The sequence below is a fragment of the Peromyscus eremicus genome, chromosome 4 (assembly GCF_949786415.1).
Source record: "Peromyscus eremicus chromosome 4, PerEre_H2_v1, whole genome shotgun sequence".
Classification (NCBI taxonomy): domain Eukaryota; kingdom Metazoa; phylum Chordata; class Mammalia; order Rodentia; family Cricetidae; genus Peromyscus; species Peromyscus eremicus.
In genome coordinates this window covers 64009587-64125657 of record NC_081419.1, presented here as the reverse complement: position 1 = coordinate 64125657, position 116071 = coordinate 64009587, and the positions used below count along the sequence as shown (strand labels likewise).

Sequence of the window (116071 nt, the reverse complement as noted above, 5' to 3'; positions counted from 1 at the left end):
TATTATTGTGGTTGCATATACATTAATAAATGGAAATCATTCTGATGATAATTTAGTGTCAAGGTTTTATTTAATAATCAATTATATTTTGAAGACAACTTCTACCACATGCCCTTACTGCTTTGTCAGGATTTTTCTAATCTCTTTGTTAAATTTACTGGATTTCAAATGATAAATGATAAGACAATTGGAAAGTGAGAAGACATGACATCAAAGAACATGAAATAGCAGGTTTTACTAGTTCTTAGCTTAGTTGTTAAAATGTAAATGGAAAGATGCAATAACAATTTCTGAAGTAACAGGTGTCTAGTTCTCTCCTTTATTTTTGCACTCATATATATGTCGCCAGACTCCTATGAGCCTGTCTGTCTTTGGATGTGTAAATATTGGGATGCAGATGGAAATGTGATTCTTCCTTTTTTATACTTAAATATTGGAATTAATATTTAACTAACTTTAGATTGTTAATTGTATTATTATTTACTGAAACACAATTTAAATTACATGTACATTATTACTATAGATTATTTGCAACATAATGATTTACTGATGGCTTCAGAATAAATATGAACAAATAAAATCCTCTTTAAAGTGTTTATAAAAATAACAATTGAAGTCATTCAAACTCTCATAGTACTAACAAGAAAATATCATTGCCCATTAGATTATATATTAAGTTTAACTGCATGAGTTGCTCACTTACACATCACTCAATAACAATTGCTCAGTATTTTAATGAAAGCTGCTTTATTTAAACATAAATAAATGATTACTAAATAAATTAGAAAGAAAGACATGAAGGAATGAAGAAGGAAACTAGCATACCTGAGATGAGTCTTTCCGTTCTTATCAGGGACACATGATCTATATGTAGATGACATTTTACTTTCACTCAAAGGCTACTGGGACCTAAATACAATAAACCTCTTCCTTTGATACACTATTTTATTCATCAATGGTTAATTAGTTTCTTTGATCATCCTTTTCCCCAGAGATACTATGCCAGCTCCAGCAAAAGTTGAAATTATAAATTTTTACATGTACTGTACAAGCTAATTAGCATCAATGATATCCCTACTCCAGGTCAAATAAAGGTTACACAAGCAAAAAAAATCTTTTGGGCAAACACAAAAAATGTACATTTTCAAAGTGATCTATACTGTAATTTTTTTTTGGGGGGGGTATTATAATAATAATCCACAGAGAGAAAATACAGTACATGTGTTCATATCTACATTAAATCCAACTTTTACAGTAATATATTGAAGTAGACATGTATTCTATGTAGCCAAATAATATGCTAACTCCTTTTCATTCTTCTATTTGGGTATTCCAGTTACAAGGACAGATACTAGGTTTAGGACATAAATAATTGTATCACTAAAATTTTCAACCCAGTCATCAGTGGTACAGTATTCAGATAGTGCTTCCCATAAGACAGTGTTCAAGATAGAATGATGTAATTTAGAGATATTATAACTGGAGAAATGATGAGTATTGTATTTGAACATTAAGGTTTGTAAAACAAGAACATTGATTCATACGTAAGTCTAGCCATTTTCTCAAGCTCCTCTTTCAGTCCTAAATATTTTAAAATAACTCCACACAATGTAATATCAAACCCACAAATTCAGGGAGATAATGCTTACAATTGGATCAGTTTATACTAGACTTTCATGAGACAAGATAAATTGTATTTTATCAAAACATATAATACATGTTATGAGAAAAAAATATAGAAAGAACTTGAAAAGATTAGCTACAATCTGAAGAAACACAGCATGCTATTATGACGAAAATGTATCTGGAATATACAAAGAACACATAAATTCAGTTTAAAATAGACAACAGATCTCATTCTTTATTTTTTTATTTTCTTAATTGAAAAATAGATTCTTCTCTCATATAATTCATCCCAACCACAGTATTCCTTCCCTCTGCTCCACCAGCTGACTCTATCTCCTTTCTCCCCACAGATCCACTCCCCCTGTTTCCTCTTCAGAAAAGAGCAGGCCTCCGAAAGCTAACAGCAAAATAGGACAAAACAAGCTACAGTCAGACAGAGTGAAAAACCTTATAGTTTTGTTCATCTGTTTGTAGAACACTGGTTTCTTTCTACTTAGTTCCTACACATTTGACCTAAACATATGCGTTCATATGATCCTCAAAATAGTATTTAATCATTACAAGAGAAAAGGATAGGGCAATGTATGGGAGTTCGCATACTTTAATTACAGACTGTTCAGTGTCTTTCTTGCTTGCTAATGTTATGCTCCTTATGAGGCTTTCTGCCATGTTGTTGATTGGCTTGGTATGAGCTATTAATACAAAGACCATACTCCCCTTTCCAGGGTGATCCATGTGTGTCCCTCTTAGTGTCCTCCTCTCTACCTAGCTTCTCTGGGGTTATGGTTTGCAGCCTGGTTATCCTTTGCTTTGCGTCTAACACTCACTTATGAGTAAGTACATATCATGTCTGTCTTTCTGGGTCTGGGTTACCTCACTCAGGATTATTTTTTTCTGGTTCCATCCATTTGCCTACAAATTTCATGATGACATTGCTTTTTACTGCTGCATAATACTCCACTGTGTAAATGCACAACATTTTCTTTATCCAGTCTTCTGTTGAACATGGTTGAGCAAATGTCCAAGTGGTGTGGTTGAGCATCTTTTGGGGGCTAAATTTTGTTTGTTTTTAACCACAGTTTGGAAAGAAAAGAAACTGCACAGTTAAGACACAGACAAATTCTGTGTATAAATTACATATTAATAAGTTTGAAAAAGTAAGTTAAAGACATAAAGGAAGAAATGACATGTCATTTTGAGAAAATACCAGAAGAAACACCTGTGCACAGGTCATCTTTGTGGTGGGGATGTGTGAGGCCGGGGTGACTGTTTTACGCCACAAACCTTTGAATGAAGAGTGTGCCACCCACAAAAAATATTCAATTAAAATTCATTCAGGGATGTGAGAAAACATTAAAGTTCCAGTGGAAAATGGGTCAAATCAAAGTTACTATTCAAGAAAAAAATATGAACAACTAATGAAAAAAACATATTAAGTGTTTAGATACACACCTCACTAAAGAAATTATGTGGTACTGTGTTATTTTCTAAATAAAAGTAGAGAACTGCCTCAAAAACAAAAACAAAAACAAAAACAAAAAACAAAAAAACAAGACACATGGAAAAGGATAATTTTTTAACATAATTTAAGAATATATGTTTTAAAACAGTTTGAATGAAAAACCTCTGCATGGAGAGAAAATCCTACTGGTAGAAGGAATAAGTTATCAAACCAACAAATATTTCAAAGTTCAGCATGGGATATATTCCTGACATTTTTTTTTATTAAGGAGATCAAGAGGCCCCCTAAAACACAGAGTATTGATATTATTCTCAACTTCCTACCATAACAAAATAGTAAAACTCTATTGCTGAAGGAGGCATATGCTTTAGTTTCAGAAGAGAGATACATAAATGAAGGTGGAACTCAGCTGGAGGCATCCTCCCTGGGGCATATAGCTTTCATATTGCTCGAAGTGCTATTCAGGCTTCTAGAGGAGAAAATTAAATAATTATCTTACCCTCCTGTGATGCCTGTCATTTACAACATCTACTTGATAGGCGTGTCATGCCCGTTGATGAAGTAGTATCATCAGTGTTATTGGGGTTAACTAACTGCTTTCCCATTCGTCTTGAGCCCCACCCCTACCTGTAGAGTAAATCTGGAAATAAAATAATAGCTGGGAAGATCATAGGTCCTGGGAGAATCCATTACTGTTATTTAGTTAAACGGACATTCTGTCAAGCTGTTTTCTAAATAGTTGCATTTATGTGAGTGGATTTTTGTGGACACGGTCTTGGTTGGAGAGGCTTTCCTTGTAGTTGGCAATGATTAGTTCACAGAATCATCTGTGGATAAATAGATGAGTAAAGAGGACTGTTGAGTGCTCAGCTCAAAATTGAGCCCAGAGTTTAAGGATATATTACAGAAAGAAGTATGAGCCCCAGGATGGGAAGAAGTGTAGAGAAATGATTTTTTTCTGGATATGACATGTGATTACCTGGACCTATCAGCATTTCTTTGTGGATGAAGTGAGGTCTCTCCCATTCTACAGGAACTGTTGCTATTTTATGTATTCTGGGAGAGGAGGAGTTATATTCTCCACTGATACAGATACTGTGAAGTTTCGTTTTTTAATGCTCTTTTTTTTTAATTAATAAAAATTTTCTATTCATTTTACATACCAATCAAAGATCCCCCCTCTTACCTCCTCTCCCCCCAGCCTCCCCCTTAAAACCCACCCCCAACTTCTCCCCACAAGAAGGTAAGAGCTCCCATGGGGAGGCACATCCAGTAGAGGCAAGTCCAAGCTCCTCCCCCTGCCTCAAGGCTGTGCGAGGTGTCCCACCACAGGTAGTGGGCTCCAAAAAGCCTGCTCATGACCCAGGGATGGATTCTGATACTGCCGCCAGGGGGCCCACCGAGCCGATCAGGCTGCACAACTTTCTTGCCATGCACTAAAAATGGCAATCTTACCAAAAGCCATTTACAGATTCAATGCAATCCCTATCAAAATCCCAACACAATTCTTCACAGATGTGAAAAGAACAATACTCAACTTCATTTGGAAAAACAGAAAACCCAGGATAGCTAAAAGAATCCTGTACAATAAAGCTACTTCTGGAGGCATCACCATCCCTGATCTCAAGCTCTACTATAGAGCTATAGCAATAAAAACAATTTGGTATTGGCATGAAAACCGATATGTGAACTAATGGAATCGAAATGAAGACATTGTGAAGTTTCTGATGCTATAATAATAATAATAATAATAATAATAATAATAATAATAACCTCCCACCAATGATCATTCTTTAATCTCTAATTAAAGTCAGAAAATCAAAGGAAAAGAGCCTGAGAGTAGGAAGGGGTTTTGTTGGGAAGACGAATTGTTCTTGAAGGGAGAGAAGGCAGTGAGAAGTGACTATGATTAAAGTATATTATACTTATAAGTCCACATGAAATTGTCAAAGAATAAAAAACCTAAACAACAGAAAATCACTTTCATTTGTATATTCATTAAGTATTCACACAGACATTTTATTTTACTTATTATTTTATTGTAATTTTTTACTTAAATTTTTTTTATTTCCTTTTACATACCAACCCCTGTTATCCCTCCCTCCTCTTCTCCCGCTCCTCCTACCTACCCCCATCCCATCACCATCCCCTCCATATAGAGGGTAAGGTCTTCCTTGGGTAGTCAACATAGACTGGCATACCAAGTTGGGGCCGGACCTAGCCTCCCCCCATCAAGGTTGAGTAAGGCATGGCACCCTAGGGAATGGACTCTAAAAAGCCAGTTCATGTACCCAGGATAAGTCCTGGTCCCATTGCCATGGGACCCACAAACACATCAAGCCATGCAACTTTCACCCACATTCAGAGGGCCTAGTTGGGTCCCATGTAGGCTCCCCAGCTGTCAGTCCAGAGTCCATTAGCTCCCCTTAGGTTGGGTCAGCTATTTTTGTGTTTTTTTCCCATCATGATTCTGACCCCCTTGCTCTCACAAATTCTTCCTCTCTCTCTTCAACTGAATTTCAGGATCTTGGCCAAGTGCTTGTCTGTGGATCACTGCATCTGCTTCTATCAGTCACTGGATGTAGGTTCTATGATGACAATTGGGATAGACACCAATCTGAGTGCAGGGAAAGGCTAGTTCAAGCACCCTCTCCTCCACTGCTATGAGTCTTAATACACTTTTTTTTTGTTTGGTGGTTTATTTGTTTTGTAGATTCTAGGGATCCAAAGTTGGGTCCTCATTCTTGAACAACAAGCCCTTTACGCACTGAATTCTATCCAAAGTCTTCTCCTTGGATTTTTATAAAAATTTGTAAGCAATAGATTGAAATCTGTGCCATTTGTACCTTGAGCTTCTGACCCATCGGTTTCTACTTCTTCGGTTGAAATTAGTTCATTTTTTCATCTTATATTCTCTCTCTCTTTTAACTTTTTCTCAAAGCGATTAGTATCTCATGAGGATGGGGATTTTTAATGAACAGTTTTATTAATTCTTTGAGAATCTCATACAAGGGCATCTATACCTAACACTGCAAAAGGGTCAAGTGTCTTAGACTAGATATGTCATGGGCCTTGGAAAAACATAATAATATAATAATATTATGAGATTTCTTAAAAGAGATTTTGTGTGAATGTTTGTGTGTGTGTGTGTGCATTTGGATTTGTGACTTATCACATTTGTATAACTTTATCCACATGTAGTGCATTCTCAAGTAATGTTATGTTAGCTAACATCACATTTTATTTCTTCTTTGTTTTCACCTTCTGTGTTCAATATATTATGATAGTGCTTTTTACTGCTGGACCTTGATAAAAATGCTTACATTGAAACGTTAGGTATATTTACTTAAGAATGAAAAATAACCATAAATAATACTTTAAGTAGATGATTATATGCAATGGATAGTGATATTTAACCAAGGAGAGATTGGGGGAAGGAAGAAAGAAAATCTTCCTAAAAGAAATCATGGAGTAGTTGATGGTCAATAATTTCATCATACAGGGTCATTTTGCCAGGGTCTTTTTAACTCTTTGCATATTTTTATGGTTTAATACAAACCACTTCAACATTCTACGAAATTACAAAGATAATTTTTTTTTATTTTTAGTATTATACTCATATAATTTCCTTCTGTCCTTTCCTTCCTCCAAATTCTTTCAACTATCCCTATTAGCTCTATTTCAAATTTATGGTATCCTTTTCATTAATTGGTTTTTATTAGATTTATGGCCATAGTTTCTGACTATACTCATAAAGTATTAACATAAGATTACACAGACACGAGGGGAACAAGGACAACCATAGACATACCAAAGTGATATGTCTAATGGGAAAAGCCCATATAGTCTCAACTCGACACAAAAACTACAAGCAACTAAGGAATGTTGAGAGTGGAAGAACTAGTCTTCCTCAGGGAAGACTACACCAATTAGTTATCCAGTGTCAAATGATTAGCCCTGAAAATATACTATGAATAACATTTATACAAACTGAACAGTTTATATTTAGAAGTATGCATGTGTACACATAATCAATCCTCTTTAATTACTCTTTGCATTCTCTTCTGATAAAACTTCATGGGTTTTAAAATATCAAGGTTTTCTTTATCTCAATGCCTAGCTATCTAATTGTTAATCCCTACTTCTAGGTATGTAAACACTTCTTTTTATCGTCTCCCCAACACACACAACTTAGGTCTGGTACTTGTATCTCTAACCAGAAAAACCTTGCTCTTGCACACTGCTTTTAAGCATTGGCATTAAATAGTAGTGTACATTTCACTTATTTCAGGAGATGAGGCATATTGTAAAACCTTTGAATGTATATTTTAAGGGGTGTAACTTCCAGTAGTAAATGAAATTCACCAGGAAATAAACTATTGCATTTACCATAAAATATAGGGTATAAAATATGGGAAAAGAATGTCAATAAACATTTGTAACTTAGTGTAATGAACACAAATGAAATAGTAACAGAATAAAATAGGTATAATAGAAATGACTGGGAAAATTTTACAGTTAAGAAAACATATGTTAATATGACATATGTAATAATCATAAAGTTGAGCCAGGTGGTTTTAGCGCATGCCTTTAATCCCAACACTCAGGTAGCAAAGGCAGGTGTATCTCTGAGTTCAAGGCCAGACTGGTCTACAGAATGAATTCCAGGACAGCCAGGACTACACAATGAAATCCTGTTCCAAACAAACAAACAAAAAAACAAAACAAAACTAATAGCACCAGCAAAATTACACACTTAAAGATACATTATACCTAAATGCAATAATATATTAGCACCAACATAACATTTAAAGTAAAAGCAAAATAAAAATATTTTTACGTGTCATCAGTATAATTTTCCAGAAAGAACAATCACTTTTAAATAAGTGGACATGTACATGTGATGGATTTGCTTAGAACCAAGTTTTTGTTGTCAGTTTTTGCAGGGCCTCTTTAACATCCTTGTTCCTCAGGCTGTAAATGAGGGGGTTCAACATGGGAATCACTAGAGTGTAAAACAGTGAGGTCATTTTGTCTTGATCTAGAGAATAAGAAGAGCTTGGACGGAAATACATGAATAACATTGTTCCTTGAAAAATTGCAACTGCTGTTAAATGGGAGGTACAGGTGGAGAAAGCTTTGAACCTTCCCTTAGTAGAGCGGATCTTCAGGACTGATAAAATAATGTAACAGTAAGAGACGAGGACTCCTGATATTGTGCTCAGTTCAATGAAACCAAAAACAGTAAATAAGGCCAATTCATTAACTTGTATGTCAGAGCAGGATAGGAGGTAGAGTGGAGGTAAATCACAGAAGAAATGGTTGATCTCAGTGGACCCACAGAAACACAAGCGAAATGTCAGTGTTGTGTGTATCACAGCATCTACAATACCCACCAAGTAAACCACAGCCAGGAGTTGGTAGCACACCTTGCTGGACATATCTACTGCATATAACAAGGGGTTGCTGATTGCCTTGTACCGATCAAATGCCATCATTGCCAGCAGCATACACTCCACATCTGTAAAGACGCAGAAGATGAAGAACTGCAGAACACACCCAAGAAAAGAAATTGAACTACTGCTCTTGGCAACCAGGTCCACTAACATCTTAGGACAAACTGCAGTGGAATAGCAGACATCAGAGAATGAGAGGTGACTGAGGAAGAAATACATTGGCATGTGAAGCTGGTGGTCCATTCTGATCAAAATAATCATTCCAAGATTTTCAATAAGAGTAGTGAGATAAATAAATAAAAATAAGATAAATAAAATCACTTTGATCACAGGGTTATTGGTAATACTCAAGAAAAAGAACTCAGTGGCTGAGCAGTTCCCAATCTCCATTCTTCTTTTCTTTAAAAACTGTTTCCAAATGATCAAGACAATGATTGATTAGATATTGTTTTTTGCATGTTTGAATATTATTATGTGGTATAATAATATTTATTTCTAGAGTTGTTTATCCTCAAAACATAGCCTAGGCTACTTAAAGAGGCATTATTTTAAAATATGTCTAATTTAAGTGGACCCACTTTGTTTACAATATATACAGTTCAACAAACTCATTTACCTTGACCAGTTATCCATTATTATAGCATTATTGAACCATACTTTAGGTCCAGATTCAAAATAATATAAAAGAAATGCCAACCTAATCCAGAAAAACTAGAAGATGAAAGAGAAAATAATTTATTGTTTCACAAAAAATCAATTTATTGGCTTATTCAGAAAATATTAATTTTAGTACTATTGGTGGTATTGCATATAAATTAATGAATAAAAATTATTCTGGTAATGTTTATATCAATGTTGTTCTGAATTTAAATGAGTTTAGCTATATTTAACACATGATGTTACTGTTTTGTAATGAATTTTATAACCTACCATAAAATTCATCTAATTCTAAAATATGGATCCCTCAAAAATGAAAAGATATATAGTCAAAAAGTGTAAGAGGGGCTTGGAATATATGACAGAGGGTGAAACACTTGACAAAGAAGTGTGAGTACTAGAGCTAAGCCAGCACTCCTTTAGGTATGTGTGCATGTCAACATTTAATACCAGCACTACGTAGGAAAAGACAGGATGGCGTAGAGCGAGAAGGCCAGTTTTTCTAAAGGAAATAGTGAGCTCTGTTTAATATAGAATTAAACATTATTTTAATTGCATATGAAAATGCCATTCAACTCTGATTAATATGCAGTGGAAGACGTCAATCTCTATCCTGTACACACATCCACATGCACTTATTCCTTCACCGATAATGTAAGGATATACATGATCACACACATATATGCAAAGTAAGAAAGAGACCAACATATTAGTATAAACTGTGGAGTGTCATTAGGCTTAAGTTTGAGGTTTTCACATAAAATGATGATAGGTAGACAAAAGGAATATTTCTGGGACATAACAGATGCAACTTCTTAAATTGTTTTTATTTATGTATGGATATTAGAATTTATCTCTCTGTGTGTTTATTGTTTAGGAATTGGAATGTGGTGACAGCTAATGCTTACTTTTTTCTAGAGTTAAATGTAGTATATTGTCCAGGAGGCCTGAATTAATATTCTTTAATATTTTTGTGTTAACTATTGAATGAAACAAGTCTGATTGAAGGTTACATGTGCTACATCACTTTTTTAAGTGATTTTTAAAAGAAAAATATTACCTAAGAATCCTGGATAAAAGATGAATAGGTAAAACTTCCACAGACTTTAAACACACACACACATACACACACACACACACACACACACACACACACACACACGATGTCATACAAATTCACACAATTTTAAAAAGATAATATTCAAATATCTTTGTATTTTAGGTTAATAATTGCATTTAACTGAGCAAGCCTGCAAGAAATTAACTTTCACATTATTTAATAATGATTTATTTTTGCAAATGAAAGGTATCTGTGTTTTTCTCTATTATTTAAATATAGCCATTAAAAAACATACCTGAAATGTTTCTGTCCTCATCAATGGTATGTGAATTTGTATAGATAGCTTTTATTTTCATGCAGTGACTGTTGGGATTTCAATCTGATAAGACTCCTCCACCAGTGTTTAATTGGATTCCTGGTTGGGAATTTCCCCCTAAGAATACTGCAGCAAGCTTAGCAAAGGTTCAAATTTTACTTATTTACCTTTGTGAACTGACTTAATTAGCATCATTGCTACACCTATCTCAGGTCAAAAAAGGAAAGATAGATACTCTCCAGGTACAAACACAAAATAGCTCATTTTTCAACCTTTTTTAATTTTTCAATTGGCTCTCCAGGTAGTAAAATAATAATTCATAGAGACAGAATGCAACCCATATATAAATAATTTATATTTTATCTTGTTTTATGTAAAATAAACTTGAAGTAGTCCTTTATTTGTGTGTGGACAAATAGGCCATCTAATTTTATTCTTTTATTTAGTAATTTCAGAGGTAAGAATGAAGAAAGAGTTAAGACACAAAAGTATAGTTACATCCTTAACTCTGCTAACATAGTCTATGGTATAATTGTGTTAGGATAATATCATAGCCAGTCACTGATAGACATGAAAGAATGACATAGTTTTGAGAAATGGTGAGGAGTGCATGAAAATATATAAGGTAGACAGGAACTTTGATGTATTCATAAGACTATCTCGTTTAGCTTATACTTCAGTCATAAATACTCTAAAGTAGTTCCACACAATGGAATTTCAAAATGTTTGAATTCAGAGATACTATGCTAACAACCAGATCAGCTTGTGGTGATTAGGGTTGATATTTTTATTGCTCATTTATTTCACAGCCAATTCACTTAAAAATTGGGGCCACCTGAAACTCAAACTGGTTTTTAAATGCTACAGTAGAAAGACAGGTCAATTACATGGAAATTTGAAATGTTAAGCTTTTCTTTACATTTCAACATATTTCAACAATGTCTTCCGCCATGTTGTTGATTTAACATTCAGGGTTGTACATCTAAAGTAAGAAATATTTGTTACATTATATTGAGCAATAGCAGTCATAAATTTAGAAGTCTTGCAGTCCAGCCATTGCAAGAATCACTTATATTTGGATCCTAATATCCTATTCAGAGGGCTGGGTTTTCACTATGTTCATACAGTAGAAAAGCTGGGAAGAGGCCAGTTATGTTTTATGTGGGAAAGTCCTACTTTCTAAGGGTTCTACACTTATGAATTAATTGCATCTCAAGGACTTCAACTTCTAATATCATCATTTTGAAGGTGAGAATTTCAAGGTATAAGGAAGCAAACCATGGTCATATTCATATGTTAAAATTTGGAAAGATTAATGGTTGAGAAAATATTAAGGAGGTAGAAAGTCAAAAAGCTGTTTATACAAAGGAAGACTCTTTTATAATTACTTTTTCCCCCCTGGTGTCTTGTTCCCATGTTCTATACTGAGAACAAGAAGCGTTTATTACTATAGTGAAATGTTACAAGACATATCTCACACTGACCGGTTAAAAACTCTGAGGCAGTCTATGGCATTTATTTTATTTAATTGCTGTGCAATTAACAATGTTCTGTGTCTTGGGCCTTTAAAATACGATGTGTTTTTTCCCAAAAAAGTACTTAGGCTACCCAAAACTTCGAATAAATTAAGATGAAAAGTAATATGCAAATACATACTTTTTCCTTATAGCCAGAATAATATCTTTAGTGTGTATTCAGCACTTCAGTGTCCATAGAAATTTCATATATTATCCTAGAAGAAATCATCTGTACATTTTTGTGTGTTTGCATGTTTCATAATACATCCCCCAATAGTTTTACCAACACCTAATACACACTAAAAATACTGTGTTATCTAGTATCTCATTTTGTTACATTTGTCACATTCCTTACCCCAAATATGATGTTATAGCTGTGAAGAGCAGGAATAAAATGCTTAGACCTACATTAAAAAAATGCTTAATATCACAATTTGGAGATTTTTACACAAGAAAAGAATATTATTACATAAGAGCATAAGGTGCAAGATAAAGAAGAAAAATCTCTCACCAGGGATGCATGTACAGAGGAAAGAAAGGGAATGTGTCCTCAAAGAAGTAACACTTAGTTAAGGAGAAATTTCATCATACAGAAAAGAGATGCACATTGATGAAGGGGAGCAATATCTCACACAGAGAGAAGGGATGCAAGGCTAATGAAGGGAAGTTTTATCTTATACAGAGAATGGATGCACAGGTGATGAAGGGAAGCTCCATCACACAGAAAGAAGGGATGCATAGTTGATGAGAAGTTCCATCTCACACAGAGAAGGGATGCAATGTTGGTGAGAGAAGCTGAAAGTTCAGTCACACAGGACCATTCCAAGCCCTCAAGAGCTTTTATGCAAGGGACATTGATCTCTTTTTCAAGTGTTAATGATGACCAGATAATAAGTTGCAGTTATTTATATGTAAAAGTTTCTGCTTCCGAAAATCTCTTCATGCTGATGCTGTATGAAGTGCAATGGCTTTTCCCTGAGAGTATCATTGATGGTTGAATCCCTGCTACTGCTTTTTACATCACAATCAGGTAAGACTTCTGTGGTTTCCAAATGCCGTGGACTTGTTTACCTCAGTTCTTATCTAGTTGTCAGACGTTCAGTCTATAATGTGGTCACCTGTTCCCTATGTATAGTTTTACTTTTCCAGTCAATAAAACCTTTCTCCTGTACACTGATTTTAAGTACTTTCCTCTAGGTCATTCTTTCTTAATCTATGGGTTGCAACTCTTATGGCAAACCTGTATCTATAAAAATATTGACATTATAATTTATAACAGTAGCAAAATTACAGTTATTAAGTAGAAAAAAATTGTGCTTGGAGAATCACCACAACATGAGGAAATGTATCAAAGGCTGCAGCATTAGAAAGGTTGGGAACTATTGCTCTAGATAATAGCCTATACATTACTTACTTCAAGATAATTTTGAAGTGTATTATGAAAATTTGGAGTTCAATTAAAATTTGTTACATTTAATAAAATATACATTTATTAGGAAATACATTATTGAATTTGCCTTGAAACATGAGTCAAATAATAGGCAAAGTGAAATTAGTAAATGGTCATTAAACAGTGCAATCAAAACTAATAAAGTATGTCATGTTCAAATGAAATCACAGGGAAACCTGCTCTTTTATTAAAGGGAAACAGAGAAGTGTATCTGGGGGATATAGGAGTTCGGGGGTACTGGAAAGAGTGGAGAGAGAGGAAACTGTGGTCGGGATGTAATGTGTGAGAGAAGAATAAAAGAAAAAACAAACAAAAACAAATAAATGATCAATTATGGTAATCAAGAAAATTTTCTAGTCATGGGTGCTATCTGTTAGTATTAGATATATTCTCAAACTTGAAATAGTTTGAGGTCTACTACTATTATTGTACTTAGGTGTTAGAACACATACACAGTTTACTGATTTAAACTACAATTCACAACTTCTATCTCTGTCATCATTATAATTTGCCAGGAAAAACACCCAAGCCTTATAAATAAATGGCATGCACCTGTGACACAACTGTTCAGAACCACATTTTCATTTTCAGTTTTTGCAGGGCCTTTTTCACATCCTTGTTCCTGAGGCTATAAATCAATGGGTTCAGCATGGGAATAACGAGAGTGTAGAACAATGAAGTCATTTTGTCTTGATCCACGGAATAAGAAGAGCTAGGTCGAAAGTACATGAAAAGCATAGTTCCCTGGAAAATGGCAACCGTGGTTAGATGGGAGGTGCAGGTGGAGAAAGCTTTGAACCTCCCCTCAGCAGAACGGATCTTCAGGACTGATAAAATGATGTAACAATAAGAGACCAGGACTCCTGAGATGGTGCTCAGTTCAATGAAACCAAAAACAGTAAATAAGGCCAGTTCATTGACTTGTATGTCTGAGCAAGAGAGGAGGTAGAGTGGAGGCAAATCACAAAAGAAGTGGTTGATCTCATTCGACCCACAAAAACATAAACGGAATGCCAAGGTTGTGTGTATTAAACCATCTGTTGTTGCCACCAGGTAAATCCCAGCCATGAGGATGGAACACACCATGCCAGACATGTTCACTGTGTAGAGCAAAGGGTTGCTGATGGCCTGGTACCTATCAAAGGCCATCACTGCCAGCAGAAGACACTCAGAATCCGCAAAGACACAGAATGTCAAGAACTGCAAAGCACAACCAACCATGGGAATTGATTTCTCCTCAGCTAAGAGATCCACCAGCATCTTGGGTCCAATTGCTGTGGAATAGCAGAGGTCACAGAAAGAGAGGTGGCTGAGAAAAAAGTACATGGGTGTGTGGAGCTGAGAGTCCACTCTAATCAAAATGATCATCCCAAGATTGGCCAGAAGAGTAATGAGATAAACCAGTAGGAATGTGGTGAACAGGGCTACATTTGTGCCAGGGTTATTGGCAATTCCCACACAAATGAATTCATCTGGAGAGGAGCAATTTCCCCTACCCATTTTTCTTTCTTGAGTAAATTTTAAAAGACAATTTCAAACTTAGGTAGGTGCATTCTTAGTTATTGCTAAAAAAGAAAATAATGCATTCTCAGAAATCTGTTCAGTCATGCTACTCTGTAAGTATATCTTTATGCTACTGATCATAATAAAATATATCTGATAGTTTGAGGATTCCATTGTCATGATATGTGACATCCATACACCATTGTGCAAAGTGTATTTCTTATATTTTCAATATTTTGGCCCTCCTTTCCTCTACTTTTGCAAACATATTTTTGATTTATTGAAATCTTACTTAATCTTCAAAGTATGTCAATAAAACAGCATTCATGGAGATACTAGGCTATAAAATAAAAAGGTAAATATTTCTTTATATTTAAAACATTTACATAAACAGAAATATTAATTACAAGTATTCAGATGCTTTAAACCCACTAGTGGTTGAAAGAATATTTGCCAGTTCTAAAAACAATGGACGTCTATGTTACTGGTTGATGAAAGTTAAAATCATTTTATTCTGATGCTATGTAGCTTGTATTATGTGATAACAAAAGAATTAAATCAGATTTTCATGTAAGAATATATTTTATTTTCACTTGTCTGTGACTTTTCCAAAGGTGTGGTCTAGAGACAAACCTCTAGAATCTGGTCACTCAAAGATATATATTAAAACAAAATTGATAAATCTATAACTTAACACTAATATTTGTCAAGTCCTTAAGTCAACAATTACATTTTAAATATGAAAAGAGAATAAGAAAACATAAAATTTTCAGAGTTCTTTATGTTTGTATTTTAATATGTGATGGATTTGCATTTGTAGAACCCTTAAATAAAATATGGGGAGTGGAAAACAGGGAAGGATATGCATTGAATATTGTTTTTTATTATTCTGTCTCAGTAATTATTATTTATGACTTACATGGTGCTGAAGCAAAGTTGAATTATCACATGTTGTTATTTATAAAGTGGTACTTCCCTTATCTGTTAAAGGAACCATCAACAGAGAATACCAGCAAAGCCTTCAATTAATTGTCATACTTTAATGATGGTCAAACGATCAAAGTGTTGCTTCTGAACTCAGATTAAGACAAATTGAGTAAAATGTTAATATTTAATTTCAAAGTCCTCTACTTTGGAGAATAAACTATCACCTAATTGTACTCTAGAATATATTAATATAAGCAGAGAGAAACTGATTTATCTATATAGCCCTCACTTTTTTTCAAGAAGATCAGTGTTTTTAACCTTGTGTTTTCAATGTTGAAACTCAGGAACCTACCTGAGGTGAACAGTTCAATCTTAGGTTAATTCTAGGTAGCTGGTGTGTTTTTTCCATGCGGTTAAAATATTTGGGGTTTAAATCTCTGAAGCTACTTCCCTAAGGTTTTGGTGTTGTGGAAACATTTAATTAATTACAGTTCTAGTTCAGTATTTTCCCCAATGAATACATGAACATCTTAGGCAAAGCTTGAGCTTAAGTCTTGATGACAGTCAACTAGTTGATCTGTGTCAGGATGGGAACTGAAATTTTATTTTATACTTTAAAAGATAATTAATACAAACATAATATGTACTGTAGAATAATATCTGTATTCCTACCTGAAATTAATTGAACTTTTCTCTATTTAAATATGATTAGTATCCTTCCAATTTTTATTTAATTTTTGAACCATTATCATATTTTATCAGATTAATACTAACTTTCAATGATATAGTTTTGAGGTTTAACTTACATGTAATAAAATTCTCAGCATTTTGAAAGTAAGAACTGGGTTGGATTTCTTAAATTCTTCCTACTTCTCTGTACTTCCAGAACATTCATTATTTCAATATGAAACATATATCTTTAGTAGGCACTACACTCTCTAATTTGAACTCAGATTTAACAAGCTGTAAAAATTTTTCTCAGTTTCAGGAGGTCCCATTTTTTAATTGTTGCTCTCAGTGTCTGTGCTACTGGCGTTATATTTAGGAAGTGGTCTCCTGTGCCAATGAGTTCAAGACTACTTCCTACTTACTCTTCTATCAAGTTCAGCGTAACTGGATTTATGTTGAGGTCTTTGATCCACTTGGACTTGAGTTTTGTGCATGGTGACAGATATGGATTTATTTGCAATCTTCTGCATGTTGACATGAAGTTATGCCAGCACAATTTGTTGAAAATGCTTTCTTTTTTCCATTGGTACTGTTTTGGCTTCTTTGTCGAAAATCATGTGTTCATAGGTATGTGGATTAATGTCAGGGTCTTCAATTCAATTCCATTAGTCCATGTGTCAGTTTTTATGCCAGTACCAAGCTGCTTTTATTACTATAGCTCTATAGTAGAGCTTGAGGTCAGGGATCATGATGCCTCAAGAAGTTGCTTTATTATACATGATTCTTTTAGCTATCCTAGGTTTTATTGTTATTCCACATAAAGTTAAGTATTGTTCTTTCCACATCTGTGAAGAATTGTGTTGGGATTTTGATGGGGATTGTATTGAATCTGTAAATGGCTTTTGGTACGATTGCCCTTTTTTACTATGTTAATTGTACCTATCCATGAGCATGGGGGGCACTCAGGCAGAGGGATCGGGATACATTCCTGGTGCATGGGCAGCCTTTTGGGAATCCGGTGCCTGTGGTGTGATGCCTTGCACAGCCTTGGTGCAATGGGAAGGGGCTTGGACCTGCTTAGGCTCAGTATGCCAGGCTCTGCTGGCTCCCCATGGGAGACCTTGATTTGGGAGATGTGGGTATGTGGGGTAGCTTGGGAGAGAGGGATGGGGGATGGGAGGAGGGAAGAGGTGGGATCTCTGGGAGGTATGTATAATGAGTAGAAAATTTCTTAACAAAGAAAAATGAAAAACATTCTTTTCTCATTCCTTGGACTTTATTTGCTTATAACAACAGATATAAAGAGAATTCTATTATAAAAGGCTTTTGGTGTCAGTTTTGAATGTCCTATGGACTGAACAACTACTGAGTTCTAGGATCTTCTGTTGTTATATAGTCATTGTTGGAGTAGCAGTATCACATCCTATAAGCCATTCTAATAAATCCCCTTTATATACACATATTACACATGCTATCAGTTCTGTTTTTCTGACTATTACAGGGAAGATGGTCAATACAGAAGAAAACAGAAAAGGAGTAACATTATTATAACATAAATAACATTATGAATGTCTGAAAATTTACAAAGTATCTTATTTTATATTTGCCTATATATACATCAGACATGAAAGAAAACTCCATTTGAGTTGTTGATCAGGAGAGTCCAAAATGATTTCAAGGCAACATAAGCTATTGCTTTTGCCCTTAGTTTCCTTTCACAGGTTGAGATAAGTCTATCTAATCTTGCCTGGCTGAGATCCTTATTTAGTCCACCAATGTCCATCACAGCACTGTAGTAGTATAATAGTGGAACTCATACCTTGGCTGTAACTAAGTGTTGTCTGATTGGACTTAATTTCACTCAGCAGTAGAGAAATCATGCCTGGAACTTGAAACCTAGCCTACCACCCATAGTTAGTGAAATCACAGTTCTCAGGGGAGAAACTATTAACATCATTTTTCTAAAATAGTATAATTATTAATATCATTCTCAATATTTATGCTCATACTAAGTTACAAGTGTAATTCTTTCTACTCATCAAAAAAGTTGCTTTTGCACCAGAAAAAGACAATTACAGAAAGCCACACATAGCCAAATGCAGAGAACAATTGACTGTGTGGTGCCCTGCCCCAGTTGATACATCTACAACACAAACCCAACACCTAAGTCTCAAGCAACATAGTGGAAGAGGGTAAGAAAGCTTTTACAAGCCAAATGACCAGAAATCTATTGTAAGATTGTGTCTTCTAGTTATAGCAGGGGAGAGAGCCCATGAAATCCCAACAATATGGTTGCTTAAATGACCTGAAAAATGCCAACACCAATTGGCATACCACTTCGAATAGAGGAAATCTCACTAGGCCCCACCATTAGTGGAAAAGCTTATAGGCAATTAATGAGGGAAGGAGAAAAAGTTCTCCCTAAAAATAAGCTCCCTACATCTTTATCCAATATCAAGTGGTCAGTGCTAAAAAGTACACATACAATCAATACTAAATTGATTAAGATGGTTGCATTTATATATTTATTTGCACATATATAAATGAAATTACTTGCATATATAAATGAAAGAATAAGATGCCATGAATTTGAAAGGGCACTCAGGGCCAATTACATAATTGAATTTTAATTAAGTAAAGATACTGAAAATGAAAAGAAGAAAGAAAATTAGAGGAAAAAAAAGAAAAAAAGAAAGAAGCAGTCCTAGTAGGGATGATCACATTTTAAACAAAAACTTAATCAATGCAAATAAATATTAGCACATGGAAAAATGCTTTTTTTTTTCTTATTTTATTGAAAATAGATTCTTTTCTCTTACAATATATCCTGGTTGCTGTTTCTTGTGCCTCTGCTCATCCCAGTTCCTCCCAACCTCCCCTCTCATCAGTATACATTCCCATTCTGCCTCTTCTTGCATGGGGTTACCTGAGCTCTGAGGAAAAGGATTTGATAGAGACATCCATTTAGTATTGAGTGTTCGAAGGCCTGTCTACCTGTCTGTCTGTCTCTCTCTTTCTTTCTGTGAATAATGTCTTATAGGCCTCTGTATTTCTTTACCTCTGCTGAAGGAGGAAACTTCTCTGATGGTGGCTAAGCAAGGCACTGATTATGCATGTAGCATAATATATTTAGGAGTCATTTTATCAATATTTTTTTCTTTAAGACAATTAATATTTGTTTTACCCTAGGTCCCAGGGCTATCTATTCTCTGGTTCTTTGCTACCAAAGAAGCATTGAGTATGTATTCTATCTCATGGAGTTGACCTACTCCATATTGGATAATTACTCCCACAGGCTTTGTGCCACTGTTAGCCTAGCATATCCTGTAGGCAAGACACCATTGCACATCAAAAGTTTTGTGGCTGGGTTATTGTTTATGTTTCTCTTTTAGCAGCCTATTGAGTACCTTCCCATATGAAAGATTCCAGAACATAGGGGTGAAGATTCTGTGTAGGCACCAGCTTGACCTTTCTGTGTTCAGTGAGTGTTGTCTTCAGCAATGGGGCCTTGTTGTCAATTTGTAGAGAGCAACCTATTGTAGCAACAGTCTGCATTGCTTGGGAATTTCCCTAGGATCCTTTGGGCCAACAATCAAATGAATGTAACCTAGTCCCAGTACTGCTGTGGGATGTATGGCAAATGTGTTGCTGATTAATCAATAAAACACTGATTGGCCGTTGGCTAGGCAGGAAGTATAGGCGGGGCAAGGAGGAGAATAAAGCTGGGAAGTGGAAGGCTGAGTCAGAGAGACACTGCCAGCCGCCACGATGAGAAGCAGCATGTGAAGATCCTGGTAAGCCACGAGCCATGTGGCAAGGTATAGATTAACAGAAATGGATTAATTTAAGCTGTAAGAACAGTTAGCAAGAAGCCTGCCATGGCCATACAGTTTGTAACCAATTTAAGTCTCTGTGTTTACTTGGTCGGGTCTGAGTGGCTGTGGGACTGGCAGGTGAGAGAGATTTGCCCTGACTGTGGGCCAGGCAGGAAAACTCAAGCTACAAATGGCGTCCAACATGGTGGCAAGAGTTTCCACCTAAAAACTGAAAAAAGATTCTAAAACGGAGCTAAAAACAGTTCCTAATTGCCTCTCTCAAATGAGCGGCAGCTGCTGGTTTCAGCTACTGGTGAGTTCCTGGCGTGCATGCTCGACCTGCAGTATGGCGGGAATCAGGCCTCTGCAAGTGGCACATTAAGCTGCGTGGTGGATTTAGCCTTTATTAGTACAAAACAAAAAAGGAGGTTTCTGGGCTACATGCTGCTTGGCTAAAAGCATAGACCCCCGATAGCTCCCAGAGCTGGTGGTAATAGTAGCCATAATGGGAAGCTGAGGTGGGCGGAGCCAGCAGCCACAGCTGCTGCAGTTTAAAGCAATAGATTCACAATAAGACAGATTCACATGTAATAGTTTACAATGTGTGTAAAATATACGTAGGCTTGAAAGAGACAAAAAAGGTGATATATACAGTTATAGAAACAAATACATAGTTTTAAAAAATAAAGTCTTTAAAGAGACAGTAAAATTAATATAAAAAATAAGCCATGTAAAGATGAATATTACACAGAGAATCTGGATTGTGTTGTCTTTGGGATTCTTAACTGCAGAGAGATATTTGATTGCAAAGGAAGCTGTGTTAAACCAATATGTATACTTTAAAGATACCTTGACTTCAAAATTTGGATATAAGGATATGTTGCTTTGGAAAAGAGTCTCTTTTGTTCCCACAGAAAGCCAGAGGCTATGGATTTGTTCAAGATTAAGATACATCAGGTTTGACCAGCCAAGACCCCCTGAAGGTCTCCAATGACACCATGGCCCAGATGATCCAACATCCAGAATGGTTTGAAGGCATCTGGCTCAGACGATACAGCCTCATGGACTATTCCATAATTCTAAAATTTTCTTTGTTTCCGAATAAGATACAGTGCCCCCTTCCAGCAGGAAGTAGTAAGAGAAGCTACGCCCCAATTCCCAAATTATATGTAATTTTACTTTGTTAAGGTTAAAACCTTCCTTTTTGAAAAAAAAAAAGGGGGAAGTGCTGTGGGATGTATGGCAAATGTGTTGCTGATTAATCAATAAAACACTGATTGGCCGTTGGCTAGGCAGGAAGTATAGGCGGGGCAAGGAGGAGAATAAAGATGGGAAGTGGAAGGCTGAGTCAGAGAGACACTGCCAGCCGCCATGATGAGAAACAGCATGTGAAGATCCTGGTAAGCCACGAGCCATGTGGCAAGGTATAGATTAACAGAAATTGATTAATTTAAGCTGTAAGAACAGTTAGCAAGAAGCCTGCCATGGCCATACAGTTTGTAACCAATTTAAGTCTCTGTGTTTACTTGGTCGGGTCTGAGTGGCTGTGGGACAGGCAGGTGAGAGAGATTTGCCCTGACTGTGGGCCAGGCAGGAAAACTCAAGCTACAAAGTACTGTTGTTTGATGACAAAAGATAGCCAGTTGGGACACTATATCCCTTGTTATTTGGAGACATCATTTGGATTGCCTTCATATATTTCAGAAAGCTTCTACTTCCATACAACCCCTAGTAACCCTTAAGTCTAGCTGTCTCTGACTATATTGCAGCTGCCCCTACATGATCCTACTATTCCAGTGCCCTCTTTCCAGAGTCCACCCATAAAATTCATTTTCCCTCATTCCAGGGAGAACAATGTGTCCCTCTAAGTTCCTTCCTGTGTATTCTCTATACTTAATCTCTGTAGGTCTATGGATTGTTGTTTGGTCATCATTTACTTAATGGGTAATATCCACATGTAAGCATAACATTTGTCTTTCTGGGGCTGGGTTACCTTAATCATGATAATTATTTCCAGTTCCATTAATTTGCCTTTACATTTCATGATGTCATGTTTTCTACAGCTGAGTAATGATCCATTGTGTAAATGTACCACATTTTTTTTTTATCTATTTTTCTGTTGAGGGACACATAGGTTTGTAGCTGGAGAATTTTTCTCCAGCTCCCGCCACCAAGTCCCGCCAGTCCCAGAGCCCACTTATAAAATAAACACACAAACTCTTATATTATTTTAACTGCTTGGCCATTAGCTCAGGCCTGTCATTGTCTAGCTCTTACTCTTATATTTAGCCCATTTCTATTAATCTTTACTTTGCCACATGGCTCGTGGCTTACTGGGACCTTCCCACGCGGCTTGTCATGGTGGCGGCTGGCAGTGTCTCTCTGACTCAGCCTTCCACTTCCCAGAATTCTTCTCCTTGTCCCGCCTATACTTCCTGCCTAGCCAATGGCCACTCAGTGATTTATTTACTGACCAATCAGCAACATACTTGACATACAGACCATCCCACAGCACTTCCCCTTTTCTTTTCTTAAAAAGGAAGGTTTTAACCTTTATACATCTCCAAAGTCAGCTTGGTATATTTGGGAATTTGGGCGTAGCTTCTTTTACTACTTCCTGCTGGAGGGGGGCGCTGTATCTTATGGGGACACAAAGAAAATTTTAGAATTATGGAATAGTCCATGAGGGTGTATCGTCTGAGCCAGTTGCCTTGAAACAGTTCTGGATGTTGAATCATCTGGGCCATGGTGTCATCAGAGACCTTTCAGGTGGTCTTGGCTGGTCAAACCTGATGTATCTTAATCTGGAACAAATCCATAGCCTCTGGCTTTCTGTGGAAACAAAAGCAGAGACTCTTTTCCAAAGCAACATATCCTTATATCCAAATTTTGAAGTCAAGGTACCTTTAAAATTTACATTTTGGCATACCTCAACAGCTTTTACAATCAAATGTTTTTCTTCAGTTACAAATATCAAAAAGAACATAATCCAGATTCTCTGTGTGGTAGCCATTCTTTACATGGCTTATTACCTTTAATGTTTCTTTAAAGACTTTATTTTTAAAAACTATCTATTTGTTTATATAACTGTATATATTTCTTTTTTTTCTCTTTTAAGCCTACGTACATTTTACACACATTGTGAACTATTCCATCTGAATCAGTCTTATTGTGAACCTCTTGCCTTAAACTGCAGCAGCTGTGGCTGCTGGCTCCGCCCACCTCAGCTTCCCAACATGGCTACGTTTACCACCAGCTCTGGAAGCTATCGGGGGTCTATGCTTTTAGCCAAGCAGCATGTAGCCCAAAAATCTCTTTTTTTGTTTTGTACTAGCAAAGTCTAAATCCACCATGCAGCTTAATGTGCCACTTGCAGAGGCCTGATTCCCGCCATACTGCAGGTTGAGCACGCACGCCAGGGACCCACCAGTAGCTGAAACCAGCAGCTGCCGCTCATTTGAGAGAGACAATTAGGAACTGTTTTTAGCTCCGTTTTAGAATCTTTTTTCTCAGTTTTTAGGTGGAAACTCTTGCCACCACGTTGGACGCCATTTGTAGCTGGAGAATTTTTCTCCAGCTCCTGCCACCAAGTCCCACCAGTCCCAGAGCCCACTTATAAAATAAACACACAAACTCTTATATTATTTAAACTGCTTGGCCATTAGCTCAGGCCTGTCATTGTCTAGCTCTTACTCTTATATTTAGCCCATTTCTATTAATCTTTACTTTGCCAAATGGCTCGTGGCTTACCGGGACCTTCCCACGCGGCTTGTCATGGTGGCGGCTGGCAGTGTCTCTCTGACTCAGCCTTCCACTTCCCAGAATTCTTCTCCTTGTCCCGCCTATACTTCCTGCCTAGCCAATGGCCACTCAGTGATTTATTTACTGACCAATCAGCAACATACTTGACATACAGACCATCCCACAGCATAGGTTGTTTCCATTTTCTGGTTATTGTAAATAGAGAGACAGTGAAAATGGTAGGATGAAGCTTACTTTGGGTATTTGCACAAGGGTTGCTGTAACTTGATCTTGAGATAACCCTGTTCCTATCTTCCTGAGGAACTTACTCACTGATTTACATAGTGGCCGTACAAGTTTGCACTTCCATCAGCAATGGAGGAGTGTTCCCCTTATTCTACATATTTGCCTGCATGAGTTGTCACTTGCATTATTGGTCTAAGCCATTCTAACAGATGTAAGATGGAATCTCAAAGTCATTTTGGATTGCATTTCTTTGATGGCTAGGGATGATAAATATTTCTTCAAGTGTTTCTCAGTCATTTGTCTTTGCTCTTTTGAGAATTCCCCTTAGATCTGCACTCCATTTTTAACTGAATTATTTGGATTTGATATCTAGTTTATTGACTTATTTATATTATTCTCCTATGAGATGTAGAGTTGGATAAAATCTTCTTCCATTCTGTAGGATGCCACATTGTCTGACTGACTATGTCCTTTCTGTGTAGAAGCTTCTCAATTTCATGAGGTCCCATTTATTTATTGTTGATCGTGGTGCCTGTGCTAAAAGTGTTCAGTTCAGAAAGTCTTTTTCTGTGCCAATGTATTCAAGACCATTCCCTGTTTTTGCTTCTATCATGCTCAGTGTATCTGGTTTTATGTTGAGGTTATTGATTCCTTTGGATTTGAATTCTTTGCAGGTTGATGAGCATGGCTCTCTTTGGATTCCTCTATGTGAAGTCATCCAGTTTAATCAGCATCATTTTTTGAAGATACTGTCTTATTTCCAGTGTGTGCTTCTGGATTTAGTATCAAAAGTCAGGTGTCCATAGGTATATGGATTTGTTTGCCTCTTCAATTCAATTCTGTTGTTCTATGTGTCTGTTTTGTATCAAAGCCATGCTATCTTTAAATTTTTTAACATCTATAGCAATTAAGAAAAAATTACAACTAAATCCAAACTCAGATATTATAACATACCTGAATAATAATAACTGTTTCAAAATTTTAAATCTTATAAGTAATACTCATAGATAGTAAAAACTTTTAGAATTCTTATGGAGATCTACATGTAAAAATGATACTAATATTGAAATAAATTTGAGAATGACTTAAAAAGTGAAACATGTGCCAAACACTATGATTTATTGAATTATAATTGCTGGATATTTTAGTTTGCTAAGGATGAATCTATGTATTAATTTTCTCATATAAAATGAATACTATTATCTTCTTATGGGTTGAATATGAATACTTGTGTTGGCATTACTTGCAATAAAATCCTGAAAACTGTTAAATATATGAATACATTAACTAATACAAATGAAATTATATATTCTTATACTTGAAGAAGACTCAGAAGGACAAACATGCTATGTGCCCACTCATAAGTGGATACTAGGTGTAAAGCAAAGGATAATCAGACAACAACCCACAACTCCGGAGAACCTAGCTAACAAGGAAGACCCAAAGAGGGACACATGGATCGCCCACGGAAGGGGAAATAGATGAGATCTCCATGAGTAAACTGGGGATGAGGAGTGGGCAATGGAGAGTAAGGGATAGGGGATGAGAACATAAGGGAATGGGATGGTTGAGCTGGAACACGGATGGAGTGGGAAAGCAAAGAAAGAGATACCATGACAGAGGGAGAGATCAAGAGGATAGAGAGATATCTGGTGCTAGGTAATTTGCCAAAATATCCCCAAGGATGACCCCAGCTTAGACTACTAGAAATAGTGTAGAGGATGCCTGAACTGAACAAGCTTACTCCAGTGATCAGACCGGTCGTACCCTAACTGTCATCACAGAGCTTTTCTCCAAGGACTGATGGAAACAGATGCAGAGATCCACAGCCAAATACCAGACAGAGCTCCAGGAGTCCAGTCAAAGAGAGAGAAGAGGGATTCTATGAGCAAGTGCATCAGGATCATGATGGGGAAACTTGCAGAGTCGACCAAACCAAACTAGTGGGAACTCATGAAAGTTGGATCAATGACTGTGGAGCCTGCATGGGACTGGACTAGGCCCTCTGCATAGCAAGACAATTGTGTAGCTTGATCTGCTTGGGGGTCTCCTGGCAGTAGGATCACAATTCATCCCTGGTGCATGAGCGGGATTTTTGGAGCCCACTACCTATGATGGGACACCTTGTGCAGCCTTGAGCAGGGGGAAGGGCTTCAGCTTGCCTCTACTGGATGTGCCTCTCCATAGGAGGCCTTGCCTTCTTGGGGGTGGGGAGAGGGGAGGTGGGTTGGGAGGGGGAGGCTGGGGGGGCAGTAGGAGGGAAGAGGGGGATCTTTGATTGGTATGTAAAATGAGTGAAAAATTTTTCTTAATTAAAAAGTTATTAAATAAAGTAAAAAAAAAAGAAGATACATTAGCTAAAGGATAAACTGTTGAGACTTACAAAAGTGTGTTTGAAGTGCAAAATAATTATGGTGAGTGAAAGAAACAACAAAATATCATATACTATACAATTTCTATTTTATAAAATTTTATAAGGACTAATGTATAGTGACAAACGTGAAATGCAGATGGAAAATAACATAAGAAAATATGGAAATATGACTGACATGCATATTATCTAGCTGATGTGAATATTTACCTGAGCCCATGCCAGAAAAGGAACCGATAAAGAAGATAAAAATAGTATATTTCTTCAACTAGTAATGCCTTCACTTTCATCACATTAGTTCATGTTATTTTCTAAATGAAAATTGTGATAATCAATGAATCTTTTCCCAGATTTAAGTTTTGACTATTAGTCTTTGAGCCATTTAAATGCATGCAGTTTCTCCTGTTGCCTCTTCCATTTCCATAAACAATTGAACTAGATAATTCACAAAAATTTTCTAATGCTACAGTATCATGAATATACCTCAAAAGCAAAATAGGAAAGACTAGTAGATGCAGAAATAATGTGGTTTTATGGATTAACTTGAGTCACTATTTTTCTGTTTATAAGAAACTCATAGCAACATATTGTGTACTTGAGATACACATAAAGAAATTAAAAAATATCCCTGAGCTTAGGAAGTGATTTGAGATAGAGTTGAAAGATTTGTTTTCATGATGATTCTAATTCTATCAAGATGGCAACATAAGAAAATTCCACAAACTCTTTCTTTTTTCTTTCTTTCTTTCTTTCTTTTTTTCTGGTTTTGGGCTTGTAGCTGAGTCGTGGCTTTCTTGCGTAAACTAATCTTGACAAGAAGTTGAAATCTTAGTGACATCTTCAAAAATTCTTTGTAGTATCAGGTAGCCTGTATGGAGGTTTCATAGATAAAATGTGGGTATTTCTAGGTGAGCCATATTCTGCCTATTGCACTATCTATAGTCAACTTTTGACTCATTATTATGGTCTTTATTTAATTGGATCTATTGCTGACATATTCATTAATGTTTCCTATGGCATTATTGTGGCATGATGGCTATGTCCCTCATGATTCAAATTCCTCTGTGTTCACTTTTTGCTAATTTCTGGGGTTTATATTATTTTTTTAATATTTTTCCAGAAAAATAATGCATATTTGAAACAATGTCTTTATTGTCTAAGTTATTAGTTAGATTTCAAAGACCATGATAAAATATCTGAGAGGAACAATGGGAAGTAATTATGGTTTATCTTACTACAAAGTTTTAGAGTCTGTTGTTTCATGATTACTTGGATATTTTGTTTTCTATGATTGTGCAAAACAAAGCACCATGATGGTGGAGGCATTCGAGAGTGGATTCAGAGTTGGGGCTGGAGTTAGCAATATTTATCTGATTGAATATGTACATAAGGTGTTCTGCTTCCTGTATTTTGAAGCATTTCCCAATGTGGTCATAGATAACATATTTAATGCACTGATTTTAGAGGATACTTAAGATTAAACCATGATAAAATAATGAAAGATGGGTTATTCAAAAGAGTAAACAAGTAGGTTTGTTTGTGCAAGAACTGTATATATGTTTTGGTATAATTTGTCTTACTCATTTACTGTTTACTAGATTATCTGTTTGGATTTTTTATTATTCTTTTTCATTGACAAAGAGAGACTGAGTGAGTGAGTGAGAGAGAGAGAGAGAGAGAGAGAGAGAGAGAGAGAGAGAGAGAGAGAGGGAGCACATGATACTAGATGAGTAAGGAGTTGGAGGGGATCTGTTGGGAGTCGGGGCAGGGAACTAGTTGATCAAAATGTTTCAAAAACATTTTTAATAAAATATGAAAAAACAGTAAAAAATTTGTTATAGTAGACTTTCCATCTCCTTTATAATAATCTTATATAATAATCTTAAAATATTTAAACATAAAACAGAGCCTCTCTGACCTTCACAAAATGTTTCTAAATACAGCCAGCACTTCAGAATTTTGCTAATCAAATGCTCATCATTTTCTTCTTCCTGGTTTACTATGTGTTGTTTCCAGTAGGATGCACATGAATGATAAAAGGGCACATACTGTCAGGACACCACAACATACACAGGTTATCATACAGACACCCAACTACTCAGCACTTTACTTGAATATGAAAATTCTGTTATATGAACCCATGAAATAAAATTATACTCATAAAATTATTATCCTTTAATAAACTTCAGAAAATAATCAAAGAACAGAAAAACTTTTGCCATGAACATTCTGTTTAACATCACATTTTTCACTCACATGATTTTTACTTATTCATCATGGCAAATTATTGAAGCATATAAAACAGTAAGTAACAAGTGATATACACATATGCACTTTCAGGAGTAAGAAACATGAATGAATAAATATAATCCATCACACTAATATTCAGAATTCAAATGATTAGACGAAGGAGAAAAATAACTATGTGCAGTGCAGTAACTTTTACTGTTGTACTGAAGTGCATAATCATTCCTAAACCTAAAAAATGAAAAAATGTTAAGGTGAATTGAAAACTCCCTCTCAATGAATTGATAACTTGAGAATCTACTATTGCAAGGATGGGAATTTATGGTTCTATTAGTTGCTGTTCATTTTCCTTGACAAGTCAATTCAAAGTTTTAGTAATATTAGGAACATCGGGAATGATGAAAATCTGAAGACTATTTAAGCTGAATAATGCACTGTGTAGATTGAGAAGATCCTGAAAATCCCAAAAAACTTCAGAAGCTGCTTTCAGATTTAAGTTCTTTGATTGCTTAAGAATTATTTTTGAAATAATAATATAATTGTACCATTTTCTTTCTTCTCTTTCCTCCCTCTATACCCCATGTATCCCTTTTACTTTATTTCTTAAATTCAGGGCATCTTTTACTTTAGATATTCAAATATATATTTATATATGTGTGTGCGTGCATGTGTGTGTGTGTGTGTGTGTGTGTACACATATCTGAATACGAAAATGCAATCTGTTAATATATATATGATAATTTGAAATATTTAAGATGGCTAAGAGTGCACTTTTGTAGTGTAATTAGGAAAGATATAAAATATTATAAAGAAAACAATATTGTCAAAAATAGTGAAAGATGGCAAAATATGAACAGGAGTAAAGCATTTAAGCAGGGTAGAAATGCTGTTTTATGGTGCAGTGTCATGAGGATTTACTAGAGAGACAGGATTTTGTTAACTTCTCTCTCAGTATTGGTATATGTGTAATCTACATCAATGCATGGGCAGTTACATTAATGTACTACAATAGCTACTGTAAAGTGCATAGTTATTGCTTAGACTCTAATTTATGGCAGACTAACATATTTATATGTTCACTCATTTACATGTAGAAGTAATATTCCATAATAACTTATTATTGATAATTACTGATCTATAAAGTATAGAAGCAAAGACTAATATATATATATATATATATATATATATATATATGTAAATGGATAATAAGTAATCAATTTCCCATTAAATTTAATCCATGAACAATAACATTTTGTATTTTGTTTCTTTCTACAAAGAGGAAAGGCAACCACATTAAAATCTTTTATTGAGAAAATACTTTCCCTAGGCATAGATCATTGAAGATAGATAATTTGCATAGTATCTATACAAATGGTTTAAACATACATAAGTGCTAAGTGATTATATTCTCAAAGCAAGCATAAACAGAGTTAAGATGTTTCTCTAAAAATGGAACCAAAAAACAGCAAAAAAAACATTTAAAGTAAATGCCTAACACTATGCTTTAAGAAATAACCTTTTTAGAGCTGCAATCACCTCCTTGTTCCTAAGACTGTATATCAGAGGATTGAACATGGGGGTCACAACTGTGTAGAACAGAGAGAGCAGTTTGTCAGTTCCAGGAGAATGCATGGACTTTGGCCTCAAGTATGTAACTGTAGCTGATCCATAAAACAAAACGACCACTAGCAAATGGGAAGAGCATGTGGAGAAGGCTTTTGCCCGCCCTTTTGCTGTTGGTAACCTCAGAATAGTGGCAATGATTTTGCTATAGGATGTAAGCACCAGTATAAAGGGCAGTGCAGCCACCACCATAACAACCACATAGACAGACAGCTCATGAATGGAAGTATCCCCACAGGCCAGCTTGAGTATGGGAGGTATGTCACAGAAGAAGTGGTCTATTTGGTTAGAATTGCAGAAATGCAGAGAGAATATCTGACATGTTTGCCCTATCTGGACGGGAATGCCACTGAGCCAGGATCCCACTGCCAGATGGGTGCACTTTGTTGGGTTCATGATCAGAATGTAGTGCAGAGGGTTGCAGATGGCCACATAGCGGTCATAGGACATCACAGCCAGCAGCAAACATTCAGTAGTTCCAAAAACAAGGAAGAAGCACAACTGAGTGGCACAGGACGTCACCGAAATGCTTCGGTCCTGCATCTTGATGTTGAATAGAATCCTTGGGACAGTAACTGATATGTAACAGATTTCCAGAGAGGAAAAATTTGCCAGGAAAAAATACATCGGTTTCTGTAATGCAGGGTCCACACTGCTTATTACTATTATGAGGGAATTTCCAATAAGGATAATTATATAAACAACAGAAAACACTGCAAATAGAAATCCTTGGAGGTTGGGAAGGTCAGAAAATCCTAACAGCACAAACTGCATCACTGTGGAAACATTGTCTACGGTTTTGAGCTCTTCATGATTCACCTATGGAAAATATTAATCACAAATAGACATCACTTCTGATTTTGGCCTGTTTAGTTTCATTTATATTTTCCTGACAGCACACAGTTTAGTTTCTCTTTTTAATAATGAAAAGTTTAAATTCCACTGCTCTAAATCTATGATTAAATACATTTTCATAATTAATAAAAGTCCATATAGAAGATGGTCTTTTAGTCTTCCGAGATATATTTTATGTTTTTTTTTATATATTTTTTATTTTAGTATTTATTACTGCAAACTTCCCTCTTAAGCTGCTTTTTCTACATCCCATGAGGTTTAATTTGCTGGCTTTCCATTTATACTTGTATCAAGGAATGAATTAATTTCACTTTTGATTTTTTTTTAATTATTGTGGCATTATTAATAATTTACTTTATTGTCCTTATTGTTACAATACTTTTTCTTTTGTTTTCTTTTCCCTTTTTGGTGAGACAGGGTTTCTCTGTGTAGCCATGGCTGTCCTGGAACTAGCTCTGTAGACCAGGCTGGTCATCTATGAGGTGAAGATCCTCAGAGCAAATAATGTGAAGAATCAAGTTTCACTATTTCTAACCCACCACCTGATGACGTCCCAAGTCAGGGTTGTGATGTCCTGAATGAAGAATTTCTCACGTCCTTATTAAGTCAATGAAGCAAAAGTAGCACCTAAGAGAGTATGAATGAGACCTATGCGATGGAGAGACGGCTCAGTTGTTAGCATTGCCTTACATGCACGAAGCCTTGGCTAAAATCCCTAGAACAGCATTAACTGGGTGTGGTAGTTCACACCTGTAATTACAGCAGTCAGGAGATAAAGGCAGAAGGATCAGTTCAAGGGCATTCTTGGTGACAGCGAGGCCAGCCTGAGCTATTAGAGACCTATCTCAGAAGAAAGAAAAAAGTCTGCATTTGTATAAATGAAACCAATCAATGAGCATAATGGTCTTCCTGGCCCTCTAAAACTATCACTACCACAATGACGAGATATGCCCTTACAGGCCTTAGAAATAGGAACAAATATTAATCACAACAAGAGTTTTATTTAGGCCTGGTATGGTGGTGTATGCCAGCAATCCTAGCAGTCCAGGAGGCTGAGGTGGGAGGATCTTGAATTGGGAGGCCAGCCTAGACAATAACAAAACCCTGTCTCCAAACAAATAAATCAGAGTTGGAGAGTTGGCTCAAAGGTTAAGAGCACTTACTACTCATGCAGAAGACCCAAGTTCAGTCTCCTGTACCCACACGATGGCTCACAACCAACTGCCTGGAACTCCTGTTCCAAGGGATCCGATGGCATCTTCTGACCTCTGCAGGCACTGCATGCACATACATATCCTTCAGGCACACACATATATAAAATAATTAAATATATTTTATGTTTTACATTGATAAGATATATTACTTTAAATTGTATAATTCATTTGTATCTGAAACGTCCTATGATTTTACTGTGGTTTCTCCAAGGTGTTTTCTAGGCTTGTGTTCTATGAAACTATGTAATTTCAATAAAAAATAAAATAAAGCCATTAATTATCTTAAAATATTAATTATTTCAAAACTGTTTTCCTTCTAATGTAAGTTATATGAAATCCACAGGCATAAATTGTGTATAGACTTTAAGCTGGGTATTGTTTATCTGGATTTTTTCAATCATTTACCTCCTCACTAATCCTGCTATCAGTAAACTTGTTTTCCCATTCAGTATTGTCACTGTGTGTGTGTGTTTGTGTGCACAAATGTGTGTTCATGCTTATGTTATTTTTTTCTTATGTCTAAATATTGATTAAAATTTTTAAGTCACTATATTTTATCTAAACCTGATGTTTAACAAATAGAATTCTGTTTTACAAAAATAATTTATTAACTTACTGAATAAAATATTGCACATTAAAGTACCTATTTCACATGAATAGTCCTCCAAAACAAGCTGTTGTTCACAGTTGAAGTTCTGGCACACACCAGTTGCACTTTAAGCACATCTTACATATGTGTCTGTGTTTGTGGTCAGATAATGGTTGCGAGTAAGAATTTGGGTGAATTATTTTCTACCAATTCAATCATGTATTAATCATGTATATCAAGGAATTATTTATATTATGAGCAATCTTATGTTCATATTATGTTGTAAGTAACAGGAAAATGAAACTAAGTAGCTCACTATAACAGGGAGAGACCACATCATCATTCTACACTTCTACACATTCTACACATACACTTCTATTGAAAAGCAGAGACTTAAGAAATTTATATTGTGTTTCTGGTTAAAAATGTAACAAAACTGTTTTTGAACATAGTCATCATAAAGGAATTATGCATATTTCTGACAATAATTTACTCAGATTATACCAGGGTAATATATCAATGTATTATATCAGAATTCCATTACTCCAGAACGCATACAATTAACTTATCAGATAAAATAAAAAAAGAAGAACGAGCTAAAACATAAGTAGATGCTTTTGTAGGAAATCTGATTACTGAGTTGCTAGGATATCTATAATTTAAGTAAGTAGTGACATTACTGTGGAATGGTTTCAAGTTCAGACTAAGCTTTCTCCATACTACTGTGAAGTACCATCACCATGTGACACTCACAGTTTCATTCCAATTGAAGAAAAAGACTAAGATAGGAAAACAAGATAGAAAATAAAGGAAGCCTTTTAAAACAAGCGTGATAAGATGTAAGCCAATTTAATATTATCCACTATCTAACTTACTTAATGGTTATATAAAATTGTGCTTTTTGGAGACCTTATTTCTAGACTTGAAATACACAAAATATCTGAGTATCTCTTAAAAAGATTATTTCCTTAATAAATATTGCGAGTCAAATAAAGATATTGGTGACGTTGTGATAATATTTACTATTTAAGCTTGCTTTGCAATCAAGTACTTTCCATTTCTTTCATGTGATTATTTAGCAATTATATCCAGAAATGTACAAAGTCTATCTCAATCAGTGTTTAAAATTTAAGCATTAAAGTTTTATCTAATTCTCTGTAATTGAGTGTTGTTTTCTGGTGTTTGTATACTTGTACAAATAACCTTGTACTTGACAAATAATTTCACACTTACCTATTTGATTCTATGCTGCATATAATACTTACCATTATGGTTTGCCCCCAAAATGAGGGGAAAAGATAGTTTTCATCTCATGAAGTTTATTTAAAACACTTGCTAACTGCCTTCTCAAATGTCTCAGATTATAAAGTAACTATATTCCTTAAGTAATAAGATTCACTACCCTGGGGATGAATTCTTTTCCCATGCAACCTTCTAACTGAGATATTAATTCTGCCTGTCACTCAAAGAGATGGAAACAACAAACTAATATCCAGACAGGTTATTTTAAGAATTCCATGCATATATATATATATATATATATATATATATATATATATATATATATATATATATATATATATGTTTTGGTTAAATCAACTCTGCATACCCTCTTCTTCAATTTCTTCCCATCTCCACCACCACTTTTTGCTCTCAACACCCAAACTCCCTTCTTCTCCCTGAGTTAAGTTTGTACTGCATGTATGTGTACGGGTTTAGAGATATCTACCTGAGTATAGACAACCATTTAGGCACCACATCCCTGAATGAAATGCATTCCTCATTCCTAAGCGGCCATCAATTGCCAATAGTTTCTCAGATAGTGTTGGGGCTTAATAGAGCCCTCCCTGTTCCATGCTGACAGTTATGTTGGCTTGATCTTTTCCAAGTCTTGTGCATGTAGTCCCATCTGCTATGAGTTAATGTATGCTACAGTCCTGTTATGCCCAAAAAGTACTGATTTGCTTTGGATGTCAACTTCCTCTAGCTCTTAAATTATTTCTTCACAAAGTTAGCCTTGAGAGGAGTAGGTGTAATATAGGTATCTCATTTAGTGCTGAGTACTCCACATTCACTTATTTTATACATGTTGCCAACGTTGGAAGTCTTTATTAATTACCAGCTAATACAAAAAGGAGTTCCCATGGTGATGGTAGAGGATTGCACTAATCTATATGATTTTCAACCTCTACCATTTTGTAATCAAGTAATATGACCTTTGAAAACATCAACATATTATGACTTTATATGATTTATGAATTAAGTGAGATATTCTTTAAAATGGTGACAAATAGGCAAATGCCTTAATGTAAGATGAATTTTATTTTTCTATCATTGAAAAAAAGAGGTATCAGAAATCAAAAATTGTTCAGGCATCTACATGATCTTCAACCCTACTTACTCTTTCTTCTCTATGTTTTGTGTTCCAGCCAAGCCTCTATATTCTCTACATTATAAAGGTAGAATAAAGAATAATAATAAATAAAGAATAATGGATGGTAATAAGGCATGGCAATTATGTCTTTTGTGTGTAAAAATGCCAAATAGTGTGCAGACTATCTGCACACAATTACTTCTGTAAATTTAGTCACAAAACCATAGCAAGCAGAAAGAGTTTATTGAAAGATCAGTTTCTTGCTCACCCCCTAGAGGACCAGAGAAGACAATTGCTGCCTTTAGTATCCCTCAGTTTATAAATCTAAAGCTCCAATAAGTGACTGAAACATATGCTTAATCAGATCAAGTTAACTAGAATGATGATTTCTCATCTTATAATGATTATAAATTACAGAATGCATATGTATAACCTTTATGTAGACATAACCATATGGAAAATAGTTCAAAAACAAATGGAAGAGGATGCTTAATATAGGCTAAGGGATATTTTATGTAAGTAAAATACTAACTTGTAGATACAGACACAATTACATTAGAGAGGCAGTCTATCTACACATTGAAAGTTGTCAGTATGCAAAAGTTATATATTTCGTCAATTTTGAGTTCTATCATTTGTGATTTATTTTGTCTTAGTTATAGCCATTAATATATACTTTACTTTACCATTATACTCATTGGGGTTATACGAATCTTAATGGTTAATGATGGTAACCATATTTTGTAAGACATTTCTATCATTTGCATACCTCTTTGGGTAGAGAATATATTCAATTATTTTTCATGTTTGTTTATTATGGATTTTCATCTATAGCTAAGAGTTTGGGGTAAATATTATGTGAATATTCCTCTTGTTATGTAATTAATTTGCAAACATTTCCCATTTTTTAAAAAAAGTTATCTTCAAAATCAATTATCTAAGTTTTGCTAAAATCCAGTTAAATCATTTTATTTTATGGATTATACTTTAGATAACATAATTTACAATTACTTAACATGTTTTTTCCCCTGATTCTAAAGCTTAACCTTTAATATTGAAGTCATTGTCAATTTACTGTGCAATTGCATACGTATGTGGTTTTGTGCATGTGTTTTTTCTATTTTGTATTACCATCTGTTAAAAAAAACTATTCCTTTATTATAAAACAGAAATACTTTAATAATTCTTTAAATCAATTAATTTTCTTTATTTTTTAATTTAGCAGCTCTTTCTACCAATTATATACATATATATATATATGTATATATTCATTGTACTGTGATCATATTACTTCCATTATTCACTCTTACCTCTCAAAGACCTGATGACACTTTTCTTCTGCCCAAGTACCACCCTTCTATTTTTATTTCATTTTTTTAACCACTTAATTTCATTTGGCTCTTAGTCTGCACATGCCCTGAAGTTCACTTACTGAGCAGGGGCAATTTAGCAATGGCAGCACCACTTCAGAAAAAGACACAACCTCCTCCAAAATGAGTTGCAAATTTGGAAATCTGGGATGGAATAAATGAAATGTATGATTATGTTGATCGATGTTTAATTTTGCTATGCAGAACAATTTAATGTCTGAATAATTTTAGTGCCCCTAGTCAGGGTGAAAAGAAAAAGCACATATATGCAGATACAACATAACTGTTTGTACTTCAGCAAATCCTGAAATAACACAAGTACTTGCATTCACATTTAAATTGAGGGAATTTATTTTTTTTAAACATGAAGAAACAGAAGAGTTGATGTTTGAATTGTAGTTGAAAAAGGAAAAACAGCAACAGCAAAAACAACAGCAGAACTTCATAGTAAAATAATCTAGGTTTACCATAACAAAGGAGAAAAATAAGTGCAAAAATAGTGAGTATGTTAATAGTGTTGTGTTATACCATGAAGTGATCTCATACTAATTTGGAGAAAGGATGTGGATCTCAGCTTTCCCTTTGGTATTGTTATGAAATTATCCCATAGTGGAGCAGAATCACTTAAACAAATAAACTCAAATAGGAACTGAGGCTGGAAAATTTGCAGTTTTTTCAGAACCTTTTAGTAGCGTTTCGAAAGACTTACTGATAATTCACCTATCACTTACTTACTTACTCAATAAGCATTCATTATTCTATTTCTATTGGTAGGTATTGCTCTATATGCTTCAGAATCATAGAAGACTACCAGAAAATATAGGCATGAAAATTTTCAGGCATAATTTTCTATTAGCTTTAAGATATGGACATCAAATTTTGAATTCATTCCACAGATTTAAAACAAAAAGGTGTAATTTTGAAATTTGGTTTTTAAAAATAAACATTATTTTTCTTCTGAGAGGGTTTACCAAGGATGGATGAACTTGCCTAATGCACAATTAAGTATAAGAAACTGCACAAGAAAATATGTTTGAAAAATGCATTATAAAATGAAAATGATTGCCTCCTCAATATGAGAATAAAATATTTCAAAACGTGTGAGTGACAAGTAATGCAAGAAAATAAAACACTTCGATGCTAACACAAGGCCTTACTTTTGGAGTATTAACTTTCTCAGTGCGGCAATCACCTCCTTGTTCCTAAGACTGTATATCAGTGGATTAAACATGGGGGTCACAACTGTGTAGAACAGAGAGAGGAGTTTGTCAGTTCCAGGAGAATGCATGGACTTTGGCCTCAAGTAGGTAATGGTACCAGAGCCATAAAACAAAACCACCACAAGGAGGTGGGAAGAGCATGTGGAGAAGGCTTTTGCCTGCCCTTTGGCTGTTGGTAACCTCAGAATAGTGGCAATAATTTTACTGTAGGAGGTAAGCACCAGTATAAAGGGGAGTGCAGCCACCACCATAACAACCACATAGACAGACAGCTCATGCATGGAAGTGTCCCCACAGGCCAGCTTGAGTATGGGGGGTATGTCACAAAAGAAGTGATCTATTTTATTAGAATTGCAGAAATGCATGGAGAATATCCAACAAGTTTGCCCAATCTGGATTGGGATGCCACTGAGCCAGGAACCAGCAGCCAGCTGAGTGCATTTTCTCTGGTTCATCACCAGAGGATAGTGCAGAGGGTTGCAGATGGCCACATAGCGGTCATAGGACATGACAGCCAGGAGGAAACATTCATCAGTTCCCAACATAAGGAAGAAGCACATCTGCACAGCACAAGCCAGCACAGAAATGTTTCTATTCTGTGTCCAAATGTTGAACAGAATCCTTGGGACAGTAACTGATATGTAACAGATTTCCAGAGAGGAAAAATTTGCCAGGAAAAAATACATGGGTTTCTGCAATGCACGGTCAAGCCTAGTTATTAATATTATGAGGCAATTACCAATGAGGATAATCAGATAAATGATGGAGAACACTGCAGACAGAATCCCTTGGAGGTTCGGAAGAGCAGCGAATCCCAGCAGGACAAATTGCATTACTGTGGAAATGTTGCTTTCTACATCGAACTCTTCCTGTTTCATCTGTGGGGATGAATTTAATCAGTCTGAATAATTTCTAACTTAAGCTTTCTTTCCTTTTCTATAATCCAAGAATAGTTTTCATTCCTATTTCTCCATTCTCTATAAGATTTGTAACTGTATTAAGTGTCTATGCAAGCCTCATATTTCCTCAATTTCAAGAAAACATATTAATATTTACTCTGATAAATTATTTTAACTTATAGTGTGCTGTGGGATGGTCTGTATGTCAAGTGTGTTGCTGATTGGTCAGTAAATAAATCACTGATTGGCCATTGGCTAGGCAGGAAGTATAGGCGGGACAAGGAAAAGAATTCTGGGAAGTGGAAGGCTGAGGGAGAGACACGGCCAGCCGCCATCAGGACAAGGAAGATGTAAAGTACCGGTAAGCCACAAGCCACGTGGCAAAGTAAAGATTAATAGAAATGGGCTAAATATAAGAGTAAGAGCTAGACAATAACAGGCCTGAGCTAATGGCCAAGCAGTTTAAATAATGTAAGAGTCTGTGTGTTTATTTTATAAGTGGGCTCTGAGACTGGCCGGACTTGGTGGCGGGAGTTGGAGAGAAATTCTCCAGCAACAAATGGCGCCCAACGTGGGGCAAGAGTTTCCACCTAAAAACTTAGAAAAAAGATTCTAAAACGGACCTAAAAACAGCTTCCTAATTGTCTCTCTCAAATAAGCGGCAGCTGCCGGTTTGAGCTACTGGCGGGTTCCTGGCGTGCATGCTCAACCTGCAGTATGGCGGGAATGAGGCCTCTGCAAGTAGCACATTAAACTGTGTGGTGAATTTAGCCTTTGCTAGTACAAAACAAAAAAAGAGGTTTCTGGGCTACACGCTACTTTGGTAAAAGTGTAGACCCACTATTTCTGAGAGTCATGGCTCCCAGAGCTGGCGGAAAGCGGACCGCCGCCATGTTGGGAAGCTGAAGTGGGCGGAGCCAGCAGCCACTGCGCCATTTTAGGCTTAGAAGGCTGCAGTTTAAAGCAATAGGCTCAACCAATATAAAAAAATAAGCCACGTAAAGATGGCTACCACACAAAGAATCTGGATTATGTTCTCTTTGATATTCGTAACTGCAGAAAAACATTTGATTGTAAAAGCTGTTGAGTTATGCCAAAATGTATATTTTAAAGGTACCTTGACTTCAAAATTTGGATATAAGGATATGTTGCTTTGGAAAAGAGTCTCTGCTCTTGTTTCCACAGAAAGCCAGAGACTATGGATTTGTTCCAGATTAAGATACATCAGGTTTGACCAGCCAAGACCCCCTGAAAGGTCTCCAATGACACCATGGCCCAGATGATTCAACATCCAGAATGGTTTCAAGTCAACTGGCTCAGATATACAGCCTCACGGACTACTCCATGATCCTAAAATTTTCTTTCTGTCTCCATAAGATACAGCGCCCCCCTCCAGCAGGAAGTAGTAAGAGAAGCTACGCCCCAATTCCCAAATATACCAAGCTGGCTTTAGAGATGGAATTGGCTCACTCCCCCTCTAAACCCAGACATATTGCTCAAAAAAAAAAAAAAAATGGTTAAGAGATTCTTGTGTCCCAAATCAGAAGAGCCCTCTGGTGTGGGACAGAGAAAAAACAATATTTTTATTTAAATCAGGTTGATTATAAATACAATCTCTTTCTAAAACAAAAAGGGGGGTAGTTTAGATATGATAGGATGAAAGTAGATTAATGAACCTACTTTTAAAGAGTAACAACTTGTTTAAAATGTTTTACATTGCTATAGATTTTAGTTTATTGATACAAATTTAAACTTAATTTTGTTATACTGTATATATATTTCTATTCTTGTTTGAGGTATTATGTTTATGTAACTCATTTAAAATTATAATGGATAATTAAAAAATAGATTAATAATTAGTCATCTATGATAATCATATTTGTAGCCATGTTAGTTAAGTCTTTTAGGTATACATAGATATATTTCAGATAGATAGGTAGTCTTCAAACACTTCAAAGACCTACAGAATATGGCATTTAAAATGTTTTAAAAGTTTAGACTTTCTGGACAGTGAGACATGTCTGCTCCTGACAGCACCGATTTACTTCAGAGAGGAGGATGGGCATCGAAGACACTCCATACGGAGTTTATCTTCACCTTGACAAAAATAGCCATTTGGGCAAGAAACTGTTCTTGCCTGGACTGCCTGATCAACTGGACATGCAGGACCCATACAAAGGTGACCACTGAACTTTGCTTGACAAAATGGTCCTTCAGGTTCCTGCTTTGCAGAGAAAACTGCCAGACATTCTACAGGACACAGAGAAAAGTGAATAAGAGACTCTAGGCCTGTGGGCTGAAGACAGATGCCCCAACTTTACAAGAGAACTTTGAATGACTGTCCAGGCTGCCAGCTGTCTCTGTCTACCCTACAAGACTCCTGAAAGTTGCTTATATCCTTCTCCATTTCTCAGGTAGTAGTATATCCTTCTGAGGTCTTTAATGTGGTTAAAGACTAGATACTTACAATTTTCCTTAGTTATAATAAAAGATAAGTTAGATATAAAACCTTAAACTTACAAATATAAGATAGATAGGATCTCTTCTTTAATATTGTAACTGTAATTCTTGCTTGATAATTGTTTTGTTATATGTAATTTTACTATGTTAAAGTTAAAACCTTCCTTTTTAAGAAAAGAAAAAGGGGAAGTGCTGTGGGATGGTCTGTATGTCAAGTGTGTTGCTGATTGGTCAGTAAATAAATCACTGATTGGCCATTGGCTAGGCAGGAAGTATAGGCGGGACAAGGAAAAGAATTCTGGGAAGTGGAAGGCTGAGGGAGAGACACGGCCAGCCGCCATCAGGACAAGGAAGATGTAAAGTACCGGTAAGCCACAAGCCACGTGGCAAAGTAAAGATTAATAGAAATGGGCTAAATATAAGAGTAAGAGCTAGACAATAACAGGCCTGAGCTAATGGCCAAGCAGTTTAAATAATGTAAGAGTCTGTGTGTTTATTTTATAAGTGGGCTCTGAGACTGGCCGGACTTGGTGGCGGGAGTTGGAGAGAAATTCTCCAGCAACAATAGTGTTCATTTAAACTCACTGTAATTTGTAATCTGAAATATGTTCAATATAGGTTTCTTGAGTTTTTATTCATTACTCAAACATGTTTCCTGTGACCCTCAACTTATATTTATTTTATATTCAAATCATCATTTTCAGTCCAAGATAATTTAATGATCTACAATATCTTCCTAACTAGGTTGCTTGATTGTTAACAATTACTAGTAAGGAACAGAATATAACAAAATATTATTTAAACTTTAATGTAAAATCTGCAAAATTGGCTCTCAAATTATGTTCAGGTTTTACAGTGAATAGTGATAATGGTTGAGGGGAGGTAAGTGTGGAAAGGCTCAGTAGTAACTCTAAGGAGAAGGTGCACATTCAAATTACATCTTTACATAATTTATAAAAAGATTGCTTCCTGCTACTTGCATATGTGGCTGGCTAAACCTCTCAGCTCCTCATTAATTACTGACAATGTAATTTATTGCATTCAGGGTTTTCCACTCTGTGGTGTGTTATTGCATAGGGGTATTTCATGATGGGATTACATATATTTTCATTTCCTTATGTCCAGACCTACATTGTATGTGGTTTAAAAAAAATATTACCCACACTTAATGTATGTGGGAAACTTATTTTCTGACAAAAGTGGTTTAGTATCTTATTGGGAAATTACTGATAAGTCTAAGTGCCTGCTTCATCAGGCTATCCTCAAGGTGTAAGAGGAGGTTTCACCTAGAATTCAGAACCTCTCCTACTTATTGAAATTTTTGAAATTTATCTCTGTGACTGTTAAGTGGGTAGGAGTTGGGGTGTGGAAGAATGATTTTATTTTCATTGTCTCTTGTAATTTTGGTACTAACAATATTGTGACATTATTTCATAAATAATATAAAAGGTAAATGGACTAATTCACTGCAAGAGAGAGCCACATGAGCAATCATTTACTAAGAGTGATAAGTTTAGGCCATAATTTAGATGCAATCATCAAGTAGAAGTTAAATAAGAGTTTATTGTGTTATTGCATTTACAATACCCTGAACAAAACAATTACTTAAAATATCCAGTCTTCCATGTCATACAATTGTATTGATTAAAGTGTGATGCTAAACATTGTAGAAAACATTTTATACTTTCTCAGAGAAGAGAACACTGTATAAGTTACCAGAGAGAACCAGGATTTGGGGGACACAGGGTAAGGTTCATTATCAGAAACCAAATTCTACTTAGAAGTATACGTTTCTTTTATGCTATCCTACAGCTGTGGCTATTGGCAATTATATTTTAATGTTTGCTAAAGTTAACCCTATATGAAATATTTGAATATATTCAACCTAATAATTATACATGCTTCAGGAGAGAGCTTTATCCAATTTTAATGTTACAGAGTAACATGCATCAAACCAAAACATGGTACCCATAAACTTTCAGAATTGCAATGTATCAGGTAAAAATAAATGAAAAATAAATGAAACTAAGAGAAATGGATATCATCACAGACACACTCATACACATACATATACATACACATAGTGTTATAACTGAGTTACTAACATAATCATTTGTTTGTGGATAGCAACACAACTATGATATAATTTCAAGTGTGACTTATTAAAAATGCTCATGTCTCCTACACTATCCTACAATATCTTAATTTAATTTCTTCGTGTATTCATTCCAATTTATTTTCATTCTCAAGAACAATGCAGGAAAAGCAACTCAAACAAACACAGAAGCCCTTTGTTAGTAGGTGGATGGAATATGAACCAAGTCAATATCATGCAATCTATATCTTATTATTAATTATGTAAAGATTATGTTTTGCTCAAATACTGTCCTCAGAATAGATATGTGTAAAATGTTTATGTATATGATTAACTCAGTATTCTATTAATACATATTAATGTTTATGTGATTATGATGATAACAACAATAATGGTAATGATGACTAATTTTAGTATCTGTGCTCACTATATAATAAAGGTGTTTGCCTTTTGACCTCATTTAATCTCATGATAATTGTATTTATGAATGAGGGTTGTGGAATTTTAAACAAAAATCAAAGAATCTATATTTTTAAAATATGTATTACTATAGATCAGTTACTGATAATAAACATACATGCATTCGTAAGGGTAAATTATAATATACAAAAATAATACATGTTAAATTATTTGAAACAAAATATATAAAGTACATACCTTTATTGGATTCTATAAAAAGATAGAAAAAGTTAAAAAAAACTTAAGTCAGATAAATCATTTAATTTTTTTCAGAGTCTATCTGCTTTCTCCAACATGGTCTAGTGTCAGAACCGAGAGCATTCTTTAAGTACTAATGATTCTCTACCCTGGGGAACAGCTACTTTCCTATTATATTTTATAATTAAAATGAGCTAGTGTGTCTGACACTTATAGGGTTTGTTACAACACCCAATTACTCTATGTATATGCTTTCTTCTTCTTTTCTTTCTCCTCCTCCTTCTCCTTATTCTTCTGCTTTCTCTTCCCCATCCTCTTCTTGGTTTTTAAATTCTCAACCTCTCATGTTTGGGGGTGATTATTTTGAAATGAGATTTAAAACAGTAGTACTATTTTAATAGTATATTACTTATATATAAACTAACTGCTCTTTATAATGAAGTAAAATAGTGTTTTGACTTAGAATACTTATCCTTTTTTATTGACAACTGAGATTCCTGCATTCTATGGCTGTTTGGGCATTTGAACAGTTATTGGATCTTCACTATGAGACTTCCTTTGCCATATCCAGGTCACTCAATCCAGTCTGTCTGCAACCTCCCTTATCTTATGAAGGAGAGGCAGGTTAGTGGGCAGTGATGACATATGCCTATTACTTTTAGATTTATAAGAACTGGAAATGACATTCAGAGTTTCCATAAAGAAGCCCTCATGTTAAATTTAATCACAAGAAAAGCTAGATGACGTTATTGTCAATTTAACTTCTGTGTGACCAGAAAAGCTGCCCAAGGTTCTGATAATATAAAATTCAGAATGTGTCTGTACTATGTGTTCAGTCAAGAAGGAGCTCCTATTAGTGGTGGCTTCTGAAATTTTCATAGCTAAGTAAGAGACTGCATGCAAGTAACACACACCAAACATTTACATTCCTGATGTGTTAGCAGTAATATTATTTACAGTGTAAAAATGTGTGCCTAAAATCACAGAGAAAAATTTTTTACTTCAAAGATCCAGTTTGCAACAAGTTCCTAATGGCTATGCAATAAAATGAATGCCTGTTAAGATAATTATCTTTATGAGTGAGAGAAGGGGAAATATTTTTCCCCAGGGAAGTACACACCAGTTGGTTATTCAATACCAAATGGTCAACCCTGAAGTCTCACACATAAACACACACATACAAACACACAAACACACACACACACAGGAAGTACAGATGAAAATGTGTTATATATACATCACTATGCAGATTATATTTAGGGATATATATGTATATACATATATGCAAGCAATAACAATTAATGAGAAAAGGTGCCATAAGTTGAAACAGAGCAAGGGGACAATATAAGAGTGTTTGGTGGAAGGAAAGGGAATGTTGTAATTATTGTTTAATCTTAAAAATAAAAGAAATAATTGTCTTTATAATTTAATGGGATGCTGAAGAGGCTTCTATTAAACTATACATTTATTAACATAAACTTAATTATTGATATTTTATACTTTTAAGTCAACTAAAATGTCATAAAAATCTAATTTCTAAATAGACAAAATGTTGTGATTAAAAATAAGAGTAAGTGTGTAGGTGGGGGACAGATCTGGAAGTAGTGTTTTATTTACTTCCGTTGTAAATTTGGAAATTACTAATCTTTATATCGAGTAAAGAGCTGTGGAAGGCTGTTACTTTGCACAGGTGATTCCCACTGAAATCACACCAGTTTAGAGTCATGGGGAAGATTCTCTATTAGCCATGTTGCAGATGATATTTAATAATATGTAAGACAAGACATTACATTTACATCTGTAATTACTGTTTTCCCTCAATACCTACAATTAAATATTATATTAAGATTATATACAATCATCATGACATTCAAGAGTTACAGTGCTATTAATTTAATTGTGATTAAGACTGTCCATTCAGGGGCTATCTATGACTCAGTGATAAAGATCATTGGGTGCTTTTTCAGAGGATCCAGGTTCAGTTCATACTACAAGGCACCTCATAATCACCTGTAACTCCAGTTCCAGGGGATCCAATGTTCTCTTCTTATCATGTAATACACTCCTATGTGTAAAAGAAAATTTCTTACAGATGCTTTCCTATCTTTAAGGAAAATAAAAGCCCTAGTTAGGTTATATATAAAAGAATTAGGAATAATTTATTTTCTTTCTTTATTGTTAAATTCAAACAATATATAAAGATATACAGATAGACTAACTACAAGCACTACCATCAGTCCACAAATCTTTCATCAGCACGAGAATAAATTCTTTCACATTAACCTGTCACTTCTCTTTAATACTCTCAGCACTGAACAATCATTAATCTGTTATATCTCTTAATTTGCCTTTCCAAGATCACATGTTACATGGCTTTTATGAACTTTCCTCATGTTATGTGAGGATACTTTCTCATAAATGTGTGACATTCCAAAATACAACTGAAAATTAATTTATCTCAAGATAATGTGTAACAAAAAGGTGACAAACATGGTATGTACTCACTCACAGGAGGATACTAGATGTGGAACAAGGATAACTGGACTGCTACTCACATCACCAGGGAGGCTACCTGGACAACAGTACCCCAAGAAAGACACAGGGATCACCCAATGACAGAGAAATGGAAGAGATCTACATGAACAGCCTGGACATGAGTGGGGATAATGAAGGGCGAGGGTCGAGGGAAAGAGAGCTTGCGGGAGCGGGAGATCCCAGCTGGATCAACAACAGAGAGGGAGAACAAGGAATAGGAGACCATGGTAAATGAAGACCACATGAGAATAGGAAGAAGCAAAGTGCTAGAGAGGCCCACAGAAATCCACAAAGATACCCCCACAACAGACTGCTGGCAATGGTTGAGATACAGCCCGAACTGACCTACTCTGGTGATGGGATGGCCAAACACCCTAATAGTCGTGCTAGAAACCCCATCCAACTACTGAGGGATCTGGATGCAGAGATCCATGGCTAGGCCCCAGGTGCATCTCTGGGAGTCCAATTAGCGAGAATGAGGAGGGTGTATATGAGCGAGAATTGTTGAGACCAAGATTGGATAAAGCACAGGGACAAATAGCCAAACGAATGGAAACACATAAACTATGAACCAATGGCTGAGGGGCCCCCAACTGGATCAAGCCCTCTGAATGGGTGAGACAGTTGATTGGCTTGATCTGTTTGGGAGGCATCCAGGCAGTGGGACCGGGTCCTGTGCTCATTGCATGATTTGGCTGTTTGAAACCTGGGGCCTATGCAGGATCGCTTGGCTAGGCCTGGGAGGAGGGGACTGGACCTACCTGGACTGAGTCTACCCGGTTGATCTCAGTCCACCGGGGAGGCTTTGCCCTGGAGGAGGTGGGAATGGAGAGTGGGCTGGGGGGAAGGTGAGGGGAGGCGGAGGGGGGAGAACAAGGGAATCTGTGGCTGATATGTAGAACTGAATTGTATTGCAAAATAAAAATAAAAAAAAAATTAAAAAAAGGTGCATAAGTCTTGTAATTAGTACACTACCTGTGATTACGAGGTAAAGCAAATCTGACTGGTTGCAACATGGAGATTACAACTAAAAACTCACATTACAAGTTTCATGCTTCTTTCGGTATTTCCTAATTCTTGAGCAGTATGTGATAATATTAAGAATTTGAAATTTTATTTTATCACAACTTGTTCAGTGTGGAAAAATTTCTTGTATGTTGTAGAATGGGTTTTTATTACTATTTCCCCTTGAGCAAAAGCTAGAGATGGAGTCAGGCATGTAGGATCACTTATTTAATCCCAACATTTGGGAGGCAGAGACAGGTGAATCTGTGTAGTCTAGGCCATTCTGGTCTACATATTGAGTTCCACAACAGCCAGGGCTAAGTAATAGAGAGACTTTGTCTCAGAAAAAAATATTTAGTGATTGTGTTTTGGGGTGACTATATACTGGTGTGTTCAGAAAGAATAGATGCTTTCATACAGTTTTACAAGTCAATATGGCAGTGATTATAGAACATTTCATATATGTTTATTGTCAAAAATTAAAATTAGTTAAAAATGAGCTGTAGTCATTTTCTACATGATTCAAATGCTTCACTGATGTTATAAGGTTTTTGTTTGTTGTTTGTTTGTTTGTTTGTTTTGCTTACAAACTGTGTGGCCGCAGCAGGCTTCTTGTTATCTAGATCTTATATCTTAAATTAACCCATATCTATTAGTCTATAGGTTGCCATGTGGCTCGTGGCTTACTGGTACCTTCCATCTAGCTTGTCATGGCAACGGCCGGCAGCATCTCTCTGTGCCAGCCTTCTACCTCCCAGAATTCTTCTCCTCCTTGTCCCGCCTACCCTATCCTTCCTGCCTGGCTACTGGCCAATCAGAATTTTATTTGTTATCCAATCAGAGCAACACATTTAACATATAGAACGTCCCACAGCACTTCCCCTTTTCTTTTTCAAAAAGGAAGGTTTTAACTTTCACATACTAAAATTACAGATAACAAAACAATTATCAAGCAAGAATTACAGTTACAATATTTAGTCTACTTATTACAATAACTAGTCTATTTGTATTTGGCAAAATTAAAGAAGATATCCTATCTATCTTATATTTGTGAGTCTAAAATTTCATATCTAACTTACTTTTATCATAACTAAGGAAATTATAACTATCTAGTATTCAACTACATCAAAGACCTCAGAAGGATATATTACCTGAGAAATGGGAGAAGGATGCAAGCAACTTTCGGGAGTTTTGTGACAGTAGACAGAGACGCCTGGCAGTCTGGACAGTCATACAAATTTAGTTTGTAAAGTTGGGGTGTCTGTCTTCAGCCCACAGGCCTAGAGTCTCTCTCTGTGTGTCCTGTAGAATGTCTGGCAGTTTCCTCTGCAAAGCAGGAACCTGAAGGACCATTTTGCCAAACAAAGTTCAGCGTTCACCTTCCTATGGGTCCTGCATGTCCAGTTGATCAAGCAGTCCAGGCAAGAACAGATTCTTGCCCAAGTGGCTATTTTTGCCAAGGTGAAGATAAACTCTATATAAAGTGTCTTTGATGCCCATCCTCCTCTCTAAAGTAAATAGGTGCTGCCAGGAGCAGACATGTCTCATTGTCCAGAAAACCTAAATATTAAAACATTTTAAATACAATATTCTGTAGGTCTTTGAAGTGTTTGAAGATTACATACCTAATTGAATTATATCTATGTATACCCAGAAAACAACATGACTATAATTTTGACTATCATAGAAGACTAATTATTAATCTGTATTTCTTAATTATCCATTACAATCTAAATGAGTTACATAAACATAATAACTCAAATGAGAATAGAAATATATATACAGTATAACAAAATTAAGTTTAAACTTGTATCAATAAACAAAATGTAAAACCTTTTTAAACAAGTTGCTCTTTAAAAGTAGATTCAAAAATCTACCCTTTCATCCTATCATATCTATATCACATTCCGTTTTCTTATTTATTTAATTTTATAATTTAATTTAATTTTACATATCAGCCACAGATTCCCCTGTCCTCCCTCCTCCCGTCCCCACCCTCCCCCCAGCCCACCCCCCATTCTCATCTCCTCCAGGGCAAGGACTCCCCTCCTGAAGCTGTGCACCTGATTGAAGAGGACGACCTTCCCCAAATAGAGGACTGGTCTTCGGTCAAGTGTATACGAGTAGCTGCGCTCCCCTGCTAGAACCTCCAAACAAGCTCTTAAGGTTATAAGTTTTAATTACTTCAGGATTGAAAGCCTTAAATATACACTTCAGCTATGTGCTAAAGGATTTCTAAATCCAGTTAACACGCTATTACATGGCCAAATCTGAAAATAATTGGCTTTATGAAATTAATATTATCTCACTGGCATCACTGTTGCCAGTATTTCAGATAAGACTTAATAGATGTTAAGTGCAATTCTTTCATACCCAAACCAAACACTAATTTTATTATGCAAAAAAAAGTAATATGAAGTTTATATAGCAATATAGTCATAATTTATAATCACAGAGAATACCAGAAAGAAAAAAGACACCTGGAAAAGATCCTAGAAATCATCTAACTTAATTTTCATCTAACAGAGTTTTTTCAATTAAAGAGAGAGTTCTGAACTCTATAAGAAATGCTTAATCTTTAAGGACATTTCCCAAGGCAGGGAGAGGGAAGGGTGGGAGGCAGAGGGAGGAGAGGGAAAATCTCCAGTGCATGGTAAGAGCAGTTGCTACATCTACTTAATTCTAGAACATCCTGATTTTTGAGTCTCTTAATACTATTATTATTCTACTTTGACTATGTTATGAAGATTATCAGTAGTATTTCTCCATAAAATTAAAATATAACATGACCTTTAGAATACCTTAAGATGCCTCTTTATACTTAACATCAATTATCTGTGAAAATCCTAATGCTAATGTACTGAACTTGTACACAAGTGTGCCATATAGCATTATCTTTGGTAAGATCTTTCAGTGGCAAAAAGAAAAACAGCGTGTCAAGGTACAGGGTGGTGTGTGCAATAATAACTGTGTAGTTTTAGCTACATACTCAATTATAGCATTATATTTGGACAAAAATATATATTGTGAATTATTGGTAAATAGGCAGCAAAGATGCGACTTAGAGATACAATAGGAAAAGAAGATAATTGCCGGGATAAAATAAAATATTTAAAAGAGTGTTGAATATATCCATCAAATTTTAAGAAATTGTATTCTGCAAATCTTCATAAAATAATTTTAATGGGTTACTCAGTCATAAATTCTAGGGAAAAGAAAGAGGAAAAAGCACATGTATATATACATATTCACACATATATGTCTGATTGAACACAAATGCATACACGTCACACATGCATACACATAGGCATATGTATATTAAAAAGAGAATGGACTGTAGCGTTTGGAGATCAATTATCCTATTTTTTAGCACTAAAATAAATACAAATTTCATTAAGTAAATTTAAATAAATATTAAATGAAATGCCATTTTTTTCATATGACATAACTTCAGAAAAGCAAAATAACCCTCTATGAGAAAGGTGGGAAACTTTAAATAGGTATTTAACAGCATCTTTTATTTTTCAATTTATTCAGGGCTTCTTTCACGTCCTTGTTCCTCAGGCTGTAAATCAGAGGGTTCAGCATGGGAATCACCAGTGTGTAAAACAGTGAGCTCATTTTGTCTTGATCTAGAGAATAAGAGGAACTTGGCCTGAAATACATGAAGAGCACAGTTCCTTGGAAAATTGCAACTGTGGTCAGGTGAGAGGCACAGGTAGAGAAAGCTTTGAATCTTCCCTCAGCAGAGTGGATCTTCAAGACTGATGAGATGATGTAACAATAGGAGACAAGGACTCCTGCGATGGTGCTCAGCTCAATAAACCCAAATATTGTGAATATTGCTAATTCATTGATTTGTGTGTCTGAGCAGGAAAGTAGTAAGATTGGAGGGATATCACAAAAGAAATGATCTATTTTATTAGACCCACAGAAACACAAGTGGAATGTCAGTGTTGTGTGTATCAAAGAATCTGCCATACCTACAAGGTAAACACCAGCCATGAGCAAGGAACACAGCCTGCTGGACATGTTCACTGTGTAGAGTAAGGGGTTGCTGATGGCTTGGTACCGGTCAAAGGCCATCACTGCCAGCAGTATGCATTCGGAATCTACAAATGTACAGGAAATGAAGAACTGCAGAGCACAGCCAAAAAAAGGAATTGACTTGTCATTGCCAAATATATCCATCAGCATCTTAGGCCCAACTGCTGTGGAGTAGCAGAGGTCACAGAAAGAGAGGTTACTGAGGAAAAAATACATCGGAGTTTGTAGCTGGGGATCCACTTTAATTAAAAAAATCATTCCAAGATTTCCCACAAGGTTGATGAGATAGACCAGTAGAAATATTGTGAACAGAACCACTTTTACCTCAGAGTTGTTGGTAATTCCCATTAAGATAAACTCAGTAAAGGAAGAGCAATTTTCCCTCTCCATTCTTCTTTGCATTTCCAAACTGTTTGGAAAATGTTTAAGAGGATGGGAAATGTATATTTTGCTTTCTGCACATCAACAATGCACCTGTAAGACAGAAAATGATTGGCTTCAGTCATTATTATTCTTTAAGAGAGTCATAAGTCGGTTTAAAGATGCATTGCTTTTTTTCTTGAAAGACTTAAGAACTAACATCTCAGCTAGTCTGTTTAGAAAATTTGATCTCATTTCCTTGATATTCATGAAGCATGTTGCTTTGTATAAGTTCGCTAATTTCTGTGAGTCATGTTTCCTTGCCATGGAGTATATTTGGCTGAAAGAAGTATTTAAATTTAAACTGACATCAAAGAACTCTGGCATTACAGACAGTTTAGCAGACCTCCTTTTGTGCATTGGAGTATTCATGTGACACAAAAAGCATCTCATTATTCCCCTAAAAATCATGATGGCTTTGAAAAGATTTTTCTGTCAGTTATCAAAGTATATTCTAGGTTACTGAATAAGCTTAATAGTCTTTTTTTTTACCTCTTCTCAGCAGTCAAGGGTCTCCTACTCACAGGTGACAACAAAAAATATTTCTATGCATTTGTCTTAAGCTTGATTTTAAAATCAATTATTAGTATAATATTGGAAATCAACAGAGAGATCCAGGACGTTTACTGCTACACACCCAACAACTGTCCATATCAAACACACCAATAACTGAAGGAGCTCACCCATCCCTTCTTTCTCTGATAGCAGTGCATATGAGGCAGAAAGGGAAGGAAGACATAGCTTAATGTGGTCTTTTCCTCTGCCCTGGGTGTCCCTGGTGGCTCTTAGGTATTTGACTAGCCCAGACCATTGTCTCTTACAGAAACAGTAATGGACTTCTCCATCAGCAATTTCCAGGATCTAGCAACAACCCTAGAGAACATTAGAGAATATTGTGATTTGTCATGCCACGGGATTAGATGGATAACTTATGTGACTGTATGTGTTTTGGCACAGGACAGATCCAGGAGATTGACAGAATTCTGATAAATATTCTGTTTACAATGTAAATATCATTTAATAACTTCCAAAACTCTGGAAATTGGACAATAGACAAAAATATTTCTGGCAAATATAGGATTCATCTGTATCTCTGTCTCTGTCTGTGTCTGTCTCTGTCCCTATCCCTTTCTCTTTCTCTTTCAGTCTTTGTTTCTCTCTCATGTGTGTGTAATTTATTATTTTTTTATTCTGTGATTGGATGTATCTCTTTGTCCTTAATGGTGTGTGAAAATTGGAATATGGGTGAAGAACACTTGAAGGATTTTCTAGACCTAACAAATCATGGCAAGATGCTCACATGGAGCTCCATTTGAATAAGTTTTTCACTTTTTGTACTAATTTTTGATGTAAATAATGCATTAAGTTCATGCATGTATTTGCACATTTATAGAAAAAAAATCAAGTCGTTGTCATGTAACCAGACTAAAATAAAATTTTATTCTGTTACTACTATTAAGTTTAGTTACATTCTTCCAATTCTCTGCAAATAAATATTTTCAGCCATTAAATATGAAAACATATGAACTACGTGAATTAAGGAAAAAGGTTAAAAAATGACTGTTCCAAAATCTTTTTTAATGAAGGTGACTTTCAGAATATGTATCTTTTGTGTTTAGATCTGAAGATTTAGAACTTACCTTAGTTGAGCAGGTCTCTGCCAGATGAGCCTGAAGCAGGTAGCGTTTTATCTTACCAGCTGACATTTGGGACTTCAGATTTTGAAGACATTTCCCTCAGGCCTTGGTGTGATTAATTATAATTCTGGGTCTGGATTCTACATTTTAAGTCCAGTGCTAATTCTTTATTATGGTAATCAAATTAATACAAAACAGGAGAAAAACTATTAACTATTTCATAACTATAAAATATAATCTAAGGTTTACTTCTCCACTCAAAGCAGAAATTTAACAAAACTCAAATAATTATCTGTCTCTACCAGCCCCATCCCTTTCTGTAGTATAACATATTTTTATCTTTTTAGTTTTACATTATTTCAGGAATATTTCAGCTTTGACATAATTATTTCATTTCTTTATAAAGTGATAAAGTGTAGTATTCACCCTTTTAAAGCAAAAACTTATTTGGTTTTCAGTTATACATTGGTTGTACAGCCACCAACACTAATTATAGAAATTTCTTAAAACTTAAGTAATAAATTCATACTCATTAGCAGTCATCCTCCCTTCTCAGTTATCTGGAGTCTCTGGAATACACATTTCTGATGATAAACATCTGCCTGTCTAAGACAGACAGAAGATAAAATTTTAACTATGCAAAATGTAACTGCTTGCAACAGACTCATTTTCATGGAAACTCTATTTGCATGCATCAGAATATCGTTCTTTTTATGGCTAAATTCTATACACACACATGCATGTGCACAGAAAAAAATCTATTCTCTGGTGGGCATTCAATTTATTAGAACTTTCTGGCTACTCTCTGGGTATTTAATAATTCATTATCATGGATGTGAATGTCAATGTTAAGGGTGCATTCCATGAATGTTAGGTGAGTGGAGGCTATAATCAGATACCTGCTTTGAACCAATAATAAAATATGTTTGCATTCCATAGTTGGCATTGTATGCTAATTTGTTTGTGTGTATGTGTGTGTGTGTTTGTGATTGTGGGTTTGTCCCTTGATTTGTATTTGAGACCAGAGGAAGATGTTAGATATCTTCCTAGCACTTTCTACTTCATTCTCTGATGAAGTGACTCTAACTTAATCTAAAGCTTGGCATTTGTGGCCAGTCTGGTTGCACAGTGAGCTCTCAGGACTACCTGCATCTGCCCCACAGTGATGGAGTTACGGGAACTCAGAAATTTTTAAGTGATGCAGGAGGTTCCCACTCAGTTCTTCATACTTGCAGAATAAGCACTTTTTACCACTGAAATACCTCACTGGCTCCAGCAATGTCATGGTCTTATCCCTCAATGAAATGACCCCCACAATGTTAATTTCGTAATATCATAATTCTATATACTTAGTATGTACTTTCTTGTTTTTTTTCTCAACTAAAAGCATAGGACTGTCCTAGTCACTGTTCTATTGCTGTGAAGAAACATCAAGACCAAGGCAACTTTTATAAAAGAAAGCATTTAATTGGTGGCTTACTTAGAGTTTCAGAGAATTATCATGTTGGAGAGCACAGTGGCATGCAGGCCAGCATAGCTCTGTACTTCATTCTGATATATAGAGAGAACATGAGTCATTGAGTCTGGCATGGGCTTTTGAAACCTTAAAGCCAACCCATAGTGACATCCTTCCTCCAAGAAGGCCACACCGACTCCAACAAAGCCACAACTCCTAATCTTTTAATTTTTCTCAAGTAGTGTCACTCCCTGATGACTAAGCCTTCAAATACGTGAACTTACTGGAGCCATCCTTTTTTTTTTATTTAAAACAATTTTTTATTCATTTTACATACCAACCCCAGATCCCAGATCTGCCTCTCATTCCTCCTTCCACTCCCGCGAATCATTCCCCCGACCCACCCCTCTTCCTCTCCTCCAAAAGGGTAAGGCCTCCCATGGGGAGTCAGTAAAGCTTGATATATTCAGCTGAGGCAGGACCAAGCCCCTTCCCCCTGCATAAGGGTGAGCAAGGCATCCCACCATAGGTAATGGGCTCCAGAAAGCCAGCTCACACACCAGGGATAGATCCTGATCATATTGCCAGGGGCCCCTCCAACAGACCAAGTTACACACCTGTCTCATGTATGCAGAGGGTTTAGTCCCATTCCATGCAGGTTCCACAGCCTTTGGTCTAAAATTCGTGAGTTCCTACAAGATTGGTTCAGTTGTCTCTGTAGATTTCCCCATCATGATCTTGACCCCTCTTCCTCATATAATCCCTCTTCCCTCTCTTCCACTGGACTCTGGGAGCTTGGGCTCATGCTTGGCTGTGGATCTCTCCTTCTGCAGGGGCATTCTTATTCAAACCACCACAAAGACCTTATGCAGAACATAATTGTCTGTTTTTTTTTTTTGATTGTCTGAATATTCTAGTTTGAGTATTTGAAAAATAATGGCTGAAATGTATTAACTATTTTAGTTTAGTTGAAGTTGATAATAAAGAGAAAAAGTAGAAATGGACTAGGCTTGGGACATATTTCTGGAATGAATGTATTCTATGCAAAGTAAATTCAACTCTGTGAATATGCAAATCATGAGCATGGAACTCTGCCAAAGTGAAGCATCACAATGCAGTTGGAGGATGTGCAGTAGTGACTTTACAAGCCAGGAGCAGAAAGAGTAGAGACTGGGTTAGTATACTCAATGACTACAAAACCTTCCATCAGACTCCCCAAATGACCCATGGCAATTCCCAGCACAAATGCTCTAGGGCTTAAGCCTCTACCAATTTATCTTTAAATTAGGTCAATCTAAACCATTGCACTGTTTTCTAGGTCAATTGTTCATTGTTTGTGTGCAAATTTGTGTTCCATTCTTTCTCTATTCCTTATTCTTTGAGATTTGATACCTATATGATATACTTTATGTACACATAGTAGAGGTATTTGCTTTCTGTTTCCTTATGGATTTTGCCATGTTTAAATGATATTGATAACAATTTAATTTTGATCACATACACAGACTATGTTTTTATGTTTTCTTATTTTATGTATGTATGTATAGTGTGTGTGTGTGTGTGTGTGTGTGTGTGTGTGTGTGTGTGTGTTAGCATATGTGGGGGTAGATGTACAGGTACAGGTTGGTTTATAAAGAGCCCCAAAATTCATGTCAAAAGCTTTCCATAGCTCCTCTACTTTACCCTTTGTAACAGTCTCTTAGTTGAACAATTTGTAGTTATATGCATTTCACCAATGTATAATTTATATCAACTACCAAAAATGTTTCTGTATTCTTTCACAATATTGATTAAAACTAATTTTAATTCTTTAGGAAAGGATTGATAAAGATCTTTTCCCATTCTGTAGGCTGCTGTTTTGTCTTATTGACCATGTCCTTTGCCTTACAGAAGCTTTTCCATTTCAGAAGGTCCTATTTATTAATTGTCAATCTCAGTGTCTATGCTACTGGTGTCACATTCAGGAAGTAGTCTCCTGTGCCAATGTGTTCAAAGCTACTTCCCACTTTTTCTTCGGTCAGGTTCAGTGTAGCTGGGTTTATGTTGAGATCATTGATTCACTTGGACTTGAGTTTTGTACATGGTGACAGATATGGATCTATAATCATTCTTCTACATGTTGACATCCAGTTATGTCAGCACCATCTGTTGAAGATGCTTTCTTTTTTCCATTGTACAAATTTGGCTTCTTTGTCAAAAATCAGTTGTTCATAGATGTGTGGGTTAATGTCAGAGTCTTCAATTCAATTCCATTGGTCCATGTGTCTGTTTTTATTCCAGCACCAAGCTGTTTTTGTTACTGTTGCTCTATAGTAGAGCTTGAAGTCAAGGATGGCAATGCCTCCAGAAGTTACTTTACTAGTTAATCATCAGATGTGATAAAGTCAGGAAATGTGATTAAAGTCAGGAAAAAGCATCTAAGTCCAAGGTTCTCATAGTGACCCTGGTTATAAAATGCCACAAAAATTCTATCTGCTAGAAAACCACCTACTTCCAAGAATAGCTTTCTAGATCTAAAGAGCAGAATGCTGTGAAAAAAATCACAGGACACTGATAAGAAAAACACTACATTCCTACTCCTAGAAGAATAACCAGATTGAATTTTGTTCCTTTTCAGATACATAAGAAGAAAATAACATGTAAAATATAACAAATAAGAACACAGATGAGAGGAGACACACACACAGAGAAAGAGAGAGAGAGAGAGAGAGAGAGAGAGAGAGAGAGAGAGAGAGAGAGAGCTATGTCCTTTGTTAGAAAAATGTTCTATGAAAAAGGCCATACTCTTAGTTCCATAAAGGAAAAAATATCTAGTGAGTTATTCCAGGAGATGTAACTTACATATTAGTATTATAAATTGATCTTTAATTTATATTGTATACAAATTATCCTTTTAAAACCTCATTGTTTCTTTAAAATTATGTAATCTTAGCCAGAAGACAATGTGATGATACAAGTCTGTACTCAAAGTACTAGGAAGGCAAAGGGAAAACAGTCATGAGTGTTAGGTGGGTGGAGGCTATAATCAGATACTTGCTTTGAACTAATAATAAAATAATAAGTGCTTGGGATATCTTTCTTTATGCTGTGAATGTGTTGCTCTGATTGGTTGATAAATTAAGCTGTTTGGCCAATAGTGAGGCAAGATAAAGTTAGGCAGTACATTCCAACTGGAGAGAAAGGAAGAAGAAAGGAGAGGCAGAGGAGACACTGTGAGCTACTGCCAGGAGAAGCATGATGTGAAAGTACTGGTAAGCCACACAGTCATGTGGCAACTTATAGATAAATAGAGATTGGTTAAGTTATAAGAGCTAGTTAGCAAGATGCTTGAGCTATAGGTCATCCAGTTTATAAATAATATAGCCTCTATGTGTTTACTTGGGACTAAGTAGCTTTGGGATGTGAATGGAAGAAATTTATCCTAAGCATGGGCCAGGTGGGACAAAGGAAAACTTCTGACTACCAATAAGAATTAACACCTATACAATCTTTTGTTTACGTATATATGTAGAGAGAGATTATATTTCTTAGAAGGTATACTGGAAATGTATTTTCCAAAATGAAAATATTCCTTCACTGGGAAACTGGTGAACAGACTAAATAGTGAACATCATTACCAACGCTAATTAGCTGGCATTCATTGCAATCCTGTTTAAAAACAATTGATCTACTGTCTGTAATTTTGAGGTTTGAAGCAGTAGTAAATATAGCAATTTCTCACTTCTCTGTCTGCTCTTTCCATGCCATGTTGCTTGAGAAATTCTTTTCTGCTGAGTTCAGAAGTGCCATAATCCTGGTCATCATTGTGCAGTCTCTACAGTTACATCATATTTCAGAAAATTGAGGATCATGAAGTTTGCTGCAACTTTAAACAATTTTAAAACATTTCCTTCCATTATTTTATAGCATGAAACAAACCTAGGTGACTGACAGAGAGTTGGTTTCTGACTACAAGTGAATGTGCACTGCCTGATGAAGACTATCTTAGGTCTTATTACTTTCTGATCTTATGTGTTAATGAATGAATCTGCACTTGCAGTTTTGCTGAAACAGATAGCAACATCTATGAATTGCTTGTCTGTTTATGTATTTATATAGACATAACCATTTTAATATGTAATCATTATTTTTATTTGTTTCCATATTTCATGTCAAATAGACAATGCAGTTGTTTATGACATACATGCGGCAGTCATGCCTTGAGCAAAGGATTTCCACAATTTCATACTGAATACAAATATCTCACACATATAGAGTCACTGTTAACAATGGCTTTGAAACACAATTATTCATAACCTCCAAAGGGAACATTGAAGTGGTCAGGGAAAAAAAAGAGACAGTACTAAGAAAAAATGATATCAATATAGTATATGAGTGTCTTTATAAAAGTTCATTCCTTTCTTTCTAAGCTATTTTGAACATCTGTGAATCTAAAAAGGAAATGGACTACTGGCTCATAAGAGTTTTGGAATTACAAAATGTTCTGTCTAGAATACATTTCTTTCTTTAGTGTGCATAACTTTAGGTATAAGACAGGGTCTCTCATCCAAGGTTGCTGGTCTCCTGCAAACGGGATTTAACATTTACCTCGGGAATTATTCTGCCCAGAACTCATTCTATGATAGCTTTGAAACGGATTAAAAGTTATTTGTTTGCTCAAAGTACTTTATGTCCATGACTTACATTAATTGATATCACTCATGTTCATAAATAAAAGATAATTCAACACGAATAAAAATATGTAATACAGAAAAGCACCTAATATAATGCTCACGGTCTTTGATCTAAAGCCTAATTATGCAGCCTAGTCTCCCTCTGACATAGAATCCTCTTGCCACTTGCTATTTCATGCTAGGCTTACTGGTGTGTGTGCATAAGTTTGGCTTATGAAAATAGTGTTTCAATGGGATACATAAAAAACAAAAAAACTGTCAAAATGAAAATATTTTTAAAAAGTAATTGTGTAGATACAAATTCAGTTTAAGGAAATGATGCAAAGACTTGCTGGGCTAGTCTTTTAATCTCAGATAGGGTAGATTGAGACAGGGGTTTCACAATTTCAAGGCCAGTCTGGAAAACACAATAGATAGCTACAAGTACATGTGAATGACAAAAATGTTATGTGGATGCTGAATAAATATTTAAAACCATCTTTTGTTTTTAATTTTCTTCAAGGTCTCTTTCACACACTTGTTCCACAGACTGTAAATCAGGATGAAAATGAGAAGTAATTTTCTCTTGATTGAGGGAATAGGAAGAGCAATGCTGAAAATCTGTGAAGAATACAGTTCTCTGCACGCACCTAGATCAGGTGAGAGGTGCAAGTAGGGAAATCTTTGAACCTTCTTCAGCACAGTGGATTTTTAAGACTGATGAGATGATATAACAATAAGAAATAAGGACCCCTGAAATGGTGCTCAGTTTAAGGAAACCATAAACAACGAATAATGCCAGCTCATTTACTTGAGTATCTGAGCAGGAGAGGAGGCAAAGTGGAGGTAAATAACAGAAGCTGTTGATCTCATTGGACCTACAGAAACATAAACAGAATGCCAATGTTGTTTGTATCGATGCAATCTGATGTTCCCACATGGTAAACCCTAGCAATGAGCATGGAACACAACTGGCTGGACACGTTTGCTGTGTAGAGCAAGGGGTTGCTAATGGCTTGGTACCTGTCAAAGACAATCACTGCCAGCACAACACACTCAGAATCTTCAAAAGTGCAGCATCTGAAGAACTGAACAGCACAGCCCCAGAAAGGAATTGACTTGTTCTTGCCAAGTACATTTACCAACATCTTGGGACCAATTGCAGCGGAATAGAAGAGAACACAGAAAGAGAGATGTCTCAGGAAAAAGTACATAGGTGTGTGGAGCTGGGGATCCATTCTGATCAAAATGATCATAGCAAAATTCCCCAGAAGACTGATGAGTAGAAATATGACAAGCAGCATCTCTTTCATCTCAGCATTATTGGTAACTCCCTCCAAAATTAATTTGTTCGAGGAACCATTTTTTATATCCATTCTTTCTTCCTATCTCTAATTAGAGGAAATTACAAATGCAGTTTAACTGCTGGATATCAACAATGTTTTTTTTTTGAGGTAGAACACAATTCATTTCTTTCTCATGTATTTGTACTATTAAAATTTCTCAATACTGATTCTTTCTTGCAACCTTTTCTTAGTCTATTTATTAATAATATAATATGCCCATTCTGTAATACACGTAAGATCTAATTTTCTTATTGCAAGAAATAGATTTGGTTAAATTTTTTTCTTATATGACTTTGTAATAATATGAAATAAACACAGGTATTAGAGAGACAGACTGTACATAAAGAGGATATTATTTCTATTCTTTAAGATATTAAATACTCAGTTAGTTTGGTTATTTTATTCCTGAAAGATCACATGAGCTGAAAAAGATTTTATTGGCTTAGAAATAATCAGTGATTGATAACTGTAATAATGACTAAATATGCTTACACGGTTATAGAAATATAGAACACAAACATTTACTAGTAACAAAGATGATTATTACTTTACTGTTTTACTTTATTTTTCTTTTAAGTGCTTTTAATTGAAATAAAGTTTTATCACTTCCCCTTCCCTTACCTCCCTCCAGCAACACCCTAGTATTTTCTGACTCCATCCCATGCTACCCACTCTTACATTAATAGCCACGTCTTAATTATATTTGGTATACATATATTATATATATATATTATATATATATATATTATGTGTGTACATGTATGTTTGCACAAATATACACAAATATAGAATGTGCTGGTTGATTTTGTTATTTTGTGCAAATGGTTTCAAGGTTAAACATTTTTCTTGGTCTATGTTATATTACTTCAGGATTTATTGAGACATAAGGTAACTTTTATTTCATTTTTGCTTTTAGAATACATGTAGTTTTGTAATAGTACTCCTTACCCATAAGAAGGAGTGGTCTCGTAACAAAGGATGGTTCTTCTGACCCATTGGATGGCTAAAAAATGAACAGCACTACTTGTATTGTCTTCTCAATGAAGAAAAGCAATTAGGATGGAGCACAATAAATGTTCCAAAATATATTTGCATGTGTGGGTACTTTCATGTATATGTTTCACATATGTATATCTGTGTGTATACACATGTTTAGGTGTTTAGATGAACATTAGAATGTCAATGATGGATAATTTGTCTTTTTTTAGATTTTTGTAAAAAATATGGAATATATTTCATAACACATGACATTGCAGGCATTATTTGTGACACAATAAGCCAGAGGTTCTTACTTGATATTTACATTACTTAAATCCACACATGGAGGCATAATCGTAAAAGAAGTAGAGACTTTTTTATGCAGAAAGACAAGAAGAAAATAATGAAAATGCTTTCTTGTGGATACTACAAAGTTTTGTGAAACTCATGATTCTGTTCAAAAATCATTTTCTTTTTTTTTCATTTTTCTTTATTAAGAATTTTTTTACTCACTCCACATACTATCCACAGATGCCCCTTCCTCCCTCCTTTCACCCCTCAGCCCTCAAACCACCCTGCATCGCCATATCCCCCAAATCAAGGTCTCCCACGGGGAGTCAGCAGAGCCCAGCACACTGAGCCTAGGAAGGTCCAAGCCCCTTTCCACTGCACCAAGGCTGTGCAAGGTTTCACACCACAGGAATCGGATTCCAGAAGCCTACCCATAGACCAGGGACAGATCCCGATCCCCCTGCCTGGATGCCCTCCATACAGTTCAAGACAAACAACTGTCTTCTGTATCCAGAGGGCCTAATCCAGTCCCATGAGAGTTCCACAGCCACCAGTCCACAGTTCATGGGCTTCCACTAGAGTGGCTGGTCATCTCTGCATGTCCTCCCATCATGATCTCAACGTCCCTTGCCTGCAGAATCTCTCCTCTCTCTCATCAGTTGGATTCCTGGAGCTCAGCCTGGTGCCTGGCCGTAGATCTCTGTATCTTCCTCCAGCAATCACTGGACAAAGGCTTCTGATGACAGCTAGGTTATTTGCTAAGCTGGTCACCAGAGTATACCAGTCAAGGTCAGAAGGACAAACATAGTATGTACTCACTCATAAGTGGATACTAAATGTGAGGAAAGGGATGGCCAGACTGCAACCCACAACTCCATAGAGGTTAGCTAACAGGGAAAGACCCTAGGAGGGACACATGGATGACCCTGTGAAGGAGAAATGGATGAGATCTACATGAGTGGACTGTGTGGGGGGGGGATGGCAGAGGGCAAGGAGTGAGGGATGAGAACATAGGGAAATGGAAGGGTCAAGCTGGAACAGGGACAGAGTGGGAGGGCAGGGAGGAAGATACCATGATAGATAAGGACATCATGGGAATAGAAAGAGGCAGTGTGCTGGGGAGGCCCTCAGGAATCCACAAAAATCATTTTCATTCAATAGATTTAGTAATCTATTAAATTCAGCAGGCAATAAAATCATCACTGAAAAATTGTAGCAGGCCTTATTGGAGTGCCAGCCCCCAAATCATGACACAGGGACTTACTATTAATTATGAAAGCTCAGTCTTAGCTTAGGTTTATTTCTAACTATCTCTTATAACTTAAATTAACCCATTTCTATTAATTTACATACTGCCACATGGCTCATGGCTTTTAAGTCTCCTACTGCATGTCCTGCTTCTTGTCCATCGCTTCTGGCATCTCTCCCCTACCTAGAAATCTCCTCTTCTTTTCTCGCTGCCCAGAAGTCATGCCTAACCTCTTCCTGCCTAGCTATTAGTCATTCAGCTCTTTAATAAACCAATCATAAGATGCCTTAGCAAAGACACATCTTCACAGTGTACAAAAGGATTATTTCACAACAGAAAAATCTGTTTCTCAAGAGGTAAAATTGAAATTGTTTTGCCTTACCCTGTTTCTGAAAAGAAAAAATACAGAGATGTAGGAATCCACCTGAGAAGAGTAATTCTTAGGTGTCTCAATGCTTTGATGGTGCTATATTATTATGCTAAATGTCATTTGTGACTGAAGGGTGTGAAATAATTTTCACATGGCTTTGGCATGACCAATTAGTTTTTTCTTCTATAGTCTTCTCTGCAAATACATCACAAGCATTAGCAAATGTGTAGCTTGAAGTGTTTGATACCTTCATTACTTTTTCTGTTTCAGTAAGGATTCCACAATGTATATTAGAAATCTAAACTTTCCTTATCCAAAGTAGAAAGCTAATAGCTCAAACTTTAGGGTCCCATCTCCCTTTTCTTGCATATTTCTTCTCAATATTAAATTATTTCTTTTACTGTCTTATTTTGGTATACAACTATTCTTTATTAAAATTTAATGTATTTTTACTTTATGTGTATCAGTATTTTTTTCTCTACCAGTTTATGTGCACTATATGAGCACATGTTGCCAACAGAGGGCAGAAAATGGCATTAGATCTCTCATAAACAAAGTTACATGAGGTTGTGACCTACCATGCGGGTGCTAGGAATCACAGACAAGTCCACTGCAGGAGGAGCAAATGCATTCCTTCAATAACTAACCTACTGAAAATGTTCATCCATAGAAGTTTCTCAGATTCTTATTTACATTTATGAAGATGGTGTTATTTTAGCTCTAGATATTGATAATATGTTAAATGACATCTGTAGTGTTAATCTCACTAAACTAAAGACCACCAGCCCAAATTTTGGTCTAATTAAAGAAGTTTTAAGGATGTGCCCAACAAAGCTAGTCCAGCAGCTGTCTTGCCCTAAAGTGGGGTTCAAAAGATCAGCTAAAAGTTAACTTTCTAGGCTCTCTTAATAGAGAAAACTGGAGGTTTCCAGAAGGATTTCAAAACATAGGAACTTGGCAAGCAAAATTCAGAAGCAGACATCAGTTTAAGATTACTTAGCAGAATGATTTATGGTTTTGTGAAGGGTGGAGGTCAAGTTGTCATGTCATAGAGAGGGTGTGTAACAAGTCAAATTCCAGGAAAAAGAAATGTTTTAGAGTAAACAGAAACTTATTTTGACCTTTGTAACAAGATGGCTTCTCATCTGAGGATGGAATCGGGCTGGTTCATCAGTAGATTTCCATACTTATATTTATTGAGATGATCTTTATTTCCTATTTCTGTAATTGTTAATGTAACTCATTTGTGGACATCTGTGTTCTGAACTAATTTTGCCTTCCATAAATAAATTCTCCTAGATGAAGATTAAGATAGATTTAATTAATAATTTAATAAAATTTGCTAATCTTTAGGAATTTTTTGAATCTACAGTAATGAGAGGCACCAACCTATAATTTCATTTTCATGTTATTCTCTTTATCAGGGTATATTATGCTCAAGGGTATATATCCTAGGTGATTCTAGGTCCTGTCAAATTGGCAACAATAACCATAGCAACCCCTATCCTTGTCAACGGATCAAATTTAAGATAGCTTCCCATCACTTGTTTACATACTCTTGTGACAATTTTACAGTGTAAAATACAGTCAATTAAACATCAAAAAGCTCCATATTCGTTAACAATTTATACACTTTAAAAGTTTAAAACTCTTAACTGTGAATTTTGATGAAGGGAAAAATTATCAAGAACAGAAAAAGTTATATACTTCTAACACATAATGCCACAGAGTAAACATTTCTAATCCAAACTAGAACAATCAGGGCTTATCAGAGAATGAAAAAAAAAAAACCCACAGAAAATGAAAAAGAAACAAATATACCAAGAACAAATGCCAAATCCTGCAGCTCCATGTCTAGTTCCTGGGACTCATAATACATTTATCTGGTGACAAGGAGCTTAGGTGGCTCCTCCACCTCTGCACCTGAAGCCTGAAACGCTGTCTGGAGCCTGAAGCCAGCTGTCATCAGCCCATGTCCCATGATGCAGGTCTCTTCAGTATCCTAGGAGCTCTGAGAATTTATACAACCTTTTTCTTAACTTCTGTTCTAATTTGTTCTCTGTTGCTGTGTTAAAGCACTCTGTCTGAAAGTAACTGATGGGTGAGAAGGGTTCATTTCAGGTTATACTTCCAGGCCATAGACCCTCATCAAGGGAATTCAAAGCAGGAACCCAAATAGGAACTGTAGCAGAAGGCACAGAGAAAAGCTACTTAGTGGCTCACTCTCTGTCTCATGCTCAGTCAACTTTCTAAGGGATTGGAACTCCCACATTGACATCACTCAACACAGTTTCTTATAGACATGGACGTAGACAATCTGAACTGGACACTTCTTCAATTGATGGTCTGTATTCCTCGGTGACTTGATATATGTTGTGTCAAGTTTATTTTACACACACACACACACACACACACACACACACACACACACACACACACACCATGTATTCATGTTTTCTGTTATGGCCCAGCCAAACATTACCCAGCCCTAGTTCTTCCATGAATACCTCAATGTGTTTTAGACTAGCGCTTGCTAGTTTGGTTCCGTGAACCATAGTTGTATCAGCCTCTGTGTGATGAAACTGGAGGAACAATTTCCGAGGAAATTTCTTTCTAGGAAGAGGGAGCCCCTTCATCTTGGGCTTTCTCCATTTCAATGCGCCTGAATGTCCACAGGATGGAGTATGGGATTATGAATTACATTTGGCTGTGGTATTAAACAAGAGTTTGAATAGTCGTCCCAGTCTAATACTTGTGCATTTGCTATTAATGTTGCTGCAAGTTCCCATGTTGGCATCTGTCTTTGGAGTTAGGTGAATTTTAAGTGGTACTTGTCATGGAGATTGTACCTTAGATCTTAGAGCTCTCCTGGTGGCATCTTTTACATCTTTATTTCTCAAACTGTAAATCAATGGGTTGAGCACTGGGATGATAATGGTGTAGAATACGGAGATTATTTTATCAGTATTGGGGGAATAGAGGGAGCTGGGCCGAGAATAAATGAAGAGAAGTGTGCCCTGATAGATGGCCACAGAAGTGAGGTGAGAGGCACATGTGGAGAAGGTTTTCTTCCTTCCACTTGTAGAACGGATCTTCAAGACTGAGAGAAGGATGTGGAAGTAGGAGACAATGATGATACAGAAGCAGATGACCTCCACAGAACTCCCGTATGTGGAAAGGAGCCACTCATTAATGGATGTGTCTGTGCAGGAAAGCTTCAGAAGAGGAGGGAGGTCACAGAAGAAGTGATTGATGACATTTTTGTCACAATATTTCAGAATAAAGGCAAAGGATGTGTGAACCAGGGAACTCATGTTGCCACCAAAATATGACAGCACAATCAACCATATGCAGAGGTTCCTGGACATTGCAACTGTGTACAACAAAGGATTACAGATGGCAACATAGCGGTCATAGGCCATGGCAGCCAAGATAAAGGATTCAGTATCCGCAAATGTACAGAAGAAATAAAACTGAAGGGCACAGCCGAGGTAAGAAATAGACTTCTTTGCTGAGAAGAAATTGACAAGCATGTTGGGAACAATGACTGAAGAGTAACAAAGGTCTACAAAGGAAAGGTTGCTGAGGAAAAAGTACATAGGGGTTTGAAGGTGTGGGTCTGTCCTAATTAAAAACATCAAGCCAATATTCCCTACTAAAATCATGCAATACAATGTCAGAAACACAAGGAATAAGACAACCTGGAGTTCAGGTCGTGTTGGAAAACCTAACAAGATGAATTCGGTGACCAAAGTGTAGTTTCCATTTATAAATTCCATGCAGATATAGTTTTTTTTTTCTTTCTTCTTTTTGAGAATTGTAAAGGCTTAAAAAATGGTACAGGTAAAATCGTGAGATAATTCAGAAAAAACTTATTTCTTTATTTTAAAAATGCTAGTTAAATAAATAAAAGATCTATGCTCAAACTGTTTCCAAACATAATATTTGAGAGATGTATTCCAGACTTTAGTAGATGCCAGAACTGAAGGTTGCCTTGTGTTATTTTTACTCACCATTCTTTCTGGCACTGGACTATTGACGTTTTCTGTACTACATTGTAACAATGCATGTTTTTGTTTACATTTTGGTACTCAAATGTAATAGAGTATATAGATGAAAAGAATGAAGAAGTTGTTGATGAAAGCTCTATGTAAAAAGAAAATTTATTTTTTATTTAAATTCATATAAATTGATATCTCATTTTTTCTTTTGGTAATAGGGATTTAGAACAGTCTGCTTGTTTTCTTTTTTCTTCCTCATCACCCAAAGTTTAAGATACAGTCGTGGTGTGCTGGCTAGTTTTATGTCATCCTGACATAAGCTAGAGTCATTGTAGAGGAGGAAGGATCCTCAACAGAGAAAATCCCTCTGTAAGATTAGACAGTAGACAAGGCTATGAGGCACTTTTTTTTCAATTGATTAACTTGGGAGGGCCCAGCCCATTATGGAAGAGTCTACTCCTTGACTGGTGGTCCTAGGTTCTAAAAGAAAGCAGTCTGAGCAAGCCAGGATGAGCAAGCCAACAAAGCGCACCCCTCCATGGCCTCTGCATCCGCTCCTGCCTCCAGGTTCCTGCCCTGACATCCTCTGACAATGACCAATAATGTGAAGTGTAAGCTAAATAAATCTGTACTTTGCCAGGTTGCTTTGGACATGGTGATTCATTACACCAATAGTAATTCTAACTAATACACATGGGTTTCCTTTTTAAGTGTTGATGTAGTTGTATAACAAAAGTCAACTTATATTTTCCAACTAAAAGACAGAGAAGCATCATTAATGAAATTAAATCAGTTTTCAAGAACTGTAAGCTGAGTATGTTTCAGTGAAATAATATTTAGGATAATTCCTTAAGTTTTTCCCATATTTTAAAAACGGCTGATAATGTTGGTCCTCTTTTTTTTTTTTACCTTCAGTATATAGTGTTTGCTTAAAAGCAATTCCAACTAAATATTAAGTAGCTGACTGAATAAAGTATGCACAACATTTGGTCATTAATTAATTTCTAATAACTTTAAATTATCTGGGACTCTCATGAATAAATACAAGTAACAAAAATAGCTGACAACTTAATTGTACTATGAAACAACTTCAACTTGTATCTGAGAAGTCTGTCAGTCAGAATTTCTGTGCTCTCATGGTATTTAAATGGCAGAACACAAAGTATTTGAATTGTTTCACTTAATTCAATTTTGAAGAAAAGGAAATCAGTACTTAACCTTCAAAATTGTCTTAAATAGCATAAAACAAATGAACAAAGTGTTCAATGATTATATTAATGTTATCTGAGAGATCCATAAAGGGAAACATAACTGTTTCTGCATCTTGCATTTGTTAGAATAAATTTGTTAAAGTGGTGTTGATAATGAGAATGATGTCTTCCAAATTTAATGATTAAAACATCCCTATAACATGTGCACATCAAAACCCAGTTGGGTGATTATCAGAAGGTTATGCTCAAACATGTTTATCAACAGAGAGTGTAAAGGTATGTCACATCCTATCAGGATAGTGGAAATTATTTCTTATTTTCTGTCTGCTTTTAAAGTATCAAGATATTAACCAAGACACATTACTTTTTAGTTAGTGTGAATTAAGTCAGAATATATATATATATATATATATATATATATATATATATATATATATATATATAATGTTATACAACTTGGTGTAATTTAGCAAACATTATAATCTATAAGGCAACTATGACATATCCTTCAGTTGTTCTGTATTCAATTACAGAATTATCTATCTACTTATTTACCCATCTATCTGTCTGTCTGTCCATTGATCATCTGTCCATCTGTCTATCATCAGCTATAATCTCTTGATCCATTCACTTTCCAGATATCTTCTCCATTCATCAATTTTTAGATAGAATAACACGAAGAAAACTGTATTTTAGTTATGCTTACACAGATTTACCAACAATAACTACTAGCTGTTTAAGGCTTCTCAAGTATAACACAGAATTGTATGAATTATCACTAAAACAACTTAAGAAAACATGTAAAAATTTTTGTCGTTATCAGCCTTGTCTAATAGATGGAAACACGAAGAAAATGAAAATTTGAGTTTATAGGAGAAATTGAGACAAAATTAAGATTAAAAAAAAAATGATTCCAAAGTTGTTCAATGTATTAGTTTCACCAAAAAAAAAAAAAAAAAAAAAAAAAACAAAAACAAAAACAAAAAACTTGCATTCCCATTCATAACAAATGTCAGGTAGATGCTTAGATTAGATTAACACACAAAGACATTTGACTAGGAGTTAACAGGCATGATTTAAATTGAAATGTGTTTTTAGTCAAAGACAGGGAGGAGAAATGATCTTTAGGGGTGTTAAGAGTTCATAGTTAGATCACATTGAGACAGACTGAAGATCAGGAAATATTTTCTTATTTCCTGGAAATCCATGGCAGCCATTCTTAGACACTTGTGATAAAATGAGCCTTGTGGTAGTCTAAGACAATAAGAGATACTGAAAGCTTAAGAACAAAAATTTAAAACATGGGCTTTTAAGTACAATTTGATGCTTTCAAAAACTTGTGTAGGATTTTTATTGGGTATTTAATACTGTATGAGTACATGGGCTCTTGATAATATTTCTCTTATAATAAGAGCTCCCCCCCATGCCACAGCTGAGTGCTTAAAAATATCAGAGGACTTGCTATGGAAAATACTTATAAAAGCTTACATTTGTGCTGTCATTATTTTATGAAGAAAATGGATCATCAAAAATCTGTTTACAAATACTTCCAATGAAATATTCTCTTTTTGTAATTTAAAAAAAATTATTTAACAAAATTTTCCCACACTTCTAGCAAATATGTTCGATTATAACAAAGTATTTCAAATTATCAGATAGCATGGGTAATTTCTTATTTGAAATGAAAAGTGTATTTACACAATGATGCTACAGATTATTGCACAATTGCCAGAATGTGGGAATAAATTATTTGTGCAGACAAAAGCAATTTATAAGTATATTTTCATACCACTATTGCCATGAGTCATCTTTTTTTTTTTTTTTAGCTCAAATCCACAATTAGCTGAGATCCACAAAACCTAATTTTTGTGCAATGAAAGTCCGTCTAACGCCTCACAAAAGTGACTTACCAAGGAAAAGACTGTTTTCTAGTAGACGAAATGAATAATCTCACAGAAGAATTAAGGGCTTTTACTTCATTCTCATGCCATTGGGGGTCTAATAACTGAGCTCCCAAGTGTGTCTTTCCAAGGGATCTTGGGGCTCCCCAATGACATCACTGCCACTGGGATATGTGTTCCTGTAAATAGACTGGTGAATACTGGAGAAATACTGCTACTGTTAATTATCTGAAGAGTAATTATCACTCTCAGTAACATTTGGGCTGTTTCCTTTGTTTTACTCCTCAGGAGTGGGAATTAACTTTAGGGATTTAAGCATGATAGAAAGGTATGCTCTAACAATGAGGTATATCACTAGTCCTGGGTTTAATTTTAATAACTTGGAATCTTTTAGTTTGTTTATTTTAAGAGAGGATTTTTCTGTGTAGCTTTAAACCCTATCCTGGAACTAGCTCTATAGACCAAGCTGGCCTTGAACTCACAGAGATCCTCCTGCCTCTGCCTCTGCCTCCTGGGTGCTGGGATTAAAGGCATGCCCCACCATCACCCGGCAGTAACTTGGAATCTTACAAAGAATTTTTTATAAGTAAAAGTTCTTTGTAATTAGTAAAATATTTAAGATTTAAATCTTCATGACTAAACTATTTCAAATGTCACAAGTAAAGGTAAAAATGTTACTGTAAATATCAGTACTGTAAATTCATAATTGTTTCCTTACATTGAGGATGCACACAGGCGCTCTTATGTAAACATTGCCAAGAACAAGTGTTTTCTGAGAATAAGGAAGTGACATAAAAACATTTCATACCAGAGTCAGTAACTACATCAGTTTCATTGGCTGATTTACATTGTCCATAATAGGTTCATGAAAGCAACTGAATTTCAATAGCTAGCTCTGCATAATAAAAGACTGCCAATCTTGTTTAACGCTGGTGTGATTACTTCTCACAGCAAGAATTCCAGCCTTGGAATTCGATTCACCTGGAAAGTTATAACTATTGAAGATCTCTGACATCTGCAGCTCAAATCTGAATTCACATCTGCCATTATTTTCAGAATTATCTTTTTGTCTAATATACACACAAACTTTCCATTGTAACTTAGAAAGCAGAGTAATAAGCTCTGTGCATGAGAATTAGCTCTAAACATAAATGAAAGTTTGTTAGTATAGCAAAGATTTAATACTTACTTAATCATTTAATTTAAATGTTTAATACTTTACTATTTAAAACATATTTTCTGAATATGCTTTTCTTTTTACAATGTCGTGGATTTAAATTAAAAAGTGTAAATGGGTTAAAAATATCTGTTCAGTTTTGCTAAACATCTTCTTGTAGAAAAGAATGAAAACTCAACTCTCTAATAATTGAATGACCTATTAGAAATGTAGTGAGACCCACGCCCTGGTAGACAATTAGAAAACAAGGACCATTATTGACAGCAGATAGGTAATGACCATCACTGACAGCACATATGAGAAGGAATACAGGGGACTTGGAAAAGACAAACTCCAACTTCATCACTTTATCCTCAAAATCAGTGATTTTACAAGTTTTGAACACTAGATGGTACCAGAGGCCATCAGGCCATCATCTAATAAGCAGGTCTACAAACTTATGATTCTTTGAAGCAATATTTTCATTAATGATTTAAGAATGTCATACAATGTAGTTTGAACATACTTGGACATACTCCTCTAGCTTCTCCCATATACAGCCTCTCTACCCTTTATGCCTTACCCAGACAGTTTTTAGTTTTCTTTCTTTTTTTTCCCCATGAAATTCAGGTTTTGTTTCTGAAATAGACTTGGGACTGGAGCTTTCCTAGGGCTGTAGTTGACTTACCAGGAGTCAGACCTTTAAATAAAAGATTCTTCCTCTCCTGTATCTATCAAATGGCAATAATATTTCAGCTAGCAGGTTTTTCCATACTGACATTCCCCTCGTTACACTGGGGTTGTCTTTTTGAGCTCATGTAGACTTCTGCAGGCTGTCACCTTCACTGTGACACAATCATACGGGAAACTGCCTTTTTGTGTCTAGAAAGTACTGTTTTCATGGTGTCATTATGCACAACCTCTGGTTCTTACAATCTTTGTTCTTCCTCTTGTACAATGATGTATGAGTCTTGAGGAAGAGGGGTGTGATATGTATGTGTCATTTAGGGTTGAGAACTGCACAGTCACTTATTCTGTGCATTTTGACCAATTTAGGGTTTTGTCTTAATTGCCATCTACTGTAGGAGAAGCTTCTCTGGTGACTTTTGACTGATGTTTGATGTATGGATTTATCATTAAATCATTATAAGTCATTTTAACATTATATATATGTAGACAATAATAGTACCAAGTTCTCTAAGACCCATTACCTAATACCCACAGGTTACTGTTCTCTTTAAGAGTGCCAGGAATGGGTTCTTTCTCTTGAGGCAGAACCTAAATACAACCCCAAAGTAGTTGGTTACTCCCCTAACTTTAATGCCGTTATTGCACCAGTGGGCCTCTTTTGTCAGGTCAGTCATTGTTGTAGCTTGCATGGTTCTCAGTTGGGTGAGATGGATGATTACTTTTCTCCTCCAGTAGTATGCACATACTCTGTCACTGTAAGTGATAGCCAATAGGATGACATCCTAAGTGAGTACCAGCTTGATTCCTGCATGATCTGTGACAAAAAAAAAATATGTGGTATTGTCAGCATTAGGTTCTTGAAGTCAAGGTTTGCAGGGAGGCTAAGAGTATCAACAGTCTGCAATGATGAGAGTATATGTGACCCTAGGAGCCAATAACTTCCCAAACGGTAACCGATTCCTCATGTCAGGTTTTTATATTCTAGGAGATAGTGTCTACCTATGGAATTAAATCCATCCCCCATTGTCAAGTAAATCAACTGAAACTCTTTTTATATATGCATAGGTATATGTTTACATATCAGAAAGCTTCTATAGCAATGGTTTTCATATGACTTTTTGAAAGGTTTTTAGTGTTAGTTATTCCTTCCTATAGTCTTTCCTGTACCTGTCATCCAATCCTCTACACTAGTTAAAATCTTCCAATTTTGTCATTTCCTTATAACACTTTATTCCATCTCCGGCCTACTACCATATCAAGTTACTAATTCCCTGACATTTATGTCGATTTCATATGGAACACACATGCCTGAAGATTCAAAAATAATATCCAGAAATTAGAGAAAACTTCTGATGTTCATCTTTCTGTGTTTGGGATACCTCAATTAAGAGAATTGGTTCTAGCTCTATCCACTTACCTGTGAATTTCATTTTTTTCTTAACTAAATAAGAAAAAGACAGATCTGTTTTGTTTTTTGAGGAGCCTCCACATAGATCTATCTGATGGTTGTACCAGTTTTCACTCCAACCTGCCAGAGATAAGGGCTCCTCTATTCCCCCATTTGTGTCAGCATCTGAAGCTATTTGTTTCTTTGATTTTGGCTACTTATACCGGAGTTAGATATCCCAAAGTAGTTTTAAGTTTCATTTTCCTGATGGCCAAAGATGTTGAACATTTTTAACTCTTTTCAACCATTTGCATTTTATTATTTGGTAACTCTCTATTTAGATCTGTACCTTATTTTATAACTGTGCTGTTTGTTTTCTTAATGTTTAATTGTTTGTTTCCTGTATATTCTTGACAATACTCCTCACATCTATCTGTTTGTCTATCTGTCTGTCTATCTATCTGTCTGTCTATCATCTATATGATAAAGACTTTTTCCCATTCCGTAGGCTGCTTCTTTACATGAATAACTGTGCTTTTGCAATGCAGAAACATTTTAGTTTTCGTGTTGTCTTATTTGTCTTTTGATTGTATTAATGCCTTTGCTATCAGGGCTCAAATAAGAGTCATTTACTGTGCATTCATGTTGCCTATGTTCTCCTCAGTCAGATTCAGGATATCATGTAGGGTTTTTTTTAATTTTTCAATATATTTTTTTATTGATTCTTTGGGAATTTCACAGCATGAATCTCAATACCACTGATTTCCCAGTCCCTCCACACCCTCCCTTCACCCTTGCAGCATCTCATCCAAAAGAAACCTTAAAAAGAGATAATAAAATAAAAAATAAGACATACAAATAAGAATAATAGTTAAAAGGACAGCAAAAGAAAAAAAAACATGAAAAGACAAAAACAAAAAGCAAACAAACAACATATCCCCACTTCAGTCCTCCATGTTTCCCACCTCTCCATCACCTCTTCATTGTCTTAGTGGATTTGATAGCTGTTGTGTATCCTGCATTTTGCTCTGTTGTGTAAACGACTTTACTTGCAAACGTTTATTATGTAGTGTGCTGTTGGTCTGGTTTAAGGCCTCTGTCTTCTGGTACACCATCAATGCTGAACCTTCACCAAAACTCTTGGATATCCTGCAGTTCCAACAGTCACGGAGATCCTGTCACTAGGGCTCTACAGGACCAGTTTCACAGGCTCCGACAGATAATAGATGGGTAGATGTTGGGGAATACCAATTCAAAGCCCTGGATGTGTGTCTGAGTACTGGGTGATAGCTGAGTTGGTCAGTCTAGGCCTAGTATCACTCTCCTTGGTTGAGGGGTGGGACCAGCTTTCCCAAGTGTGAGGTGTGTGAGGTATATGGTGTGTGTGTGTGTAGGGTGTGGGGGTGGGAGTTGGTGAAATTTTCCAACGAGGGGCAGGGCCAGCTTTCCAGTTGATTAGGGGAAGCTCTCCCTGGGCCAGTGAGGGCTCTGACCAACTCATCTTGCCCTCGTACTTCCAACACATGCTTTAAAACATGGTTTGCAAGGTCCTTTGTGGTAACACAGGCAACAGACATCAAGACAGACCCCAGCTGCAGCAGGACAAAGGACCCAGACATGGCCATCAGCAGCAGCTTGGGCTCAGATGTCACCATAGCCCCTGGTGGGAGTGCAGGCCTCTCAGATCAGCATGGGTCCAGTTGTACCAATGTGGTTCCCGGACTACAACATGGCCTGAGGTGGCAACGCAGACCCTAGACAGAGTCACACAGCCTTTGCCTGTATCAGGAGGCACAGACATTAACATAGACCCTGATTTTAGTAGGGCCACTGACCCAGACATGGCCCTTGGCTAAAGCTCATACCTGGATGTCACCATGTGCTGGATGGCAAGCAGGGAACCCACATCAGCCCATTCCTCACCACCTTCACCTCTTCAGAAATGCCTCTCTCCATAGGACATGAACCATCTTGCTTCTCTCTCCATCGTGTATTTGCTGACCATAATGGTTCCCTATACCATCCAGCATTACAAGGTGCCAGGTAGGCCTGTGGCTTCCTCTACCCAGGGCAGGTGGTCCCAGACAGGCATATGCATGTCCTTCATCTGCCTGGTTTTAATCGGGGTATCCTGTCTTATGTCAAGGTCCTTGATACATTTGGAGTTGAGTTTTGTGAAGCGTGAGAGACAAGGATGCAGCTTCATTCCTTTACAGGCAGCCATCCAGTCTGACCCACGCCATTTTTTTTTTTTTTTTTTGATGATGTTGCCTTTTATCCAGTGTGTCTTTGAATTCTGAGACTGCAATATTGCTGGCTTTTATTGTTCAGGGTTTTTTTTGTCTATCCTGTTTTTGACTGTTGTTAATTTCAAAATGATACTTAAGATTTTCTTTTTCTACTTCTATAATGAGTTGGGATTTTGGTGGGAATGGTGATAAATCTATAAATTTCTTTTGGTGGGATGATCAATTTTACAATATGAATTCTACTGATCTATAAGTATATTTCTATTATCTGGTACTTTCTTCATTTTCTTTCTTAAATATCTTTTTTTTTTATTTTAAATTTAATTTTACAGATTCCCTTGTTCTCCCCCCTCCCGCCCCCCTCACCTTCCCCCCAGCCCGCACCCCATTCCAATCTCCTCCAGGGCAAAGCCTTCCCCACAGACTGAGATCAACCTGGTGGACTCAGTCCAGGTAGGTCCAGTCCCCTCCTTCCAGGCCGAGCCAAGCGACCCTGCATAGGCCCCAGGTTTCAAACAGCCGACTCATGCAATGAGCACAGGACCCAGTGCCAGTGCCTGGATGCCTCCCAAACAGATCAGGCCAATCAACTGTCTCACCCACTCAGAGGGCCTGATCCAGTTGGTGACCCCTCAGCCATTGGTTCATAGTTCATGTGTTTCCGTTTGTTTGGCTATTTGTCTCTGTGCTTTATCCGACCTTGGTCTCAACAATTCTCTCTCATATAAACCCTCCTCATTCTCACTAATTGGACTCCCAGAGATCCACCTGGGGCCTAGTCATGGATCTCTGCATCCAGATCCCTCAGTAGTTGGATGAGGTTTCTAGCACGACAATTAGGGTGTTTGGCCATCCCATCACCAGAGTAGGTCAATTCGGACTGTCTCTCGACCATTGCCAGCAGTCTGTTGTGGGGGTATCTTTGTGGATTTCTGTGGGCCTCTCTAGCACTTTGTTTCTTCCTATTCTCATGTGGTCTTCATTTACCATGGTCTCCTATTCCTTGTTCTCCCTCTCTGTTGTTGATCCAGCTGGAATCTCCCACTCACCCAAGCTCTCTTTCCCTCGACCCTCGCCCTTCACTACCCCCACTCCTGACCAGGCTGTTCATGTAGATCTCATTCCATTTCTCTGTCATTGGGCGATCCCTGTGTCTTACTTGGGGTCCTGTTTTCCAGGTAGCCTGCCTGGTGATGTGAGTAGCAGTCCAGTCATCCTTGTTCCACATCTAGTATCCTGTTATGAGTGAGTACATACCATGTTTGTCTTTCTGAGTCTGGGATACCTCACTCAGGATGATTTTTTCTAGGTCCATCCATTTGTCTGCAAACCTCATGATGTCATTGTTTTTCTCTGCTGAGTAGTATTCCATTGTGTATATGTACCACATTTTGTTTATCCATTCTTCAGTTGAAGGGCATCTAGGTTGTTTCCATGTTCTGGCTATTACAAACAATGCTGATATGAACAAAGCTGAACAAGTGCTCCTGTGGTGTGGTTGAGCATTCCTTGGGTATATGCCCAAGAGTGGTATAGCTGGATCTTGGGGGAGATAGATTCCCAATTTTCTAAGAAAGCACCATATTGATTTCCAAAGTGGTTGTACAAGCTTGCATTCCCACCAGCAGTGGAGGAGAGTTCCCCTAGCTCCACATCCTCTCCAGCATAAGGTGTCTTCAGTGTTTTTGATCTTAGCCATTCTGACAGGCGTAAGGTGGTATCTCAGAGTTGTTTTGATTTGCATTTCCCTGATGATTAGGGATGTTGAGCAATTCCTTAAATATCTTTCAGCCATTTGAGTTTCCTCTGTTGAGAATTCTCTGTTTAGTTCTATAGCCCATTTCTTAATTGGACTGTTGGGCATTTTGATGTCTAATTTCTTGAGTTCCTTATATATTCTGGATATCAGTCCTCTGTCAGATGTGGGATTGGTGAATATCTTTTCCCATTCTGTAGGCTGTCGCTTTGCTTTGTTGACCGTATCCTTTGCCCTACAAAAGCTTCTCAGTTTCAAGAGGTCCCATTGATTGATTGTTTCTCTCAGTGTCTGTGCTACTGGTGTTCTATTTAGAAAGTGGTCTTCTATGCCAATGCGTTCAAGACTACTTCCTACTTTCTCTTCTAGCAGGTTCAGAGTTGCTGGATTTATGTTGAGGTCCTTGATCCACTTGGACTTAAGTTTTGTGCACGGTGATAGATATGGATCTATTTGCAGCCTTCTACATGTTGATATCCAGTTTTGCCAGCACCATTTGTTGAAGATGCTTTCTTTTTTCCATTGTGCACTTTTGGCTTCTTTGTCAAAAATTATTTGTTCATAGGTGTGCGGATTAATGTCAGGGTCTTCAATTCGATTCCATTGGTCCACATGTCGGTTTTTATGCCAGTACCAAGCTGTTTTTATTTCTGTAGCTCTATAGTACAGCTTGAAGTCAGGGATAGTGATGCCTCCAGAGGTTGTTTTATTGTACAGGATTCTTTTGGCTATCCTGTGTTTTTTGTTTTTCCATATGAAGTTGAGTATTATTCTTTCCAGGTCTGTGAAGAATTGTGTTGGTATTTTAATGGGGATTGCATTGAATCTGTAGATTGCTTTTGGTAAGATTGCCATTTTTACTATGTTAGTTCTGCCTATCCATGAGCATGGGAGATCTTTCCATTTTCTGACATCTTCTTCAATTTCTTTTTTCAGGGACTTAAAGTTCTTGTCATATAGGTCCTTCACTTGCTTGGTTAGTGTTACCCCAAGGTATTTTATGTCATTTGTGGCTATAGTAAAGGGTGATGTATCTCTGATTTCCTTCTCCGCTTTTTTGTCCATTGTATATAGGAGGGCTACTGATTTTTTTGAGTTGATCTTGTATCCTGCTATGTTGCTGAAGGTGTTTATAAGTTGTATCAGTTCCTTGGTGGAATCTTTGGGGTTGCTCAAGTATACTATCATGTCATCTGCAAATAGGGAAAGCTTGACTTCTTCCTTTCCAATTTGTATCCCCTTAATCTCCTTATGTTGTCTTATTGCTCTGGCTAGAACTTCAAGTACTATATTGAATAAGTATGGGGAGAGCGGACAGCCTTGCCTCGTTCCTGATTTTAGTGGAATTGCTTTGAGTTTCTCTCCATTTAATTTGATGTTGGCTGTTGGCTTGCTGTAAATTGCCTTTATTATGTTTAGGTATGTTCCCTGTATTCCTGATCGCTCCAAGACCTTTATCATGAAGGGGTGTTGGATTTTGTCAAATGCCTTTTCAGCATCTAGTGAGATGATCATGTGGTTTTTTTCTTTGAGTTTGTTTATATGGTGTATCACATTGACAGACTTTCGTATGTTGAACCATCCTTGCATCCCTGGAATGAATCCTACTTGATCATGGTGGATAATTGTTTTGATGTGTTCTTGGAGTCTGTTTGCCAGTATTTTATTGAGTATTTTTGCATCAATGTTCATGAGGGAGATCGGTCTGTAGTTCTCTTTCTTTGTTGTATCCTTGTTTGGTTTGGGAATCAGGGTAATTGTAGCCTCATAGAAGGAGTTTGGTAATGTTCCTTCTGTTTCTATTGTATGGAACAATTTAGAGAGTATTGGTATTAACTCTTCTTTGAAGATCTGGTAGAATTCTGCACTGAAACCATCTGGTCCTGGGCTTTTTTTGGTTGGGAGACTTTTAATGACTGTTTCTATTTCGTTAGGGGTTATTGGACTATTTAAATTGTTTATCTGGTCTTGATTTAATTTAGGTATGTGGTACCTATCCAGAAAATTATCCATTTCTTTTAGGTTTTCCAGTTTTGTGGAATAGAGGTTTTTGAAGTATGACCTGATGATTCTCTGGATTTCCTCAATGTCTTTTGTTATGTCCCCCTTTTCATTTCTGATTTTGTTGATTTGGATGCTCTCTCTCTGTCTTTTCGTTAGTTTGGATAAGGGCTTGTCTATCTTGTTGATTTTCTCAAAGAACCAACTCTTTGTTTCATTAATTTTTTGTATTGTTCTCTTTGTTTCTATTTTATTGATTTCAGCTCTCACTTTGATAATTTCCTGGCATCTATTTTTCCTGGGAGACCTTGCTTCTTCTTGTTCTAGAACTTTCAGGTGTGCTGTTAAGTCACAAGTGTGAGATTTCTCCAGCTTATTTATGTGGGCGTTTAGTGCTATGAATTTCCCTCTTAGTACTGCTTTCATAGTGTCCCATAGGTTTGGATACGTGGTATCTTCATTTTCGTTGATCTCTAGGAAGTCTTTAATTTCTTTCTTTATTTCTTCCTTAACCCATTGGTGATTCAGGTGGGTATTGTTCAGTTTCCATGAAATTGTAGGTTCTCTGTAGCTTTTGTTGTTGTTGAAATCCAACTTTAGACCATGGTGGTCTGATAGAACACAGGAGGTTATTCCAATTGTTTTGTATCTGTTTAGATTTGTTTTGTGACCAAGTATGTGGTCGATTTTAGAGAAGGTTCCATGGGGTGCTGAGAAGAAGGTATATTCTTTTTTGTTAGGATGGAATGTTCTGTAGATGTCGATTAAGTCCATTTGAGTCATGACATCAATTAAGTCCTTTATTTCTCTGTTAAGTTTTGATTTGGGGGATCTGTCCAGTGGTGAAAGTGGGGTGTTGAGGTCTCCCACTATTAATGTGTGGAGTTTTATATGTGATTTAAGCTTTAATAATGTTTCTTTTACATATGTGGGTGCCCTTGTGTTTGGGGCATAAATGTTCAGAATTGAGACTTCATCTTGGTGGATCTTTCCTGTGATGAGTATGTAATGCCCTTCTTGATCTCTTTTGATTGATTTTAGTTTGAAGTCTATTTTGCTGGATATCAGGATGGCTACACCCGCTTGTTTCTTAAGACCGTTTGATTGGAAAGTCTTTTCCCAGCCTTTTATTTTTAGGTAGTGTCTATCTTTGAATTTGAGATATGTTTCTTGTATGCAGCAGAAAGATGGGTCCTGCTTTCGTATCCATTCTGTAAGCCTATGTCTTTTTATAGGTGAGTTAAGTCCATTGATATTGAGGGATATTAATGTCCAGTGATTGTTCATTCCTGTTATTTTTTGGTGGTGATGTGTGTGTACTTTTCTTCGTTGGGGTTTACTGCTGTGGCTTTATCTATTGCCTGCGTTTTCGAGGGTGTATCTGACTTCCTTAGGTTGGAATTTTCCTTCTAGTGCTTTCTGTAGGGCTGGATTTGTGGATAAATATTGTTTAAATCTGGCTTTGTCATGGAATGTCTTGTTCACTCCATCTATGATGATTGAAAGTTTTGCTGGGTATATTAGTCTAGGCTGACATCCATGGTCTCTTAGTGTCTGCATTACATCTGTCCAGGACCTTCTGGCTTTCAAAGTCTCCATTGAGAAATCGGGTGTTATTCTGATAGGTTTGCCTTTATATGTCACTTGGCCTTTTTCCTTTGCTGCTCTTAATATTCTTTCTTTATTCTGTACGTTTAATTGTCTAATTATTATGTGGCGAGGGGACTTTTTTTGGGGGTCTAGTCTGTTTGGTGTTCTATAGGCTTCCTGTATCTTCATAGGCATTTCCTTCTTTAAGTTGGAAAAGTTTTCTTCTATGATCTTGTTGAATATATTTTCTGTGCCCTTGAGTTGGTATTCTTCTCCTTCTTCTACCCCTATTATTCATAGGTTTGGTCTTTTCATGGTGTCCCAAATTTCTTGGACATTTTGGTTCATGACTTTGTTGACTTTAGTGTTTTCTTTGACTGATGAATCTATTTCTTCTATTGTATCTTCAACGCTAGAGATTCTCTCTTCCATCTCTTGCATTCTGTTGATTATACTTGCATCTGAAGTTCCCAATCGTTTTCTCAGATTTTCTATTTCCAGCATTCCCTCTGTTTGTGTCTTCTTCATTTTTTCTATTTCCCTTTTCAGGTCTTGGACTGTTTCCTTCATTTGATTCATTGATTTTTCTTGATTTTCTTTCAGTATTTTATTGTTCTCTTCCAGGACTTTTTTGATTTCTTCTAATTTGTTTGCCCTTTCCTCTAGTTGTTTACAGCGTTCTTCACATTTTTTTGTCTTTTCCTCTACACGAGCCTCTAGCTTCTTTATGATGACATTCATAAGGCTATTTTCTTCTGCTTCTTCAAATTTCTGATGTTCAGGTCTAGGTGTTGGAGGAGGGCTAGGGCCTGGTGATGGTGTATTGCTATTCATTTTGTTGTATGTGTTTCTGCCTTGACGTCTGCCCATCTCCTTGTGGTTCGTTCTTGGCCTTATCCGCACACTAGGTTCAGACAGAGCTGACAGATTCAGGAAGCCTTTCTCTCTTGTCCAGATGGGAGCTCTCTGTGCTGTGCTGTGCTTCAGAAGGGAAGTCCGGGGCAAGATGGGAGCTGGGAGCTGGGGGCCAGCCTCTAAGTCTCAGGAAGAGGCTTGGGGCTCAGGCGGATGGGGGTGGGGGCAGGGCGTGGAGACTGCAGGGTCTGCCAGGGGTCTTGGAGAAGGGGATCCTTCCCGGTGGGGCTGTGCTTCAGAAGGGAAGTCCGGGACCAGATGGGAGCTGGGGGCCGGCCTCTAAGTCTCAGGAAGAGGCTTGGGGCTCAGGCGGATGGGGGTGGGGGCAGGGCGTGGAGACTGCAGGGTCTGCCAGGGGTCTTGGATAAGGGGATCCTTCCCAGTGGGGCTAGAAGGGAACCTGCCAGGTGAGCAGAACCTGGGGCCAAGTTGGGCAGGTCTTCCCCGGAGTGGCTGGTGCCCAGGGATGGGGTCGGGGGCAAGCTAGGGCACTCACCTGTGCTTCAGAAGGGAAGTCCGGGGCCAGATAGGAGCTGGGGGCCGGCCTCTAAGTCTCAGGAAGAGGCTTGGGGCTCAGGCAGATGGGCGTGGGGGCAGGGTGTGGAGACTGCAGGGTCTGCCAGGGGTCTTAGAGAAGGGGATCCTTCCCGGTGGGGCTAGAAGGGCACCTGCCCTGTGGCCAGAACCTGGGGCCAAGTTGGGCGGGTCTTCCCCGGAGTGGCTGGTGCCCAGGGATGGGGTTGGGGGCAAGCTAGGGCACTCACCTGTGCTTCAGAAGGGAAGTCCGGGGCAGGATGGGAGCTGGGAGCTGGGGGCCGGCCTCTAAGTCTCAGGAAGAGGCTTGGGGCTCAGGCGGATGGGGGTGGGGGCAGGGCGTGGAGACTGCAGGGTCTGCCAGGGGTCTTAGAGAAGGGGATCCTTCCCAGTGGGGTAGAAGGGCACCTGCCCTGTGACCGGAACCTGGGGCCAAGTTGGGCAGGTCTTCCCCGGAGTGGCTGGTGCCCAGGGATGGGGTCAGGGGCCTTATATTTAAATATCTTTAAATTTTTATTATGAAAATCTTTCACTTTCTTAGATTTATTCCAGAGGTTTTTTTTTTTTTTTAAAGCTATTGTGAATACCGTTGTATTATTGATCTCTTTCTCTGTAAGTTCATTATTTTTATATAGTAAGGTTGCAGATTTTTGTATGCTAATTTTGTTTCTTGCCACTCTGCTGAATGTATGTATTAGCTGTAGGATAATCATGAGTCTACTAAAGTTATTGTGTTAACTTTAGAAACAATAGTGAGTGTGGTCACAGTAACATTATACTCTACTGCACACATTCAATATGTGAGTGCAAGCTTATATGTTGAATTTACCAAATAAGAATGACAGAAACTTTGATACTCATTGTAATCCATTTATGTTTCTGTGGGTATAATGAAATTAGTATTTTCTTCTGTGATATTCTCTTTGTGCACTGCTTCCTTATTCAAATATTAAGATTGATGAATAAGTAATATATGGTATTTTAATTTTGAGTTAAATATCATCTCAGGCATTTCTGTTTTCTATTATTATACTATCTTACCAGTTTTAACGATCAGCTCTGCTAAGGGAAGTTTAAAGCTTTCTGCATCTATTCCTCCCATGTGACTGCAGTTGCTGTTTTCCAGAGAATTGTGCTTTTCATGTATCTTTCTCCAAGTTTACTATTTTCAAAATCAAAATAAAATTACTTCACTGAAACATCCTTATGATGTCATACTGAATATTCTACTTTATAAGAATAGGACTTACAAGGAATAATAAATAAGTTGGTTTGAAACAAATTTCTTGGGGCTTGGGAGAAGTGGTTAAGAGTACTTACTCCTCTTGCAAAGGGCCTAAGTTTGGTTCTCCAAACCCACGTGTCAGTTCACAACTGTGTTTAACTCCACTTTCAGGGCATATGATACCCTATTCTGACTTCCACAGAATCTTTCACACTTGTGGTACACATAAACTCATGCAAGCACACACACATATGCATAAAAATAAAATAAATCTATGCATACATTTCTTATACATATGTGCACATATGAATAATGATGGTTGTTCTTAACAAATTCTGTTGTATGATACAAAAGAAACTGTCATGTTGTTTTAAAAATAAGTGCATTTATACCTAATTTTAATAATATTTTACAGATACTCAAAATTTTTATATTTCACTGTGCATTTTGAATTAAAATGTGGTACTATTTTGTTTAGAAATTTTTTTCTGACACTTTCATTTGCATTATAGTTTTGCTTATCACTACTTCCACTCTCAGTGAGTGTTTACTGATTGTGATTTTCCTTTTCTTTTATTTATTTATTTTTTTTTGATATGGGTTCTTTTTACTTAGCCATAGCTATCCCCCAACTCTGTCTCCTGAGTGATGGGATTAAAGGTGTGCATCACCACACCCAGCTCTAATTGTGATTTTAACACATTCAATTCAGAAACCTCACATTTCATGGAAACATTGTTAGGTTATGAGCAAGTTGATTTTATGTTACTATGTTAAAGCAGATGTTAATTAACCTGCATTTGGTTCACATAAGCTTCAAAGTAGTCCTGAGATATAAATCTCAATGACTCAAAGTAGAGAGTAAAATGTCTAAACCTATCTTTGGATGGAGATACTTGTCTCAATGGACAAATATGTTAGCCAGGAAAATGAACAGATCTGAGATGCTTTCAAAGTAAAGAAGTCCAACAGTGTTAGGCTATAACGAGTGACTCAAAAAACAGATGTGTTCTGGAATTATAAACTATCAGCTCCTCCCTCATTTACTCCAGAAAGTCTACTCCTTTCAACTGTCATGACCGGGTTAAACAACCCTCCACAATGATAGTTGTCTCCTAAAGATACGATTTAAAGTAATAGCTTATTTTTAAACATGTTTTATTACATTTTATTTACTTATTTTGTGTGCTTGTAAATATGTGTATGTGTAGATTACCTGATGATAAAATATGAAGTATTATTCACAAACCCTTTATCTTGTCTCAAATTATACACTTCTTTCCTGTCAAACAGTGACTTTTGAAAATTTAAAAATCCAAACACCTCAGTACTGATTATTATATGTTGACAAAGCTATGGATGTAGGCTTTGGCTCTCTGTTAAAACAAAAGTTCAATGAAAGTCGGTTGCTAAAACAGCAAATCAAGTTTAAGGATTGTGTTTGGAATGGTGATTGGGGAGAAAAATGAGAAATTGATTAATGATAAAAATAGCTAGTAACAGTACTCTATATTACAGGTGAAAGAGACTGTCTCAGAAATTGAAGAAACAAGGCCGGGCGGTGGTGGCGCACGCCTTTAATCCCAGCACTCGGGAGGCAGAGCCAGGCGGATCTCTGTGAGTTCAAGGCCAGCCTGGTCTACCAAGTGAGCTCCAGGAAAGGCGCAAAGCTACACAGAGAAACCCTGTCTCGAAAAACCAAAAAAAAAAAAAAAAAAAAAAAAAAGAAATTGAAGAAACAAGAAAAAAAAGAAAAGAACAAGCCATGGGAAATCAAGCTAGCTCCTGTTTAGGATTCATTAGATGTTTCGCTTCATTTGAAAAAATGTGATTCATAATAGCAAATTATAGTCTTAACTAAATTCTCATGAAAGTTTTCAATGAACGTTTGGTGAAAAGAGTTAAGTATTGAAAGTTCAGTTTTACTTTGGTGCTAAGCTGGGGGTTCTATTATTCTTAGGAGAAAATAAGTATCTAATTAACCATATTGGAATAATGCAAAAGAGTGAAGGCAGATTCGGATATGTATGAATCCCAGTTGTCACTAGTTGAAAATAAATAATGAGGTATATACTCCTGACACCAGTAAAAGGTAGGAAAGACTTTCTCATCTCAGGCAGGCTAATGAATCAAGCATCTAAAAAATCAGGAAAGAAAAAAAAAAACCTATTTTCTTTGGAAAAGCATCATTGGTGAATTTGTAAATGATTGACTTATGTCTAATTATTGAATTAAACACAACAAGTTATCAAATGGTTATTTCTTTTCAGTTTTATTCACCAAATAATAGATATGAAACCTTAAAATATGTATCTTTAAGCCTACATGGACCAGATGCCATTATATTTAAGTCTAGAAACAATAACAGCTAACTACTCATGTTCTAACTAGACAGATAGACAGAAAACAGCTAGGTGGATAGCCAGCAAGGGATACAGACAAGCATATACACTCACAACTACCATAAATAAAAGACAAATAAGCCTATATATCTTTAAAATAGCTAGTGAGTTTCAGGTTTTGGTTCAACGACATCATTAAAAAGCCATCAATTAAAAATGCATTTCTTACAGATTCTTGTTTCTATTTCATTTTTATTGGCTATTTAGGGGATTTATACTGAGAGTCAGGCAAATCACAGATAGAGGTTTTAGTAGTTTGACAAACCAGCAAATAATGAAATAGGAAAAAGTTAAACAAATCATCTTTTTAATTTTAACTAAAATTATATGCCAAACTTGTACTATCATGCTGTTCATTTAGTAACTGTCTTCAGTATAATTTTTGGTGGCTCAGGTGATTATGCTTGTTGGATATGTAATAATTGCTATTCTTGTAGATAAAGATATGCTCAGTCACAAGCTTTCTGTCTTGTTTTTCTATATCTGAATTTTTCCTTATATCATTTTGGACATAAAATCACCACTTAATTCATTCAAATGTATTTGAGACATAGTAAATTCAGGTTTCTCATACATTGCATAAGCATTTAATTTCCACCTTTTCAATTTCCTAAAATAAAACTTTATTTTACATAACAATGAATCCTTAAAACTACTTTCCATCTGCACTGATTTTTGATGCATATAATTAAACAAAAAATATCTTTTGTCTTAAAAATGGTGTACTGATGTATGACCAGAAAAAGAAATCTAATCAATTTTCTCTTGACTTTTGCAACAGGACAGGAAAAGAACAAAGAATCATGGACAAGAGGAATTCCTCCTCTTGGGAATTGCCAATAACCCAGGCATGAAAGTGATAATATTTACCATGTTCCTAACTTTATTTTGTTATTCTCCTGACTAATATTGGAATGATTATTTTTGTCAGAATGGATCTCCAGCTCCAAACACCAGTGTACTTTTTCCTCAGTCACCTTTCTTTCTCTGACATCTGCTACTCCTCTGCAGTTGGGCCCAAGATGTTGATGGATGTTAAAGATGAATCTTATATTCAAGTGAAAACCAAGGACATCACTTATACATTCAGTACATTTATAAGTTTTAGAAAAGAATAAAATTTTATATTATTCTGAAATAAAAAAGAATTTTGATCATTACCTAGAGGAAAGTCTTTATGCCCAATGTGCAGGAGGAAGAATTTATATATTATGGCTTCTGGTTGTTGTTTTTTTTCAATAGGCACTGAAGATGGGGAAGAAGGAAGAGAAAGCTAACAAAGTAAGCGATGGTAATGATGCTTGAGAATTACAGCACATAGAGTCTCCACTGTGACTGTCTACATTGTCTTTAGAATGTAGACTGATTGGATTTATTTGCGTAATACAAAGAATTTATACTGAGCATTGGTATCATATATTGAAAAAAACTGACCAAATGATTTTTGAGCTTTGCGATTGCTTTTTGAAAGGGTTCCTAGCATTAATGTTTAAAAGCCCTAAAATGCTACAACCAGAACTTAAAGAGATATGCCAGGGAGAATGTGGAAGAGCAGAATTGTGACAGAAATCTATACACTAAATATACTCACATAGATAGTACCAAGGATTGGGATAAAAGTCCTTATATTCCAGCAAAGAATCTCCTGTCAGGAGAACTATACTTACTTCACACCCACAAAGAGACTTTTCAAGGATCAAATCACAGTTAAAGATAAAACAGATTGAGTCCAGATAACATGAAGCCCATTGGGTTTTCCGAAGAAATAATCTGAGGAGCTTATTCTTGTACTTGTATGGGGGAAGAAAGAACTTTCTATGGAAAAGTCATGATGTTGAGGATATTGGCAACATGGGATAGCTGCCGAAGAAAACTTCAGACAGTGTATGCTTCTGTCCCAAGAGAGAGTAGATGTCTGATTCAGACAGTACGGCTGTATGGGAGGAGCTACCTCAGCTATTTGGAGCACAGATGAAACCAACATGAGACTAAATACTGGACATGAAGATAAACAGTTTAGTTTTCCCTTGCTGGATTTTAGTAATAAATTGGTCTGAATTTTCCCTGCTATTCTGATGCTTTAGAATTGAAAGTTTATTCTGTATCCTGTAATATTTTACTTATTTTATATTTCAGAGTGTAACAGTAATGAGACTTCAGATTTTTTTTTAAATATTGGCATTTTTAACATTGAAAAGCTTTTTGAAGATATTCTGGATGCCTTTTGCATTATAAAATGTCTATGATTTCATGTGGAATAGGGGATTACTGTTATGGTTTGATTTTATCTTTTTGTTATTTTGTTTTGTTTTTGTTTCTGTTTGTTTTGTTTTGTTTTTCCAGACATGGTTTCTCCATAGCTCTGGCTGTTCTGGAATTCACTCTATAGACCAGGTTGGCCTCATATTTAGAGATCCTTCTGCTTTAATCCAATTACTGGGATTAAAGACATTAGCAACCATCATCTAGCTACTGATTTGACTATAAATCATCTATCACTGTTTCATGGATTTGAAAAATTGGTAGTCAGCAAGTAGCTATTTGTACAACTGTGGGCCTTCTCCATCAGGAAATATGTTTGGTGGAGGTGGGTAAGCAAGCTATGATTTGAGGTTGTAACCCATTCCCAATTACCATTCTGTCTGTTTCCTGGCTAGTGCCATTCATGAGTTCAATGCTTAGGAGTTTTACTGTCACAGACTAAACACAATGTACTGTGTCTTTTTCTTCCATATTGACAAAAGCCGATAAACCTGTGAGAAAAACAAATAACTTCCTTCTTAAAGTACTTTCATCAGTGATTTTATGCACATCGAATATAAAAAATGGGTTAGTGATCTGAAGTAATTCTTCAAAATTTTATTTAAATAACATTTCATTCGTTTTACATACTGACTGTGATTTCCCCTCCCTCTTCTCCTTCCATTACCCCCCTTCCCGTCTACTCCCTTTCCCCACCCACTTCTCCTTTGTCTCCATTCAGAATGGGGCAGATCTTCCATGGGCTTGAACAAAGCATGGTATATCAAGTTGAGGAAAGATCTAGCTCCTCCCCTTGCCCAAAGGCTGGGCAAGGTAATCCAGCATGAAAGTGATTTCAGATTATCTCACAGAGTCTACTCAGCATCCACATGCATACATCTGTGATGTAGTAGCTCTAAGAAACATTTTCTCCATACATTAGGTTTATGGAATTTCCTCTAACATCTTGAATATTTCAGGAGTATTTTCAGTCCAACAGTGTCTTTGTAATTTTCATCTGTCCTGTGTATTTGATATAACATCACCATTAAATAAACTGTTGCAATTGTGATGAAATGCAAAGTCCAAAAAGCACAAAACATGTTACTAGTAATCACACAATAAAGGTTATATGATTAAATCATTATTAAATAGTAAAATTAAATATGATTAAAATTAAAATATGACTGGTATGTATATGCATATATACATTCATCTATCCATTTAAATAACTATGCATTTATGTATATTCTAGGTTTGAGGAAAAATCCTCATGTACACAGGATTTTCAATTCAATTTCAAATAATGAAAAAATAAAATAAAATATAGAAATAAACAAAATTTGCACAATTTTAGTATCATGAAAAATTTATAGAACAGTCCATATATTTAAGTACCAGCAGTTACCACTAAAATACTTATTGACCTGGTATACTCTCCAAATCAAACATTTTTGCAAATACATATTTTTTATTAACTATACTGTGAAATAGAATCTTTCTTCAAACTTTGTATGGTGCAACATAATTATAGAGAAGTGGTAACCATTTCTCACTGTTTGTCATGTATATAACCCAATTTTGAACACATTATAGTTTTTAGCTTTTGCAGTGCCACATTCACATCATTGCTCCTGTAACTACAAGTAAGAGGCTCATCACAGGGTTCACAGATTACAAATGGGAACATAGAAACTGGGCACAGTATAGAAGCCTTCGAGGAGCTATCCTTTCTACAGTCCACATGACATCTCTCTTCCACTCTTTTCAGTGTCAGAATAATTATCCCAGAAAGATTCCTGCAACACTATCATAAATTGATTTGCTTCTAGTAAAAAACAGACACCTAAAGAACATGAAATATATTTCTTCATAATGATATTCATATTATTTTCTGCTTTTATGAAAACATTTTCCTATTTCTTCTATGTCTAGAAAATTTTAACTGAGATAAGAAATATGAGTTTTACTAGCTTTTATCAAATTTTTGTTTCTTTTACTTCCCCATCTGTATAGCTATCATTGTTTATCATCAGAATCTCTGATGATAAACATATGACACCTGGCATATGTTTTTCATCTCTGTTATTGTGACATCCATGCCTATATATTTATTTCCACAATCCCTAGCATAGATAGATGTATGAGTAGTAGTTCATTAAATTGTAAGTTTAAATAAAATATTTTCATGGAGTCAGACAAAGAATGTTCGAAAATGAGAAATAACATGAAATGAAGTCTGTTTTGAGTGATATACTTCATGAACATAAGAGACATTATTTTTTAAAACATATTTTAAGGTGATGTTGCCATGAATACTCTCAATATCTGTTCATTTCTTAAATAAGCTCTGGATGTTATTATTTATTGCTGCTCTTTGATAATTGACAAAACCTGAAAATATCACTTTTAATTAGCAAGACATGAAGAAGTACTACAACTGGGCTTCAACAACAACAAAAAAAATTATTAAATAATAATAAATAAAACACATTGGACCAGAGTACCCAAGAGCTCTAGGTCATGACTAAACATAAAACACAATGAGTTAATTAGTTAAAACATAGAGCTAAACTAAAATGTGAAATCAGAAAAACTATTTAAAGAAATAATACCAGAAAGACTTCAAAATCTGAAGAAAAAATTAACATCCAAGTACAAGAGATATTTAGAACTTTAGAAAGAGATGGCCAGAGAAAAATTTTGCTATGACATATAACAGTCATTGGGCCAGAAGTACAAATAATAAAATATATTGACAGTAATAAGAAGGTTCACACACCATGCAACTTCTCCACCCATCCAGTTCCTTCTCCTGAGCCTAGGCCAGTGAGTTTCCATGACCCTCCTCATCCACTCACCCTTCCCAATACTCCAGAATTAGATCAAGCCGCACAATCTTTGCTCTAGTCCAGTAAACTACCCTGAACTGTCCCAAAATCTACCACCAGGATTTCCTAGGACCTGCCAACATGCACAGGTCCCTCCTATGCTGTATCTAAGATCTTCATGCTGCAAGATCCAACTTCACATTTTAATCCTGTACCAGGAGGCACATTATCTCAAGTAACCTAGTCCTCTACATCTACCTGATATTTTTCATAGCTCCCAAGAACTTCCACACTCTAAACTCAGCCTTTCTTCACATTCTGTCATGCTCCAAACTTCTCTGTCCATATAAGACTTATAAGAACTCCATATGTTCATACTTCTTTGAAAAATACAAATGATATGAAAGATCAAGTCAGTTTTTTTTCCTCTCCAGAACTTCTAGTACTATAGCCCATGAACATCATCAAATAATTCAAGGAATTTTCAGAAGATAGAAGGAACCAGTTCAATGAAATTAAGGAGAAGGAATTAAGGAAAATACAACGCACAAGAAAATACAAACAAAAGTTGATGGAAATAATGGAGAAATGCAAAACTTGAGAATGTCAGACAATAGTTAAGTAGGGACACCAAAGGCAACTTTGAGCTGACATGAGAATTCCATTGAAAAGCCCAATAATTCAACTACAGAATCAAAGGATATCCTTTCAATTAGAATGAATGAAGTACAATATATAGTATCAAGACATAAAGATAAAGTAAAGGATCTAGGCTAAGCATATCAATTTTACAATATACCTGACAAGAACAAGCTTTAGGAGGAATCAATTACTTTGCTTATCATTTTATATTTAAGGCCAAACTGGTCTAGCAAGGCCAACATCCTAGAATGTTCATTAACTCTAAATAGCTATTAGCTGTTGGATAAAGCCAACAATGGATTCAGCAATTGGAAAATCCAAGTGCTCCATGACCCTGTGAAATCTAGAAACATTATTACCCTACACAAAGAGGTGTGCTTGCTAATCTTCTAGGGACTTTTTAATTTTAACATTATCAGTCAAGGTAAACCATCGCATGAAGGGTTTCTCCAAGATTTTTTGCACACTAGATTGTTTTTGTGGTATCTAGTTTTCAAAAAAACATTTGTATCATTCTTCTTTCCCTCAAATAAGTGATGACTAATTATAATTATGAGAACATTGTTTCACCCTCATATCATTGAGAAGGCTTTGTAAACACCTGGAATAGTCTTACAGATACCCTGACTTAACCCTATTAGCTGTGTTTCAATTTCTAAAAACACTCTTTATTGGAATTTTAATAAATTAAAACATCACTGCATTGTGGGAGATCAGCTCCCACTTTGTCCCCCCAGGGTACTCTTGAGGAAGGTGAAGTGAGAAATATTTAGATAGAAGGATAGAGGGGAGAGAAACAGATAGAAACAATGTAGCCTCGAGAAGGCCTGGATTATTATCCACCAACCCCTTATGTCTCTTCTAAAGGGCTATTTATAGGAATGCCAAGGGGTGGAGCAGAGACCGGCCCATAGCTCAGCCAAGTGTAGACCCTTCCAGTCACCTAGTAACCATGCACATGGTCAAGCAATCTTTAATACAGCCCTGCTGGGTAAAGCAAACTCAGATCTCTCTAGGAAACCTTTGTGGGTCTCCACACTGCATCAATAAATTATGCACCAAAATGGGATCTGAATATCCTATCTGTTCCCTCCAATACTCAGGGAATATCATGAAGAATGTGAAGGGAGATTGGAGCTGGAAGGTAGGAAAAATGTGGACAAAACAATATATTCTGGACGTGACAAGACCCTGCCATCGTTAACTCACAGCAGTTGGTTCTGCACAATATCAGGTCATTCAAAATTCTGACACAGAGCAAGGATGTTCTTATGCACTCCCCCACACTAGCTGAGTAGATAGAGATAGTTGATGACTGCTGGAGAGAGAGAGTCACGTTTCTTTAAGAATATGGTCTCTTTTCAGTCAACCCTCATCCAGGATATGTTCCTACACCCAAAAATATACAGGCAAACTAAGTGGAACTTGATGTGCTATCAAAACTAGGAAAAGGAGAGGACATAAAGCCATGAATGGTCGTAAGGTGAAGTGTTGAGTTGTGGCATTGTGGTGAATATGATAAAAATCCATTCTTTATATGTCTGAAAATTTTAAAAAATGGAATTAAAATTCCATAATAGAAAATAGCATCACAAAATAGTAATGTAAGGGGTGATATATTTTGGAGAACATTTCACAAGGATGGAGAATATGAAGGAATATGTGATTGTTTGTGAATCCAAATGATGTATTTAAAAAGCATTGAGAATATGGAAATTAACACTCACGTGAAACAAAATAGGAAGTTATATTTCATTCTGGAAGCCTTGTGTCTTTCTTGTATACTTAAACTTCTGTGGTTACTTGCCGATAGAAACAGTAGAGTTTGAAGAAGTGATTATTATATTAGATGTATGAGTGTGTAGATCACTATTTATTATTTTAAAAATAAAATAAAACATTTTATTACAGTGGCCAAACTGCCATCATCATAATCATTTGAAGTATGTTTTTGTCTTCATTGTGGTATCAGAAAACTCTGAAGAGCAAGTGTTTTGTAGTCATACAAACACCATGCCTACAGGATTCAAGATGCTTTCTGTAACTTTCCCCATGAAATGTGCTTTCCATATAATACAGTTGTTAGAGATGGAAATACAAGGTAAGATCTGAACATCCAATATTCGTGGAGACTAGCTAATATGAATGTGTATGTTTAAAAATAAGTAGACTCATCATCTCTAGTAGCATATCCACAATAATCTACAGCAAAATTCAAAGGTTTTGCTCAAAAAGAGCCCACTACTGAATGAATACATTCTTCAAACACATTTTGGAATGAAGAATATTGGTAATTTTCTGGTTAAAAGAATGTGATTCCAAGGTTAACTCTTTTTCTTAATGAAATAGATTGAAGACAGAGAGTAAGGCATTCCACCAACATTGAAAGAGAGGTGAACGTTGCACTTAGAAAATATTGGTAATTTTTGATAACCCATAAAATTTCATTATACAATATTAATAAAAAGGTGCTAAAATAATACATTTTTCAGGATATAGAAGACTCACTGTTTTTAAAAGACATTTTCCTAATGTACGTTTTGAAAATAAAACCATCACTATGCATCTAAAAAATTAATGCCAGTTATTATTTAACAAATGCTTTTAATAACCCATTGTTCATCCAGAACCCTTTTGTTGTAGTAACAGATAAAATGATTGGTGCAATCAGACATGAGAAATGAAAACGAATATATCAGATGTTCAAGTGTCGATCAGTCATAAAATAATTGAAATGAGTATGATTCCTATGGAGTTGAGAGTATGTTCAGACAATGATGAAATACAATGTTTAGAATTACCATTTCTCTAAATTGAGAATGGAGAAGATTGTTTAAAAGACAGGAGAGTTTGGATAACACCAGTGTGGTGTGGAAGTCATTAAGGACAGATAATTTTCAGTTTCTTTCAGTTTCTCTATAGGTTCCAGTCAGTATCTATCACTCATCAATAGCATCAAGTATAAAGTGTGAAGATGGCAGTCAGGGATGCAGTTGTTGAGTATTCCCAGGAGAATACTGAACCAGGAAACTAATTAAGTACTACACAAGGATGAAGCAAATAGGAAGGCTTGGCCTCAAGAGAATTATGTCCCAACAGTCCCCGCTGAAAATAAATGATGATCCACTTTGTTCTGGTATTGCAAGTAAAGATGGAAAGACCATCTGGGCTCAGGTAGGTTTAGGGATGGTTATTTGCAAAAGTAGAAGAAAATAACATTGTAATTTATTTGAAACATGAGCAATACAATTGATGAATAAATTAGTACATGGCTTAATCAACTTACGTAGCTACATGAATTCTGCCACCTAATGCTAAGAGACATATATTATTAAATAATTGAGAATTTGAGTGCCTTCATTTACTTGGATATGGCTGGTAGGGGTATATGATACTTTTACATTTATTATGGCACATTTTATTACTATACAATTCCCTTTTTATTACTGCACACTCATGATGTGGTATGGGAAACTTATTAAATTCTTCTAACTTCATTTAAATAATAATACATGGTGTACAAATTGGATAGCAATATATAACAACTTGTGTCCATATAACCTAAACCACAATATTTTGGGATTATACACCACAGTCCATATTTACCTTTTCATGTAACTACAAATAAACTAAAAAACACCTTACCATATGAACACACAAATTCCCATGTTAGACAGGAAACAGGCTATGTAACAGACCTTTCTTTTTGCACTCATTTTCAATGAAATAAATAGTCAATCTGTGTGCCAAAATGTGGTATTAGTTACACTCTGTTATTTCAGGTTTTTTTGTGGGCTCTTAAGTCTTCTGAAGATTCATAAGTTGGGCCCAGGTGGAAAAAAAAAAACCAACATAAACAAATAGGAAAAGAAAAAGCAGCAGTTAAGAAATTGTGAGCCAATGAAGAGCAGTGGTCAAACTTTTAAATAAATAATTTTTATTTTAGTAAATTCAATCAAACTACTAATAGTGCCAGAACAACTTGCATTTATTTCTGAGAAGGTGGCAGTATTTCATAATTAATTTGAGCAAACAATATAGCAAATTAAGTTAGAGTATTGAAGGATAGGAAATCTGAAGTTGTTGATTAAGAGAATAAGAAGCTCTGTTTGGCTTTTCAGTTAATTGGTATTTTCTTTCTATTATATTGCATCTGGATGAGTTTCTATATTAATCAAATACATTTACTGATAATGTATAGTAAAGATTAGATAAGTAAAGAAAATAATGAATTACATCTACATTGGTAATCAATATGTTTTAAACTTGTACAACTGACGCTTTTGTTAAATATTCAAAATTCCTCTTGCTTTCTCAGTTTAGTTCATATCATAAGACTACATAACAATGACATTATGTTTTGATTTGTGGATAATAACTTCACCTATTCAGATCAAAAGCTCTACCCTAACACAGCACTGATAATTTTTCAGATGATGTAGACAAAGAAAAGAGAAAAATGAATGAAGAGAACTGTTTTTCACTTCCAGAATGTTTTCTCTTGAGAATTATTAGTAAGTCTGACATGAAAGTGGATTTTGTTCTTGGTGTTTCTGGTTGTTCATCTCCCTATTCTGCTGGAAAATCTGGGCAAGATCACATTGATTTGTGTGGCCCAAACTTCACACTCTAAATATAGTGGCTAGTGTTGTTTCCTTGCTATAATTGTGTGAATTTGATTATTTTTATTTTATATTTCTGTAATTTCACAAAATTTCAGTGAAATTTTATTTAGAAACCAATTTTGGTTAGAAACCAAGATTGATTCCTAAAACAACTGTGTAAGTGATATGGCATAATAGTTTTTTCATGTTGCTCAAAAATAATAAAATCAAAGCATTACAAACAGAAAACCATCTGAGTTTACCTCCATAGGATTTCTATGCCAAAATGACTCAGTATAGAAAAAGTACTTTCATTCATCAATGTACATGAATAAGCATCCCCTGGTACATATATGAAAACAAACATAAATACAAGAAAGAGAAGATGTGTTCATCAGAAGCCCTAATGTCTTCATGCATTTTCAGGTTATTTGAAACCAATGATGCAAAGGCATTTTTTTTAAGTCAAAAGTTATGTATTTCCCACATGTGTATTTCTTGCATTTTAAAACAACTTAGGGCAAGCCCCGTATGTTAGACATTTACCAGCAAGGCAAAAAGTAGAAGTGTGACAATATTCTGACAATTCGGGCAAGCCCTCCACTTCTATTTAGGCTATAGAAAATACCACTGGGAAAGAGAATGATAAATGTAAACATGCTTTATTAATATAACAGCATGTAATTATCTATTTATGAATTTATATTACATCTTTGACTTAGTAAAGAGAATAAGATACCTTTAACGATTCTAAAGTTTGACTGGAAGTAGTGTATGTTGTAAATTCACATTAAATGCAAATACATGCAAGAGGAGAATTGAGCTCTTGTTTCTAAGTGTTTGAAGTCCATGTGAAGTAGAATTTGAAGAAAGTATTTAAATATATAGTACAAAGTCTTCTAAAGTTGACATTGAAGGACAAAGTGGGAAGCTGATAGAGAATGCCTTCAATCTGTATTTTCACAACATTATTTATACTTACCTTTAGAGTTAGGTTCATACAGTTGTAATCAAACATTTGGTAGATTTAATGCAGAGGCATTTTCTAACACTGGCTTTATCACTTTCTTTTGTAAGGACCTAATATTTGGAGTCTGGTGTGTTGCCCTTCACATCGCAAAATCAATGAGTGGTGACAAATACCAGATGCTCTAATGAAAGAGGTGTCAGTAAGAAAATGTCACAAAATCATACCATAGCAATTTCCATGGATTTGTTTGTATTTGATGCTATGATGAGAGGGTAAACAATGATTCTTAATATGGTGAATGTGATCCTTTGCTCAATTTTATAAAGTGTTTAGTCTTTCATTACTGGATCTCCTACACAGTTCTGTTGTTTCTTTCAGATGAGTTGTAATCTGATAACTTATTTTCAGCTTTTCAATTTTTTTTTTTTGAGACAGGGTTTCTCTGTGTAGCTTTGTGCCTATCCTGGAACTCACTTGGTAGTCCAGGCTGGCCTCAGCTTTTCAATTTTATAGCCTTAGGATGAGCAAGAAAAATCATGTCAGGAACTATTTATTAATTTATATTAAAAAGGATTAACTGCCCACTTCAAATATTTGAGGGAATTTTTGATGATCATGCCACTTTAAGAGTGATTTCTGTCTGATTTTAGAGATACACAGAATATTTTCTACATAATGAAATTAGAGTCTGAAAATTGACTACAGTTTTCTTGCCTAGATAAATTAAATACCAGTCATCCTATATTTTGAATGCTTTTTGAACAATTTAGGCAAAGGACAAAGAAGAATGGATGAAGGAAACTGCTCCTCAATCGCTCAGTTTATTCTATTGGGAATTACTAGTAACCCTGTCATAGAAGTGGTTCTATTCGTTGTATTTCTTCTCATCTATCTCATTATTCTTGTGACAAATATTGGAATGATTGTTTTGATCAGAATGGATCCCCAGCTACACACACCAATGTACTTCTTTCTTAGCCATCTCTCTTTCTCAGACCTCTGCTATTCAACTGCAGTTGGGCCAAAGATGCTGGTGGACCTAATGAACAAACACAAATCTATATCTTTTGTTGGCTGTGCCTTGCAGTTTTTCTTTGCCTGTATCTTTATAGATGCTGAGTGCATGCTGTTGGCAGTGATGGCCTTTGATCGGTACAAGGCCATCAGCAATCCCCTTATGTATATAGTAGACATGTCCAGTAGGGTTTGCTACCAACTCCTAGCTGGAGTTTACCTACTAGGAATGATAGATACTGTTATGCATACTATAATGACATTTGGGTTATGTTTCTGTAGGTCAAATGAGATTAATCATTTCATCTGTGATATCCCTCCTATCCTGTTACTATCTTGCTCAGATACACAGGTCAATGAGTTAGCAATGTTTATATTTTCTGGGTTTATTGAACTGAGCACCATTTCTGGACTTCTTGTCTCCTACTGTTACATCATCTCATCTGTCATGAAGATCTGTTCTGATGAGGGGAGATTCAAAGCTTTCTCTACTTGTGCCTCTCACCTGACTGCAGTTGCAATTTTTCAGGGAACTCTGCTCTTTATGTATTTTCGGCCAAGTTCTTCCTACTCCCTAGATCAAGACAAAATGGTTTCACTGTTTTACACCCTGGTAATTCCTATGTTAAACCCTCTGATTTACAGCTTGAGGAATAAGGATGTGAAAGAAGCCCTATACAAACTGAGAAATAAAAGGTGGTTTAAATAATTGTATTATGTGTGTATATATGTCTAAGTTATAGTAGTGATTTGTACAAAATTACATTGCATGAATCATAGGAAAGTTGGGTCATCTAATTTAACTGATTAAAATATATATTTTCTCTTAATTTTAGAGATAATGTGGATATACTAATGATCCATGTTTCATTATTTCTCTTTAATTTGTATTTTGTATGTGTCTGGAGAAAATTTCCTGATTATTTCAGTTGTAAAAATAATTATATTTAGCCTTTTATTCAATTTTAATCGTATCAGGCTTTTTAAGGTTTTATTGGTTGGCTTTTAATATTTTATTTCTTCATTTTGAAACTCATAGGAACCTTTAGGTTGTTAAAAATTAATCTTTTATTCAAGTGGAAGATGTAGACATTAACTATACACTCAAAGCAATTGTAATTTTTAGGAAAGAATTAAATTTTATTTTGTTCTGAACTACAAAGGATTTTGATCGTAGTCTAGAGCAATGTGCAGGATAAAAAGTTTCTTGGATGAAAGTGAGGTCCCTTAAATATTAAACATATATATATATATATACACATATATGTATGTATACACACACACACACACACACATATATATATATATATATATATATATATATATATATATATATACACACACACACGTGAGGAAGAAAGGGATTTTATCATAAGGCTTGAATTTATATGGCTGTTTAGACATACCAGTGCAAATCAGTTGGAAAATAAACAAATGTAACTAGACTAAATTAGGAAGAGCAGTGAAAGGAGCCATGGTTAGGCATGTGTGTGTACAGGGATCCTCAGTTATCTAATCTGTGATTTAGTGCAATGTAGTTTCTTTCCTTATTTGCCATTTTAAATCTTTCATAATTATATTTTATTATACAAAATTAATTTTCTCATATTCTCTTTTCCTAATCAATGCTATTCTTAAAATCATACCATTAAATCGTTGTGAAAATCACTCATTCTTTTAATAGCATTCTAAAATTTAGTATAAGTAATTTTTTGCTGAAGTACTGAACATTTCTACTCCATAATTAATTTGTATTATCTTTTATGCTGATATGTAGAACTGAATTGTATTACAAAAGAAAAAAAAAGAAAAAAAACAGGAAGTAATTACATAATGTGACAAAAAACAATACTTTGAGCAGATATTTGGCATTGATAAAGGAATATTAACTGCATTAACAACACACTTAGATACCCAGAGAGAACATCTATTTAACACATAATAGCTTTTGATGCTAGTGTAATGGATCTACCAAGATGTAGGTATTATTCATGAAAAAGAAAAGTAAATACACATGTATTTTATTGAGTTCTTTATTGTCCATCTTTTCTATAATAATTTTGTTGATGTTTAGAGAATGAACAAGTTAATTTAAAATGCATAGTTATCATCTTTACATTTGACAGAACACATAGAACAAGGTATATTATTAATTGTTCCCTTCAATTATAGATGTTAAAGAAATAGGGTTGATAAAAGTGTGAAGTGCTCCAGTGTGTAAGACTATTTCAAAATTCAACAAATTGTGAATCTCCTTTTATTATGACCAATGGTTAAAAAAAAATGGTAGTTTAGGACCATATATATTATTTGTAAATATCTATGCTAAATTTTGTTATTAATGAAATGATTTAGAGTTTTCCATCACCATCCCATTTTCTATTAACTTGTAATGTCTTAAAAGTGGTGACTTTGGAACAATGCTGTGGTTTTTCTATACACTGAGTTTTTAATCCTTGAAGCAATGGTGTGAGGTTGTAGGTACTTTCGGAGAAGATAAATTCATAAGAACAGAATATTCAGGAGTGAATACTGGAGATATTTGTAGCTCATTATGCTAAGAGATACCGGTAAAATTTGATTGTCAGAGAAATGAAAATTGAGTTTTTTCAAGAAATCAGATCTGCTGGTGCCATGATGTGACACAACAACCTCAAAATGGAGCTGTGACTTATGTATCTGATTGGATCTCTTCTCTCTCTTTTCAATCTACCTTTCCTCTCTGTTTCTCATCACATTCCCTCTCTTCCTCCTTCTCTACTCTTTCATCATGTCTCTCTCCCACACTTACTCATCTGTTCTCTTCACATCTCTGTCTCCCACCCTGTCCATATTTCTCCTTCTATATCATTCTCTCTTTCCCTTTCTCATCCTCTTTCTCACCACTTCTTCTGTTTCTGTCAATGTTTCAGTCCCTTTCTCTCTCTCTCTCTCTCTCTCTCTCTCTCTCTCTCTCTCTCTATCTCTATCTCTCTCCCCCTCTGCTTCTTCTCTCTCTCCCTCTCTCTGTAGTTCTCTCTTGCCCTCTTGCACTGAGGCTTTCATTTATCTAACTATGGCTGCTGCCTTAAAATCATGTGATCATTATTTACCCTGTTCATTTTGAGCATGGGAATAAAATGTACTCCACTATGTAAAAATCTATAATTTTGATACCAACCAGACTTTGATAATTTGTTTTGTAATTAAAAATTTTACAAGAGAGAAACATATGAGAAAGCATTTTTAGAAATATATTAGTGTATTAACAATACAGGAGTAATAATGGCTTGTCAATAATGAACACATTTCCCTCTCATATACTGTTTTATCATCCACACAGTTATTATAACTGTGGATAATTCTACCATATATGAGTTAGAATAGATATGAAACAAGTTGGAGCAAATTTAAAACCTTATCAAATGTCACAAAATGCAATAAACATATTGAACCAAATGGGCTTTTCAATTTCCCAAGCACATACTATTCAAAATACACCATTTTGGAACTCAAGACTGAAATAGAAGCTAGGATATGGCATATGACTTTTCTGCCACAGGATTCAACATACAGGTAGAATAGAGTATTAGTATTGACCCCATTCTGGCATTAACTATGTAATTCAATACTTGTTTTCCATCAACTAATAGGATGTAAAATTATTCACTTCTTTCATATCAACCAATGGTTGTGCACCAATAGCCTTTCTTGGGCTCTGTTCATGGTTCAAATTCTCAATTTCCCTTCATGACACCTTCAGTCCTCACCTTCCACTGCTACACAACCTGAACCTTACCAATGGCTTCTCTTGTCTCCGTGATACCTTCCATTCCCTCAAAAACATTACCATGTTGGTCTTACACATGACAAGTTTGCTGCCAGCACAATATTCACCCTTTGTGGTCTCTGCAACACAGCTTGCATGTGCTGATTCTGTGGAAACATTTCCAAGAAGATTTTACCTCAGTGACCCTGGCTTCTTCTTAATCAAAGCTATTATTCAACTCCAGATGGCCAGCATCCATTGTTCTAGCAAAATAAAGGTTTTACTTCAGAGGTTCTGGCCTCATATTAATCACATCCAATTATGTACCTCCAGCTGACCCATATCCTTCTCTGGGTTATATCTCAATGAGTCTCCATGACCCTAACTATCCACACCCTTCCTCAAATACTGAAGAATTAACCCCAGTCTCATATGCCATGCCTCTACCTCCCACAGGTTCCCCCTGTGCTGTATCTAATCTCTCCACTCATCAAGATCCAACCTCATATTCCTATCTTGCACTAGGAGGTGCATTCTTTTCTCTAGGACAATATACTATGTATACCAGACTTCATCACTCCCAGGCAATTTAAAAACTTTAGGCTCAACCTTACTCCACACCCTTTCTAGTGTCCCCACTTCTCTGCCCATATTAGACTCAGAAGAAATCCACAAGTCCAGATTTCATCAAAAAATACCAGTGATATGAGATGAGGAATCAAGTTAGTTTCTTCTCTTCAAAACTACCAGTACTATAGAAATATTTGTCATTGAGTATAACCTTGATAAATCCTAGGATACTATATATAAAAATCAATGATAATCATCAAATAATTCATAGCATTTTCAGAAAAGACAAAGAAACTGCTTAGTGAAATTAAGGAGAAAGAACTTAAGGATAATAAAAAGCCCAAGAAATCACAAGCAAAAACTACATGGAAATGAGGAGACATATAGGACTTGGGAATGACATTCAGTAATTAAGTAGAGAGACCAAAGAAAACTCAAGCCGTAACGAAGATAGAATTGAAAAGTCCAATAGCTCAACTGAAAAAAACAATCAAAGAATATCTTTATTAGTAGAATAGATGAAGTATAAGATAGGATATCAGGACCTGAAGATGAAGTAGTGAATCCAGACTAAATAAGCAAGAAATATGAAAAACAAACCAAAACCAGGGAAGAAACATGAAGGAATGTCATACACCATGGAGAATGAAAAATGAGGCCTCAAATTAAGAAAAAAAAAGCAAAGAGGGCATATATGGAATGATGTGAATGGGTAAATAAAATGCACAAGTGATGCAATTATAAATTCTAAAAAAATACATGGTTCAGTGAATGTCAGAAGAAAATTATAACATTAAAAATAATCATATCAGATTATCATCAGACCTCTCACCAGAAACCCTAAAAGTAAAAATAAGAATTACAATGTTATATTTCAAAGACCTCACATAAAACCAGATACACTGAAACTGATAGAAGACAAAGTGGAGAACAGCCTTGAACACATTGGCACAGAAGAAAGATTCCTGAACAGAACACAGCACTGGAACTAAGATCAACAATTACTAAATGGGACTTCATGAAATTGAAGTGTTTCTGTAAAGGAAAGGACACTATCAGTTGGACAAAGAGCAACTTGTAGAATAGGAAAAGATCTTTATCAGCCCCACATCTGACAGAAGGCTAATATACAAAATATATAAAGAACTCAAGAAACTAGACATTAAAAAAAGAGAAATATTCCAATGAGATTAGGCACAAACCCACATATCAAGGCTGGCCAAGGCAACTCAGTAGTAAGCAAAAAGGTCACAATCACAGACAAAAGCATCAGAGTTACCCTTCATCCCAGTGTTAGGTGTCCCTCCAGAACACGAAACCATACAACCATAATGTATATGCAGTGGGCCTAGCTCAGCCACATACAGGCTCTGTGATTGTTGCTTCAGTCTCTGTGATCCCCTATGAGCTCCCTGTAGTTGATTCTGTGGGGTGTGTTCTTATGGTATCTTTTACCCCTCTGGTTCCTATAATCCTTCCTCCCCCTCTTCTGTGGGATTTTCCTGGCTTCAAATAGTTTGGTTGTGGGTCTCTGCATCTGCTCTCATCAGTTTTTGGACAATGCTTCTTTGATGACAATTGAGCTAGGCATGGCCCTATAAGTATAACTGAATATCATTAGGAATCATTTCACTGACTTTTTTAAATATCAGTTGATATTCATGGGAGGTCTGTTTTTTGGAGGTAAATGGAAGGAAGAAAAGTAGTTCTGGGAGAGAGAGGAGGTGTGTAGGTGACTGGGGGGAGTGGAGGTAGGGGAAAATGAGGTCAGGACGTAATATGTAAAGAATAAAAATAAAATAAAAACCTACAAATATTCCAATAAAAATGGGGGTACAGATCTAAACAGAGTATTCTGAGTAGAGGTATCTCAAATGATTTTGAAACATTTGAAGAAATGTTAAACATCCTTACCCGTCGGAGAAATGCAAATCAAAACTACTTTGAAATTTGATTTTATACCTGTCAAAATTGGTAAGACCAAAACCACAAGTGACAGCTTATGCTGACAAGGATGTGTAGCAAGGAAAACACTCCTCTATGACTTGTGAGAGTCCAACCTTGTACAACCCCTATGGAAATCAATATGATGGTTCCTCACAAAATTGGAAACATCTACCTAAAGACCCAGGTATAACACGAGTTGTTAAATGGCCTTATTAATAGAAAACCCAAAGGCACTAGGAAATCCTCAGTCCAAGAGATCTACTTCGTATATACTCGTGCTTTATATACCTTTCTGTGTCCTTCCATCTCACTTCCTGTCTCTGCCTAGCTACATCACTTCCTCTTTCTGCCCAGCTCTATCACTTCCTGTCTGTCTGTACAGACTTCCAGACCCCTATGGTTAGCTAGTGCTGGGATTAAAGGCATGTGCCACCATGCCTGGCTCTGTTCCCAGTGTGGCCTTGAACTCACAGAGATCCAGATGAATCTCTGCCTTCTGAATGCTAGGATTAAAGGCATGTACTACCACTGTCTGACTTCTATGTTTAATATAGTGGCTGACTTTGTCTTCTGATTCCCAAGCAAGTTTTATTGTTAGAGCATAAATAAAATATCACATCACCCAACTATATCACTCTTGGGCATATACCCAAAGAACATTTCATCCTACCACAGAAGCATTTGCTCAACAATGTTCATTGTGTCTCTCTTCATAATAGTTAGAAACTGGCAACAACTTAGATGTCCCTCAACTGAAGAAAGGATAAAGAAATCATGGTACATTTACACAATGGAGTATTACTTGGCTGTTCAAAGAAAACAACATCATTACATTTGCAGACAAATGGATGCAACTAGAAAAAAAAACAATCATCCAGATTGAAGTAGCCCAGACCCAGAAAGCCAAATACAGTATTTCTTCCTTTGGAAGTGGATATTAGCTGTTAAGTAAATGATAATCAGGCAGAAACCCACAGACCAAGAGAGGTTAAGCAATGAAGAGTGCTGTAGAGGAGAAACATGGATCTTGGGAAGGTAAAATAGAATAGATTCTATGTGTGGACCAGGAATGGGTGGGGCAGAGATGAGAGAGAGATGGGTGAGGGTGTAGAGGGACAGGTACAGTGAGAGACATGTGGAATTGGGGGACATTTGGGGACCATGTAAAAATGTAGTGAAATGGAAACTTCCTGCAACCTATGAGAGTGACCCTAGTGAGGACTCTCAGTAATGGAAGATAAGGAGTTGGAGCTGGCCGTCTTTTGTTGGCAGATAAAGATTCCTGTGATTGAACTGGGTTGTGTTCAGTTGAGTTGTTGGCAAAGGAGGTCCCATGGAGATCCCTAAACAACTTAATGGTAGGGCAAAAGGTTGCACTCTGACAACTACCAGTGGGGTCCAATGCCAAGGACAACATCCACTAAGCTCATTGAATGTAGAGATATTGAACTGAAGCAGACTTGGAAACTTTACCCTATGTCCTTGTCTCTTTGTCTTGAGAAGGTATGTTGCAGAGTATGGAAACAGAAACCTACATGCCAACAGAACCACAAAAGCATCCACCTACAATCTGACTTGCCTGTAAGATATGCTGGAAAAATGGTGGCCTAAAACATATAAAAGTGGACAAAAAATATTTGGTTTAAATTGAGGCTTATGCCATGGGAGGGATTCCATATCCTATATTGCTTAGATGGTAAGGGACAGAAGATTAGATAGCTCAGAGTCCTAGGGTAGAAACAAATATGACTGACAAAATAAATAAATAAATAATAAAAATCAATGAAATGATTCCTAATGATATTCTACTATACTCATAGATTGGTATCTGGTCCAGTAGTCACCATATAGGCTTTCTGTGCCAGCAGATCCTATGCTAGCAGATCAGAGAGGAGCAGAGAGTGTCCAAATTAGGTGTTGTCATTGGGTCCCTTCCTTCAGTGTAATGGTTAGCCTAAGACAATGCCTCAGCATATGTCTCCAATAAAATGAGACAGTTTTTGCTTATTACAATATAAAGCACGTTACAGGTATACCACACAATCCCACAGGCCAAGCAGTCATAGAAAGATCCAATTGAACTTTAAAGGATATGCTAAATAAACAGCAACAAGTAACAATGACTCCTAGAAATAGATTGCATAGTGCTTATCAACCTTGAATTTTCTCAATGCTGATGAGAAAGGAACAACAGCTGCGGAGAGACATTGGATGACAGACAAAACTCCTGAGCTAAACCAATTGGTTTATTTCAATGATGTGTTGACCTCAGAATGGAAACCTGGGTATTTCCTATGTTGGGGCAGGGGTTATGTTTTTGTTTCTGCAGAAGAAAAGCTATGGATACCAACAAAATTAATAAAAATTTGATTAGAACCGGAGAAACCCCTTGATGAGGAGAAGTAAAAGCTCATCCACCAATGGGACATCTCTACAAGTAGTAAGAAAAATTTAACAATCAAAGGTTGGCACAGGGTTCTGTTTTTGTCTTTCCAGGATAATGGGAATACCCATCTTCCAGAAATCATAAGGCCTTCCTTGGATATCCAGATGTCTACAGCAGAAATAAAGGGATCTGTTGGTACCAATCTACACAGGGTAAAAAATCTCACTGCCTAACATCTATATCTCTTTCAATCTAGAAAAGTTGTGGTTACAATTCACTTATAAGCCAAGCTGGCTTTGGAGATGGAATTGGCTCACTCCTTCTCTAAACCCAAGTATACTGCTTAAAAAAAAAAAAAAAAAAAAAAAAAAAAGTTGAGAGATTCTTCAGTCCCGTATCAGAAGGAAACCGATAAAAGGGACCATTGTCTTCAAGATTCTAATTCTCTCCATGTTCACTCTTGATTTCTCGGAATCCTTTCTTACATGTCAGTCATCTTTAAATCCAAACTTTCCATTTTAATAAAAAATAAGTTTTTCCAATAGCAATCTCTGAAGTCTCCAGAAGGAAGATGGGGCCCCAACAACAACAACTCTACCCAATCCAGAATGATGCCATGGTAATCATCATCATACTACAATTCTTGCCAGAATCTCAGACAACCTTACCCATTACTTTGAGACTTGCTAGAGAATCTACAATTCGTCTAACTGAGATTTAACTATCTGAGCTTTCTTACAGTACCCAACAGAGATACCATCACCTCCAAATCATCAGGAAGCAATTCTAAGAAAACGATGCCCTTTCTCCTTAAGGTTTCATATTTCTCAGGGTTATGGATGATGGTTATAGGATTGGGGGTGGAAGAAATATTAGACTCAGTATTCTCCTTAAGAAAACAAAAAGTGTCTCAAAAAACAAAACAAAAAGCAAAAAACAAAAACAAAAACAAAAACAAAAAGAGGAAAAGACTAAGTGGGATGGATAGGTATAAGATATTATAGTAGATAATTGTTATACTAGTAAACAAATTTAGTAAAATAGCAGCCTGAGATAATTTGCACTGTAATTTGCACTGTTATGGATTCTTATACGTTGATACAAAAGTAAACTATTTTTATATTCCTCTTTAAGATAATGTGTATATTGATACAAATACAGAACTATATTTGTTATAATGTACATATATTTCTACTCTTATTTGAAATATTTGTATATTGATACAAATGTAAATTTATATCTGTCATACTGTATATATGTTCTACTTCTGTTTAGGATATTCTGTATATTGATATATATTTAAGATTATTGTCATATTGCATATTGCACTATACATTCCTACCTCTGTTATAAATATCCTGTGTATTGTCACAATTTTGAAGACATCATCCTTTACCGTACATTTGCTTATAGACTGTTTACCTTGTTTACAGGAAGCCTTAGTCCTTAGGTTATCTAGGTAGATAAGACTTATAGATTTATAGTCACCTATGCTTGTCATCTCTATAGATATGTTATTTAGATTATCCAGATTTACAGATATCATAGGATGGATGGACAGGTAGTCTTTAAATACTTCATGGACCTAGAGAATATGGCATTTAAATAACTTAGAATTCTGTTGACTTAAGACACAATTGCTCCTGGCAGCACCAATTTGATCCCGAGAGAACGTTGGGCTTCTAAGACATTTCCATTTGGAAATCTGTCTTCTTGGCACAAAATGGCCTACTGGACAAAGAACTGCCCTTGTCTCATCTGCTGACAATACAAGTGCTGTCCTTCTGGGCAAGCAGGACACAATGAAAAGTGACTTCTGAACTCTGCCAAGACAGGGTAAGATGGTCTTTCAGAATTCCTGCTTCTGAAAATGGTCTGTCAGATACTCTAGGCCTGTAGCCAATTTAAATGCACCAACAATGCTGAGAAACATTAGGTGACTGTCCAGGCTGCCAGCTGCCTCTGTCTACAATTGCAAGATTCCCAAAAGTTGCTTGCATCCATCTTCCATTTCTCAGGTACCATTATATTCCTTCTCAGGTCTTTGATCAGATTGAAGACTAGTAATTATAGTTACAACTTAGTATATATATATATATATATATATATATATATATATATATATATATATATATAATCTTAGACAGAAATATTATGTATTAGATTCAGGTTCTTTAGGATGGGACACCTTTTGGAATGATCCTTGTAACATGCCATTTACCTATGCTCTAGACTTCTCTGGGTTTTAGTATGTGTTTCTTGCTTGATATTGTTCGCATTGGTTGTATTTTCATCTTATCTAGGTTATTTTCCCTCATTAATCCTGGACAATATTTGATAACCCTTCCTATTGTATATAGTCTTGTATTAGGTTAGAACCTTCTTATTTAGACAAAAGGGTGAGATGTGGTGGGTAGCCATTACAGCTTGATCTGGAAGTTCCACCCCCATTGAGGCTTCAGAAACTGTCACACCTACAAGGCAGAGCCAGGAGAGGACCCTGAAGACCCCAGATCCAGATGCGCTGGCTCTCTTGGTTCCTGGACTTTGGACACTGGAGGTAGTCCCAGCAGAGTTCTCCAGAGAGCACCACCAGACTGTTACACCTTTCTCAGACCCTGTAACCTATCTCTTCACTTGTAAGTTACCCCACAAAATAAACCTCCCTTTTAACTACGTGGAGTTGCCTTAATATTTTAACCAATACTTCAGATTTCTGGGAACACCATGGAAGAGGGGGAGGAAATACTGTAGGATTCAGAGAGGGTGGAGGACAACAAGAGAATATTGCCCACCAAATCAAATGAACAGGGCTTGTATGGGCTCACAGAGACTGTAAAGGCAAGGAACCTGGGTCTGTACCAGGTTCTCTACTTGAATATTATTATAGCTGTTAGCCTGGTATTCTTGTGAGGCTCTTAATAGTGGGAGTGGTTGTACCTCTGACTCTTTTGCCTGCTCTTGAGACTCATTTCCTCCTATTGGGTTGTTTTTTCCAACCCGTAAATGAGGACTTTTTCCTTGTCTTATCAGATCTTGTTTTTTGTGTTTGGCTGTCATCTCTTAGAGACCTGCTCTTTTTTGAAGAGGAAATGGAAGGGGAGTGGATCTGGAGAAGAAGGGAGGTGACAGGAGCCAGGAGGAGTGAAGGGAAGAGAAACTGTGGTTGGGATGTATTGTATGAGAGAAGACTTTATTTTAAATAAATAAAATTAATTAATTTAAATTATAAGTAAATATATATGTATAATAAATAAATATATATGTACATATATGTGATACATACATATATATAAGCTTAAATGAACTTCAATGTTTTTCAGGTTTATTTATAAACTCAAATTGCCTCTATTAAATTTCCTGTTCATTTGCTTATTCTTATATTTATATATTTTTAAAATATCTAACTTTTGTGTATGAGATCAAATTTAGGTAAATGAGAATACACATATGACTTCATCTCTACCTTCAACACAATTCAAAAATTTTGTACAAAAGAAGTCCAACAAAATTAGAAAGTGAGACATGAAATCTCTTAGGACATTAAAGATTCACCATTAAAATTCTTAAAAAAAATAATCCTCATACATATAAAATCTTCTACTCAAAACAGACTTCACCTCTATTTCTAGCTTTTTTGAAAATTTGTCACTCTATTTATATAAAAAATTTTAATAGACCCTTTTAATGAACTATTTTTCACACATATATCTAGGGACTGTAAGAATATATATTAGACATGTATGTCAGGATAACAGAGATTGGAAAATATATACCCATTTTTATAGAGTTTTTAAAGGCACACAATGATATTTATAAAGATTGGGAAGTAAATGAGACAAAGATTTAATAAAACCTTGTAAGAGTTTCATACTTTTTGTTTAGTCACAATAGAAGAAATAGAATAAACCCTAAAATTAATATGATTTTTATGATAAAATTTCATATTATGTGGATTTCTACTTTTAGTATGAACAAATTAACTCATAATAACCTTGTGGCATATTGTTAAAAGGAACCTAGTCAATGCCTGTCATTGGTCAAGATGGAGTCAGTAAGAAAGATGAAAATGTAAAACTTTGGTAAAACTGTTGCATGACTCATAAGGGAAGGTATAGTGAGAAATCTAATTAATTATATTTAAATAAAAGCCTGGATGAAGAGCCTTGAGAGATTTAAGTCCCAACAGTCTCTAGTTGAAATAAAAGGATCTACCTATGTTCAGATGCCAGAGAATAGGACAGGAAGACACTCATCTCAGGTAGGTTTCAGAATGGCAGTGTTTGAAAATGAAAATAAATTAAATTTTTCTGTCTTTGAAAATGTTAAAAATCAAGCTGATGATGCATAAAATTGTTCAACCCTGAATTACTAGAGGAAAAAAAGAGAGAAAATGAGTTTCATTTAATGACCAGTGACAGTCTTTCTTTCGATCTTAGTGTATTTGACTTACATGGGTAGGACTGGAGAAAGTATCTGCAAAGATTTGGGGGAGGGAAAGAATATGACAAAAATATATATTAATTTAAAAACATTAAAAATTTTAAAATGAAAAAAATGGAAATCAATAACTAGCTGAGGCTTTTGTTGTATTCTGTCACTCCTGGCTCTTCTTGTATGTTTTATTTAGCTTTTGTCATTTGGACTTAGGTAAGTGATGTTCAGTGCTTATAAATCTTGGCACACAAATGGTGATTAGTGACAGACATTTCAGCAAATAATACTTCACACCCAGTAAAACCTACAAGGACTCCTTACTATAATCATTTTATTATATTAAAGGATATCTGCTGATGGCAAATCCTGCTGATACAATGAGTGAATAATAGCCTATAAAAATTGAAAACCTTATTTCATCATATGGCATGTTCAGTTATTATTACTGTTATTATTATTATTATCTCATCTGATATCCCTTATGGCTTGTCAGGTTAGAAATCAAGTTTTACTATATTTAAATCTACTGCCTGAAAATAAGTGAATGAGAGCAAACAAAGTTAATACAGATCAAGAATTATGTGATTTAAATTCAAAGTGTATGAATTTCTTATTCCATGTTTTCCTTAACAGCATTGCACTGATTTAAACATTACATTTTCTTCTGAAAAGTTTTTAGATTTTATGAAAATTTATTTAAATATTAAATAATGTTCTGTTTAGTTATATTCAAAACTGTTTTATACTTTTCCAGAACAATGAATACTAAGCTATTATTGCATTGTGACTTTTGTAAATTTTCAGACCATGAACAAGGAGAACTGCTCCTCATTGCCAGAATTCCTCCTCTTGGGAATTACCAATAACCCTGAGGTGAAAATGCTTCTGTTCACTGTGTTTGTCGTTGTTTACCTCACTAATCTGCTGACAAATCTAGGAATGATCATTTTGATCAGAATGGAACCTCAGCTTCACACACCAATGTACTTCTTCCTCAGCCACCTCTCTTTCTCTGACCTCTGCTATTCCACTGCTATTGGACCCAAGATGCTGGTAGACCTTCTGTCTAAGGACACGTCTATTCCCTTTCTTGGCTGTGCTATGCAGTTCTTCACTTTCTGTATCTTTATAGATGCTGAGTGTGTGCTGCTGGCAGTGATGGCCTTTGATCGATATAAGGCCATCAGCAACCCCTTACTGTATTCAGTAGACATGTCCAGCAGGGTATGTTTCCAATTATTGACTGGTGTTTATGCTGTGGCATTAGCAGATGCTTTGGTACATACAACATTGACATTCCATTTATGTTTCTGTGGGTCTAATGAGATTAATCATTTCTTCTGTGATATTCCTCCAGTGTTAGTGCTGTCTTGTTCAGATACACAGGTCAATGTGTTAGTCATATTCACCGTTTTTGGTTTCATTGAACTGAGCACTATTTCAGGAGTTCTTGTCTCCTATTGTTACATCATCTCATCAGTCTTGAAGATCCGTTCTGCTTCGGGGAGATTCAAAGCTTTCTCCACCTGCACCTCGCACTTGACTGCAGTTGCAATTTTCCAAGGAACTATGCTTTTCATGTATTTCAGGCCAAGTTCTTCTTATTCCCTAGATCAAGATAAAGTGACTTCCCTTTTTTATACACTAGTAATCCCCATGCTGAACCCTCTAATTTATAGTTTGAGAAACAAAGATGTGAAAGAGGCACTCCAAAGAGTAAAAAGTAAAATGTGTTTAAAATAAGAAAAGTATATTCATGACATACTTCACTGTCTTTAAAAAAATATGTGGACTGCTTTTTAGAATTTCCTCTGTGTATATATTATGGCTGTTAGCCTGGTGTTCTTGTGGTACTCCTAACTGTGGAAACAGGTGTATTTCTGACTCTTTTGCCTGCTCTTGGGATTATTTTCCTCCTATTGGGCTGCGTTTTCCAGCCTCAATATGAGGGCTTTCTCCTTGGGTGTGGCAGTGGATCTGGGGGAGAATGGAGGTTGGGGGGAAGCTAGGAGGAGTGGTTTAAGGGGAAATTGTGGTTGGAATGTATTGTATGAAAGAAGAATATATTTTCAATTAAAAAATTTTAAAAAGAAAAAGTATTGTGAAAGACGTATGCATTTCTATATTTTATTGTATTTTTAGTTCTGGATATTAAATCTGGAGCCCTATGTTTGTCAGTCAAGTATCCTAAAACCTGATATATACATAAATATGCATACATATGTGTATTCATATAACATTATATGCATTTATGTCCCAAACATTTTTCATTTCATTTTACTCATATTAAGCTTTATTGAATGGGTAGTAGCATGTTTTAAACTTTGGGGGTTTTGCATTTCCTCATAAATTCAGTACTTTTTTTAATGATAAGAACATAAACAGCAGGTACGACAGATATTAATTACAGAACACTGAAATGAATCATTAGTCTGAAAATACTATTGAAATATAGAAGATTTTAAGTCAAATTTCAGAAGCCTAACATACAGATGAAATATTTCTTGCTAGAACTATTACGTCTCAGATGTAAGCAGGTGGACGCTGAGCAGAAGATTCTGTGAGATGATCTTCCATTAAAAATTACTTCAGTTCAAGCTAAACAACTGTCTCACCTATGCAGAGAGGCGAATAAAATGTCTGTCAGGTCTCATGGGCTTGAATAATTTTTGCCAGCAAGAGTAACTATTTGAACAACTATGAATCTTTTCCAATAGTTAATATGGTTGGTGGAGGGGGAACCAAACCATAACTCATCACTAATTACCATTCTGTCTTCTTCTTCCTGGCTAGTGTCATTTATGATGCTAGTGCTGCTGGGTTTTGCTGCCACAGACAAAATACTCTGTACCTGCTGTGATTTTCTTTTAATTATTTATGAGAAATATAAGTAAATCACTTCTTCTGTCAGTGACTTCTGCAACATCGATGAAAAGAAATGAAAACATGGCTGTTTGATCTGAAATATTTTTTTAAAAAAATTATTTTTTATTTTTATTAAGAAATTTTCTATTCATTTTACATACCAACCACAGATCTTCCTTTCTTCCATCCCCCCACCTCTCCCCTCTAACCATTCCCCATTCCCACCTCCTCCAATGCAAGGCCTCCCATGGGGAGTCAGCAGAGCTTGATACATTCAGCTGAGGCAGATCCAAGTCTCTCCTCCTTACCCCAAGGCTGTGCAAGGTTTCCCACCATAGGCACCTGGCTCCAAAAAGCCCACTCATGCACCAGGGATGGATCCCAATCCCACTG

General features: G+C 35.9%; 8 protein-coding genes and 1 pseudogene across 8 annotated transcripts; 2 read left to right on the top strand and 7 right to left on the bottom strand.

Moving 5' to 3' along the window:
• Positions 1–8001: 8001 nt before the first annotated feature.
• LOC131909327 (olfactory receptor 5W2-like) lies at positions 8002–8949 on the bottom strand. The gene has a single exon (XM_059260844.1). It carries the CDS (start codon positions 8932–8934, stop codon positions 8002–8004), a length of 933 nt encoding a protein of 310 aa, XP_059116827.1. The 5' UTR covers positions 8935–8949.
• A 5162-nt stretch (positions 8950–14111) lies between these two features.
• Positions 14112–15062, bottom strand: LOC131909325 (olfactory receptor 5W2-like). The gene has a single exon (XM_059260842.1). The coding sequence runs from the start codon at positions 15042–15044 to the stop codon at positions 14112–14114; it is 933 nt and encodes a 310-aa protein (XP_059116825.1). The 5' UTR covers positions 15045–15062.
• A 15498-nt stretch (positions 15063–30560) lies between these two features.
• On the bottom strand, positions 30561–31499 carry LOC131909328 (olfactory receptor 10AG1-like). The gene has a single exon (XM_059260846.1). The coding sequence runs from the start codon at positions 31458–31460 to the stop codon at positions 30561–30563; it is 900 nt and encodes a 299-aa protein (XP_059116829.1). The 5' UTR covers positions 31461–31499.
• Positions 31500–38241: 6742 nt separating this feature from the next.
• Positions 38242–40423, bottom strand: LOC131909329 (olfactory receptor 10AG1-like). The gene is made up of 2 exons (XM_059260847.1): positions 40405–40423; positions 38242–39173 (listed from the first exon to the last, which is right to left on the bottom strand). Exon 2 carries the CDS (start codon positions 39139–39141, stop codon positions 38242–38244), a length of 900 nt encoding a protein of 299 aa, XP_059116830.1. The 5' UTR covers positions 39142–39173; positions 40405–40423.
• An 11040-nt stretch (positions 40424–51463) lies between these two features.
• Positions 51464–52408, bottom strand: LOC131909323 (olfactory receptor 5W2-like). Its single transcript, XM_059260841.1, has one exon. The coding sequence runs from the start codon at positions 52406–52408 to the stop codon at positions 51464–51466; it is 945 nt and encodes a 314-aa protein (XP_059116824.1).
• An 8252-nt stretch (positions 52409–60660) lies between these two features.
• On the bottom strand, positions 60661–61574 carry LOC131909324 (olfactory receptor 5W2-like; annotated as a pseudogene).
• Positions 61575–67239: 5665 nt separating this feature from the next.
• LOC131908275 (olfactory receptor 5I1) lies at positions 67240–68184 on the bottom strand. Its single transcript, XM_059259327.1, has one exon. The coding sequence runs from the start codon at positions 68182–68184 to the stop codon at positions 67240–67242; it is 945 nt and encodes a 314-aa protein (XP_059115310.1).
• A 31311-nt stretch (positions 68185–99495) lies between these two features.
• On the top strand, positions 99496–100434 carry LOC131908274 (olfactory receptor-like protein OLF2). The gene has a single exon (XM_059259326.1). It carries the CDS (start codon positions 99499–99501, stop codon positions 100432–100434), a length of 936 nt encoding a protein of 311 aa, XP_059115309.1. The 5' UTR covers positions 99496–99498.
• A 13186-nt stretch (positions 100435–113620) lies between these two features.
• On the top strand, positions 113621–114556 carry LOC131908273 (olfactory receptor 5W2-like). Its single transcript, XM_059259325.1, has one exon. It carries the CDS (start codon positions 113621–113623, stop codon positions 114554–114556), a length of 936 nt encoding a protein of 311 aa, XP_059115308.1.
• The last annotated feature ends 1515 nt before the right edge of the window (positions 114557–116071 follow it).

Excerpts from the sequence above, each read along its gene's own strand:
- LOC131909327 (XM_059260844.1), bottom strand. The coding sequence starts at position 8,934 with ATGGAGATTGGGAACTGCTCAGCCACTGAGTTCTTTTTCTTGAGTATT.
- LOC131909325 (XM_059260842.1), bottom strand. The coding sequence starts at position 15,044 with ATGGGTAGGGGAAATTGCTCCTCTCCAGATGAATTCATTTGTGTGGGA.
- LOC131909328 (XM_059260846.1), bottom strand. The coding sequence starts at position 31,460 with ATGCAGTTTGTGCTGTTAGGATTTTCTGACCTTCCCAACCTCCAAGGA.
- LOC131909329 (XM_059260847.1), bottom strand. The coding sequence starts at position 39,141 with ATGCAATTTGTCCTGCTGGGATTCGCTGCTCTTCCGAACCTCCAAGGG.
- LOC131909323 (XM_059260841.1), bottom strand. The coding sequence starts at position 52,408 with ATGCAAAGAAGAATGGAGAGGGAAAATTGCTCTTCCTTTACTGAGTTT.
- LOC131908275 (XM_059259327.1), bottom strand. The coding sequence starts at position 68,184 with ATGGAATTTATAAATGGAAACTACACTTTGGTCACCGAATTCATCTTG.
- LOC131908274 (XM_059259326.1), top strand. The coding sequence starts at position 99,499 with ATGGATGAAGGAAACTGCTCCTCAATCGCTCAGTTTATTCTATTGGGA.
- LOC131908273 (XM_059259325.1), top strand. The coding sequence starts at position 113,621 with ATGAACAAGGAGAACTGCTCCTCATTGCCAGAATTCCTCCTCTTGGGA.